We start from the raw sequence: 140,558 nt of genomic DNA, 5'->3' as shown, positions 1-140,558 counted from the left end.
CGTGCACCTTTCAAATAAGAATGCAACCAAGTTGAGTCAAATCAAATTTTGACTTAATTGAGTCGAGTTTCAATTCAATTTTACCAAATTTAAAACTTGAGCTCTCGTTTGAGTTCGATGAGCTTTCAATGTAAAATTTGAGTTCGAACTCGAGTTTAAAAAATAAAAAATAATTATTTTATTTTTAAAAAAGAATAAAATAGTAATTTTTCTTAACAAATAATAAAATTTAGGTTATATATATAATTTCACTATTAAATAAAAATTATATGGATTAATCTTTTCTATACTAACAATGTATATACTATAGCATTGAATGAATGACAATTGTGCAAAATTTGAATTTGAAATTCAACTTTTGCACACATGTCATGAATCCAACGATGATAGTGTATATATTATCAGTGTATATAAAATTTACTCAAATTATATATATATAAACTAAGTATCTTTGAGTTCTGATAGGGTATAATTTGTTAGTAATTTTATTATTTATTTCCCCTTTTATCCCTGATAAATATTGTGTTAATTGCTGATATTTACTCATATTTGGTATCTGGACTTAATTTCAGGAATGAAGCAGAAAACTACCAAAAAGGAGGGACTTTATGGAGAATATGGAGACTTCTAAGGGCTTCAATCCTTGGGCCCTTGGATTGGTGGGGACCACAAAGCTATAAGTCATTTGGGCTTTTCAAAGAAAGCTATGGAAAAGAGACTTGGGAGAAGAAGTACTTTGGAGGCTTTGTCCACATGTGTGGGGACCACCTAGATAGCTTTAGTCTATCTTTCTTTTGTCTCTTAAATAGGGATAACGTAGGAAGGAAGACATCTCTAGTTTTAGTTTATCTTTTAGTTTAGTTTTTAGCCTAGTCTTTAGTTTTTCTTTTCTTCTCCTGACTGGCCTCTGACACACGCCAGGTGTTCGACAATATTCCCCAACGGGAAAAACACCTTTTATTCCTTACTTCCTAATAGAAAACGCAATGCCTTTGCAATTTATTAATTCGTGTGGTGATTTAATTATGCGGCGTGGCTAAGCCTTCCATCTAGTCAAGGGTCAACTCGACGGCGCAGTCCCGAAAATCTGTGAGATCTAATTAGTTTTCACGTGTTCCTTTATTTATTAATATTTGCACGTTGTGTGCTTGAATTTTCATGGGATTATTTTATTAATTGGATGTCAAGGGCCCGATGTTCAATGTGATTTATTAATCTCGTGCTAATTTAGTCAATTAAATCCGTAATTGTTTGATTGATTAATATTAGTGGCAACTGGTGTGTTTACACATTAGGGGAACATGCGATCTAATTTAAATAACCCTCGTAGCGTGTTATTGATTAGGGCTAGGTTTTTCTAGTTATTAATGCAATTGGAAAATTACTTCCTATGGTCGTACCTAGGAGTATTTGCTGATTAGGGGTAATCAACGGTCGTACCTTGGTTATCAATAATTTAAGGAAAAATTGGTCGTCAGACTATAACTAGCCTATTAATACATTAAGTGAACATCTCTTGCATCAATGATCGGATGATTGAACTGCGCCTGAGTAGTTGTATCCTTGACTAGAATTTATTTATTCCTGATTAAATTCCTGCTATACTTGTGCTAGTTATTTATTCATTTTAGTCAAAATTGTTTAATTGTTTTTAGTTTCATTCCGGTGAAATCCCCCCTAATCAATTGGATTTTAAAAGAGACAGATATCTCCAGTCCCTGAGGAGACGACCCTACTTGCCACTGTCTACTATTCAGTAATTTCTGCCAACTAATTAATTCTGGTATATCGGGTTAAGCAAACTCTTCGGGAACAGGGTGAATCAAGTAACCCATTGCACACCTAGAGTCCCTGCTCCAGTACTTAGGATTAATTATTGACTGCTTTTAGTGGTAGATAGGTTCTATATTTATTATTATTATTGCACAGGTTCGGCACCTGTCAATTTTTGGCGCCGTTGCCGGGGACTGGCGTTATAATTTGTTTCTTTTTAAATTCATTTTTGTTCTAATTTTCTGGTATTTTTCTAGTGTATGCCTCGGTCTTCTCGTACAGGTGATTTGATTTTTGACTCTGAAGTAGAGAAGACCGCGCGTAGAACGAGAAAGGAAACCAGACAGCTCAGAGAGAAGCACTCCAGTGCTACATCTCAGAGACCTGAGTCAGGAGTTGAACCAACAGATTCATTTGGTAACACTTCGAGTGACTCGGAGCAAGAAGAAATCCCCATGGCTAATGCACAAGCATTAAGGGAGTTGGCTGCCCCTAATTTAAATCAGCAGCCTTTGTGCATTACTTTCCCGAGTTTGAGTGAAAACACTTCATTTGAGTTAAAATCTGGCCTGATTTCTCTTTTACCCTCTTTTCATGGTTTACCAGGTGAGGAGCCGTATAAGCATCTGCAGGAGTTTGATGTCGTGTGCAACAGTATGAAGCCCCCGGACATTACAGAAGAGCAGATAAAAATGAGGGCATTTCCCTTCTCCTTGAAAGATTCTGCGAAGGATTGGCTGTACTACCTGTCACCAGGTAGCATCACCACGTGGGACCAATTAAAGAAAAAATTTTTAGATAAATATTTTCCTGTATCCAGGGCTGCGAGTCTAAGGAAAGAAATTTGCGGGATCAAGCAGCACCCAGGGGAGTCACTCTATGAGTATTGGGAACGGTTCAAGAAGTTGTGCAGAATGTGCCCCCAACACCAAATAAGTGAGCAGTTGCTCATATAGTATTTTTATGAGGGGCTCCTTTTTAGAGACATGAGCATAATTGATGCTGCAAGTGGAGGGGCACTGGTGAACAAAACCCCTCAGGAAGCACGGGAGTTAATAGAGGGGATGGCAGAGAATTCACAACAATTCGGTACGAGAGAGGATGTTCCAATACGCAGGGTGAATGAGGTAGAGACACCCTCCATGCAGCAGCAGCTAACTGAGTTGACCGCGTTTGTTAGGCAACAGGCTGTGAGAAATGCATCACAAGCCAGGGTATGCGGGATTTGCACTGGTATAGGTCACTCTGCAGATATGTGCCCAATGATTCAGGAAGAAACTGCAGAACATGTGAACATGGCTGATCACGCGCCCGCGCCAAGGAAGCAGTACGACCCTTACTCAAGCACCTACAACCCCGGGTGGAGAGATCATCCCAACCTCAGTTATGGAGGGAATAGGCAACCCAACTTTACACCGAACAGGCAGTCTAACTTTGTGCCAAATAAGCCACCAGGGTACCAGCAACAATACCAACCCCGACCACCTCCGCCCCCAAGCTCTGGTCCATCTTTGGAGGAGATGATGAAACAAATGATGACAACCATGGCGTAAAATCAGCAAAGGACGGAGGCAACCATTATGCAAAATCAGCAAAGGACGGACTCCGAAATGCAGGATATAAGGAGTCAGATAAGTAAAATGGCCACAACAATCAACCGTTTGGAGTCCCAAGTAAATGGAAGATTGCCATCCCAACCTGAACTGAACCTGAAGAACGTAAGCGCAATGACTTTAAGGAGCGTGAAGGAAATTCAGGGGCCTGAACCTATGATCCCTAAGGATAAGGATGAGGAAAAGATCGAAAATGAACTTGAGAGGGAGGACAGCAATGGTGCAGATCTAAAGGTACTTCCAGACCCAGTAATTACAGTTAAAACTAATCCCCCTCCATTTCCTTGCAGGTTGAAAAAATCGAAGAAGCAGGACAAGGAGAAAGAGATCCTGGAGGTGTTTCGCAAGGTAGAAATCAATATCCCCCTACTAGACGCCATCAAGCAAGTGCCGAAGTATGCAAAATTTCTGAGGGACCTATGTGTCAATCGAAGGAGGCTGAGGGGAGATGAAAGAGTTATTGTTGGGGAGAATGTGTCAGCAGTTCTCCAAAGAAAGCTACCACCAAAGTGTGGGGATCCAGGTAGGTTTACTGTCCCATGCAAGATAGGTAATACTCTGATTAGAAATACCTTGCTGGATTTAGGAGCATCGATCAACGTAATGCCAAAATCTATGTATGCTTCTCTGAATCTCGGTCCATTAAAAGAAACCGAGATAATAATTCAATTAGCTGACCGAACAAATGCATACCCTGATGGGTTGGTCGAGGATGTGCTGGTTAAAGTTAATAAATTGATATTCCCGGCTGACTTTTATGTACTTGACATGGATGATGATCATTCCCCTGACCCCTCACCTTTGCTACTAGGTAGACCCTTTTTGAGCACAGCACAGACAAAAATTGACGTTAATAAGGGTACATTGTCCATGGAATTTGATGGAGAACTAGTCCACTTTAATATTTTCGATACAATGAAACATCCTGTTAACTCTCACCCTGTGTTTGCTATTCATGCTATTAATCCCTCTGTGCAAGAATTTTCTGAGTTTGCTTGTAGGGATAAATTCAAACTTACTGAGAACAAGTATAAGGGGATGAAAGCACTGTATGAGGTGAAAAGGAGTAGAAAATTAAGAAAGAAGGCTGCACTCAAAGGCTATTTGGATCCTGGGGGAGGGCCACCGATTTCCAGGAAAATTGAGTTACACCCAGATTGAAGAGTGGTGTTCAATGTCTAGCCAAAGACATTAAAGAAAGGCGCTACTTGGGAGGCAACCCAAGACTATTTGTTTCAGTTTTTATACATTTTTGAAGTTTTAGTTAAGTGTTAATGTCAATTAATAGGTTGATGGTTGGTGATAGGAAATTGGCAGTTAGACGTGCCCACGGCAGGTGGTCACGCCTGAGGGAAAGAAATTTTCGTTCATGATCTGCGGACTCCATGGCAGTTAGACGTGCCCACGCCAGGTGGTCACGCCTGAGGGAAAGAAATTTTCGTTCAGGATCTGCGGACTCCATGGCAGTTAGACGTGCCCACGCCAGGTGGTCACGCCCGAGGGGAAGAAATTTTCGTGCAGGTTCTGAGGACTCTATAGCAGTTAGACGTGACCACGCCTAAGACAGGAGTTCTTTGTTTACACAAAAAAAAAAAAAAAAATTTTCTTTTTTTTTTTCTTCTTTTCTTTCTTTTTCCTTCTTTTCTTTCTTTTTCTTTCTTTCTTCTTCTTCCTTCTTCTTTTCTTCCTCCTCTGCTCCCTCCCTGTTGCCCGAATCCCCTTGGCCGCCGCCCACTCGCGCCGCATCTCCACCTCCACCGCGCGCCACCATCTTCCTCGACCGGACCGCGCGACCGCCGCCAGCTCTCTCCGCCATCGGATCTGCTCAACGGCCGCGCGCCCTCGCCCATCGCGCATCAGCTCCTCTGTGCCAGCCGCCATCTCGTGCGAAGTTCGCAGCAGCCGCCGCCCGCAGCTCACGGCAGCCGACGGCCGAGCACCTCGCACCGCCGTCAATGGCCCACGGGCGCGACACAGGTGCCGCGCTCCCTCGCGTGACAGTCGCCTCTGTCCGCCGCTCACCCACCTCACCAGCCTCCGCTCCACCAGCAGCCCCAAGGCTCTTCGCCAGCACCAGCCCCAGCCCGCGCGCGCGAGCTCAGCCTAGGCGCGATCCATCCGCGCGCCTCGCCAGCAGCCGCCATCCCCAGGGCGCGTGGCCGTCACGCGCATTCTCTCCACTCCGTTGGCCGCCCCTGCTCTCTTCACTGTCATCCACTGCCTACTCCAAACCTCCGGTGAATTCTTTCTTTAATTTTCTGTCACTAAGTAGCTGAGGCCAGATTACTAGCTTTTATTAGCTGATGCCAGATTTTAATTTCTTAGCTGAGGCCAGACATTTTTGTGGTTGATTTGAGTGCTGTGATATCATCTGTGGTTGGTTGACGACTATTTGTCCAATTTTGGGGTAGAATCTGAAGTAATTGGGGAAATTTTTGTTGTTTCCATGTTTAATTGGTTTTTGGGTGAAGATTTTATTATTTATCAATTTAATTGATTTCTGGGTTGTTTAGTTTCTATTTGTGCAATTGTTGGTGTCTGGAGCTGTGTTTGGGGACCCCTTGCTCTGTTGACTAGCTACTGCTCCATTTTACCCAGTTTTACCTTGTCTTTGCCATCTTTCCTGATATCCAATGACCAAACCAAAAACTAAAGGCAAGAACCTGGACACTCGTATGGATCGGGTGGAGCGTCAGATGGGCGGGATGGCCCAACATTTAGCGCAGTATCTCCATCACGTGGGCTTCCGCCCGCCTTTCCCTCCGCAGCCGTGATTCATTACTGCCCTCCTCCGTTTTAAGGGAAGTGTCGTTGCCCCGATAACTCTGATTTGGTATTTCTTTGCTTACATTGAGGGCAATGTAAGGTTCAGGTGTGGGGGAGGGTTAATTACGCTTTAGCTGTGTTTCTAGTTGTCTGAGTAAATTTTTCCTTGCCTTAGTAGCTCCTTTCTCTAAACTGTGATGAATGCAATTGAGATATGAGTACGAGTAGTGTAAGTTCATACCATTGGGTGCTCTATTTTCCTCGATGATGAATTGATTGATGAATATGCTGAATTTGGCATGAATTTGACCACTTATGCGGTTTTTGGGCCTAATTTTTCGTTTGTGAGTGGTTATTGCACATGGTTTGTCATTCTAGAACTTGCTCGGTTATGCATGTCAAGGCTGCATTTATATGAGTTTAATGCGTTGAAATGATAGGGCACCTAGGAATGAGCCATCTTTGGACTTTCTTAAAACCGACCCTTGGATTGTTTACTACCATTAGGGAGCCAAGTTGAGCCTTAACCCCTATTCTTTGCTTGAGACCCCAGCTTTTAGCCGTGAAACCTCTTTTTAGACTTTCTTTCTGAACCTCGTGTGAAGAAGTGCTTTGATTTCATTATACAAAATTTTGGAATAGTATCTGAGAGGCATTGCCTATTAAAAAAAAAAAAAAAAAGGTGGAAAGAAGGCAAAATGTAAGAAAGCATCGAGTAAAGTTGATTCTTATGGTGCTGGTTGGGAGTTGTAGAAAAAAAAGAAAAGGAAAAAAAGAGAAGAAAAATATAGAAAAAAAAAGAGGAGAAAAGAAAAGTCGAAGGTTGCGGCAAGTGCTAATTTACTTCACTTGTGTAATGGTTGAGATGCCTTGAAGTTCCCAATGTGCAAGAATTTGTGTAATGAATTTCTGAGCACTCTCTTTATACTTTTACACCCTTTTGACTCCTTTTTATCCTACCCTCTCACCCGAGCCCCATTACAACCTTGCAAAGTCCCTTGATTGCTGCATTTAAATTCATGAGTAAGTGGTGGAGATATGATATATGAGCAAACTTATGGTAGTGTCATTCTATTGCGTTGATTTGAGAGCCACCTTATATACATTTCAAATACACTTTGGAGTGAATGAGTGCACTTTGAACTGTGAGCATTGTTGATTTGATATATTTTGATTTCGATGAAGTTATTGGGGAATTTGGAGTGCCGTTTTTGGTATGAACTGCTGTGAATTACTTCGTATCCTGATTGTACTTCTGAGATAATTATGCTTGAGGGCAAGCATGATTCAGGTGTGGGGAGAATTGATAGGGTATAATTTGTTAGTAATTTTATTATTTATTTCCCCTTTTATCCCTGATAAATATTGTGTTAATTGCTGATATTTACTCATATTTGGTATCTGGACTTAATTTCAGGAATGAAGCAGAAAACTGCCAAAAAGGAGGGACTTTATGGAGAATATGGAGACTTCTAAGGGCTTCAATCCTTGGGCCCTTGGATTGGTGGGGACCACAAAGCTATAAGTCATTTGGGCTTTTCAAAGAAAGCTACGGAAAAGAGACTTGGGAGAAGAAGTACTTTGGAGGCTTTGTCCACATGTGTGGGGACCACCTAGATAGCTTTAGTCTATCTTTCTTTTGTCTCTTAAATAGGGATAACGTAGGAAGGAAGACATCTCTAGTTTTAGTTTATCTTTTAGTTTAGTTTTTAGCCTAGTCTTTAGTTTTTCTTTTCTTCTCCTGACTGGCCTCTGACACACGCCAGGTGTTCGACAATATTCCCCAACGGGAAAAACACCTTTTATTCCTTGCTTCCTAATAGAAAACGCAATGCCTTTGCAATTTATTAATTCGTGTGGTGATTTAATTATGCGGCGTGGCTAAGCCTTCCATCTAGTCAAGGGTCAACTCGACGGCGCAGTCCCGAAAATCTGTGAGATCTAATTAGTTTTCACGTGTTCCTTTATTTATTAATATTTGCACGTTGTGTGCTTGAATTTTCATGGGATTATTTTATTAATTGGATGTCAAGGGCCCGATGTTCAATGTGATTTATTAATCTCGTGCTAATTTAGTCAATTAAATCCGTAATTGTTTGATTGATTAATATTAGTGGCAACTGGTGTGTTTACACATTAGGGGAACATGCGATCTAATTTAAATAACCCTCGTAGCGTGTTATTGATTAGGGCTAGGTTTTTCTAGTTATTAATGCAATTGGAAAATTACTTCCTATGGTCGTACCTAGGAGTATTTGCTGATTAGGGGTAATCAACGGTCGTACCTTGGTTATCAATAATTTAAGGAAAAATTGGTCGTCAGACTATAACTAGCCTATTAATACATTAAGTGAACATCTCTTGCATCAATGATCGGATGATTGAACTGCGCCTGAGTAGTTGTATCCTTGACTAGAATTTATTTATTCCTGATTAAATTCCTGCTATACTTGTGCTAGTTATTTATTCATTTTAGTCAAAATTGTTTAATTGTTTTTAGTTTCATTCCGGTGAAATCCCCCCTAATCAATTGGATTTTAAAAGAGACAGATATCTCCAGTCCCTGAGGAGACGACCCTACTTGCCACTGTCTACTATTCAGTAATTTCTGCCAACTAATTAATTCTGGTATATCGGGTTAAGCAAACTCTTCGGGAACAGGGTGAATCAAGTAACCCATTGCACACCTAGAGTCCCTGCTCCAGTACTTAGGATTAATTATTGACTGCTTTTAGTGGTAGATAGGTTCTATATTTATTATTATTATTGCACAGGTTCGGCACCTGTCAATTTTTCTTTGAGTTCCAGTACGAACTCGAGTTCGATTTGATTAGCTCGAACTCGATATTGATCGAAATAAAATCAAATTTTGACTCGAGTTGCTCGCGATCGACTCACAAACAATTCGACTCGTGTGTAGCCCTACTTTCAGAATCATAGGACCTTGATGATCCAATGCTTTAAAGGAAATTACAAACCAATAGCTATATGTCTCAAGAACGGTCTTTCACGTAGTAAAGGATTTTTGCTCGACAAAATGGTTAACCATTGGCCACAGAAATTTTGAAAAATGTCAGACTTTATCAAACAAGTTGCGAGTTTCAAAGTGGACTAAAAGCGGTGACCGAAGAAGAGAGGACAAGAATATGAAAGCACACAATTGTCTCGTAACTTTGTTTTCTCATTAAAAGTGACAAAAGAACCGATCTGAAGCCCCAGGCAACCAACAATTTGCGTGGAAAATAAAATTCAAGTTGCTTTTGAAATTTTGATTTATGATTTGTGATTTGAATTTGATTCTCTTGAATGAACATGGCATGATGAAAGATGACAACACAAACCAGAAAGGTTTTTAATTGAACACAAAAACTTATTAGTTACTTGCAATGTACTAATACAACGTAGAAAATCAATGGTCCTTGATCCAAAGCTCGCAAGTTGCAACGGGACAGGAACTGAAATGTTCTTTTACATAGCCTTCGACGAACTAACAAATGGTCTTAATTTGTCAAACTATTGCTTCTTCCAAGATAAAATCGAAAATATAGTCTGCAACAAAGTGAGTAGCAGCAGAAGAGAGGCAGCAATAATCGAAATTATTCCCCAAGGACTGTTGCAATAATTTCTCCTTAACTTAGCCCACCATCGGTTCATACGTCTGTCACAATGGATGTTCACTCTACTGAATATCTCAGCGTAATGGAAATTTCTACTTGGCCCAACTATGCAGACAATCATTTTGTTAAACATTTCAGAGATGACTTCACTCTCACCAACAAAGTTCTGAATGATTCCATGGTGGGAGAGTTTTGTTACATCCTTTTCAGACTTGATGAGGCAACCCAAGAATGTCACATAGTCTGTCACAATGTTGATTCGATCATCCCCACAATATTGCTCATAGGCAACCAGGTTCCGGAGGAAAGATTCTGTTCTCTCTTCGATGGCTAATGTGGGGATTCGCAGAGTTCCATTTTCAAATTCTATGTCAAATATGTCCTCTTGAGCAATTTTCTCTAACTTGATTCCAGCCTCTGAAAGTTCCATGGAACAGCGGATCAACGCCATATCTCCTGTGCCGCTTGTCATTTCTTTAACAGGCTTGAGTTTTGATGTAGACCAATTTTTGTGTATCAAGTCAAGCAAATGTTTGATGTTGTCCTGTGGATTTCCATTTTCGCGTGCTGTCGCGTGACCTGGTAAAAGATCACTAAAAAAGTTCAAGGCAAGATCGATCAATCCACTTTCTTGGTCTGGAAGCTCAATTGTTTCATACAATTTACAAAGAATGAAGAAGGGAAGCTGATTCTCAAATAACATTAAATCGCGCTGTAAACTGTTCAGAATCCACTCCAACCTGAAAGCAGGATCAGTTTTATCTATCAAATCCTTTTGCTTGAACTTAAGCAGCAATTGTATGATAAAGCAGCCATCTAACACCATCATTTCTACAAACTCATCTGATGAAAGGGCTATAGGCTCTGCATAGCACTTTCGTGCTTTTTCCTCCAATGGCTTCACTGCAGCAACACATGTTGCCACCTTCTCAATCTTTTCACCAAGCAATGATTTTAGATAAACCAACTTGTGCTCCTCCATACCTGAGAGATCAGGTTTTCCACGATGATATGGTCCAATCGCTATGATCTCGGGTTCATAAGCTTTCTCATTTACCTTCCGCAACTGGCTATGTATTCTAAAGATGTTGCATCCTAACTCTGAGGCAATGACACATTTCAGCTTTTCTTGAATGGTGATGGAGACATCTGCACTTCTACCGAGCTGCATGTTTACTTCAGAAAAACGCCGCGGTCAGTGGAACCAACAAAAGATGCATGTTGTTGATAGACATTGATTCAATAGCTAGCAAACATCCAAAAGGCGACAGTGAAGGCATGTGATGACAGGACAGAGCACTGGCTTAATAACTCTTGGATTTAAAGTACTGGTCGAAATTGCTTAGGCCATGACTAACTAAACTCAGTAGTTAGTTCAAGGCAAAAGAGAAAGAAATATGAATGTGTTACTCTTTTAGCATGATAGAAGGATAAGAGTCTTCAATCTTCATATGGATTTCATGATTAGCCTAGTATATATGGTGAAGACAAATTGAAGTTTGAGATAGTTTACCATTCAGTGATGGAATAGATTTGGAGCAGACTTGTGGTTGGAAAGGAATGTACCAAAAAAAAAAAATTTGTGTTGGGATAGTTCATCTCTTTGCCGATGTCTAACTACAAAGAGGCAACAATTGCATTGTTAGTTTGATGTCTGGCGTTCAGCCTACAAGGCTTGGCAAAGTGCCTCCTAATTATATCTCCCCAACCCCGCCGGTAGAACTAAGCTAATTCCTTTTTGGGCTGTTAAAACGGACTAAATTATCTCTTTCCCTTTACCATATTGATTCACTATTCCTTTATTTCCTGAGTTGCCAGAGGTTTCCTGTTTGGCAAATTTAGCTCTCAAACAATTTCATTGGTGCCCACTTTGACCCAATTCTACTTATAGCAGAAGATCCACAAGTTATGCTAAAACAAGGAGACTACAGTTCAACAGAATCAATAACACGCTTCACTTATCATTGACTGATTACAGATAGAGCTGGGCTGAATCAAGTCTAAGAGTCAAGTACTTCACTTTGGCTTTGATATATAGAGTTTGGAGCTCGATGAGGCTAATCAGAGTAACTAATCAAGTACTGCTTCGGCCTGTTAACTATTATTATCCTTGTATAAAATCATGAATCAAGCATTTTTATAAATGAACGATCATGCTTCAAATCAAAAGATCACCAATTCTTGAGATGGATAAGTTAGACTAGCTAATTTGGCTACTACTATGGTTAAACCAGAAGCGATTCCTAACTGATGAAACACTTGGGTTAAAAGACATTTAGCACATATAATAGGGTAAAAATACAGAAGAAGAGGTTAATTCAAGTGAAGATGCTGTATCACAGATGGTTGCAAAAATGCAGCAGAATTGGAGCAGAAACTGAGAAGACAAGAATTTCACCTCAGGAAGAAGGAGACTAGAAAAGCGCCGGGGTCTGATGTTTGAAGTTGAATTCCAAGAATGTTCGTCGACCCCTCCTCTCCAATAATATCTATCAGGGGATAAGAAACTTCACAGCACATAAAGACATTGGCTACAGTGTCTAATCAGAAAATGATGCGAGAAAAGAGGGACCGGAGCTAGCAGCGCAATTGAAACTCCGACAGCTGCACTTGAGACCTTTTCAGTTTTCACCAGCTTGGCGCTTCGCTAGAGCTTGACCAGGGATATTTCGGTCTCCTGACTAATGTCCTCACCAACTAAGTCGACTCGTGTGAAAGGTAGACAATTGTAATACAAGAGCAATTACTACGTAAATAACTTGCTTGTGCACTTTCTTGGAACCAGCAGTTTGAGTTTCTTGGAACCAGCAGTTTGGTGCAAAAATGCCCTAAATACTGTGCTTTGAGGTACATAGCATGCCACTTTGAAAAAAGGGTAAATTTCACTTTACCCCCTCATGATTTAGTGCTTTTCTACTTAATTCTTATAGTTTCAAAAATTATACATAACCCCCTCATAATTTTGATTAGAGTGCCAAAGTGACAGAATATTCATTCATAACGGAACTTTAAAAATGTCGAAATTACCCTTATAAATATATAACACACTCGACCCGTATGATTTTTATATTCTACCATATAATCCCTCTTATGGTTTAATACTTTACCATACAACCACCTTGTGGTTTTCAAATTATACACATAACCTCCCTTAGTTAATAAAAAATTTCAACTTTACATAAGAGTATTTTTGACATTTTAGTTGACTACGTTATGAATAATTATTTCCGTCACTTTGACAATTTAATCTAAATCATGAGAGAGTTATGTAAAAAAATTATTAAACCACAGGGGATAAAATGGAATTTGCCCTAAAAAATGCAAATATGTCGATGCTCTATGCTGAAAAAAGTATTTTTTTGGCTCATTAATTTCGATTCTCATCCTCACTAAAACCCAATTTGAATTCCCACTTCCTGTTGCCATTGTTTCAAATGGGGTGAAAATTAAAAAAAAAAAAAACAAAAAGAAAGGAAGAAAGAGAAGTAATTATCACTATATTAGAGAGACTAAATAGCCCACATTGATTTACAGCAGTATATTTGTTGAAGAAAAAAGTTTTACGGCAGTATAAAACATTTTTTATATATAACATTTTTTAGCGTTTACTTAAAGGTAAGTTGAGTCAATGATTTGTTCTTTTCTTGCTTCACTGTGTGCACCTAACAATCCAAATTAGAGACACAAAAATAATAATAGTGTACCTATAAATTAAGGTTAGAAATGTATATTATTAACACAGCAAGGGAGGGCCGTCGTCGTGGACAATGACTCAACTGTAAACAATAATATCAGGGGTTAGTTAAGAAGCGGAGAGACAGATTCCAATTTGCAAGAAAATTTTGGCCTTGTCCAAGTTCATAGTGGCTGAGAGTTGTCTTGGTCTTCTTCTCCTCGTCAACGCAGAAAAATTAAATAAGGCTGTGGACTGCAACAATTAGGAGGAACCTTCTCCTCAGTCCTCACCACATTGAATTGAAAAGCAAGAACGGTTGAGGGTTGAAGGAGCACTAGACTCCAGAGTGCAAGTAAAAATATCAAGCAAAATCAGAACTTTCAAGTTCTAAGTTTATCATGTATCAAACAACAAACCAGCAAAAATCAACCGATGAAAAAAGACCCCTGGAGGTTGACCATGAAGAGCAGCAGGATAAAGGTCTGCAAACTATGAACTGAAGTCTTTGTTTGTCAATAACTTTCAAGTTTGTTTCATGATTTTGGCTCACCAGCTCGTTATTTTTTTTCCAACTAATTATGCCTTTGCTTTTGCCTCGTCTAGTACAAGAAACTACGTGTCAGCACGCATTTTTCAGGCGCCCTCCCGGAGGACATCCTCTATTGTTTCGGAGAAATCCCAGTGGAACAACACATCAGGTTCAAGAACTTGTACATTTTGCTCGATTTGATGCCTTCGATAGTTGATCAAGAAACATGTTTAACAGACATGCTTTTAGCTTTTAAGAACTGGATGCAAAGTACTATTGTAGTTTTATATCTTCTCCGTTTTCACAGACATATGCTTAGAAATGACTTCTGTAGTTTTTTTTCCAGGTTCCTAACCCTGAAGATGGATCAGCTCCAAGAGTTTTGCCTGCGAATTCTACATCTTCCAAGGCTGAAACCAGAACTTCGGCCGTAAGTTGATCCTTTATGTGTGTTCATTGTTACAAAGAATATGTGATATATACTGATTAAACTTCTGGGATTTATGGTGTTATGATTGTATGGTTCATTTTTCTTGTTTCCATTTTTTTCCCACTTCGTGGGTATCCTGTGCTTCTGTCGGCTTTTCTGGAACTACATGCTGGAATTATTATACGTAGCAGTTTTAAATCAAAGTGTTATAGCCCCGAAAATTCAAACTAACATTGTGGCTGTGAGCGAATCCATTATTTGTATGATCTTGATTTAACTTCATAAATTGTAGGTGCCGTTTTACTATTCTTACACATGATAATACCTTCAGTAATTTTTTTGGGCAATACCTTCAGTAATTTTCATCGATAACATGGGTAGTATTCCCTCAGTGCCAAAAGTTTGGTCACATTTTGGAAATACGGCTTTTTATTAATAGTGTTTTAATTGTGATGTCTGGATTTTTTTTTTTTTTCAATTTTACTCCTTAAAATTCAAATTTTAAATTTAAATGTAACATGCATTTGATCAAGAGCAAGGACAATATTGAAAAAAAAAAGATCAAAAAGAGTTCTGACTTTCTTCTAATCATGACAAATATTTTAGCACATTCCAAAATAAAAAATATGATAAAAATTTTGGAACAGACGAAGTATTTTACTGTTCTTTTAAGCGCATAGTAGTATTTTGTATAGTATATCATCATTCGTGTCATCATAATTGTAGCATACATTCATGCATGCAAAAATATACATCTAGCCCTCAATCAACTTCATGCATCTTTTCTTTGAGTTGTTGTCAATTGTCCTCTATCTTTTATTTTTGACCAAAACAAAAAAATGTCCTCTATACAGATACAGAAAATGATATATAATTAAATTGGCCCTACATCCATTTTGGATCAAGATGTCTTTATTACTGTGGGGTGCTTGCCTGCCTGCCTGCCAAAAAAAATGAAAAATGTATCAGTCGTAAAGCTTTATAGAAAACGATATATGTTTGAATTGGCTCTATGAATTAACATCAAATACAAATGATTTATGAAACCCATCTTTTCTCTCTGCAGATTGGGGATCTCTTATTCTCTACTTTCGAAATAGAAAGTGCAGAAAAAATGAATTCGAATATCAACCTGTGTTCATTTGATACTTAAAACAAATTAGTTTGAGTTTGAGTTTACAGAATATATCAGTAATTTTGAAAACAGGATAACGGACGGGCTTGATTCAATTTGTTAAGCAATTAAGCAGTAGATCAATTAATTCATAGTTTTCTAGTAATACCCTCTTGTTATATTCTCAAGGTCAATCTAATATTACAAGAGCCAAATGTTACAATGGCAATATTTTAGTGACCTTCTGCATAATTGACCTCAAAATAAGAAGAGATTCTATAGTCTTTTTTGGATATTATATCCACAAAGTGAAATCTACTGGTAAATGATGAAATAACTGTTGTTGACCTTCCGAGGAAGCTTTGGTCTAGTGATTAAAATTAAAACTCTAGATTTTAGAGATTTTAAATTCTAATTTCCCATTCTCCATCTTCGCTTCTTAATTTATTTTTGCTCTCAACTAATAAAAACGTATATATTTTTTGGTCAAAAAAATTCATTTTTTAGGTTACTTCAATCACTATTTTGGCGAAAGAAAAAATTTAGTAGTCTAAAAATGAATTTGAGGTAGTTTATTTACCATTCAAACCACTGCTCTAAAGAAAATATGAAAATAAAAAAAAATGAAAAAACGAAAAATACCACAAGGGAATATACCTAAGGGAAAATATTATGCATGGAGATAAATGCCCCAAAGCTTAATAGAGGTATAGAAACTTGGCTGCTAAAATAAACGAAATGACTGCAAACTTAGAAGTTTAGTGACTTTATTTGAAATTTTTTCTGTGAGGGCAGCTAACAATTAAACTCTTTCAAACTCTTTCTCTTACATATGCAACTTACTGATTAATGTTTCTTGAAGTTGTACATATATAGACAGGACGTGTCTTTAGGACTACACTTGTATAAATTATATAGGATTGCATGGAAAAAATTCGTGCATGAAATTATTGACTTTTGTCTCGTACTTTCCAAGAAAAGCAGAAACGTGGGATTAATTCAACTAATTATTGATCTTCTTTTTGTTTCTTTTCTTGCTTTATCTCAAAAGGTTACATCTGAAGCACCAACAACAGAAGATGCTGAGGTCAATAACTCAAATGTGAGAACTGGACAAAAGAATTTGAAGGTTGTAACTACAACACCAGCAGCTGAGAATGCTACGCCTGATAGCTCAAATGTGGGATCTGGTGGACGAGTATTTTTTTTTCCTTATAATTAACCCAAGAATTTTTTTTCTTCTAATTTTCCCCCAAAAAAAACCAAAAATATGATGATTCCATTCAGTTTTCAATTTTCTTTTTTATTTTTGAAGGTTGGAATTACAGCACCAACAATTGAAGATGTTGCTGCCCAGAACACAAATGTGAGAATTAGACCCCTTCGAGAAAAATATTGGTCTCATATTTACGAGTAAATTACAAATTAACACTTTATCAAATAACCCTTTTATGGTTTCTCTCAAGTTATATATCACTTTTTCATGTTTTGCATTAAAATGTCAAAGTCATGAAATTGTCATTAGCAACAGAGCAAACTGAAATGTCAAGAGTATCCCAATGCTAAGAAGTCTAGATAAACAGTGTATAAACTAAGAAGTCTAGATACTTTTTTCTTTTTTTTTGTCGTAATGGCACATCTAACCTAACCTAATCTACTCTTACTCCTAGGGGAGGAATCTACTCTAAGGGAATCGACTCTAAGGAGTGGGCCAATTGATTCTAGATACTTGAATTTTAAATTTTTGCACATATATCATCCATCTACATCCCTGATGCATATATTACTAGGAAACATTGATATGTAATTAAAAACATATGGTGATTCAATTCAATGTTTGATTTTCTTTGTTTGAAAGGTTAAGACTGAAGCTACACCGAAAACTGAAGATGTTGCGGCCAATAACTCAAATGTGAGGCTTAGACAATCATCGTCTTTGTGAACAATAATATTGATTTTAAATTCACTCAACCACTTTCTAATTTTTCCAAATAACAGAAAAATATTATGATTCAACTCAATATTTGTTGATGTATTCGTTTTTTTTCCCCTTTTTTGGCAGGTTGGAACCCAAACACTAGCAACTGAAAATGCTACGCTTGATAGCTCAAATGTGAGACCTAGACCACCAATATCATCAAGGAGAACTCTTTTTTTTTTTTTTAAATGCTTAAGATTGATGGATTTTTTCCTCTTACTTCTCCAAATAAGATGAAAATATGATGAATGAAATCAACAGTTATTCCTTATTTTGCAGGTTGTCGTTGAAAAATCAATAGTTGAAGAGGGTGCCCCAGATAACCCAAATGTGAGATGAAAACTGGACCTCTAATTTTCACAACCTTTTCAGATGAAACCTGTTATGCATATAATTAATTCATTTCTTTCCTAAATTTCTCCAAATATTAGAAACACAGTGTGAATTAACTTCTTGTTTTTTTTTTTTTTTTTTAAGGTTGAAACTGGAGTACCAGCAAGTGAAGAAGTTGTGCCCAATAACCCAAATATGAGACGGAGACATTCAGGAAGAGTCACCGGTATGTACTAATTTCAAGTTTAATTTAGTTTAATTTTTAGACGAAAGATTTATGGAATAAATTGATAAGATACACCAACGATTAGAAATTAATGTAATAAGAACTGCATTTTTAAGAAGGGAATTAGAAAAAGGAAAAGATATAAGATTCACATATATTCAACTTTTTCCTAATTGAGAAGATTACAAGCTTTACTTAATTATCTACATTAATTAAGAATATTGATCTATATATTCCACTTTCTGTTTTTCTATTAAATGAAAGGACTAAAAAAAAAACTCTCATAATAAAAAAGCGCACGAAAGTTTTGTTTTTCCACATAAGGAAAAAGCAAAACAGGAGGTTTATATAAGTGGAGTGTATAAATCATTTCTTTCAGTTTAATATATATAAATATATATATATCTCTCTCTCCCTCCAAGCAAACTGTAAAACTTATTTTTAAGATGAACAGTGAAGATTTACAAGAGAAACAATCTTAAATATGTATTCAACGAAAACTTGATTTAGTGGTTAAAGTTGAGATTTCAGGAATTAAAAGTCCTCCCCTCTTCTTAAGTCCACTCTTCCCTACTGAAAAAGAATTTTTTTAAAAAAATCTTAAATGCATAAAAGTAGCCTATACCATTTACAAAGTCTCAAAAGCTAACTAAAACATGTACCAGCAGAGCAGACAAACCCCATTCTAAAGCCAACTTCCAAGTTTCATGAGTTTTTGGAATCTTGCCCTAAGCTATTACCGTACGCTGAACCTCATCAGCAATTTTCTGCAAAATACCAAATATGATAAACCATAACAGAAGATACAAGACTTTTGAACTGATGCACGAAGGAGTTAGCAGACCAATCATGAGCCAGCAGCCAACATAATTCTTCATCTTAAGAATGTGTTCCTTTGAGAGTTATAGAGTTAAAAAACCAAATCGTGGACGCTTTGATGTTAATTACCAGTGAAACAAATTTTTAGTTATGTAATATCTACAGCAAAAAGCCCTTCTTCTCTTGGGGAGAAATGTTAGGGAGGAAAATTCTGAGAAAATCCAGTAAAGAGACTCAATATATAAATCAAGAATTCAACAAGATATTTATCAACACTTGTGTCCTACGTACATAAATGTATATCTTCATAACATCGACTGCATTTGGATGGTTATTTTTTAAGGTATTTGTAAAACAAAAAATATTCTGGCAATTTCTGTGCTGAACGTATGCATGTGATAAAAGAAAAGTGGTTGGACGTATGCATGTTTTAAACTGCAAGAGAAAGTGCATAAATATGAAGTAGAAGTAATATTTTGTTTTCCATGTGAAGTACTAGAGAACAGTGAAAAAAGACAAAAGTAAGGTAAAATTTGCAAGTTAGTCTTGGACTAATTTCGAAAAAAAATTAACCAACTAGTATTACATCAAGCAGTAAAACCCTTGTTATTTTATTAGTTTTTTAGGCCGACCAGTAAAAACTTAAACCTTGAGGGAGCACAGTTTAAATTCCAAATAGTTGACGAGCAAGGTAACTTTCTTCCCTGATCATTTCATGTGCATATATTAAACCAACCAACGGATGTTCAGAAGTTTATTCACATAATCTTTTACTCAGTCATCTTACCTTTCATGTTAAAGCAGATGAAAAATGCAACACAACTGATGTTGATGAATTCTTACATGACTTGTTCATCTTTGCTACAGATGAGAGCAGTCAAAATTTTGATACTGAAGGATCGACGGATGACATTACCAGCACGTTAACAAAAATGCTTTACGAAAAAGTTTCCCGTGAGAATAATGCTGGAAAGACGGAGGAAAAAGAGGTCAAAGGCAAGTCCCACTCCCAGAGTGCGTCCGTTAAGTGGTAAAGACTAGCAGAACCTAACTGATCTCTTCTTCTACAGTAGTACTATCTTTTCCTTCATAACCATTTTGTGTCAAACTGTTCGTCTTCCAATAGAAATTGATAGGACAATCTAGAATATAACAATAAATGATGCATAAATTGAAGAGAAAAATGCAATTTTGGTATCCAAATTTTGACACACGAGCAATTTTATTTCCTAAACTTTAGACAAAAGCAAATCTGGTACCCAATCTTTGAACTTTTGAGCACAAGCATTTATAACCTTTGATGGATTTTTTTCAAATTGCAATAGGAAAGAGTCACATTTTCGCCAACTATTATATAAAAAGATACTAACAAAAAAAAAAGTTAAATTTAGTCCTTAAACTAAGTACTTAGTGTTAGAAGAATACTTTACATTTTTTTGACATGTTTTATACAATAGTTGTCGGATATGTGACTATCACATAACTTTTTTCGGTTACAATTTTGGAAAAAATTGTTAAATGTGCTCAAAAGTTGAAAAATTGGGTACCATATTTGTTTTTTGTCCAAAGTTTGGGAACTAAAACTGCTCATATATCAAAGTTTGGATATTAAAACTACATTTTTCTCTAAACTGAGAGATCAACCAGAAAAACAAACTTAATGAAACATCAAGATTGGGTATTTGGATAGATACACACAAAAAGGAAGTTTTAAGAAAGTATTAGTGCAAAATATGATTGGGTTATGACGGAGAAGATACAGACTAAGCTTACCATTTTTATTTCCAGTTGGTTTTGCTTTTGCTACGCGGAGGAATAAGAAAGAATACCATTGCCCGTTGCAATTTGGAGGAATTGTTGGTTTTCAGTTCCAAGACTCTTTTTCTCACTCAAGATTTTGTGGGTTTTTGATCAAATTCATTGGAGCTTTATTTGTTTTTATGAAATCTTTAACTTGTTTGAAAATGCTACATTTCTCTGTTTTTCGGTGTTAATACAGTGCAATGATTTACCTATATATGTAGTTATTTCCTTTTTACGTTCAGATAGTTATTTCGTTTTAAAGCCACAAGACATTTAGTTCTTTTTTGTTTGATAAATAAAGGTCACCCAAGACTTGGCTCAAATATGACTTCATCTTGTAAAACTAATGGCTCTTGCCAGCTTACATTAACTTAAAAGTTTGATTTCAGCCATTAATTTCAAAATCAAATAAATTGAAATTAATACTTCAGATAGGATCTACCTGATGTGATCTGATCCGCATTTGAGATACAATTTCAGTTATATAAAATAAATTGCGCTTGTCTTGGATTATATAGTTTTCTACTAAAAGAAAAAAATTACATTTTCTGTGAACATATTTTTTAATTATTTTTTTATCTCATATACATCAAATCGTTATAATACATTTATATTTTATAAAAACTCTAGAAAATAGCAATTCAAATGGGACCTAAGTTTTCCAGCCTCGCAAGTTCTGTTGAACAGTGGATATCAAAGGCAAATCTCCTCCTGTGCTCCTTGTTACATCTTTATTGGGCTTGAGCTTCAAACTCGACCAATTTCTGTGAATTAAGTCAGGCAAATGTGTGAGGTTATCATGTGAATTAACTTTCATTTTCACATCCTGTCCCTGCACCTGGCGGAAGATCACTTGAAAGGTCCCGTGGAAAGATCAATGGATCCACTATCTTTATATCGAAGCCCAGTAGCGTCATACAATTGGCAGAGAATTAAGGAGAAAGGTGAATTTCCAACAACATCAAATAGATTTATTCAAATTGCTACCTAATCTTTTGTGTAGCGTGTTTGGTTTTGGGGTATTTAAATAAGACAATCAAAGCAATTTTTTTTGTTAAAAAAAAAAAAAAAAATCTTCGACAAACTAAACTGATGGTCTTTGTCAAACTAATGGCTCTTCCAAGATAAAATCGAAAATATTGTCTGTAACAAAAGTAGCAGCAGAAGAGAGGCAGCAAGAATCGAAATTATACCCCAGAGACCATTCAAATAGTTTAGCTTTGACTCAGCCATCCATTGAAGACGGGAAGGTGATTTTCAAACAACATCCAGTCGATCTGCAAACTATTCAGGTATCCATTCAAGGAGGTTTAATCAAATTGCTACCTAATCCTTTCTGTGGTATATCCGGCCACCGTGAAACAAGTTCAACAAAAACGAATACCAATCAATCGTTATATTGACACAATTTGACTGTTGTGTTCAAGTTCATGTCTTCAGACATGTACAAACCATGATTTGGAATGAAGGGGTATTTCCGTGAGAAAATGAAGGTTTAAGGTACAATTCATATACCCATTAAGATACATTTTTCATGCATTTAGAGGCCAAGTTATTGGTAAAGTGACACAAATGCACAGACAGAGGAACTTATGCTGTGCGAGGGTGCAAGTGGACGTAAGTGTGAGGAAATTGCATAACATAAAGAAGATACATCGTGCTTCAATACATTTGCTTCTGATACTTTGAAAAAAAAACTGGACTGATATATACCAGTAAGGAATAAATTATAGCAGCATAGTTTTTTACGAGATGATAAAAGGATAGTAGAAAATTGGGTTTAGAGTGGAAAGTATTTGAAGTAAATTTATAATTGCATTTTGGGGAAATTCTAATACCAAAACAATACCTCCTGAAAACACGTACACCTTGCAGAATCATAGGACCTTGATCCAATGCTTGAAAGGAAATTACAAACCAATTTTCTGAGATAGCTACGCCTCAAGTATAGTCTTTCATGTAGTAAAGGATTTTTGCTCAAGTTAACCATTTGCCACAGAAAGTTGGAAAAATGTCAGACTCTAGCATACGATTGACCCTTAATTTGGTAATCGCATTGAAAGTGAAAAAAGAACCTGACTAAAAGCCCAGAAATCGAACACTTTGCATAAAAAATTCAAGATGCTTTTGAAATTTTGATTTATGATTGTTGTTTTGTCAGAGCCGCAAGCTTTGACTTGTGGCATAATTTTTCATTTCCTTCTCATCCCACATCGGAGCCTGCTGAAGAGAAGCCGGCTACTCGAGGCCTATAAATAGAAGGGTCCATTGAAGGATTTAACTTGCACCACTTAAGAGAGTTATATGGGCTATTAGCTTCTTGAGTCATTTAGCCCATTTAGTCAAATATTTTAGGCTCTCTTATTTTGAGTTTAGGAATATTTTCTAAACTCTTTTGTAAGTGCCTTATTGGCCTAGGAACCACTTTCCTACGGTCTTTTGTATTTCTTCTTCATAGTAGAAATATTGCTCCTCCCTCGCCCGTGGACGCAGGTCAATTTGACCGAACCACGTAAATCTTCTGTGTCTTTTATTTGCTTTGTTATCCGTTTTTATATGGTCGGTTTTACCGCCTAATTATTATATGGCTGGTATCTACCGCCTATCTATTATATGGTCGGTTATACCGCCTACTTTGTGCTAACTTGAGTTTGTCTATTTCTGGCCCGGTCCTAACAAACTGGTATCAGAGCTGGTTGTTATATTTTGCAAGACAGGTTCATCTGGTGGGGCCCGTTCATCTGGTGGGGTCCGTCCATCCTGTGGGGCCCACTCATCCTGTGGGGTCCGTTCATCCGTGGGGTCCGCTCACCTTGTGGGGTCCGTTCATCCCGTGGGGCCCGCTTATCTCGTGGGGTCCGCTCACCCTGTGGGGCCCGCTCACGAGACTTGCATATTTGTTTGGCCAGTTTTTTTTTGAGACAAACTTCACGTTACAGATTTTGTGGCAACAATGACGATAACAAAGACGGTTGTCGAGAAATTCGACAGGAATGTCAACTTCGGAATGTGGCAGCTCAAGATGGAGGCCATTCTTGTTCAAGACGGAGTTGATCTAGCGATTCACGGAATCGAGAACAAACCAGAAGATGTAAAGGATGCGGATTTCGCCGATATGGATAAGAAGGCCAGATCCAGCATAATCTTAAATCTCTCCGATGAGGTATTGCGTGAGGTAGCAACGGAGACTTCGGCCAAGGCTATGTGGGATAAATTGAAAGCCTTGTATATGAAGAAGACAGTCGAGAATCGGCTATATTTGAAGCAGAGTTTGTACATGCTTCGGATGTCTGAAGGTATATCTATACTCTCCCATCTTGATAAATTTGATTCCATTATTATGGATTTGGGGAATATAGATTCGAAAATTGATGATGAAGATCAAGCCCTATTACTTTTGTGTTCCCTTCCCCAGTCTTTTAAGCATTTCCGCGATACTATGATTTATGGAAAGGAAACAATTTCGTATCGGGAAATTAAATCTGCATTAAAATCTAAAGAGCAGATAGATAGGGACATTACTGGGGAAACTAGTGGGAGTCAAGCCGATGGCTTGTTTGTTCGGGGTAGATCTGAAAAGAGAAACACAGAAAATAGAAGTAGATCCAAGTCCAGACATAAAAATGTAGTGTGCAATTATTGTAAAAAGAAGGGCCATGTTATCTCTGATTGCTTTAAATTGAAAAATAAAGAAAAGCAAAAAGGGAAATTTGTTGAGAAAAATACTGAATCTGCTGAAGCTAGTATAGCAGCTGATGAGAATGATGGAACCATTTTCTGTGCAACGGAAAATATTTTTAGGTCTAACAATGAGTGGATTTTAGATTCGGGTTGTTCATATCATATGTGTCCCAATAGGGACTGGTTTTCAACATATGAATCAACTGAAGGTGGAGTTGTCTTAATGGGCAACAACGCTGTTTGTAAAGTTGTTGGCAAAGGCACAATCCGGATTAAAATGTACGATGGTATTGTGAGGACGCTCACAGATGTTAGACATGTTCCAGATTTGAAGAAAAATCTCATCTCTTTAGGCACTCTTGAGTCTATTGGGTGCAGGTATTCAGGTGGAGATGGAGTTCTCAAAATCAGTCGAGGAGCCCTTGTTGTTATGAAGGCACACAGATCTGGTACTTTATATATTTTGCAGGGATCTACTGTTACAGGTGCTGCTGCTATTTCTACATCAACTTTGTCTGATTCTGATTTTACCAAATTATGGCACATGAGATTGGGGCACATGAGCGAGAAGGGCTTATCTATCTTATGCAAACGAGGTCTTCTTGGTAGTCAAAGTATTGGAAAGATGGAACTCTGTGAACATTGCATTTTTGGAAAGCAGAAGAGAGTTAGCTTCCAGTTGCCGGCAGTTCACAGGACCAAAGGAACTTTAGACTACATTCATTCAGACCTCTGGGGGCCTTCTCGTGCTCCTTCTAAAGGTGGTGCCAGGTACATGTTGACTTTCATTGATGATTATTCAAGGAAAGTTTGGGTATATTTTCTTAAGCATAAAAATGATGTTTTCCTAACTTTCAAGCAATGGAAAGTTTTGATTGAGAAGCAAACAGGAAAACACATTAAGCGGCTCAGGACAGATAATGGCATGAAATTTTGTGGAGGTGAATTTAATGAATTCTGCAAGAATGAAGGAATTGTTCGGCATCACACCGTCAGGATGACGCCTCAACAAAATGGTGTGGCCGAACGTATGAACAGAACTCTTTTGGAGAGAGCAAGATGTATGATCTCCAATGCAGGGTTGACAAACGACTTTTGGGCAGAGGCGATCAATATGGCCTGTTATATTGTCAACCGTTCTCCTTCTGCATCTCTTGATTTCAAAACTCCTGAGAAAGTTTGGTCAGGTACTCCTGCTGATTACTCAAATTTAAAAGTTTTTGGGTGTCCAGCATACATGCACGTGAATGATGGAAAATTGGAGCCTAGGGCTAAAAAGTGCTTTTTTTTGGGTATGCTTCTGGGGTGAAAGGATACAGATTATGGTGTCCTGATCCCAAATCTCCAAAATTTGTGATCAGTAGAGATGTTACTTTTGATGAATTGTCTATGTTATCTTCCAAGAAGGAGTCTTCCAGTCCTTGTACTACTGATAGTACACAGAAGCAGGTGGAGCTTGATATTGGCAGTTCTGGTCCTTCTCAGACCAAATCTTCTATTCAACAAATGCCAGTAGATGCACCTGAGTCTACTGTTGAAGATAGTTCAGAAGAAAAGGAATATTCCATAGCCAGAGATAGACAAAGGAGAGACATTCGACCACCACAAAGATATGCAAATTTAGTTGCATATGCTTTGTCTATTGCAGAAGAAACTGATGCAGTTGGTGAGCCTTCCACCTATTCAGAAGCAGTTTCTTGTGATGATTCTGCAAAGTGGTTGATTGCGATGAATGAAGAAATTGAATCTCTTCATCGTAATGAAACTTGGGTTCTTGTAAAGCCGCCGTCAGCTAAGAAAATTGTTGGATGCAAATGGGTCTTCAAGAAGAAGGAAGGTATTCCAGGGGTTGAAGATGCAAGATATAAAGCACGATTGGTTGCAAAGGGCTATAGTCAGGTACAAGGTGTTGATTTTAATGATATATTCTCACCTGTTGTTAAACATAGCTCTATTCGTGTTTTGCTTGCTTTAGTAGCCATGTATAATTTGGAGTTAGAGCAGCTTGATGTTAAGACAGCTTTCTTACAAGGCGAACTTGAAGAACAAATTTATATGAAACAACCCCAGGGTTTTGAGATTGAAGGTAAGGAAGACCATGTTTGCTTATTGAAGAAATCCTTATATGGATTGAAGCAGTCTCCAAAACAATGGTATAAAAGGTTTGATTCCTTTATGTTGGGTCATGGTTATTTGAGGAGCATGTATGATAGTTGTGTTTACTTCCGGAAGTTAAATGATGGTTCTTTCATTTATTTGCTGCTTTATGTTGATGACATGCTCATTGCTGCCAAGAATTTGTCAGAAATTCACACTTTGAAACTGCAGTTAAATAGTGAATTTGAAATGAAAGATTTGGGAGCAGCTAAGAAAATTCTTGGCATGGATATCAAGAGAGATCGAGGAGTAGGGAAGTTATTCTTGACCCAGAAAAATTACCTTGAGAAAGTTTTGGAGCGTTTTGGCATGAAAGATGCTAAACCAGTATCTACTCCTCTTGCTAGCCATTTTCGGCTATCTGCTGCTCAATCACCAAAATCAGATGAAGAGGAAGATTATATGGCACGGGTTCCTTATTCCAGTGCAGTCGGCAGTGTTATGTATGCAATGGTTTGTACTCGTCCAGATATTGCACAAGCAGTCAGTGTTGTTAGCAGATATATGTCTTGCCCTGGTAAACCACATTGGCAAGCTGTGAAGTGGATTCTCAGATACTTGCGAGGTACTTCAAATGCATGTTTGGAGTTTGGAAGAAATAATAACACTTTGGTTGGTTTTGTAGACTCAGACTACGCTGGGGATCTTGACAGGAGAAGATCACTTTCAGGCTATGTATTTTGCATTGGCGGTTGTGCTGTTAGTTGGAAAGCTACTCTACAACCTGTCGTAGCTTTGTCTACTACTGAAGCAGAATATATGGCTGTGACCGAGGCAATCAAAGAAGCCTTGTGGTTGAAGAGTTTATTTAGCGAGCTAAGTCTATATCAAGGTGTTATTGATATTCATTGTGATAGTCAAAGTGCCATACACTTGACTAAAGATCAGATGTATCATGAGAGGACGAAACACATTGATGTGAAGTATCACTTCATTCGGGATATCATTGCTGAGGGAAAAGTCCTTATTCAGAAAATCAATACTAAGGACAATCCAGCCGATATGTTTACGAAACCTCTTCCAGTTTACAAGTTCAAGCAGTGCTTGGATTTGGTTGGTGTTCATTATTGGTGATTTAAGCCCATTAGGGCTTATGTGAAGAAGGTGGAGCAGTTTTTGGGTGGAATCCAAAATTATGCCAAGGTGGAGATTTGTTGTTTTGTCAGAGCCGCAAGCTTTGACTTGTGGCATAATTTTTCATTTCCTTCTCATCCCACATCGGAGCCTGCTGAAGAGAAGCCGGCTACTCGAGGCCTATAAATAGAAGGGTCCATTGAAGGATTTAACTTGCACCACTTAAGAGAGTTATATGGGCTATTAGCTTCTTGAGTCATTTAGCCCATTTAGTCAAATATTTTAGGCTCTCTTATTTTGAGTTTAGGAATATTTTCTAAACTCTTTTGTAAGTGCCTTATTGGCCTAGGAACCACTTTCCTACGGTCTTTTGTATTTCTTCTTCATAGTAGAAATATTGCTCCTCCCTCGCCCGTGGACGCAGGTCAATTTGACCGAACCACGTAAATCTTCTGTGTCTTTTATTTGCTTTGTTATCCGTTTTTATATGGTCGGTTTTACCGCCTAATTATTATATGGCTGGTATCTACCGCCTATCTATTATATGGTCGGTTATACCGCCTACTTTGTGCTAACTTGAGTTTGTCTATTCCTGGCCCGGTCCTAACAATGATTAGTGATTTGAATTTGACTCTTGAATAAACATGGCATGATGAAAGTTGACAAGGTAAAGCAGAAAGGTTTTAGTGGAAAACAAAAACAAAGTTCCATACAATATACAACATTGAAAATCAATGGTCCTTGATCCAAAGCTCGCAAGTTGCAACAGGACAGAAACTCAAATGTCTTGATACATAGTCTTCGACAAGCTAACATATGGTCTTTGTCAAACTAATGGCTCTTACAAGATAAAATCGAAAATATAGTCTGTAACAAAGTAAGTAGCAGCAGAAAAGAGGCAGCAATAATCGAAATTATTCCCCAAGGACTGTTGCAATAATTTCTCCTTAACGTAGCCCTCCATCGATTCATGCGTCTGTCACAATGGGTGTTCACTCTACTGAATATCTCAGCGTAATGGAAATTTCTACTTGGCCCAACTATGCAGACAATCATTTTGTTAAACATTTCAGAGATGACTTCACTCTCACCAACAAAGTTATGAATGATTCCATGGTGGGAGAGTTTTGTTACATCCTTTTCAGACTTGATGAGGCAACCCAAGAACGTCACGTAGTCTGTCACAATGTTGATTTGATCATCCCCACAATATTGCTCATAGGCAACCAGGTTCCGGAGGAACGATTCTGTTCTCTCTTCGATGGCTAATGTGGGGATTCGCAGAGTTCCATTTTCAAATTCTATGTCAAATATGTCCTCTTGAGCAATTTTCTCTAACTTGATTCCAGCCTCTGAAAGTTCCATGGAACAGCGGATCAGCGGATCAATGCCCCTTGTCATTTCTTTTACGGGCTTGAGTTTTGATGTAGACCAATTTCTGTGTATCAAGTCAAGCAAGTGTTTGATGTTGTCCTGCGGATTTCCATTTTCGCGTGTTGTCCATAGTTCGAAGTCTCGGCCGAGTCGTCACCGTCTCGACCCCTACCGATACGATACCGTGACGAAACGATACCGAAATACTTGACTCGCCGAGAAATCGGCCGAGTCGTCACCGCGACGGATTGACTCGGCCGAGTCACACCGAGTCACTCCGAGTTATCCCGAGTCAAGACGAGAAATCAGCCGACTCACACCGCGACGGATTGACTTGGCCGTTTCTTTTACTATTTTTTTAATTATTTTTATTTAGCATACTTTTTTATATTATTAACAATTTTTAGAATATTAAATACTTTAAAATTTGCGTCTCACCGAGACCGCGACCGATATACCGAGACCGATGTGGAACGTTCCGGGCCGCGACCGCGACCGCGACCGTGACTTTGAACCATGGTGTTGTCCCGTGACCTGGTAAAAGATCACTAAAAAAGTTCAAGGCAAGATCGATCAATCCACTTTCATGGTCTGGAAGCTCAATTGTTTCATACAATTTGCAAAGAATGAAGAAGGGAAGCTGATTCTCAAACAACATTAAATCGCGCTGTAAACTGTTCAGAATCCACTCCAATCTGAAAACAGGATCAGTTTTATCTATCAAATCCTTTTCCTTGAACTTAAGCAGCAATTGTATGATAAAGCAGCCATCTAACACCATCATTTCTACAAACTCATCTGATGAAAGGGCTATAGGCTCTGCATAGCACTTTCGCGCTTTTTCCTCCAGCGGCTTCACTGCAGCAACACATGTTGCCACCTTCTCAATCTTTTGACCAAGCAATGATTTTAGATAAACCAACTTGTGCTCCACCATACCTGAGAGATCAGGTTTTCCGCAATGATATGGTCCAATCGCTATGATTTCGGGTTCATAAGCTTTCTCATTTACCTTCCGCAACTGGCTATGTATTCTAAAGATGTTGCATCCTAACTCTGAGGCAATGACACATTTCAGCTTTTCTTGAATGGTGATGGAGACATCTGCACTTCTACCGAGCTGCATGTTTACTTCAGAAAAACGCCGCGGTCAGTGGAACCAACAAAAGATGCATGTTGTTGATAGACATTGATTCAATAGCTAGCAAACATCCAAAAGGAGACAGTGAAGGCATGTGACGACAGGACGGAGCATTGGCTTAATAACTTCTGGATTTAAAGTACTGGTCGAAATTGTTTGGCCCATGACTAACTAAACTCAATAGTTAGTTGACAGGTGTCGAGCCTGTGCAATAATAAATACCTACTCGAAAAAAATAAATTTTCTGTGTATAGTAGTGAGTAGGGTCGAATCCACAGGGACTGGGAAAAATTTGATTCCTTTCAAGTTCGGGACACGGGGGATTTTTATCAGAAATAAACTAAAAATAATTAAACAATTTAACTAAAAATAATTAAATAATTTAACCAAAAATAAATAATTAATTAATACAATTGTAAATAGCAATTAAATAAATGATAAATAAATTCTAGCCAAGGATACAACTACGCAGACACAGTCCATTCATCCGATCATTGATGCAAAGAAGGTTCACTTAATTTTATTAACAGGTTAGTTATAGTCGCCGATAAACTCTAACGACCAGCTTTTCCTTAATTTATTGATAACCAAGGTACGACCGTTGATTACCCCTAACCAGGAAATACTCCTTGGTACGACCGTAGGAATTAATTTCCTAATTGCATTAAAAACTAGAAAAGCCTAACCCAAATTAATAACACGCTACGAGGGTTATTTAAATCAGATTGCATGTCCCCGTAGTATGTGAAAATACTAGTTGTCACTAATATTAATCAACTAAACAATTACGGATTTAATTGATTAATTTGACAAGAGATTAATAAGTCAAATTGCACATCGGGCCCTTGATATCCAATTAACAAAATAATCCCATGGAAATTAAAATAGAAAACATGCAAATATTAATAAATTAAGGAACACGTAAAATTAATTAGATCTCACAGATATTTGGGACTGCGTCTTCGCGTTGATCCTTGACTAGAGGAGAAGATTAGCCACGCCTCATGATAAAATTCTCACGCAATTTAAATGGAATCAAATACATAAATAACTAATTAAGAATTTAGGAAGAAACTTGAGTCTCGCTAGACTCTTTTAAGAAAAGTTGCACACCACACAACAAGGAAGGAAGAACTCCTCCTCTGAAAACCAAAAACTACCTCTATCCTCCTACGGAGCTTCCTGGAGAGAAAACTAAAACTAGTCTAATGTCTTATGAAGCTTCTCCCTCTAATTCTCCTCCGCACTAGTTTCATAAGAGAACTAGTTACGTAGGAAGCAAATAGAAAAGCTACTTTCATCATCAAAGTCCACCTATGGCTAATGAGTACATCTCCCAAAAGAAGAACACATTTTCTAAATCAATGTTACGTGGTCCCCGCAGAATTGTCTCCTTTTGATTTCTTATTGTTAGTGGACTTGCCAGGACTTAATAATAGGAAGGCAACTCTTCATCAGCAATTCCGTTGGTTTGCACAATTTGGGCTGATTGTGGAAAGTTTCTCACGTGTGGAGAAATCTTCTCAAGAAGGTCCCCTTTTAGCACTTTTCTGCTCCACTTTCTGAAATTATATCCAAATACCAAATATAAATATATATTGACAATTAAAGCAATATTTGGCAAGGATAAAGAGGAGAATTAACAATAAAATTACTAACAATTAACACCCTATCAATTCCCCCCATACTTAAATCATGCTTGTCCTCAAGCATGGGAACACTAAACTCAACAATGGCTAACTCTCATTTCATTTACTGCCAAGCTACGCTTATCCCAAAATCAAGTTTGAGTGGCTAAGTGTCAAGACATATTTCTCCCGGTTAGCTCCTGAAATCATAGACTCGTCCAATTCATGGCTAAGTCGTCTAAGAAATCAAAATATTAAACTAGCAAAAGTTAGCAATTGGGTCAACTGAAAATCAAAATCTCAACATTGAAGAACAAGGATCGGCAGGCCAACATGATCATAAACTTACTTATTATTATTATTATTTTTTTTTTTTTTATGCTCAGTCCCAAGCTATTCAAGTCTTTTGACGTGAACTCTGACATTTTTAGATGAAAGAGCCCAGTTACTCAACTCTTCACAGCTTCAGGACTAACTACTCATATATATAGTCACTTTTTGACGCGAAAGTCGACACTTGTGGTGAAGACTCCCGGTTACTGGGTGACGACACTAGCGGAGTATGGTCATTTATTAATCACAATTAAAGCACCAGAAAACCAGATAATTAAAGATCATAGCCCACGTCATCTCCTAATATGGAGAACTAAGATCAACAATTGCCTAATCCACACAACAATTGCTAGGAAAATATTTATATTGCCTAAACAATTTAACCACAATTTGCACCAAGTCATTAAACTCATGTTATTCATCAAGATAACATGCTTTTACTTGCCACTTAAACTAAATTCATAGAATAAATCATAACCAGCAATAGACGAGTGAGATGCCACATTTATTCATCAAAACACTAGTAAGAAAGGCAGCAAATTAAAGAAACACCAATCAAAACTAAACCCAAATCCCCCCCACACTTGAATCACACATTGCCCTCAATGTGATAATGAAACAGTAAAAATAAGAAGAAGGACAACGAAACTCCCCTGAAGCTGGTGCCAGCTATTAGCACCTGTAGTTGGAGGAGGCGAAGCGGAGGTCAAAGAGTCGGGATCGTGGTTTCACCATTCTTTCCAAATTGCACTCCAAACCACAATAGACAACAGTTGCTAACGAATAATGGAAACAAGAAATTCAAAGCACTAACAAATGAAAAATCAATTCAATGAACAAAATGCACACTGCATTCATTCGCAAGTTATACAGATATCTCAATACTTATAACAAATGCAATCAATAAACACTCGTGGTTCCAAACTTAGCCAAATGTAATAATAATGCACCTCAAAATCACCCCAATCAATGTAGTAATTGAAATGCAAACAGACAAAAGGCTCTCATATAAGGCAATTGAAGGAAATGTACTTTAATAAGGAAATTTAAGTGTTAAAGGCACCTCCCAATTGAACAAACAACTGTAGCAAATTACCCACAGTTAGACACAAAGTACAGCAGAATAAGTAAATCACACGACTAACCACAAGTCAATCTACTAAATAAATAAAAATCAAGCAAAGTGAAAAGAAACAAGCAAAGTAACACAGAAGTACCCAACTAAGGAGGAATAGAAATGTCAGGTAGTCCAAACACGCAAAATTTTCAAAAACGTACTGTAATAAAAATAATAAAAACATACTGCAATAATAAAATAAGAAAATGAAAAAAAATAATAGAAAGAGATTGAGGCATGCGCGTGCATACGAAGCCAGTGGTGCGATGAAGGTGGTGGCTGTGAGAGAGAAGAGTTTGTGGCAGCTGGATCTGGTGGTGCGCGGCTTTCGGGGCTTCAGGCGGATCTTGGAGGCGGTGGCTATGGCAAGGGTGAAGGAGGTCAGATGAGCTGGTGGTGGGCGGCGGTTGCGGCAGCGGTGTCCGGCGTGGGCAGCGTCGACGAGCGGCAGGGAGGAGCGGCGCGCGAGCCAGTTGCCGCGACTGTCGTGGGTCAGCGGAGCTTCTGGAGGCGGCGAATGAAGAAGAAAAGAAAAGGGGGAAAAAGGGCAAGCAGCGGGGAAGAAAAGAAGAAAAAAAAAAAAGAAAAGAAGGAAAGAAAGAATACAAATTTTTTTTTTTTCGAGCATTCTGGACAGAATCCGGATTTATGGCCAACCTTCCACATTCAACCTACTTCATGTTCTTTGAATAAAATTCAAATTTAATATGATCATGCATGAATATAACTTAAACATGAAACACTTTAAATGCATGAAATGCAGCAATTGAACATGAAAACTCCCTTTTTGCCTTAATATAAACACCCTTGCAATTGAGATCATTTGCATGAACTCTTGCCATTGCCACCTACAAAACACACAAACATTAATCGAAGAACTAAAACTTACTAAAAACAAGCCAATATGAAGAAAAGTAAAGTTGAAAAGTGATCCAAGCCTTCGTTTTTAAAAGGATCCGAGGTCGTATCATTGTGCTCAGAAAACGCGGCTCAAGAAAACGCGCCTCAAGGTGCGTTTTGTGAAGTCGCGTTTCTTCACCAAATTTGCAGCATTGAAAACGCGACTACGTGAAAAAACGCGACTTTAAGTCGCGTATTTGAAGACGCGTTTTTGGTTTCTGAACAGGCTGGAAAACGCGACTTGGTAGAAAACGCGACTTTCTGTCACGTTTTTAAGGCGCGTTTTCTTAATTATAGGCGCAGATTTGAAAACACGATTCTATGAAAACGCGATTCAGTGGCGCGTTTCATTAAAAAACGCGTTTTCTGCTGCAAAATTTAGCAGAAATTCAACTTTGGAATAATTACAAATGATACCCCAATTTCCCAAAATGCATCATAGATCATTTCTATGTCAAAATAAACCATTCACACACATGTAAAATGATCTAAACATGCATTCTAAACCTCTTTAATGCATCAAAAACTACAATTACTGAATTTGAGGTATTGAGATCTTTGATCAAATTTCGCCTTTTTTGCCTCATTTGGTCACTTTTCCAAAACCTTGAAGTTGGAACTTTAATGCGTGCCCTCTTCGCATGGGCACGCCATGATCACCTGTCCTGATCATAGTAGAGAAAAATATCAAATTTAAGCAATACCCAGATGAGAAACGACATATTTAACGAATCGCACAACAAAAACCAACAGAATCAAAAATTGGGTTGCCTCCCAAAAGCGCCTTTCTTTAACGTCTTTGGCTAGACGGAGTCCAGAATTTGCTTAAACTAAGCAAATCGGGTCTTCCAGTTGCATCATCTCCACCCGTTCAATTGGAAATCCTTCATAATACGGCTTGAGACGATGACCATTCACCACAAATTTCTTCTCCGTTTTCAAACTTTGGATCTCTACTGCACCATAATGAAAGACATTAGTCACAACAAAAGGGCCAATCCAACGAGAACGTAATTTACCTGGAAATAGTTTCAATTTGGAGTGGTATAGTAAAACTTTTTGTCCGCAGACGAATGTCTTCCTAGAGATCTGTTGGTCATGAAAGATCCGATTCTTCTCCTTATAGATCACTGCATTCTCGTATGCTTCATTTCGAATTTCTTCCAACTCTAGTAATTGTAACTTTCTTTGAATTCCGCCTTCCTCGATATCCATGTTGCATTGTTTGACCGCCCAAAATGCTCTATGCTCAAACTCGACCGGGAGATGACATGGCTTTCCAAATACCAATCGGTAAGGGGACATGCCAATGGGTGTCTTATATGCCGTCCTATATGCCCATAGTGCATCATCTAGTCTCACACTCCAATCCTTCCTATCGGGTCGGACCATCTTTTCTAGAATTGATTTGATCTCTCGGTTCGATGCTTCCGCCTGACCATTTGTCTGAGGATGGTATGATGTAGAGACTTTGTGCAAGACACCATATCTCCTAAAAATTGCAGCGATCTTTTTGTTGCAGAAATGAGTACCCCGATCACTTACAATTGCTCGCGGCATCCCAAAGCGAACAAAAATATTAGACTTAACGAATTCTGCAACCACTTTGGAATCATTAGTGCGGGTGGCCTTTGCTTCTACCCATTTCGAAACATAATCTACAGCAAGCAATATATACAAAAAACCAAAGGAAGAAGAAAAAGGACCCATAAAATCAATGCCCCAAACGTCAAAAATTTCAACAAAAATCATTGGAGTTTGAGTCATTTGATCCCTACGAGAGATATTACCCACTCTTTGACACTTATCACATGACTTACAAAATGAGTAGGCATCCTTGAATAGAGTTGGCCAATAGAATCCACTCTCTAGCACCTTACGAGCCGTTCTCTTCGGTCCAAAGTGACCTCCACATGCAAAAGAGTGACAATAGGCTAGAATAGATTGAAATTCAACTTCACTTACACATCTACGGATGATTTGATCAGCACCCCGCTTCCAGAGGTAAGGATCATCCCAAATGTAGAACTTTGCATCGCTCCTCAACTTGTCTCTCTTTGCCTTAGGTCATCCTGTAGGAAATTTGTCAGTGACTAGAAAATTAACAATATCTGCATACCAAGGCAAATATGAGTTAATAGAAAATAAATGCTCCTCGGGGAATGCTTCTCTCAATGGGATGTCATCTTCGACGACTTGTACTCGACTCAAGTGATCTGCTACCAGATTCTCCGCCCCTTTCTTATCTCGGATCTCCAGGTTGAACTCCTGTAGCAACAATATCCACCGTATCAATCGCAGTTTTGCCTCTTTTTTGGTCAACAGATACCGCAAATCTGCATGATCAGAAAAAATAATAACTTTAGCACCAAGTAAATAAGACCGAAATTTTTCTAAGGCAAAAATAACTGCTAAAAGCTCCTTTTCGGTGGTTGAATAGTTCAATTGAGCTCCGTTCAAGGCTCGAGATGCGTAGTAAATAGCATGAGCTGCTTTTCCTACTCTTTGACCCAATACCGCACCAACTGCATAGTCACTGGCGTCGCACATGATCTCGAATGGGAGGTTCCAGTCAGGGGGTTGGATAATAGGTGAGGTGATCAATAACTCCTTTAATTTATTAAATGCCCCCTTACATGTTTCATCAAATTCGAAGGATAGATCTTTTTGCAAAAGTTGGAACAAGGGTGCTCCAATTTTCGAGAAATCCTTGATGAACCTTCTATAGAAACCTGCGTGACCCAAGAAGGAACGAACTTCCCGCACACTCGCGGGGTAAGGTAAAGTAGATATAACATCTATTTTTGCCTTATCAACCTCAATACCTGTAGATGATACTACATGACCCAAAACTATCCCGTGTTCAACCATAAAATGACATTTTTCCCAATTAAGCACGAGATTAGTTTCTATACACCTTACTAAGATCAATTTCAGATTATCTAGACAATTTTCAAAACTTTCACCATATACACTGAAATCGTCCATGAAAACCTCAATAATTTTCTCAACATATTCTGAAAAGATACTTACCATGCATCTTTGAAAGGTAGCAGGTGCATTACACAATCCAAATGGCATCATTCGGTATGCAAATGTTTCAAATGGGCAGGTGAAAGTAGTCTTCTCTTGGTCCTCGGGTGCGATGGCAATTTGAAAATAACCTGAAAATCCATCCAAGATACAATAGTAAGCTCGACATGCTAATCGCTCCACCATCTGGTCAATGAAAGGGAGGGGGAAATGGTCCTTTTTCGTGACGGCATTTAGCTTTCGGTAATCGATACACTGTCGCCATCCGGTGGGCTTTCGAATTGGTACGAGCTCACCCTCTTGGTTTGATTCCACTGTCACCCCTGCCTTCTTCGGGACCACCTGTACTGGACTTACCCACGGGCTATCTGATATTGCAAATATAATTACAACGTCCAGCAGTTTTAAAATCTCTTTCTTTACGACCTCCATCATGAGAGGATTTAATCTCCGTTGAGCTTGCCGTACGGGTTTAGCATTCTCCTCGAGTCGAATTCGGTGCATACACACCGCGGGGCTAATTCCCTTGATGTCGGCGATGGTCCATCCTATCGCCTGCTTATGTTCCCTAAGAACTCGAAGTAGTTTCTCTTCTTGAACCTTTGATAAACCCGCGGAGATGATCACTGGAAGTGTCTCCCCTTCACCTAAGTATACATACTGTAGGTGTTTCGGCAGTGGTTTTAGTTCCAAGACAGGTGCCTGCACCACAGATGGAAGTAACCTTTGATGAGGCTCGGGTATGAAAATCGGTGCAAGATCATACCTTGTCTTCGTGGTTGGTAACGTTTGCAACGATCCAATCACGCATTTAAGTTCTTCACTCAATTCTACCCTAGAGGTTGTTTCGGACTCAAAGTGCCTGGTCAGGACGACCTCTAGTTCATCCCTGCCTTCAATTTCAAAAACCTCCTGTATAGCAGGGTCAATAACATTTATCGAGAAAACAGAGCCAATATTTGAATCGGATGGATATTTCATGGTCTCAAAGATGTTAAAGTGAACAATCTCACCATCAAATTCCATAGACAAAGTACCCTTATTAACATCAATTTTGGTTCGGGCTGTGCTCAAAAAGGGTCTACCTAACAACAAAGGTGACGGATCACGGGAGTGTTCATCCTCCATGTCGAGCACATAAAAATCAGCTGGAAAAACCAATTCATTAATTTTTACCAAAACATCTTCAATCAACCCGTCAGGGTATGCATTGGTCCTGTCAGCTAATTGGATTATTATCCCAGTCTCTTTCAAAGGGCCTAAGTTCAATGAAGCATAAATGGACTTTGGCATGACATTAATCGAGGCTGCTAGGTCTAACATGGCCTTTCCAATCAAAGTATTACCTATCCTACAAGGAATAGTAAACATACCTGGATCTCCGCATTTTGGTGAAAGTTTCCTTTGTAGAATTGCTGAAACATTCTCCCCAACTATAACTCGTTCATCCCCCTTCAACCGCTTGCGGTTGGCACACAAGTCCCTCAAAAATTTTGCGTACCTGGGTACTTGTTTAATCGCATCCAGCAGGGGTATGTTGATCTCCACCTTGCGAAAGATCTCCAAGACCTCTTTTTCCTTGTCTTGCTTCTTTGGTTTCTCTAACCTGCTAGGAAAGGGAGATGGATTAGTTTTAGTTGTAGGAATTGGGTTCGAGAGTACCTTTGCATTTTTGTTGTCTGTGCCCTCCTCTTCCAATTCTTTCTCAATCCGTTCCTCGTCCTTGTCTTTAGGAATCACCGGTTCGGGTCCTTGAACTTCCTTACCACTCCTTAAGGTCATTGCGCTTACATTCTTTGGATTTGCCTCAGGTTGAGATGGCAACTTTCCTTGAATTTGGGACTCCAACCGGTTGATTGTTATAGCCATTTGATTCATTTGATTTTGCAATGATTGCACATGTCCCAGTTGATTCCTCATGCTTTGCAAGTCTGAATCCGTCTTTTGTTGATTAGCAAGTAATTGCTTCATCATCTCTTCCATGGACGGACTTGAGTTTGAAAGTGGTGGTGGTGGTGGTGGGCGATGATGGTACTGCTGTTGGTGTCCTTGCTGTCTATTTGGCACAAAGTTAGACTGCCTATTTCCTCCATAACTAAGGTTGGGGTGATCCCTCCAACCAGGATTGTAGGTACTTGAGTATAGGTCGTACGGCTTTCTTGGTGCGGGCGCGTGGCCAGCCATGTTCACCTGTTCAGCAGTTTCTTCTTGAACCAATGGACACATTTCCGTAGGATGACCCACGGCAGTGCATACCCCGCACACTTTGGCTTGCGATGTATTCCCCACAGCTAGTTGTAGCACAAAAGATGTCAATTCGGAGAGTTGCTGTTGAATAGAGGATGTTTCTACCTCATTCACCCTACGCGTCGGGATGTCCTCTCTTGAACCAAACTGCTGTGAGGTCTCACCCATCCCTTCAATCAACTCCCAGGCTCCTCGAGGAGTTTTGTTCACCAACGCTCCTCCACTTGCAGTATCGATTATACTTCTGTCCCTGAAAAGTAATCCCTCATAGAAATATTGGATGAGCAGTTGCTCACTTATCTGATGTTGAGGGCATTTGGTGCACAGTTTCTTAAACCTCTCCCAGTACTCATAGAGAGACTCGCTTGGGTGTTGTTTGATGCCACATATCTCCTTCCTCAGGCTTGCAGCTCGAGATGCCGGAAAGTACTTGTGCAAGAATTTTTTCTTCAATTGGTCCCAAGTGGTGATACTACCAGGCGGTAGGTAGTAGAGCCAGTCTTTCGCGGAGTCCTTCAAAGAGAAGGGGAAGGCCCTCATCTTTATTTGCTCTTCAGTAATTCCCGGAGGTTTCATACTGTTACAAACGACGTCAAACTCTTGTAAGTGCTTGTAAGGCTCCTCACCTGGTAGATCATGAAAAGATGGCAAGAGATGAATTAGACCAGATTTTAGTTCAAAGGGAGTGTCATCATTTAAATGTGGAAAAGTAATGCACAAGGGTTGCTGATTTAAATCAGGAGCAGCCAACTCCCTTAGTGTTCGTGCATTTGCCATAGTGACTTCCTCTTGGTCTGAATCACTTGAATTGTCACCAGACAAATTTGTCGGCTCAACCTATGGATCAAGTTCCTGAGGTGCAATATCGTATTGCTCCTCCCTGAGCCGCCTGGTTTCTTTCCTCGTTCTACGCGCGGTCTTCTCTACTTCAGGGTCGAAAATTAATTCGCCTGTCCGAGAAGAGCGAGGCATAAACTAGAAAAATACCAGAAAAAAATGAACTTAAAAAGAAACAAATGATTAACGCCAGTCCCCGGCAACGGCGCCAAAAATTGACAGGTGTCGAGCCTGTGCAATAATAAATACCTACTCGAGAAAAATAAATTTTCTATGTATAGTAGTGAGTAGGGTCGAATCCACAGGGACTGGGAAAAATTTGATTCCTTTCAAGTTCGGGACACGGGGGATTTTTATCAGAAATAAACTAAAAATAATTAAACAATTTAACTAAAAATAATTAAATAATTTAACCAAAAATAAATAATTAATTAATACAATTGTAAATAGCAATTAAATAAATGATAAATAAATTCTAGCCAAGGATACAACTACGCAGACACAGTCCATTCATCCGATCATTGATGCAAAGAAGGTTCACTTAATTTTATTAACAGGTTAGTTATAGTCGCCGATAAACTCTAACGACCAGTTTTTCCTTAATTTATTGATAACCAAGGTACGACCGTTGATTACCCCTAACCAGGAAATACTCCTAGGTACGACCGTAGGAATTAATTTCCTAATTGCATTAAAAACTAGAAAAGCCTAACCCAAATTAATAACACGCTACGAGGGTTATTTAAATCAGATTGCATGTCCCCGTAGTATGTGAAAATACTAGTTGTCACTAATATTAATCAACTAAACAATTACGGATTTAATTGATTAATTTGACAAGAGATTAATAAGTCAAATTGCACATCGGGCCCTTGATATCCAATTAACAAAATAATCCCATGGAAATTAAAATAGAAAACATGCAAATATTAATAAATTAAGGAACACGTAAAATTAATTAGATCTCACAGATATTTGGGACTGCGTCTTCGCGTTGATCCTTGACTAGAGGAGAAGATTAGCCACGCCTCATGATAAAATTCTCACGCAATTTAAATGGAATCAAATACATAAATAACTAATTAAGAATTTAGGAAGAAACTTGAGTCTCGCTAGACTCTTTTAAGAAAAGTTGCACACCACACAACAAGGAAGGAAGAACTCCTCCTCTGAAAACCAAAAACTACCTCTATCCTCCTACGGAGCTTCCTGGAGAGAAAACTAAAACTAGTCTAATGTCTTATGAAGCTTCTCCCTCTAATTCTCCTCCGCACTAGTTTCATAAGAGAACTAGTTACGTAGGAAGCAAATAGAAAAGCTACTTTCATCATCAAAGTCCACCTATGGCTAATGAGTACATCTCCCAAAAGAAGAACACATTTTCTAAATCAATGTTACGTGGTCCCCGCAGAATTGTCTCCTTTTGATTTCTTATTGTTAGTGGACTTGCCAGGACTTAATAATAGGAAGGCAACTCTTCATCAGCAATTCCGTTGGTTTGCACAATTTGGGCTGATTGTGGAAAGTTTCTCACGTGTGGAGAAATCTTCTCAAGAAGGTCCCCTTTTAGCACTTTTCTGCTCCACTTTCTGAAATTATATCCAAATACCAAATATAAATATATATTGACAATTAAAGCAATATTTGGCAAGGATAAAGAGGAGAATTAACAATAAAATTACTAACAATTAACACCATATCATTAGTTCAAGGCAAAAGAGAAAGAAATATGATTGGGATATAGCTCATCTCTTTGCAAATGTCTAACTACAAAGAGGCAACAATTGCATTGTTAGTTTGATGTCTGGCGTTCAGCCTACAGGGCTTGGCAAAGTGCCCCCTAATTACATCTCCCCAACCCCGCTGGTAGAACTAAGCTAATTCCTTTTTGGGCTGTTAAAACGGACTAAATTTCTCTTTCACTTTACCATATTGATTCACTATTCCTTTATTTCCTAAGTTGCCAGAGGTTTCCTGTTTGGCAAATTTAGCTCTCAAACAATTTCATTGGTGCCCACTTTGACCCAATTATGCTTATAGCAGAAGATCCACAAGTTATGCTAAAACAAGGAGATTACAGTTCAACAGAATCAATAACACGCTTCACTTATCATTAACTGATTACAGATAGAGCTGGGCTGAATCAAGTCTAAGAGTCAAGTACTTCACTTTGGCTTTGATATATAGAGTTTGGAGCTCGATGAGGCTAATCAGAGTAACTAATCAAGTACTGCTTCGGCCTGTTAACTATTATTATCCTTGTATAAAATCATGAATCAAGCATTTTTATAAAGGAGCGATCATGCTTCAGATCAGAAGATCACCAATTCTTGAGATGGATAAGTTGACTAACTTATTTGGCTACTACTATGGTTAAACCGGAAGCGATTCCTAACTGATGAAACACTTGGGTTAAAAGACATTTAGCACATATACTAGGCTAAAAATACAGAAGAAGAGGTTAATTCAAAGTGAAGATGTTGTTGTCACAAATGGTTGAAAAAATGCAGCAGAATTAGAGCAGAAACTGAGAAAGACAAGGAATTTCACCTCAGGAAGAAGGAGACTAGAAAAGTGCCGGGGTCTGATGTTTGAAGTTGAATTCCAAGAATGTTCGTTGACCCCTCCTCTGATCCTCTCCAATAATATCTGTCAGGGGATAAGAAACTTCACAGCACATTAAGAAATTGGCTACAGTTTCTAATCAGAAAATGATGCGAGAAAAGAGGGACCGGAGCTAGCAGCACAATTGAAACTCCGACAGTTGCACATCAGACCTTTTCACCAGCTTGGCGCTTCGCTAGAGCTTAACCGGGGATATTTCGGTCTCCTGACTAATGTCCTCACCAACTAAGTCAAGAGTCGTATGAAAGGTAGACAATTGTAATACAAGAGCAATTACTACGTAAATAACTTGCTTGTGCACTTTCTTGGAACCAGCAGTTTGAGTTTCTTCCAATTAGGAGGTTAGTTAGAGTTTGAAATGTAACATCTAATTAATTTGATTAGTGCAAAAATGCCCTAAATACTGTGCTTGGAGGTACATAGCACGCCACTTAAAAAAGGGGCAAATTTCACTTTAACCCTCTGTAGTTTAGTATTTTTTACATAACTCCCCTATAGTTTTAAAAAATATACATAACCCCCTCTTAATTTAGATTAAAGTGTCAAAGTGACGGAAATAGTCATTTGCAACGAAACTTTTAAAAATATCGAAATTATCCTTATAAATATATAACACACTAACCCCGTATAATTTTTATATTTTACCATATAATCCCCTTATAATTTAATATTTTATCATATAATCACCTTATGGTTTTCAAAAAATACACATAACCCCCTTTTGGTATTTTTTCCCCGCTTTTCTAAAGTAGAGGAAGGATGGGATTCAAAAAGTGAGGTGGTGAAGGGGTGAATTGAAAATTGTACCTCTAATTTTCGCAACCTTTTCAGATGAAACCTGTTATGCATATAATTAATCCATTTCTTTCCTAAATTTCTCCAAATATTAGAAACACAGTGTGAATTAACTTCTTGTTTTATATATATTTTTTTAAGGTTGAGACTGGAGTACCAGCAAGTGAAGAAGTTGTGCCCAATAACCCAAATACGAGACGGAGACATTCAAGAAGAGTCACCGGTATGTACTAATTTCAAGTTTAATTTAGTTTAATTTTTAGACGAAAGATTTATGGAATAAATTTATAAGATACACCAACGATTAGAAATTAATGTAATAAGAACTGCATTTTAAGAAGGGAATTAGAAAAAGGAAAAGATATAAGATTCACATATATTCAACTTTTTCCTAATTGAGAAGATTACAAGCTTTACTTATCTACATTAATTAAGAATATTGATCTATATATTCCACATTCTGTTTTTCTATTAAATGAAAGGACTAAAAAAAAACTCTCATAATAAAAATGCGCACAAAAGTTTTGTTTTTCCACATAAGGAAAAAGCAAAACAAGAGGTTTATATAAGTGGAGTGTATATATCATTTCTTTCAGTTTAATATATATATATACATATATATATATATCTCTGTCTTCAAGCAAACTGTAAAACTTATTTTTAAGATCAACAATGAAGATTTACAAGAGAAACAATCTTAAATATGTATTCAACAAAAACTTAATTTAGTGGTTAAAGTTGAGATTTCAGGAATTAAAAGTCTCGAATTCAAATTCCTCCTCTATTAAGTTCCACTTTTTCCTACTGAAAAAGAAATTTTTTAAAAGAATCTTAAATGCATAAAAGTAGCCTATCCATTTACAAAGTCTCAAAAGCTAACTAAAACATTTACAAGACAAACCTCATTCTAAAGCCAACTTCCAAGTTTCATGAGTTTTTGGAATCTTACCCTAAGCTATTACTGTTAGGTATGGCTCCGGAGAATTGATGAAAGGATTTTTGATAACCCCAAAAGACAAATAACAAAGCAGAAATAAGTAAAACAAGAACACAGGAATTTAAGTGGTTCGGTCAAATTGACCAACGTCCACGGGCGGAGGAGGCACAATATTTTACTATGAAGAAGAGAATACAAAAGATGCCTTAGGAAAGTGTTTCTAAATCCAAAACACCTAATACTAAAAACACAAGAGAACCCAAAAGTATTTAACTAAACAAAAGGCTTAATGACCCAAAGGTCCAAATAGCTCACTAATGCTCTCTTGGTTTTGGTGCACTTAACGCCATCACAGGCCCACTATATTTATATGCAACTACGGGAAAGGTTCCCTTATACAAAAACCGATGTGGGACAACGCGACATTAACAAATCTCCACCATGGTGTGTCCCTAACATCAACAATAGCAAAACTACTCCACATTCTCCACATAAGCCCCAATGGGTCTAAATCACCAACAACGAATACCAACCCAATTCAACCATTGTTTGAACTTGTAAACTGGAAGAGGTTCGTGAACATGTCAGCAGGATTCTCTTTGGTACTGATTTTCTGAACAAGGACTTTTCCCCCAACAATAGTATCTCGAATGAAATGAAATTTCACATCAATGTGTTTCGTCCTCTCATGATACATCTGGTTTTTAGTCAAATGAATGGCACTTTGACTATCACAGTAAATAGTAGTAACACCTTAATGCAGACTAAGTTCGCCAAACAAACTCTTCAACCACAAGGCTTCTTTGATTGCGTCAATCATGGCCATATATTCTGCCTCCATAGTAGATAAAGTTACAACGGGTTGTAAAGTAGCTTTTCAACTAACTACACAACCGCCAATGCAAAATACGTAACCTGAAAGTGATCTTCTCCTGTCAAGATCCCTAACATAGTCAGAATCTACAAAACCAACCAAAGTGTCATTATTTCTTCCAAACTCCAAACTACAATTTGAAGTCTCTCGTAAGTATCTGAGAATCCACTTCATAGCCTGCCAATATGCTTTTTCAGGACACGACATATACCTGCTAACCACACTGACTGCTTGTGCAATATCTGGACAAGTACAAACCATTGCATTCATAATGCTACCAACTGCGTTGGAATAAGGAACCCGTACCATATACTCTTCCTTTTCAACTGACTGTGGTGACTGAGCAGCAGATAGTCGAACATGATTAGCAAGAGGAGTAGTAACAGGTTTAGTATCTTTCATGCCAAATTTCTCCCAGACCTTCTCAAGATAATTTTCTTGAGTCTAGAATAATTTTTCAGCTCCTCGGTCTCTTTTGATCTCCATGCCAAGAATTTTCTTAGCTGCTCCCAAATGTTTCATGTCAAATTCACTACTTAACTGCAACTTCAAAGTGTGAATTTCTGACAAATTCTTGGCAGCAATGAGCATGTCATCAATATAAAGCAGCAAATAAATAAAAGAACCATCATCTAATTTCCGGAAGTAAACGCAACTATCATACATACTCTTTGAATAACCATGACTCAACATAAAAGTGTCAAACCTCTTATACCACTGTTTTGGAGATTGTTTCAATCCATATAAGGATTTCTTTAACAAACAAACATGGTCTTCCTTTCCCTCAATTTCAAATTCCTGAGGTTGCCTCATATAAATTTTTTCTTCAAATTCACCATGTAAGAAAGTTGTCTTAACATCAAGTTGCTCCAACTCTAAATCATACATGGCAACTAAATCAAGCAAAACACAAATAGAGTTATGCTTAACAACAGGTGAAAATATTTCATTAAAATCAACACCTTGTACCTGACTATAACCCTTTGCAACCAAACGTGCTTTGTACCTTGCATCTTCAACTCCTGGAATACCTTCTTTCTTCTTGAAGACCCATTTGTATCTAACAATTTTCTTACTTGGAGGCGGCTTCACAAGAACCCAAGTTCCATTTCGATGGAGAGACTCAATTTCTTCATTCATCGCAACCAACCACTTAGTAGAATCATCACAAGAAATCGCATCTGAATAAGTAGTAGGCTCATCAACTACATCAGTTTCTTCTGCAATAGACAAAACATATGCAACCAAATTTGCATATCTTTGTGGTGGTCGAATATCCCTCCTTGGTCTATCTCTGACAATGGAATATTCTTTCTCTTCTGAATTGTTTTCATCAGTAGATTCAGATGCATCTACTGGCACTTGTTGAATAGAAGGACCAGAACTACCAATCTCAAGCTCCACCTGCTTCTGCATACTATCATCTGTTTGACAAGAACTAGAAGACTCCTTCTTGAAAGATAACATAGAGAATTCATCAATAGTAACATCTCTACTGATTATAAATTTTGAAAATTTAGGATCAGTACACCATAATCTGTATCCTTTCATCCCAGAAGTATACCCAAGAAAAATACACTTTTTAACTCGAGATTCCAATTTTTCATCATTTATATGCATATATGCTGGACACTCAAAAATTTTAAAATCAGAATAATCAGCAGGAGTACCTGACCAAACTTTCTCAGGAGTTTTGAAATTAAGAGCAACAGAAGGAGCACGATTGACAATATAACAGGCCATAGAAATTGGTTCAGCCCAAAAATCCTTTGCCAACCCTGCGTTAAAGATCATGCACCTCGCTCTCTCCAAAAGTGTTCTGTTCATACGTTCAGCCACACCGTTTTGTTGAGGCGTCATCCTGACAGTATGATGCCGAACAATTCCTTCATTCTTGCAAAATTCATCAAATTCTCTTTCACAAAATTCCATGCCATTATCTGTTCTAAGCCGCTTGATTTGTTTACCTGTCTGTTTCTCAATCAAAATTTTCCATTACTTGAAAGTGAGGTAAACATCATTCTTATGTTTAAGAAAATAAACCCAAACTTTCTTTGAATAATCATCAATGAAAGTCAACATATACCTGGAACCGCCCTTAGACGGAACACGAGATGGACCCTATAAATCTGAATGAATATAATCAAGAGTACCTTTCGTCTTATGAATTACTGAAAAACTGAAACTAACTCTTTTTTGCTTCCCAAAGATACAATGTTCACAGAATTCCAGTGATCCAGTACTCTGACCTCAAAGAAGTCCCCTTTTGCTTAGTATGCCCAAGCCTTTCTCGCTCATATGTCCCAAATGCATATGCCACAATTTGGTGATGTCAGAATCAGACAAAGATGATGATGACGAAACGGCAATCGAACCTGTGACAATAGATCCCTGCAAAACATATAAACTACCAACATTGCAAGCTTTCATTACAACGAGAGCACCTTTAGAAACCTTCATAACGCTATTTTCAGCTGTGTATTTGCACCCAAGAGCCTCTATGGTGCCTAAAAAGATGAGATTCTTTTTCAAATCAGGAACATGTCTAACATTAGTAAGCGTCAACACAATACCATCATGCATTTTAATTCGAATTGTACCCTTACCAACAACATTGCAAGCGGCATTATTGCCCATCAAAATAATTCCATCATTATAAGATTCATAAGTGGAAAATAAATCCCTATTGGGACACATGTGATAAGAACACCCCGGATCTAAAATCCATTCATTTTTAGCTATTGTCCTGTCATCAGTCACAAAGAAAATATTTCCTTCACTCTCATCAGCTGCAACACCAGCTTCGGCAGTCTCAAAATTTTTCTCACCAGGTTTCCCCTTTTGTTTCAATTTATTTTTTAATTTGAAACAATCTGCCTTAATGTGCCCCATTTTATGACAATAATTGCATTCCACATTTTTATGTCTGGATTTAGATCTATTTTTATCAAATTCTCTTCTCTCAGTTCTGCCCTAACAACCAGACCTTCTACCTGACCTCCACTAAATTCTCCAGTAATATCCCTGTCTATCTGCTCATTAGATTTTAATACAGATTTAATTTTTCGATACGAAATTATTTCTTTTTCATAAATCATAGTATCGCGAAAATGTTTAAAAGATTGGGAAAAGGAACACAAAAGTAACAGGGCCTGATCCTCATCATCAATTTTCGAATCTATATTCTCCAAATCCATAATAATGGAATCAAATTTATCAAGATGTGAGAGTATAGATGTACCTTCAGTCATGCGAAGCATATACAAACTTTGTTTCAAATAAAGCCGCTTAGCAACTGTCTTCTTTATGTACAAGACCTTGAGTTTGTCCCACATGGCCTTTGCCGAAGTCTCAGTGGTTACCTCCCGCAAAATCTCGTCAAAGAGATTTAAGATAATACTGGATCTTGCCTTCTTATTCATCTCAGCAAAATTTGCATCTGTCACACCCTCTGGCTTTTTCTCAATTCCGTGTATCGCTAGATCAACTCCGTCTTGAACCAAAATGGGCTCCATCTTGAGTTGTCACATCTCGAAGTTGACATTCCTGTCGAATTTCTCGACGACAGTCTTTGTTATTGTCATTGTTGCCACAAAATCCAAAGCCTCCGAAGAAGCTCTGATACCAATTTGTTAGGTCTGGCCCAGGAAATTGACGAAAGGATTTTTGGCAACCCCAAAAGACAAATAACAAAGCAGAAATAAGTAAAACAAGAACACAGGAATTTACGTGATTCAGTCAAATTGACCTACGTCCACGGGCGGAGGAGGAGCAATATTTTACTATGAAGAAGAAAATACAAAAGATGTCTTAGGAAAGTGTTCCTAAGCCCAAAATACCTAATACTAAAAGCACAAGAGAGCCCAAAAGTATTTAACTAAACAAAAGGTTTAATGACCCAAAGGCCCAAATAGCCCACTAATGCTGTCTTGGTTTTGGTGCACTTAACCCCATCACAGGCCCACTATATTTATAGGCAACTAAGGGAAATGTTTCCTTATACAAAAGTCGATGCGGGACAACGCCACATAAACAATTACCGTACGCTGAACCTCATCACAGCGTTACGTGCAATCCAAATATGATAAACCATAACAGAAAATACAAGACTTTTGAACTGATGCACGAAGGAGTTTGCAGACCAATCATGAGCTAGCCAACATAATTCTTCATCTTAAGAATGTGTTCCTTTGAGAGTTATAGAGTTAAAAAAACCAAATCGTGGACGCTTTGCTGTTAATTACCAACGAAACAAATTTTTAGTTATGTAATACCTACAGCAAAGAGCTCTTCTTTTCTTGGGGAGAAATGTTAGGGAGGAAAACCCGAGGAGAAAATCGAGTAAAGAGACTCAATATATAAATCAAGAATTCAACAATATATTTATCAGCACTTATGTCCTGCGTACATAAATGTATATCTCCATAACATCGACTGCATTTGGATGGTTATTTTTTAAGGTATTTGTAAAACAAAAAATATTCTGGCAATTTCTGTGTTGAACGTATGCATGTGATAAGGAAAAGTGGTTGGACATCATGTTTTAAACTGCAAGAGAAAGTGCATAAATATGAAGTAGAAGTAATATTTTGTTTTCCATGTGAAGTAAGGTAAAATTTGCAAGTTAATCTTGGACTAATTTCAAAACAAAATTAACCAACTAGTATTACATCAAGCAGTAAAAACCCTTGTTATTTTATTATATTTTTAGGCCAACCAGTAAAAACTTAAACCTTGAGGGAGCACAGTTTAAATTCCAAATAGTTGACGAGCAAGGTAACATTCAACTTTCCTCCTTGTTCATTTCATGTGCATATATTAAACCAATGGATGTTCTAAAGTTTATTCACATAATCTTTTACTCAGTCATCTTACCTTTCATGTTAAAGCAGATGAAAAATACAACACAACTGATGTTGATGAATTCTTACATGACTTGTTCATCTTTGCTACGTACAGATGAGAGCAGTCAAAATTTTGATACTGAAGGATCGACGGATGACACTACCAGCACGTTAACAAAAATGCTTTACGAAAATGTTTCCCGTGAGAATAATGCTGGAAAGACGGAGGAAAAAGAGGTCAAAGGCAAGTCCCAGAGTGCGTCCGTTAAGTGGTAAAGACTAACAGATCTTAACTGCTCTCTTCTTCTACAGTAGTATCTTATTCTTCATAACCATTTTATGTCAAACTGTTCGTCTTCGAATAGAAATTGATAGGACAATCTAGAATATAACAATAAATGAGACATAAACTGAAGAGAAAAATGCAATTTTGGTATCCAAATTTTGACACATGAGCAATTTTATTTCCCAAACTTTAGACAAAAGCAAATCTGGTACCCAATCTTTGAACTTTTGAGCACAAGCATTTATAACCTTTGATGGATTTTTTTCAAATTGCAATAGGAAAGAGTCACATTTTCGCCAACTATTATATAAAAAGATACTAACAAAAAAAAGTTAAATTTAGTCCTTAAACTAAGTACTTAGTGTTAGAAGAATAATTTACATTTTTTTGACATGTTTTATACAATAGTCGTCGGATATGTGACTATCACATGGCTTTTTTCAGTTACAATTTTGGAAAAAATTGTTAAATGTACTAAATGTGCTCAAAAGTTGAAAAATTGGGTACCATATTTGCTTTTGTCAAAAGTTTGGGAACTAAAATTGCTCATATGTCAAAGTTTGAATATATAAAAACTGCATTTTTCTATAAACGGAAAGATCAACCAGGAAAAGAAACTTAATGAAACATCAAGATTGGGTATTTGGATAGACACACACACAAATTTACATACATCAATTATTCTTTTGGAGTATCTACACATCTATGTTGATTTTGCAAAAATGTTGATTTAAAAAAAAAAAAGAAAATTTTGAGGTCAATTAATACCAAAGTCAAACTTTTCTACAAAATTATTTTTAGTCCTTAAACTTTCTATTTTTTATGCCATTCCAATATGTTTCAAATGTTGAGTTAATCCATTCCTTAGTAGTTCCATTACAAATAAGTGAGTCCTTACAACAAAATACTGCTACTAATTTGACCAAAACTCCATTAATAATCTGTGTGACATCTTATCTTATTATATGTAAAGTATGAGAGGAGTTAGTGTGTTAACTTTTGTAATGCACAATAACGATACAAAACAAAAGCGTAGAGCAGAAAAGGGTTATACGAACTCCCTCTATAAAAAAAAATGAATTCAAGGCTATAAAAAAAAAAAAAAAAAGATTCAACATAATCTTTACCTTGATCGCACTCAAGAACAATTGATCATGAAATCAACCAAAATTGTTTAATCGAGAAAAGTCTGAAATGAATACTATAGCTGGACTTGTGTAAAGACTCTAGGCTAGTAAAGAACTTAATAAAATAGGAAATATCAAACTAGGAATCTACTTAGAAAGCAACAAACTACTAAAAACATTTAAACAGAAAAGGAAACCTAATGAAAAATAAAACTGCTAACAAGAAATATGGACTAGAAAAATAAATAAAACACTAAAAAAAAAAATATACTATGATGGCTATCACAATTAAGATTTTCAAACTGCTCCTTGGGTAGCTTTATTGATAATTGTTTAGCCTGGGACTTGATGTTCTGTGTTAGACTCCTCCACTTCAAAAGAACTGGTATGAATATTACAGTGCCTATCTATAGGGCTCTAGGCTAGTAGAAATTTAACAAAACAGAAAACATTAAACTTGGAAACTATTTGGAAAGTAAGAAACTACTAAAAAAATATCAATAGATTAGGAAATGTGAAAAAAAAGAAAACTGCTAAGAAGAAACATGGACTAGAAAAATAAATAAAATACCCGAAAACACTTTGATGGCTATTCTAATTAAGAACCCTAAACAACTTCTTGGGCAGCTTTATAACATTACAATGTCAGTTACTTAATTGATAATAACTATTTGAAGTTTTAAAGTTAAGTTCAATTATTTGAAGTTTCATCTTTTCATTTTATTCTTTTGCTACGCTTATTTCTAAACCCAGTAATTACTTGATAAAATGTTAACTTCTTGTAATCATGCAATTGCTATCCTAAAACACCTAAAACAGTGTACAAAATTTTCTATCTTATGTTGAAAAGGGCCTCAATTGATTGATGACTTTGAACTCTCAGTTTTAAGAAAGTATTAGTGCAAAATATGATTGGGTTATGACGGAGAGGATACAGACTAAGCTTACCATTTTTATTTCCAGTTGGTTTTGCTTTTGCTACGCGGAGGGATAAGAAAGAATACCATTGCCCGTTGCAGTTTGGAGGAATTGTTGGTTTTCAGTTCCAAGACTCTTTTTCTCACTCAAGATTTTGTGGGTTTTTTGATCAAATTCATTGGAGCTTTTTTTTTTTTTATGAAATCTTTAACTTGTTTGAAAATGTTACATTTCTATGTTTTTCAGTGTTAATAATAATACAGTGCAATGATTTACCTATATATGTAGTTATTTCTTTTTTTACGTTTTAAAGCCACAAGACATTTAGTTCTTTTTTGTTTGATAAATAAAGGTCACCCAAGACTTAGCTCAAATATGACTTCATCTTGTAAAACTAATAATGGCTCTTGCCGGCTTACATTAGCTTAAAAGTCTGATTTCAGCCATTAATTTCAAAATCAAATAAATTGGAATGAATATTTCAGATAGGACTACCTGATATGATCTGATCCAAACCGTTAATGACTTTCTACACCAGACCCGCATTTGAGATACAATTTCAGTTATATGAAACAAATTGTGCATGTCTTGGATTATACAGTTTTCTGCTAAAAAAAAGGGCAAATTACATTTTACCCCTTGTGATTTAGTATTTTTTTACATAACTCTCCTATGGTTTCAAAAACTATACATAACCCCCTCATGATTTGAATTAAAGTATCAAAGTAACGAAAATAGTCATTCGTAACGAAACTTCTAAAAATATCGAAATTACCCTTAAAAATATATGACACACTAATCCCGTATGATTTTTATATTTTACCATATAACTCCCTTATAGTTTAATACTTTACCATATACCCCCCTTATGGTTTTCAAAATATACACATAACCCCTCTTGGTTAATAAATAATTTTCAACTTTACATAAGGGTATTTTTGATATTTTAGGTGACTCCGTTATGAATGATCATTTCTGTCACTTTGATACTTTAATCCAAACTATGAGGGGGTTATATATAGTTTTTGAAATCATACGGATTATGTAAAAAAAGCTAAACCGCGGAGGGCTTGAGCCTCAGACTCGACCAATTTCTGTGAATTAAGTCAAGCAAATGTGTGAGGTTATCATGTGAATTAACTCTCACTTTCACATCCTGTCCCTGCACCTGGCAAAAGATCACTTGAGCGGTCCCGCGGAAAGATCAATGGATCCACTATCTTTATATCGAAGCCCAATAGCGTTATACAATTGGCAGAGAATTAAGGAGAAAGGTGAAATTCCAACAACATCAAATAGATTTATTCAAATTGCTACCTAATCTTTTCTGTAGCGTGTTTGGTTTTGGAGTATTTTAATAAGACAATCAAAGCAATTTTTTTGTTCAAAAAAAAAAAAAAACAAATTTAATCTTCGACAAACTAAACTGATGGTCTTAATTTGTCAAACTAATGGCTCTTCCAAGATAAAATCGAAAATATTGTCTGTAACAAAAGTAGCAGCAGAAGAGAGGCAGCAAGAATCGAAATTATACCCCAGAGACCATTCAAATAGTTTAGCTTTGACTCAGCCATCCATTGAAGACGGGAAGGTCGATCTGCAAACTATTCAGTATCCACTCAAGGAGTTTTAATCAAATTGCTACCTAATCTTTTCTGTGGCATATCAATCAATCGTTATATTGACACAATTTGAATGTTGTGTTCAAGTTTATGTCTTCAGACATGTACAAACTATGATTGCAATCAAGGGGTATAAGTATTTCCATGAGAACTCGTACACCTTGCAGAATCATAGGATCTTGATCCAATGCTTGAAAGGAAATTACAAACCAATTTTGTGAAATAGCTACGTCTCAAGTATAGTCTTTCATGTAGTAAAGGATTTTTGCTCGATAAAATAGCTAGTTAAACATTTGCCCACAGAAAGTTGGAAAAATGTCAGACTCTAGCATACAAGTTGTTTTGTTAGTACCAAAATAGACTAAAATAGGAAAGCACACGATTGACCCTTAATTTGGTAATCTCATTGAAAGTGAAAAAAGAACCTAACTAAAAGCCCAGAAATTGAACACTTTGCACAGAAAATTCAAGATGCTTTAGAAATTTTGATTTATGATTAGTGATTTGAATTTGACTCTTGAATAAACATGGCATGATGAGAGTTGACAAGGTAAAGCAGAAAGGTTTTAGTGGAAAACAAGAACAAAGTTCCATACAATATACAGCATTGAAAATCAATGGTCCTTGATCCAAAGCTCGCGAGTTGCAACAGGACAGAAACTCAAACGTTTTGTTACACAGTCTTCGACAAACTAACAGATGGTCTTAATTTGTCAAAGTAAGGGCTCTTCCAAGATAAAATCGTAAATGTAGTCTGTAACAAAGTAAGTATCAGCAGAGAAGAGGCAGCAATAATCGAAATTATTCCCCAAGGACTGTTGCAATATTTTCTCCTTAACGTAGCCCTCCATCGATTCACAGGTCTGCTGCAATGGATGTTCACTCTACTGCATATCTCAGCGTAATGGGAATTGCTACTTGGCCCAACTATGCAGACAATCATTTTGTTCAACATTTGAGAGATGACTTCATTCTCACCAATACGGTTATGAATGATTCCATGGTGGGACAGTTTTGTTACATCCTTTTTAGACTTGATGAGGCAACCCAAGAATGTCACATAGTCTGTCACATAGCCCCCACCCCCAGAATATTGCTCATAGGCAATGAGGTTTCGGAGGAAAGATTCCGTCCGGTCTTCAATGACCAATGTTGGGATCTGCAGTGAACCATTGTCAAATTGTATGTCAAATATGTCTACTTGGTCGATTTTCAGTAACTCGATTCCAGCATCTGCAAGTTGTGTGGAACAAGGGATCAACTCGGACTCTTCTGTGCTCCTTTTCATATCATTTTGAGGCTTGACTTTTGGAGTCGACCAATATCTGTGAATCAAGTCAGGCAAATGACATTGTGTGGAAAAACGGATCGACTCGTGCCCTCCTGTACTCCTTTCCGCATCATTCTGAGGCTTGAGTTTTGACGTCGACCAAAATCTGTGAATCAAGTCAAGCAAATGTCTGATGTCATCCAGTGGATTTCTGTTCTCGTCAAGTAAATGTCTGATGTTGTATAGTGCATTTCCATTTTTGATTGCTGACACTTGAACTGGTAAAAGATCAATGAAAAAGTTCAAGGCAAGACTAATCAATCCGCCTTCTTCGTTTGGAAGCTCAAGTGTTTCATACAATTTGCAGAGAATGAAGAAAGGAAGCTGGTTCTCCAATAACATTAAATCGCGCTGTAAACTGTTCAGAATCCAATCTTGTTTGAAAATAGGATCATTTCTGTCCACCGAATCCATTCTTTCGAAGTAAAGTAATAATTTTATGATAAAACAGCCATCTAACACCATCATTTTGACAAATTCTTGTCGTGAGAGTTCTGGGCCTATGGGCTCTGCATAGTATTTTCGTGCATCTCTCTCCAGTGGCTCCACTGCTTCAACACATTTTTTCACGTCAGTATTTTTTTGACGAAGAAGTAATTTCAGGTACAGCAACTTGTGGTCCTTCATGCTCTTGAGATCAGATTTTCTGTGATGATATGGTCCAATTGCTATGATCTCTGGTTCATAAGCACTCTCGTTTACCTTCCGCAGTAGGTTGTGTATTCTAAAGATGCTGCATTCTAACTCTGAGTCAATAACACCATCTAGCTCATTTTGCATGGTGATGGAGATGTCTTCTGAGACGTCTTGTCCTTCACTATGCTGCATGTTTACTTCAGAAAAACCGCTGCACTAGGGAATGAAAAGAAGATGCACGTGATTAACAGATATGGCTTCAATAGCTAACTAAATAACCGAAGGCAACGGTGAAGACATGCGGCGACGGCAGATGCGCAACAGGCCAAGAGTTTTTGGATTTAAAGTACTGGTTCAAAATGCTTAAAGCCACGGCTAAGCGTCCTCTAACGTAACCTCGAGACAAAACAGAAACAAAAATGAAAGAAAACAGCACAGTTTTGTGGTTGTTCATCATGGTAACTTATGTAGCATGTTATAAAGGTAAGAATCTTTGTATGGATTACTGTGACCACCTAATAAGTTCGAGAAAAGTTAAGGTTTGGATAGCCCAACTTCTTTTCTGTAATGGAATACATAATAGGCAAACTTTCGGATACAGAGGAACAAACAGAAAAAAAAAAAAAAAATCAGTCTTGGGAGATTTCATCTCTTTGATTATCTCAAACGATAACGAAGCAACAACTATATTCTTATTTTGATGTCTGAGATATTCCAGCTATTACACCACAAGCATTTTACTAAATTACGGATGAAATTCAGCGCATCAAATAGGGCAAATACTTATTAACAATAGGATTTTAGAATATAGAGGATTATATAATGGACGATATTCAGAAAAACTAGAGTAAATGCTCAGAAGATCTGGTGTTTCAATCATACCAAGAATTTCACCTCAGGAGGCTAGAAAAGCTCTGGTGTTGGAGTTGAATGTCAAGAATATTTGCCGACCCCTCCTCTCCAATGAGATGTTTCTGCAAGAGATGAACCAAGGAACTTCCCTATGAATGGATAAGAAACGTACCAGCAGATAAAAGCATTGCCTCCACAGATCCCTTGCCCCACCAGGAGAAAAATGACATGAGAGTAGGGACCTGCACAGTTGAACTTAAATGGCTGCAATTGTGCCGCGGAATAATTGTGTCTCGTACTATTCTCTTTTTTTTTTTGGTCAAAAAAAGGTCCGTTTCAGACCTCAACCCTTATTCCAATTGTTGGATTATTTCTCATTTTTATGACAAGGCTCGGACACTGAATCTCGGATGTACTAACCTTTAGTGAGACCAACTCGATTGCCTTGGAGTGACGTGTCATCTCGGGTGTACTAACCTTTAGTGAGACCAACTCGGTTGCCTTGGAGTGACGTGTCTCGTACTATTCTACTGATGTAATTCCTCCATGGTACTATACACTCACATAAGCATTTATTTTCATATATTGATTTAATGTGCACAAAAATAAAATTCTTATGCATAATAAAACTATATGAGTATGTACCAAATACGAGTAATAAAAACATAAGTAAATTAATAACTTGCTTCGTACTTGGGCCTTGTTTGGAAGATAAGTTTTTTGTTAAATTTGTCTGTTACAAGTTTTTTAAAAACTTTAATTACAGTAACCTCAAAAGACTTTTCAAAATTTTTAAGCTATACACTTTATAATATTAAAAAATGTATACATTTCAAAATTTTTTTTAAAAACTGCTATAGTAAGTTACAGTAAAGTTTTAAACAAACATCCAAAAAATTTACTTACCAAATGGGGCCTTGGTTAGGGAAGAGCACTCGAGTCTGTGCTGATTAACTAGTGAATTTGAGTTTGAGTTCCACCAACCATAAACAAAGTAATTACAAAGTATGCTTTTTTATGTAAACTTATAAATTTTTATTGATAGAGACTGGTATGCTTTTATACAGTAACAAAGAGACTACCTACCCATCAAATGCACTGTGCATTTACACGATGAAAACTATACAGAACTAGGCGTCTGTTTGAAAGGCAAGTTTTTTGACTATAAGTTTTTTTTGTCTAGTAATTTTAAAAAATTCTTCAAAATTTTTTAAATACATATCTCAAATACTCATGTACACACAAAAAATTTTTTGCCCTCTTTTCTTCTTTTTCCTCCTCACGCCTCAGTCTACCACCATCTCCATCATTAGCTGGCACCGGACTCCTCTTTTTTTTTTTTTTCTTCTTCCCGTCTTTCTTTCTTCCCTCTCTCTCGCATCAGCTCTTATTTTTTTCCTCTCTCTCTCTCCTTTCTCTTTCCTTCCTTTCCCTCTCTCCCTCTTCCTCCTCTGGGCGCATGTAATTGATCAACTTATCAGTCATTTACTTTTAACGTTTCTTTTCTGCATTTTTTAAAGGCTATTTCTGAAGCACTAACGACAGAAGTTGCAGTTGTCAATGACACACATGAAAGCATATTTGATTTACATCTTTAACGATTTTCTTATTCTAATTTTCTAAATAATACAAAAATATGATGATTCGACTCAAAAAAAATTATATATATATATATATCTACCTATTATATAAGAAAAAAGCCAAGTTACTATAGCACTCCATCTTTTTGACACATGTATTGCACATATTTTTGACAAGTGGATTCTTGGTCATTTTAGATAAATTTTTCCTTTCCTTTTTTGATTCAATTGGGCCAAAATAATTAAAATATTTTTTCTCCTTCAAAAAATCAACTGTGTCGCTTCTTCTTCTTCTTGCGGCAAGTGCTGTTATTTTTTATTTTTTAAAACTAATCTAACTAAAATTGTTGCCATATTCTTTTTTTTTTTCGTCGAGATGATGAGCTACTTAACAAAGAGAACTTTTTATTATTTTTTTATCCCATTTTACATTTTCTTTTCTTCCTTTTTTTTCTTCATGTCTAATCTCTCATATTTGCTCTATTCTTCGATCATAATGTTATAGTCAACTGGCATTTGTTTGTTAAATTTATAGGATGATGCTATTATTTGGTATTTTTCATGGATAAAAGGTGAACTATTAAAATATGTAAAAAGATCTTAAAATTCATTTTATACCAATGATCATTTTCTATGAAGAATAGAACAATAATTCTTTCTTTTCTTTTCTCCTCCCACAATTTGATTTCTTAATTCACATTTTTTTTTCTTTTTCTTTGTTTTTTGGTTACATTTTGTAATTATCTACAATTTTGTGTATTTTTTAAAGAGAAAAGATATATCATGTGATGCTTCCACCAAGATAAATCTAGTTAGGCATTCTTCTACTTCTGTGTTCTATAAGATTTTGTATATATTTAAACTAACGTTAATTTTTGTTTGTTTTTTAATTATTCAGGTTCTGTAGTATCAATTGGGTTGGCATATAAAAATTGTAGTTGGTGGTAGAAGTCACAATTAAAAATTGTTAGAAAATTCAATTTTGATTAGGAAGATGTTTTTGCAACAAAAAAAATGGTTCAATTCTAATTTGTATATGTAGATATGGAAACGTAGCAATTCATATTTTTTATCTAACCTTACTATTTATATTCTGGAGCTACAGGATAATGTTGTCACCTTTAAACGGGATTTAAATAAATAAAGAAAGAAAAATGTGAAACTTTAGAGTAAGTTATATTGATGTTGAAGATTGTGACATGTCTTAGTGGCTTTCTAAACTTTTTCTCATTATTAAAATACTGGAAGCATTATGACTGCTTTTGATTTAGTTACAACTAAGACTATGCTGCTAATTAATACAGCAATGCACTTGTAGTGTATTGATTTTCTCTCTTTTTTGGGTATTATCATAATAATAGTTCAAAATTCTTTATTCAAATCACAATAAATAGAGGTATTAACTTCATAGATGGAATTTCTCTTCACAACAAATTTTGAGGGAAATTTTATTTATACTCCATATTTTATTAATTGTATTCCTACAATAAATAAAAACTATATGATAAAAATAATAGTGAAAATGTGATTAACAAAAATGAGAGTTCAAATAACATTTGTTAATTTTAATTGTTTTGAGGCCCAATTTTCTCCTATATTTCTATTGATTTATCATGTGCCAAAATAATTTGATGTTATTTGTTTGACTAAATTTCTAAGGGGCCCAAGCTGTGCGTTGCACAGCTCAAGTACCTCTAGTATATATATATATATATGGTACTAGGATACCAGCAAAAGAGATTGATACCGCAGATAGCCTAATCTTCAAATGTGAGACCAGGACAATCTTCAACTCCAACAACAATATTTTATTATTCCCCTAATCCTTCCAAATTTAAAAAAAAAAAAAAGTAGGATCACTGAATCCAAAAATTAACTCTTTTTTTTCTTTTTCAGGGTTGGAACTGAAGCACCAAGAATTGAAGATGTTGTGACCGGCAGCTCACTTAGATGATTATCATCCTCGATAAGAATATCCTATCTAAATTTTCTGATTAAGGGAAAATGATGATTATGTGGAAAATTAACTGGATGTCTGTTTTCATTTTTTTTTTATGGAAGGTTACAAGTTACAACTAATCAAGCACCAAGAACGGAAGATGTTGTGGTCCATATCAATGGCAGCATTTACAAGCTTCACATCAGACGTCATCAATGCATGTTAACATGCAAGGATGGATGGACGGCCTTGATGGCTTGATACATAAAAAAGACATTTGTCTGAGTCAAAAACAAGCAGTCGGGACTCGGTGTCAGTCAAAAACAAGCAGTCGGCCTTGAATGATGGCTTGATACATAAAATTAAAAACTAGCAGTCGGGATTCTCAATATCGGTGTCAAATTTAGTGACCATCCCACACTTGTTATGTGAGAGTAGAAAAAACTTAAAATACATAACATATATGACAAGTTTAACAAATATGACACTTGACATGTTTGTTTGGATTGATTTATTTTTTAAAAATAAATTTTTTTTAAATATAATGCAACACTAATACATAAATAAAAACAATTCAAAAAAGTACTTAATCATACATTATATCAAATATTTCAAAAAACATTTATAATAAGAGTTTTTCATATACACTGTTAAAATAAGGTTCCGTTTGAATTGGCTATTTTTTCAAAAATAAATTTTTTAAATATAATGTTGCAGTAATTCACAATAACTCAAAAAAACATTCCATCCATATAATATATCAAATATTTCAAAAAAATTTTATAGTAAAAATATTTCATATATAATATTACAGTAAAATTTTTCAAAAATATCTCCAATAATAGCTAATTCAAATGAAAATATTTAAAAATCACCCACCAAAAATAGCTAATCCAAATGGAGTGAAATAAAAAGGGTTAATTCCACTTTATCCCCTCAAACTATACACGAAATCTCACTTTAATCCCTGAACTTTAAAATGGGACACTTAAGTCCCTAAACTACAAAATCTAACCCACTTAAATAAAATCCGTGACGGAATCCAAAAGATTGACGGTGCCTTAGAGGTGTGGGAGGCACACTCCACCAGTGTGTACGTGTAATTCTTATAAAACAAAAAAGTAGGGACATAAAGGTAATTTTACACTCTTTTCTCCATTCTCCCTTGTCTTTCCTGTTTTTTTCTTTTTCCTATTCTTCTTCTTCCCTCATCCGCCACCACTGACGACTCCAATCTTATTGCTACTATTATCAAGATATCTCAAAAAGACAAAGTTTTAACAACCTTCAAAAGCTTCTATTCTTATATGTCTATGCTTACTGATGCTATTAGGCTTTTAGTTCCAGTTCTACTTGTACAAAAGCCATGGCTGCAGCTTTAGAATGTTGGACTAGGTGAGCTAGTCTGCTAGTGTAGATGAGGACATGGTGGAGCAAGTTTTGATGAGAACCCAGGACAGATCCGAAGCTCCTCCAGGAAACTCCAATCCTGCAACCTCCAATGGAGGAGTTTTTAGAGACTCTTCCACAATTCTTCTTGCTTAACAATTCTGCTATAGGTTCACCAAAAACCTTTTCTTCATCCCCTTGAAAAGCTGCTCTAGCTGCCAAGAGATCATCATCTTCGTTACCCATCACCAACCCAATATTGCTTGTACCTTATCAGAACCCTTCTCATCAGAAATACAGATTATGGCAGCTTAAGAAATGGCTCATACCAGTATTTGATGGCTGCCTTTCCATTCGAAAAGTTTCTGACACTAAATCCCTTAATTATCTTGACATCAACCAGCTCACCGCCACCAGCACCAATAAGCCCACCTTTCTTTTTGGAGTCTTTGACCACAACATTTTTGTGGGATTCTGGTAAGAAATGAAGTTGGGTTCTTGCAAATAGCAGGATGAAGCTAGCAAATGCTAAGTCTATCTTCCACTTCACCACCAGCCCCTTAGGAGTACCACTGCAGATGTCACAGAAATCACAGCCGCCCCAAGAACAATTCGAATTCAACAAAAAGGAATTTCATGGAAATGAATTTGACAAGAAATTTAGTGGTTAGATTAGACACGTATTTTGTGAGACTTCGACGATTTTTGGAATACGGTTGCAGATTTGGAATATGAAGTGAGATTTGACGGAAACAGTTTTGGATTGGTAAATAAGAGATGAAAAAATGCTTGGAGGCCATTGAACAAAAGCATAGGATTGGAGAGATGTCAGTGGCGGCAGATATGGGAAGAAGAAGAATAGGAAAATGAAAAAATGAAAAAAAAAAGGTGTGAAAATACCTTTATATCCCTACTTTTTTGGTTTATAACAATTACACATACACACTAATGGAGCGTGCCCCCCACATCCTTAAGCTACCGTCAATTTTTTGGATTCTGTCACAGATTTTATTTAAGTGGATTAGATTTTGTAATTTAGGGATTTAAGTGTCCCATTTTGAAGTTCAAGGAGTGAAGTGGGATTTCGTGTATAGTTTGAGGGGACAAAGTGGAATTAACCCAAATAAAAATGACACTGAGTTAGTACAAGAAAAATGACACCGAGGATCTCCTATGCGAAAGCAAGGTCGGTGACATTTTCCAATTGGTTGCATTTGACATCCAATAGTGAAATTTGACAACATATTTTGACAGGAAAAAAGGAAAAAAATCAATGACAGGTGTCGAGCCTGTGCAATAATACAAATAGAACCTAACTACCATTAAAAGCAGTCAGTAATTAATCCTAGGTACTAGAGTAGGGACTCTAGGTGTGCAATGGGTTACTTGATTCACCCTGTTCCCGAATAGTTTGCTTAATCCGATATACCAGAATTAATTAGTTAACAAAAATTACTAAATAGTAGACAATGGCAAGTAGGGTCGTCTCCTCAGGGACTGGGGATATTTGTCTCTTTAAAATTTCAACTGGTAAAGGGGGATATTTATTGGAAAAGCAATTAAGGAATTCAACTAAAAATAAATAATTAACTAACACGAATATAGCAGGAATTAAATCAATAATAGATAAACTTTAACCAAGGATACAACTACTTAGGCACAGCCCACTTACCCGATCATTGATGCAAGAGAGGTTCACTTAATTTATTAATAGGCTAGTTATAATCGCCGATGAACTCTAACGACCAATTTTTCCTTAATTTATTGATAACCAAGGTACGACCATTAATCATCTCTAACCAGAAAATACTCCTAGATACAACCGTAGGAATTAATTTTTCAATTGCATTAATAACTAGAAAAACCTAACCCTAATCAATAACATTACGAGAGTTATTTAAATTAGATTGCACATTCCTCTAATGTGTAAACACACCAGTTGCCACTAATATTAATCAATCAAACAATTACGGATTTAATTGACTAATTTGGCAAGAAATTAATAAATCACATTGAACATCGAGCCCTTGACATCCAATTAATAAAATAATCCCATGAAAATTCAAATAGATAACGTGCAAATATTAACAAATTAAGAAACAAGTGAAAACTAATTAGATCTCACAGATATTCCGGACTGCGCCATTGAGTTGATCCTTGACTAGATGACAGGCCTAGCCACGCCGCATAAATAAATTTCCACACGAATTAATTGATTACAAAGGCATTGCGTTTTTCACTAGAAAACAAGGAGTAAAAGATATTCTTCCCGTTGGGAAATATTGTCGAGCACCTGGAGTGCGTCAAAGGAACCAAGAAAGAACAAAAACTAAACTATGCTAAAAGCTATCCTCCAAACTAAGCTCCAGAGAGCCGTCCTCCTTTTGTACGTTTGTTCCTTCTTAAAGCCAAAAGAAAACATGACACAATGCTATCTATCTAGTGGTCCCCACGAATTAGGAACAAGCATAACCAAAAGAAGAAAACTCCCTGCGCCAAACCAGGCCTTCCGTCTTATTTTTGTTTCCTATTACTAGTAGAACTCTAATCTCTTAATCAGCAAGCAAATGCAGTCCGTTTCTTCCTCTCCTTGTGGGCCAAATCGATGGAGCCTTCTTGAAGTCTCCCACTTATGAAGCAAGTCCCTTCTATTTTGTAGTTATCTGCTCCATTCCCTGAAATTGAGTCTAAATACCAAATATAAGTAAATATTAATAATTAAAACAATAATTGGCAAGGATAAAAGGAAAAATTAACAATAAAATTATTAACAATTAACACCCTATCAATTCCCTCCATACCTAAATCATGCTTGCCCTCAAGCATGGGAACGACAATTGAACACCAAAATTTGACAATGGCTATTACTCTAACTACCACATTGCCAAAATACCCAAAAAACATATATCAAGCATCCCAGGTTAAGATCAAAGAAAAACCACCTCGGTTAGCCTCTTAACCACCAACTCCTCCAATTTAAAGTAAACTAATCTAAGAAAAAGAAATAGTTGCTCATATTTATCAGTAAATGGTCCAACTATTAACCAAAATCTCGACATTAATATCACAAATCGGCAAGCTGACTTTTTCATATACTAACACATTCTTTATTTTACTTCTTTTTTTTGTTTCTCTTTCTCTTTCTTTTTTTTTTCTTTTTTTTTTTAACTAACCAAAGACTTAGTCTATAGCCATTAGAGCCTGTTGACGCGAACTCCAACATTTGTCAGATGAAGGAACCCGGTTACTCAGCTCCTTTCGTTATGTGACCACGTACTCTTAGAAATTACTACCTTTTGATACGAGAATCGACACTTTAGGTAAAAATTCCCGGTCACTCAGTAGTAACAACTAGCGGAGTACAGTCAACTCTTATTTACAACCATATAGCACGATATCTAAAAATAACACAAAAATAATAGCAGTCAGCCTCAAATTTTCAAACATGGAGAACTAAAATTAATAACTGAACCAATTCACATGAAAAATGCCAACAATCAATCCCTATGTTTAGAAAAGTTAACCAAAATTGGAAAAATCAAGCAATTACTGATATTCACCAAAGAGAAATTTCTGAATTCAACCACATTAACTTGATAGCCTTTTATTACTAAAACTTGACAATAGCAGAATTAGAGACAACAAACCAGCATCGAAACTTGGTATTTATATAAGGACTGACCACTAGAAAAAAAAAAGAAAATAAACTAAACTAAAGATGGACAAAAACAAACTAAAAATAAAGGAAAAACCTCTAGAAACTAAAAACTGGAAAAACTAGCACCACAACTGACCTCTCCCCCACACCTAAATGACACATTGCGCTCAATGTGATAAATAAACAGTAATAGTAAGAAGAAGGGCAACGGAACTTCACTGAAGTCGTCAGAACAGTGGTGGGTGAGGAGAAAATGGTGCTTGGTGAAGCGGCAGCGAGAGCAAGAGGCTTTGGACCTGGCACCAGGGTGGGCAAGTGTGGTGGCTGCGGTGTGATGGTGAAGCGGCGTGCCCACGGGCAACAGCGGCGTTGTGGAGGACGCGCGTTTGCGCTCTTGGCTGCGGCTGCGCTGTGGAGGCAGACGCGCGAGGAGGAGCTGCGACCTTGGGTGCATGCGGCTACTAGGTGGTAGAGAGAAAGAGAGAAAAAGAGAGGACGGCGAGGAGAGAGAGACGTCGAGGCTAGGATTGGCGGTGGAACTTGGAGGCGGTGGCAGCGATCGCGGGCTGGTGGCTCGCGATGGAAGGAGCTGGTGTGCTCGCCTTGGGTGAGCGGTGGACAGCGGCGGCGGCTGCTGGTGGACGGCGTGTGAGGAAAGAGAGGAGGGCGGCGGCCGAAAATAGAAAAGGGAGAAGGAGAAGCAGGGGAAGAGGGGAAAAAAAGGGAAAGAAAGAAAGAAAGGAAAAGAAGGAAAGAAAAAAAAAGAAACGAAAGAAAAAAAAAGGGCAAAAAAAAAATTTTTGAGGGTTTTTTTTATAATTGAATTGAAATTTTAAATTTTGAATTTTGAACACCAAAACTGAAAGTGAAAACGAAAAATATTTTTATTTTTCTAATTTTTTTAATTCAATAATAATAAAAAGAATTTGTTTTTGGGTCATCAAACACAGTGTGAGCACGCTAAGATTATAAAACGTCCACTGACCTTGGGAGTCAATTTTTGCGCTTTAACGCGTGCCCTGCTTGCGCGGGCATGCCAAGATTCCATTTCCTGTCGAGGTCGCGAAATGTTAAGAATTTACCATCACGGCGTGGGCGCGCCATGTTTTACAAACATCCACTGACCATGAAACTTGAATTTAGACACTTAACGCGTGCCCTCCTAGAGTGGCACCCCAAGATTACCTATCCTGATCATAGTGAGGAAACATCAAGAGTGACTAGTACCCAAATGAGAAACAACATATTTAAGAAATTGAACACAAAAATAACAAAATCAACAATTGATTTGCCTCCCAAAAAGCACTTTTCTTTAATGTCTTTGGCTAGACATTGTCATGTTTGTTCAAGGAAGATAAAATCTTGTGACTCATTTCAGTGCTTCATCCTCTATATAATCCTGATAGCCCTCGTAAATAGAGTAATTCTTAAACACACGAGTTATGATTTTCCATGGACTAGTAGATGGCGCCAAATAAGTCAATAATAATCTAAATTCTCCAATCACTCCTCCATCAAGTGCATTTATTGGTTCAAGATATTTTGTCATTATCACTCTCAACTTATTCCTATCATGAAATTTAAAATTTTCTGATATAATAAAGTCAATCTCACTAACAGGAATTGAAGAATAAGAGTCAGGAGAATATTGATTAAGGAATGGAGAGAATGTCACCGCATTTGGAGATTGTTCACTGAATTCATTTATTCGAAGGAGTTGATGTTGAGACCTCATTTCTTGCACTTCAACCTCCTTTTTAGCTGCATCTTCAGATCCATTTTCTTGAAATTCTTGCAATTCCATGTCATTTGTCCGGATAAATATATCCTCATCTTTCTTAACGTCGATGATGGTCTGTGAGGGCAATTCTTCATAATTTGAAGAATTCAATTTGCTCAGTGTAGATGCCAATTCACGCCTTTCATCTTCCATCTCTTTTTGAATTTGATCTTGACTCTTATTCTCCAGAACTGTAGGCCCTTTAATTTCTTTTCCACTTCTGAGGGTCATGGCACTCATATTTTTCGGGTTAACTTCAGGCTGAGATGAAAGTCTTCTTTGGACTTGGGATTCTAGGCGGTTAATTACTATCACCATCTGACTCACCTGACTCTGCATTACTTGCACCTGTCCCAGTTGATTCCTCATACTTTGTATGTCAGAATCCGTCTTTTGTTGATTAGCAATTAACTGCTTCATCATTTCTTCTAGAGACGGACCTGGCATGAATGATGGTTGTTGAGACTCTTGCTGTTGAAAATTCATTGGCCTGATCGCATAATTAAAATTGAAATCATCCCACCATCCTTGATCATACCCATTTGAATAAGGGTCATACCACGTTTGATATTGAGATGAAAAATCTCCAAAAGTATCGATTGGAGCACTTAGACCATCTTCAAATGCTGGGTATATGTCGGTTGAATGATCTGAGGCAAAATAACTTTCACAATTTGCAACAGCCAATTGATCATTAGAAAAAGCATGGGTCTCATAACCCCATTCAGGAATAAAATTCAGTCTATCATCAAAATACGAATTGTTAGCAGTCATAAACTATATAAAAAAAATAAGAGAAAAATAAATAAAAAACAAAAACAAGATGAATTTAAAAAGAAACAAATTAACCTGGCACCAGTCCCCGGCAATGGCGCCAAAAATTGACAGGTGTCAAACCTGTGCAATAATATAAATAGAACCTAACTACCACTAAAAGCAGTCAATAATTAATCTTAAATACTAGAGTAGGGACTCTAGGTGTGCAATGGATTACTTGATTCACCATTTTGATAATCAACGTCATAATACAGTATTTTTAAGCTATTTATTTTCTTTAGCCAGTTACTTTTAAAAATTTTATTAAATGGAAAGAGACAAAAAACATTCCAATGTAGTTAACATGTCCTTTAGGATTAAATTTGGAACCATGAACCAAACATTATTTTGATTTATAACTTGAACTCTAACATATCAAATATTGATAATATCATGTTTTACCAAAATTGTTGTATATTTGTGATTTTATTACATATACACCACAATCATTACAATTTTTTACAAACGGAGAATATAATTAAGCTAAAAAATAAATATACATGTAATTTGAATTCTTTGTATTCTTTTTATTGCTATTTTTGTCAATAATGTAGTATAAATGATCTACCACATAATTTTTTTTTTGACTTGTACATTCTAACAATTGAAATTTCATAGATAGAGATAGTTGGATTTTTTTCATTTTTTTTCTTTTAATCATATTTTTAGCACAATCCAATACAAAAGCAAAAGCAACAAGTCTACTTTTTCCATATTAGCACAATATCTTTTGTTTCAGTATTAGTGTTTTTGATGATCAAGGAATTGGAATGAAAATTCTAGCTAATTAAAAATTTTAATATTAATTTTTAGTATATTGCAGTATTTTAGTTTTTCAATTGTTAGTTTTTAATCCATAACCACTACCATTATTGTCAATTATTAGAATGCACTACATCTATCTAATTACAATTGTCACCATAAATGAAATCTACTTAATTTTAAAACTTTTCGTTTCATAACTGCTACCATTATTCACTAATATTGCAATACAATAAATATATGTAATCATTAAAAAAAGGGTATTATCATTCTTCATTTTAAATTTACTCTTATTATAATTTCTTATTTTATCATTGGAAATGGCTTCTACATAGTTTGATGGATGAATTTTGTTTGCTCAAACCAATACAAATGAAGTATTACTATATTTTATCGTTGTTTGTCTTTTCTTGGATATCAGTGTTTTGGATGTTGTCTTTGATTTTATTTGAATTGTATTTCAAACATTTTAATTCATTTCCTATTACTTTATGTCATTTTATGAATCGTTTTCAGTTTTGTTTTTCAATTTTTCTTGTTTCGAGAAATTGCTATTAATGATAATAATAGTTTATAGTTTGTATGGTGCTATTTCAAATTTTCTTTTTTCCAATTTAATACTATTATTTCAATTATAAAGCTGTTATAACTTTTTGTATAATGAAATTCCATTGGGTGCAACATGAAAAATTCATCTCCTTCTGAACTGGATGTGTACAACTTATATAACACATCTGAGAAATGTTTCTCAAATCATTTCAGTGTTTATAACTTTAAGGAGATGTTTCTTTCTAAATCAATATGGTATGATGCAATATAGTGACACTAATAATCAACCATTATTTTCTTGTAAGTCACCCACAATTAAGATTATATGAAACTTTAACCACAAATTAAGAAGGCAAAATTGGAATGACAAAAAGTAAGATCACAATAATGCTTACACTCATACTCCAAAGTGTCAAGACTTATGTTACTTTTTATATAGTAATGATGATTTGAACTGTTATTATAGTTTGGATTAATCATTCTTAAATTGATAGTGTACATGACTACATATAAGCGGAGTCCTTATTCATGACATATGTGCAAATTTTATTTTGCATTCAATCCCACTTATGTATACACTGTCACAAAGTTTTATTTTATTCGTTATCCAATCAATTATCCAATTAGTTTTCTCAAAGTTGATTGTAGCCTCGGTAAGTTTTGTGGAACAATGGTTCAACTACGAATCTCCTATGCTATTCTTCTCTAAGTTAATTCCATACCCTGTAATTAAGTTTTTGTTGAACAATGGATCCTTAACAGGCTTGAGCTTCAAGCTCCGACCAATTTCAGTGAATCAAGTGAAGCAAATGTGATAGGTTTTTATCTTGTGGATTTTCATTTTCACATCTTGTCCCTGGAAAAAGATTGAAGTCCAATCATTTCATACAATTGACAGAGAATATGAAGACGGGAAGGTGATTTTCAAACAACATCAGTCGATCTGCAAACTATTCAGTATCCACTCAAGGAGATTTAATCAAATTGCTAACTAATCTTTTCTGTGGTATATCCGGCCACCGTGAAACAAGTTCAACAAAAACTAATACCAATCAATCGTTATATTGACACAATTTGAATGTTGTGTTCAAGTTTATGTCTTCAGACATGTACAAACTATGATTTGGAACCAAGGGGTATTTCCATGAGAAAATGAAGGTTTAAGGGACCTTTCATACACCCATTAAGATACATTTTCATGCAATTAGAGGCCTAGGTATTGGTAAAATTACACAAATGCACAGACACAGGAACTTATGCCGTGAAAGGGTGCAAGTGGACGTAACTGTGAGGAAATTTCATAGCATAAAGAAGATACATTGTGCTACAATACATTTGCTTCCGATACTTGGAAAAAAAACTGGATTGATATATGCCAGTAAGGAATAAATTATCGTAGTATAGCTTTTTACGAGATGATAAAAGGATAATAGAAAATTGGATTTAGAGTGGAAAGTATTTGAAGTAAATTTATAATTGCATTTTCGGGAAATTCTAATACCAAAATAAAACCTCCTGAAAACTTGTACTAATAGGTCATAATTTGTTGCTAAATTTATAATTATTCTTCCATTGATTTTAGCCAAACATTGTTTTAATTGTCGAATTCTTCTTATATTTGGTTAATTGTGCTAATTGTACGAAAAAGAGCAAAACGTGACAAAAATGGGCAATTTTTCAATTAATTTGATGGTGACATGTTCGAAACCGGTTTCCAAGTCCGAGTCGAATTCAAGGCAATTTTTGAAGGAAGATTTTAATCTTCATTATTAGTTTGTGTTGGATTAGGGAACTTGGAATATTATCTTAGTAGTTACCTTTTTCTATTTAGGAAACAGGCGGTGTTATTTGTAGTAGAGTCCGAATAGGAAACAAAAAGGAAAAAAGCAAAGGATGGACCGTTTGAGGAGGAGTCGGTTTGCAACATCTACGGAGGGGAGATTAATTCATCATTGTCTTCTCCGCTAGCTTCCTCCCTGGGAGGCTTTCACTTTTGAGGCTTTCAATCTTTTCTTTCTTTTCAACCAATTGTGGAAGTCAAATCTTGGGGGTCTCTTTCTCTAAACATGCGCATGTATTGTTCTCCATTAATGGAGAACTAACTCCTTTTTCTAGTCAAGGATTAACTTGAAAACGCGGTTCCAAACATCTGTGAGATCGAATTAGCTTACTTATTTCTTTTATTCATTGGTATTCATATGTTTTCTGGTTTAATTGCTTATGATTGTTTTGTTATTTGAATGTCAAGGGTGATATTCGAATTAACCTAATAATCTACTGTCATATTAATTGATTGAATTCGTAATTATTTTATTGATTAATACCAGTGGCGACTAGCGTGATTGGTTTCATATTAGGGAAACGTATGAATTAATTTAAACAAACCCTCGTAGCGTGTTTGTTGGTTAGGGTTGGGTTTTCCTAATTCTTAATGCAATCGAGAAATTAAATCCGACGGTCGTACCTAGAATTATTTTTTGGTTAGAGAATTAGTTAACGATCGTACCTTGACTATCGAAAAAGTAAGGAAAGATTGGTTGTTTGTCGCGTGTATGATAACTATAACCAAACTAGTAATGAGTAATTGAATTATCTTTGCATCGATGATCAATTGTATGGACCGTGTCTGAAAAGTTGTACCTTTAACTAGAGTCGTATTGGTTATTGATTAACTCCTGTTTATTTCTATTAGTTATAGCATTAGTTAGTTAATCAGTTATTTTATATTCTCCAAAAATTTTCCCATACTTCAGACTTTGAAAGAAACGAATTATCCCCAGTCCCTGTGGATTGGACCCTACTTGCCACTATCTATGAGTTAATAATTTTCTGTTAACTAATTAATTTTGGTATATCAGATTAATCAAATTCTTCGGAGTCAGGGTGAATCAAGTAACCCATTATACATCCAGAATCCCTGCTCCAGTATCTGGAATTGATTGTTGACTGCTTTTGATGATAGTTAGATTTTTATTATTATACAGGCATCGACAACCTGTCAATTTTTGGCGCTGTTGTCGGGGACTGACATTAGTTAATTAATTTTTTTTGAGTTCATTTTTTTAAACTTTTTCGGTATTTTTTTCAATTTTATGCCTCATCCGTCTTGTACAGGTGAATTAATTTTTGGCCATGAGATAGAGAAGACTATGCTTAGTGCCAACTCGAGTGATTCTGATTAAGAAAACGTTGCCATGACTAATGCTCGAACTTTAAGAGAGTTGGCTGCTCCAAACTTAAATCAGCAGTCATTATGCATTATCTTTCCTAATTTAGATGATAATACCCCTTTTGCATTAAAGTCTGGTCTAATTCACCTTTTACCTTCTTTTCATGATTTTTCAGGTGAGGAGTCTTACAGGCGCTTGCAGGAATTTGATATAGTATGCACAAGTATGAAACCCCCAGAGATTGCTAAGGAGCAGATAAAAATGTGAGCATTCCCCTTTTCCCTTGAGGACACAGCAAAAGATTGGTTCTACTATCTGCCACCAGGTAGTATAACAACCTGGGAACAGTTAAAAAAGAAATTTTTGAAAAAATATTTTCCTGTGTCAAGAGCCGCTAGTTTGAGGAAGGAAATATACGGCATTACACAGCATCCGGAGGAGTCTCTCTATGACTATTATGAGAGATTCAAGAAATTGTGTTTTAGATGCCCCCAACACTAGATTAGCGAACAGCTCTTGATTCAATATTTTTATGAAAGTTTGCTATATATAGTTAGAAATCTTATAGATGCTGCTAGTGGAGATGCTTTGATGAATAAGACTCCTCAAGATACTTGGGAATTGATAGAAAAGATGGCAAAAAATTCTCAATAATTTGGCATAAGGGAGGATGCCCATACTCGTCGAGTAAATGAGATAAATGTCTTATCAATTCAACAACAAATGTCTGAATTAACTTCGATTATTCGACAGTTGGCTGTAGGAAATTTTCAACAGGCCAAAGCATGTGGTATTTGTAAGGACACGAGTCATCCCATAGATTGGTGCCCAGTGTTACAAGATGAAGGAGTTGAACAAGTAAACATGGCTGGTAACGTGTCCCGCCTCGTAGGCAGTGTGACCCTTATTCCAACACGAATAATCTAAATTGGAGAGACCATCCGAATTTCAGCTATGAAGGCAACAAGCAGCAAAATCCTTTACCCAATAGGCAGAAAGGTTTTCAGCCACGGTACCTTTCCAAATCTCAATCTCATTCATCAAATGCTGACATGTCTTTGGAAGATATGATCAAAGCATTAGTTGCCAACACCATATAACTCCAGCAAAATACCATTCAATACCAACAAAGAATGAACACGAGCATCAGAAACATAAAAAATCAATTGAGTCAGATGACCTCTACACTACATCGTTTGGAGTCTCAAGAGAAAGGAAGACTTCCATCTCAGCTTAAAGTTAACCCAAATAACATGAGTGCCATAACCCTCAGAAGTAGAAAAGAAATTAAAGGGCTTACGGTTCTGAAGGATAAATGTCAAGATCAAATTCAAAAAGAGATGGAAGATGAAATGCGTGAATTGGCATCTACACTGAGCAAATGAAATTCTTCAATTTATGAAGAATTGCCCTCACAGATCATCATCGATCTTAAGAAAGATGATGATGCAATTATCTTGACAAGTGACATGGAACTGCAAGAGTCTCAAGAAAATGGATCTAAAAATGCAGTTGAAAAGAAAATTGAAGTACAAGAAATGAAATCCCAGCATCAAATCACTCAAGTGAATGAATCCGGTGAACATTTTTCAAATGCTGTGACATCTCCTTCATCTCTTAATCAACATTCTCCTGACTCTTATTTTTTAATTTCTATTAGTGAGATTGACTTTATTATACCAGAAGATTTTGGGTTTCATGACAGGAATAAGTTATGAGTTGCGATGGCATAATATCTCGAACCAGTAAGTGCTCGTGATGAAGGAGTGAGTGAAGAATTAAGGTCATTACTTGTTTGTTTGGCACCATCTACTAATCCATGGAAGATCATATCTCGTGTGTTCAAGAATTACTCTATTTACGAGAGATATCAGAACTACACAAAAGATGAAGCACTGAAACGAGTTACACGATTTTATCCTCCGCGAATAAATATGGCAATGTCTAATCAAAGACAATAAAAAAAGACGTTGTTTGGGAGGCAACCCAAGACCCTTTGTTTTAGTTTTCTTATGTTTCTGGAGTTTTTGTTAAGTGTTAGTTATGTTTAGTGATTTGTTGGTTTTGTGGCAAGAAGTTGGTAGTTGGGCTTATCCATGCCTAAGGAAGGAAGTTTTAATTTTGCGGACAGAAGACTACCTAGTAGTTAGACGTGCCCACGTCAAGTGGTTACGCCTAAGGAAGGTAATTCACGTCTGCGGGTAGATGATTCTCCATTAGTTAAGCGTGCTCATGTCAGGTTGTTACGTTTAAGGAACTTAATTTTCGAAAATTGGTCAGAAAACTCTCTAATAGTTAGGCGTACTCACGCCAAATAGTCACGTTTAAGGATCTTAATTTTCGTGAGTTGGTCAGAAAACTCAAAGGCAGTTAGGCGTGCCCACGTCTAATGCAATGGTTCCAAAAAAAATTATTTTTTTTCCTTTCTTTTCTTTTTCTTTTTCCTTTTCTTTTTCTTTCTTTCTTTCTTTCTTCTTTTTCTTTCTTCTTTTTCGTTCTTCTTTCATTCTCTCTTTTCTTCTTCTCTCCATTTCCTTTTTATTCCTTTCTTTTCTTTTCCAACCCCAAGACCGCAACCAAATGACCTCAAATTTCACCGCCACTGTTGTGCTGTTCAACGTGGGTCGTCGGTTCCTAATTATCGCTGCTCATCGCACGTAATTCTTCCTCATCCATCGTGAGCCACCCGACATCCTTAGCTGACGATCATAGCCTTTATCTTCATCAGTTTTGCCATCGAGACTTACATGTCTTTTGCCTCTCACCTACAGCTGTGCCACAACCTCGCTTTGATGATCAGAGAAGTTTCGTTGTCCCTTTTTGCTTTGTATTTTATTCTTTATTACTTATATTGGGACAATGTAAGATTTAGGTGTGGGAGAAATAGTATATTGATAATATATTGAAAAAGTGCAAGTGTAGGTATTTTTGTTGGAATTTTTTGTTTGATTTTATCGAATTTTATCCAATTTTTGCCTATTTTTGTGCATATTTGGGATTGCTCCTGATAAACGATGGTTAGATGTTTCAAATTTTTCTATTGCTAAAATTTTACACTCTAAGGTATTAAGTATAACATGGTTAAATTTCAGAGTATCTTTTTGACGAATATTTGAGATTTTATGACTTTTACATTTTTTGATTAACTTCTCTAAATATTGTAAATATTTGTCTTGCATTTTTTTGTGTAAATTGGTTTAGCTATTAATTGTATTTCTCCATGTTTAAGAAATGAAACGGGTTTGTGTGATTTTTAATTTTAATTTGGTGCTTATTTATGAATAGTTTTCGGCTATACTCCGCTAGTATCGTTGCCTAGTAACCGGAGATTTTCACTAGAAGTGTCGATTTTCGCATCAAAAATCGACGATACCTATAAGTATGTGATTTTTAAGCAATGACGGTTGAATAACCGGGTTCCTTCATTTGGCAAATATCGGAGTTCGTGTCAAAACACTTAAATTACTAAAGACTAAGTATTCCCCCTGAAAAAAAAACTCAAGTGTGGGGATATTTTAGAAAACAAAAAATGTGTACTAATAGTGAAAAAAATGTGAAAATGCTTGAATGAATTGTTAACCCGTTGTTCCATGAATTTTAATATTGAGATTTTGCTTAATAACCGAACTATTTGTTGATGAATGCTGGTTGAATATTTTATATTCTTAGATTGGCTAGTCATAAATTGAAGGAGTTCTTGATCTCGAAAGCTAACTAGAGAGATATTTCTTGAAAATTGCCGCTAATACTTAACATATATTTTAACTGTATCATGGCAATAGAAGATTTGAATAATAGTCATTGTTTGAATTTGATTACTTGATTTGTGTTCTCATGCTTAAGGACAAGCATGACTTAGGTTTGGAAAAAATTGATAGGTCATACTTTGTTGCTAAATTTATAATTATTCTTCCATTGATTTTAGCCAAACATTGCTTTAATTGTCGGATTCTACTTATATTTGGTTAATTGTGCTAATTGTAGGAAAAAGAACAAAACGTGACAAAAATGGGCAATTTTTCAATTAATTTGATAGTGACACGTTCGAAACCAATTTCCAAGTTCGAGTCGAATTCAAGGCAATTTTTGAAGGAAGATTTTAATCTTCATTATTAGTTTTAGTGTTGGATTAGGGAACTTGAAATATTATCTTAGTAGTTACCTTTTTCTATTTAGGAAACAAACGGTGTTATTAGTAGTAAAGTCCGAATAGAAAACGAAAAGGAAAAAAGCAAAGGATGAACCGTTTGAGGAGGAGTCGACTAGCAATATCTACGGAGGGGAGATTAATTCATCATTGTCTTCTTCGCGAGCTTCCTCCCTGGGAGGCTTTCAATCTTTTCTTTCTTTTCAACCAATTGTGGAAGTCAAGTCTTGGGGGCCTCTTTCTCTAAACATGCGCATGGATTGTTCTCCATTAATGGAGAACTAACTCCTTTTTCTAGTCAAGGGTTAATTTGAAAACGCAGTTCCAAACATCTGTGAGATCGAATTAGCTTACTTATTTCTTTTATTCATTGGTATTCATATGTTTTCTGGTTTAATTGCTTATGATTGTTTTGTTATTTGAATGTCAAGGGTCCAATATTCGAATTAACCAAATAATCTACTATCATATTAATTAATTGAATTCGTAATTGTTCTATTGATTAATACCAGTGGCGACTAGCATGATTGGTTTCATGTTAGAGAAACGTATGAGTTAAGTTAAACAAACCCTCGTAGCGTGTTTGTTGGTTAGGGTTGGATTTTTCTAATTCTTAATGCAATCGAGAAATTAAATCCTACGGTCGTACCTACGGTTATTTCTTGGTTAGAGAAATAGTTAACGGTCGTACCTTGACTATCAAAAAAGTAAGAAAAGATTGGTTGTTTATTGCGTGTATGATAACTATAACCAATCTAGTAATGAGTAATGAGTAATTAGATTATCTTTACATCGATGATCAGTTGAATGGACCGTGTCTGAAAAGTTACACTTTTAATTAGAATCGTATTGGTTATTGATTAACTCCTATTTATTTCTATTAGTTATTGCATTAGTTAGTTAATCAGTTATTTTATATTCTCCAAACCCCCCCATACTTCGAACTCTGAAAGAAACGAATTATCCCCAGTTCCTATGGATTCGACCCTACTTACCACTAGGGGTGTCAACGGGCCGGGTCCGGGCCGGAATTCATTATTCCGGACCCGGACCCGAATTACTATACCGGATCCGGATCCGACCCGTTTACCCGACGGGTCTTTTATTCTATGTTCCGGATCCGGATCCGGCGGGTCCCGGATCCGGGTCGGGTCTACCCGAACAAATTTAGCAGAATTTATAATTTCTAATAAAAATGAGAAAAAAATATATTTGTAAACTAATTTCTAACTAATGCAAAGAAAAAACCAAATAAGAAAAGAAATCAAATTGACTTTATTCAAATACATCATCCTAATCAAATTATATTGATAAATATATATTTTTTAAATTATTAATTCATTTATATCCGGATCCGGGTCTAATACGGGCCGGAATACTACATTCCGTATCCGACCCATTTTTTTGTTTGACAAAACGGATCCGGATCCGGATCCGGGAAACGGAATTAAATCCCTACCCATACCCGCAATAATTTCACGGATCCGGTCAGGATCCGGGTCTAGACCCGACCCGTTGACAGGCCTACTTACCACTATCTACGAGTTAATAATTTTCTTTCAACTAATTAATTCTGGTATATCGGATTAAGCAAACTCTTCGGAATCAAAGTGAATCAAGTAACCCATTGCACATCCAAAGTCCCTGCTCCAATAGCTGGAATTGATTGTTGACTGCTTTTGGTAGTAGTTAGATTTTTATTATTGTACAGGCATCGACAACTTGTCAAATTGTACACTTGGCATCGACAACCTGAAAACTTGTACACCTGGCAGAATCATAGGACCTTGATCCACTGCTTGAAAGGAAATTACAAACCAATTTTCTGAGATAGCTACGTCTCAAGTATAGTCTTTCATGTAGTAAAGAATTTTTGCTCAAGCTAACCATTTGCCACAGAAAGTTGGAAAATGTCAGACTTTAGCATGCAAGTTGTTAGTACCAAAATAGACTAAAAGCTCTGGCCGAAGAAGAGAGGACAAGAATAGGAAAGCACAGAATTGACCCTTACTTTGGTTTTCTCATTGAAAGTGAAAAAACAACCTAGCTAAAAGCCTAGAAATCGAACACTTTGCATAGAAAATTCAAGATGCTTTTGAAATTTTGATTTATGATTAGTGATTTGAATTTGACTCTTGACTAAACATGGCATAATGAAAGTTGACAAGGTAAAGCAAAAAGGTTTTAGTGGAAAACAAAAACATAGTTCCATATAATATAGAAGTACAACATTGAAAATCAATGGTCCTTGATCCAAAGCTCGCAAGTTTCAAGAAGACAGAAACTCAAATGTTTTGTTACATAGTCTTCGACAAACTAACAGATGGTCTTTGTCAAACTAATGGCTCTTCCAAGATAAAATCGAAAATATAGTCTATAACGAAGCAAGTAGTAGCAGAAGAAAGGCAACAATAATTGAAATTATTCCCCAAGGAGTGTTGCAATAATTTCTCCTCAACTTAGCCATCCATCGATTCACAATTCTGTTGCAATCATGGTTCGAAGACTCAGCCGAGACCGAGACGACTCGTTCGAGTCGTCACCGTCTCGGTCTAGTCCGAGACGAAACAATACCAAGTTACGTGACTCGCCGAGACGTCACCGTGAAGGGTTGAAACGGCTGAATCTCACCGAGTCATCCCGAATCAACTCGAATTTTTATTATTTTTACTAATTTTTTAATTATATTTGTTTATCATATTTTTTACAATTTTTAGAATATTAAATATTTTAAAAATTCGAGTCTCACCGAGACCGCGACCGATATGCTGAGACCGATGTGGAACGGTCCACACCGCGACCGCAACCGCGACCGCGACTTTGAACCATGGTTGCAATGGATGTTCAGTCTTCCGAATATCTCAGCGTAATGGAAGTTTCTACTTGGCCCAATGGTGCAGATATTCAATTTGTTCAACATTTGAGAGATGACTTCATGCTCACCAACAAGGTTAAGAATGATTCCATGGCGGGAGAGTTGTGTTACATCCTTTTCAGACTTGATGAGGCAACCGAAGAATGTCACGTAGTCTATCACAATGTTGATTTGATCACCACCACGATATTGCTCATAGGCAATGAGGTTTCGGATGAAAGATTCCGTCCTATCTTCAATGACCAACGTTGGGATCTGCAGTGAACCATTGTTGAATTGTATGTCAAATATGTCTTTTCGGTTGAATTTCTCTAACTTCATTCTAGCCTCTGCAAGTTGTGTGGAACAACAAATCAAGTCGAACTCTTCTGTGCTCCTGTTCACATCATTTTGCGCCTCCAGTTTTGAAGTCGACCAAAATCTGTGAATCAAGTCAAGCAAATGTCTGATGTCCTCCAGTGGATTTTCGTTTTCGTCAAGCAATTGTCTGATGCCCACCAGTGGATTTTCGTTTTCGCGTGTTGACATTTGAACTGGTAAAAGATCACTGAAAAAGTTCAAGGCAAGACGAATCAATCCACCATTTTGGTTTGGAAGCTCAAGTGTTTCATACAATTTGCGGAGCATGAAGAAAGGAAGTTGGTTCTCCAATAACATTAAATCGCGCTGTAAACTGTTTAGAATCCAATCCTGTTTGAAAATAGGATCATTATTGTCTCTCACATTCTGTCTGTTGAAGTGAAGTAATAATTGTATGATAAAACAGCCATCTAACCCCATCATATTGATAAAATTTTGTGGTGAAGGGTTTATGGGCTTTGCATAGCATTTTTGTGCTTTTTCCTTCAGTGGCTCCACTGCTTCAACATATTTTTTAATATTTTGACCAAGAAGTAATTTCTGATACTGCTCCTTGTGTCCCTCCATATTCATAAGATCGCCTTTTCCGTGATGATATGGTCCAATTGCTATGATCTCTGGTTCATAAGCACTCGCATTTACCTTCCGCAGTAGGTTGTGTATTCTAAAGATGCTGCATTCTAACTCGCATTTGCCGACCCCTCCTCTCCAATGAGATGTTTCTGCAAGAGATGAACTAAGGAATTTCTCTATGAATTAATGGATAGGAAACATACCAGCAGATAAAAGCATTATTGCCTCCGCACAGCCCTTTCCCCCACTAGTAGAAAAATGTCATGAGAATACGGAGTTGCACAGTTGAATTTGGGGGTCTGAAATAGTTGCAGTTTTGCCGTGGAATAATTGAATTGGCTTGAATTACACATTATTTACATCTTATTTATTCTGATTTACTTGCATTATAAACATATTTTTCAATCATCCATTTATCTTACATATATCACATCAAAAACGTGTTATAGTATTTTTTTTAAAAAAATTATTCCCAATAATCTCTTATCCAAACACAATGAATGAGATGATAGGTACCGAACCTGTGTAATAATAAAAATAAATCTAGTTGCCAATAAAAGCAGTCAATAATCAATTCTAGGTACTGGAGCAGGGATTTTAGGTGTGCAATGAGTTACTTGATTCACCCTGTTCCCGAAGAGTTTGCTTAATCCGATATACCAGAATTAATTATTTGACAAAATTTACTAACTGGTAGACAGTAGTAAGTAGGGTCGTCTTCTCAGGGACTGGAGATATTTATCTTTTTGAAATTCCAATTGGTAAAGGGGGATTTTTATCGAAATGAAACTAAAAATAATTAATCAATTCAACTAAAAATAAATAATTAACTAACACGAATATAGCAGGAATTAAATCAAGAATAGGTAAACTCTAGCCAAGGATACAACTACTCAGAAACAGTCCACTTACCCGATCATTGATGCAAGAGAGGTTCACTTAATTTATTAATAGGCTAGTTATAGTCGCCGACGAACTCTAACGACCAATTTTTTCTTAATTTATTGATAACTAAGGTACGACCATTGATTATCTCTAACCAGAAAATACTCCTAGGTACGACCGTAGGAATTAATTTTTCAATTGCATTAATAACTAGAAAAACCTAACCCTAATTAATAACACGCTACGAGGGTTATTTAAATTAGATTGCACGTTCCCCTAGTGTGTAAACACGCCAGTTGCCACTAATATTAATCAATCAAACAATTACGGATTTAATTGACTAATTTGGCAGGAGATTAATAAATCGAATTGACCATCGGGTCCTTGACATCCAATTACCAAAATAATCCCATGGAAATTCAAATAAACAACGTGCAAATATTAACAAATTAAGAAACGCGTGAAAACTAGTTAGATCTCACAGATATTTGGGACTGCGCCGTCGAGTTGATCCTTGACTAGATGAAAGGTTTAACCACGCCGCATAAATAAATTTTCACGCAAATTAATTGATTGTAAAAGCATCGCGTCTGTCACTAGAAAGCAAGAAGTAGAGGGTGTTTTCCCTGTTGGGAATATTGTCGAACACCCGGAGTGCATCAAAGGAACCTAGAAAGAAAAAAACTAAACTATGCTAAAGCTAAAAACTAGAGTCGTTCTGCCTTCTATCTGTTTGTTCCTTTTTCAAAGCCAAAAGAAAAATGATTAATGCTATCTCTCGTGGCCCCCCATGAATTTGGAGTCCAGGTACAAAAAGGAAGCTCTATCAAATTCCTTGTATTTCCTTTTCCCTTGGTAGGAGGACTCCTAGTCAGCAAAAGGGAAAATGTCATTCGTCTGTTTTGTGAAGCTCTTTTGGAGTCTCTCATGTGTGGAGCAATTTGCTCCAACAGGTCCCCCTTTTTAGCATATTTCACTTCAACTTCCCTGTGGATAGGTCCAAATACCAAATATCAGTATATATTAACAATTTAAACAATACCCTATCATGAGATTTGTTTGGAAGACAAGTTTTTTGTCTAGTTTTTTCTCTATAAGTTTTTTACTAACTTTAGATGCAATCTCAAAAAATTTTCAAATTTTTTTACATACATATCTCAAGTATTGAAGCACACACAAAAACTTTTTTTCCTTTTCTCTTCTTCTTCTTTCTCACCACACCTCAGTCTACCACCACCTCTACCATCGGCCGACGCTGGACTCTTTTTTTTTCCTATCTTTCTTTCTTCCCTCTGTCTTGCACGACTCTTTTTTTTTTTGGTCCTTTCTTCCCTCCTCCCTCTTCCTCTTTTTCACTCCCCGTCCTCCTCTCCCTTGCCTCGCCATCCCCTCCCCGAACGTTGCAGCTCTAGTCATGCAACAAGCAGGGGAAGGGGTGGCAGTGGAAGAGGGGAAGAGAAGAGGAAGATAAGAGAAGGAAAAGGGAGGAAGGGAGAGAGGAGGAGGAAAGAGAGAGGGAAGAAAGAAAGAAAAACAAGAGTTAGGAGAGAGAGGTTGCCGACGCCGCCAGGGGGAGTGTGGTGGTGGCAATGGGTAGATAAGGAGGATGGAATTCAGAATTCAGAATTCAGTTTAAAACCGAAATTACCGAATTGTTCCCTAATTTGGCAAAATAGAAGCACAGTCTACTCAATCCGGAATTCACATTTTAGTGATTTCACAACAAAATTAATTGGATTAACCTGTGTCAGTTGTAGACAACACAACAAGAAGCACATTTCAATTAGAATAGTAGTGCCATCACAGACGTCGGTAACCTCAAGAGTTTATTCCCAAGAATAGTAGAGGCTGTCCTGCTTAGGGGTTCATTCCCACATCGGGGTTGTTAGGGGGTTTGGGGTAGTTTATAAGTCTCTTGAGGAATCTCAAGAGTTGCCGATTTTTGTGGTTTCCTCGGGATTTAGGATTGTAATCTAACCAAAAGTTTTAATGGCTTGATAACCATATTATAACAAGTAATACTTTTTTTAATATTTTGTAAGACCCTTCTAATATTATAATTTCTAAAAGAGTCCATTATTAATATTAACCAACAGCTAGTTATCGACGGCTATTCATCTTCCAACATATAAACCAAAACAATGGTTGCCTTTTATACAACTTTCCCGGTAATTCATTTGGTTAAAAAAGCTCGTGATTGTCGTTCAAGAAATTCAATGTCTAATGCCATTTAGCAAATTGAAGTCTTTAGCATTTCATTACTTTCTTAAATCCAAAAAGAACATTTAAGACCTATGAGGTCTTGAGGCCTTTTTTTTTTTTTTTTTTTTTTCCAAACCTCATTCTGTAATTGCCACTTGTAACTTAAGTTATCAAATGAAATGTCATTGTGCCACCCGTCACTTAGTTTTTGGAAAATAATCTATTATCAGACGAAATATCATTGTGCCACCCAATTAGTTATTAGATGAAATGTCATTGAGAGGAAAATAATCATTGATAAGGTTAAAAGATGTATTGGAAAATAAAACCTTTTAGAGATATTTTTAATGGTAAATGATAATTTTTTTTACCAACTTAAATTTAAAAAATTACTAAAAAAGTAAATGTTTATTAATGAATCATCAAGCCATTTCACAATTACACTAAAAAAAAAGGGAAAAAAAAGCCATTTCAGAATTTAAAAAATTACTACAAAAATATCAAATGTTTAAGAAAACTCAAAGTTTAGAGAGTATTTATTCATATTCGAATGCTATTTCACAATTTTCAAGTTTTAAATGTTTCGTTCCTTTCTCAGTCCAAAAAGTCCATTTAAGACCAGTAGATTTTGACACTTTTCTGCAAATGTCTTTCTTTGGTTGGTTTTCAAATTTTGACAAATTTCATTGCAGCACCCTACCCTACATCTAGCTTTTGCTATGAAAAATGACACTTTTAGTGCTTTTAAATATTTTGAAATTGCATTTGCTTGTAATCTAGAATTTCTAGAATTTTGTTGCATAAACATTTATGACAAAATCACATAAAAGCTAATTTTCATTTTTTATTGTATAAGAAAAATAAGATTGAGAAATGAATACTTTTTATTACTATATCTATATAACATATAATTTATCAGAACGGCGTCATCTCCCAAATACAATTTAGTGCGTGCGATAAAGGAGAATTAGAGAAGACCCATTGTTTAAGACAGTAAGAATCAAGTGGGCTTTTGAGCAATTATGTTAATCCATTGGAGGTACAAGTTGCCAGTTGGCTTACTAATGGAATGTGTGGCCATAAGTTGTGCAAGTTACGGACTCTGATGGTCATGTTTTCCCATCAATTATTGTGGTTTCCACAAAATGGGCGGCCTTGATGGCTTGATCCATAAAAAAGACATTTGACTGAGTCAAAAACAAGGCCAGAGACATTTTTCAATTGATTGCATTTCACGAACCCTTTTTTTTTTTTTTTTGTAATACCATAGCTTCCTGTACTGTAAAAAAGGAAGGATTTGACGAGATCTTGAGATAATTCGAAAGGAATTGAACTATGACCAGATCAAATAAATGCATTATGTACTCATTTAAATTTTTTAAATAATATCACATTTAATTATAATAAATTGACGAAACGTAAAGTTTGAACCTTCTCTCTCACTCTACCAAATCTTAGCGCATTTCACATACAATAACAGAGTGAAATTTGACAAGATATTTCCGTCATTTTTTGTGGCTGACGTTTCGGCCTAGGGTCTTGGTCCTCTCCTTATCAACATCAACAAGGCTAGCTGAAAAAAAAAAAGGAAAAAGAAACAAAACTCAATAAGGCTGGTTTTATAAAATTCTTTAGTTAGATCTAGATGCAATGGGTTGGGAAAATCTTGTCCGATAGAAATTAGAGAGGAAGAACAAGTTTAGGGGCCAAGGACTGGACTCGACTCGAGAATTGCAAGAAAGGTCAACTTCCGAATTTCATTATTATCATCATGAAAGAAAGACCGAGTGAGCAATTAACAGATGCAATAGCAGATCTGCTCATGTCCTCTCCGAAGGTTGCAGGTCAATGAACTATGATCTGAAGTCTTTGCAACGATTTCGTATTTTTCTTAGGTTCTTTTGGTTCACTCCCTTATACCCTTTACTAATTACCTTCGTTTTTGCCTCCTTCAGTACAAGAAAATATATCTAGAACGATATACTCCATGTTCAGCCCTGGAAGAAATTTAGGATCGTCTTCGCAGAAACTAAGTGAAGCAATCTGTCAGGTTAAAGAACTTGTATATGTGCATTTCGTTCGATTTAATGCCTTCAAACTTTGATCAAAACATTTTGCATTTAGATGTTCTTAGTTTTTATAGTATTCAATTTTAAGATATTGATCGTGTGGTCTAATTATGTAACTAAATTTCGCTGATTCTGAGTAATAATTTTACCATAGCTAGTGTGAAATATTTTTACACTGACAAGGTGAATCTTTTTCATACGAGCTAGTAGTGCTGGTGTCAAATATAATCACGTTGAAGCTGTACATTTTCTGGCCTAGAAATTAATGACTTCTGTATTATTCTACAGATCCCTAGTCCTGAAGATGGAGCTCGAAGAACTGATCTTTCTCAGTCCCCGACATCTTCAACACCTGATATCGGAACTCTGGCCGTAAGTGGGGTGATTTTTAAGTTAAGAAACGTGCTGCTGGTTTAAGTAAACTTGTTGAAATTATGGCGCCATGTTTGTGAACAAGCAAGCAATACCATATGGCCGTAAGGATTAACAGTAGTCCCAGCGGCACAAGAACCCTAGATAATAACATTACTATAATATAAAATTGTTTGACTGACGGATATCCAATAAGCAATCGTTAAGAGGGTTTTTCAAGTGTTAGCTTGCGTGTAGTCACATATGAAGTAGGTGTGTTAATAGTGTAGTCATGTGATTCTATTTTGGATTTTTTATGTTGCAAGTAGATTTTGTTATGGTAGCTTAACATTATTGTCTTTCTTGCTGAATATATTATATATGTGCCATCACTTTATATCTGTATTTTGTGGAACTGTATGTGATAGGTATCATCATGTTAAGTAGAATGAAACCATTATGTTACCTTTCTTGGTGACAAACAGGCATGTGTTTAAATTGGCTCAAGATCCCTTTCGGAATGTATCAAAATGGTCGTTATTATAATTGCAGGACGCATGCATGCATGCAAGCAAAAATGTCATTAAACAGGGGATCCAAACACTTAAAACCAGTTTTTAAGACAACAAGCCTGATTATGTCAAGAGTTGTGGTGGAGACTTGATTTCTGCTTTCTAGTCTTTTCCTTTTCTTTTTGGTATCGCCCAATAATGAATACCAACAAGCCTGATCTTCCTTGTCAAATGTATCGAGAAGAAGTCATTACTGTCGTTGGACCCAAAAACACATGCATGGAAAGTTCCTGGAAGCAATTTTAAGACATTTTCTTTCCGTTGGTAGATCCTTTCTTTCCCACTTTTTTTCACCATCCTTTTGTGCTTTTAGCTTTTTCGTGATTTAAATAACCCAATTCAGCACTTAATAAGTTATTCACTTATCACTGAATGTGATGTGCTTTCAAATGCATTAGATTTAATATTTAACAATTCAATAATTTAATGAATTCAGACTTCAAATTTCAGATTTCAAATTTCAGATTTATCAGACGCACCCTTAGATAATTAACATTATAAAATGGGATAATTTCAAAAACTTCCCCTGAAGTTTATAACAAACATCATTTGGTTACCCTGAATCTTGAAAAATCTCACATACCTCCCTTATTTTCAACTTTTTGTAACATTATCAACCCATTTCAAAAGATATGGCTTAAAAACTCATTTTCGGAGTAAAAAATCATTTCTATTCCAAAATTACCCTTTTCTTGTGGACTTTTAGTTTTCATAACACATTAGGTTAAGTCCTTAAGAGTTACAACATATGGATGAGATTGAATGACCTTTTGAAATTTTAGAAGTCATTAGTCCGGACAAGAAATGCAAAATAAAATTTTTTATAATTAGAAAAAAAATTTGCACCTTGAAAATGCCTCAAATAATTTTTTTAAATAATTAGGAAATTGTTAGGAAGGCTGGATTCTTTCTCTCTCTTTTTCGATTTTTCCCTCTCTATTTGTGCTTTTAGCCTTTCAGTGACATAGATAATTAACATTATAAAATATCTAGGTGGAATTTGAGGAATAGTAAAGGGTAGAAACGACACACCTGTAGATGAGGGGCCTCTACAATTACTAGTCAATTGTAGTGTGTAACTCGTGATGTGAGATTATATGTTTTTGAATAGAGTTAGAATTTTGTTTTATGCACAAGTTTTTAAAAATTATGCAAAATAAAAAAAATTATCACAATTTTATATTTACTGCTAAAGTATGTTCATTCATTGTGTTCATGTGTGTTTTTGTTGTTTGACATATATTATACTCTACCGTTGTCATTGGCAATGTAAGATTAGATTATTGTGTTCACCTTCCTCCTCTCCCTGGCTCGTACCACGATTACTAATCTTTTATTTTGCAGCTTGAGTTACAATTTAAAAAAAAAAAAAAGAAATTGGAAATAAAAAGAAAAGCTTTTGAATTGCCCTATACACGGTTGCAATTGGCTTTGATCAATTCCATAATACTACTACTCATTACTTTGCCTTGATTTTCTCCCAAGGAAATGCCCGTCGACGACACTTTACCTCCTATAGCCGTCGGGGTGCAGACCCCGCATGCTGCAGGTATGTCATATAATCTTACAGCAACAGGATAGATAAAATACGTATATACTTAATTAGGTTTTGAAATTCAATGACTAATTTGTTCATTAAACTAGTTGCGACTTTAGTAATGGACTTGTTATTCTGGAGAAGCATGTATCTAAGCATCCTTGTTCTTTTGGTGGCCACGGCAACTTGGGTAACACTCCAACTCTATCAGTATCACGTGGTAGAAGTTGTCTCGCGGGTGGCCATGCTCCTTGTTACACTTATCTTTGTTTGGGGCAATATTCATAGACTCCTCAAAAAGTAAGAATTCATCAGCTAGTATGTTTTTTTTTTGTAATTAATTATCCATCAGCAGTTAGTTTTCTTTTTTCTTAAAAAAAAATGCTTGATTAATTACTTGTGTTTTATCAGTGAGGACCTGGACCTTTCAGGGATCGAGATAAGCGAGTCGCGGGCTGAAGGAATGGGGCGTGGGATTCGGGAATGGATTGACGAAGGCATTCGATGGCTGTTTCGGGTGGGTGTGGAAAGGGAATGGTCTGTGTTTGGGGCAACTGTAGGTGCTCTGGGGTTACTTTCGTGGATAGCTACCCATTTTGATTTGCTTACCATTGTTTACATGGGTGAGTCTTGCCAGATTAATTATTGTTGTTTTATTGATTTTAAGGAGAAGATATTTGTGTTCGTTATGGGATTATGCATGGCTGCATGCAGGGGTTGTGTTGGGTATGACTGTACCTGCAATTTACGTTAATCATAAGGAGACGATCATAGAGTTATGGAATGCAATTTACCTGCAGGGGTTGTCAGCCTGCCCTTGTATTTGAGTCTCAAAAGCATTACGACTTGAGTAAAGACAAGCTGGGGAGGATAAGAAGCAAAGTGGCTGCAGGAAAGAAACAGACTGAATTGAAACTATTTCTTACATAATATCAGCTTGTAATGTAACATGAAATGAAACTATTTCTTTGGTTGTTCCGTCAATTTGCTGTGTGGGACTCCTGTCCCAATTCTCAACAACCTTCTTGTTAGTTTCAATTGGCATTTGGTACCAGATCCATTGCTCAACAGATTGAGATTGAATCATGTAGGATTATTAAACCAAGTCTGTTTAGGATTTAGTTTATTGTTTAGTTGTGATTTTCTATTCTTAGTATGATTTGGTAATTTAAATTTCAATTGGATTTTGGTATTTGGTAGTTGATATATACACCATAGGTTTTGGTCCATCAGAGAAAGAAAAGATTCAGGCCTCGGGATTTATTTTGTCTTCTCATGGTTTCATTCAATCGTGAAAGTTTTGTGACTTTTATTGATTGTTTTTGTAGGCCTTCATAGTGGTATTAGATCCACTTTTATTGTAAGACATGGCTGCATCAACTGTGTCAAGTAATATTATTTGTACAGTACCAAAACTCACCGGAAAAAAAGATTACAGTTTTTGGAGAATGCAAATGGAAACTCATCTAGATGCATATAATTTGTTTTGATTTGTTCAGTAAGATATTGCTGCAGATAAAGAAGAAAATGTCAAGAGACAAGGAAGTATGGCGTTGTCTCAAATCCATTAGGCAATTGATGTTTCGATTTTTGAAAAATTTGCTAATGCCAAAACTTCAAAACAAGCATGAGATATTTTGGCGAAAATATACAAAGGAGTTGACATAGTTTAGAAAAATAATTCACTGATGTTAAAAAGGAAATTTGAGTTGATCACCATGGAAAAATCAGAGACCATTGAATTATAGTTTTTCAGACTGATTGATATAAAAAATGAGATCAAACACAATGGTTATGATCTCAATGATGAGGTGCTAGTAGAAAAAATTCTCAATACTTTACCCATGAAATTTGATCATGTGGTTGCTGTGATTCAAAAGACAAAAGATCTCTCAACTATGACCATTGAAGAATTGCGAGATTCATTAAATCTTCATGAATAGAGAATTAATGAAAATTTGGAAGACGGTATAGAAAAAGAAATGGCGGGGAGAGTATTGTAGGTGCAGATAGATAAATCCAAGGAGAAGGGTGATGGCTTCAGTTAGAAAAATCAAAATTTTAGAGGAAAAGAACAAGACCGTAGTAGAGGCAGTTTTAGAAGTCATGGCAGAGGTAATTTTTAGCAACAGAAAGGTAACAATAATTATCCCAATAGTGAGTTAGAAAATAATAATTCTCGCAGACATAATATTCAGTGTCATAATTTCAAAAAAATTGTTCGTTATAAAAGTGAGTGCTGGTATAATTTTGATAATAAAGGTGAGCATACTAATATGGTAGAGAATAATGGTGTAAAGGTTGAAACTATTTTATTCTCTAATTCAGGGGTGGAAGAAAATAAAAAGAAAAATTGGTTTTGGATTCTGGTTGCAGTAATCATATGTGTGATGACAAAAATATGTTTGCTAATGAATTTTTTAGATCTTTTGTTAAGTTTGACACCAATGAAAGAGTGACTGTGCTTGGGAAAGGAAAAATCAGAATTGTTTTGAAGAATGAAAAATCTAATTTTATCTCTGATGTCTTCTATGTGCCAAACCTTTATCATAACTGAGTCTTGGGCAACTTATTGAGAAAGGATATGGTTTGCGATTCAAATACGGCACTATTAGTGATGATCGTTTGGGACTAATAGCAAAGGTATACATGAACTCTAGCCACATATGGCCTATCACTCTTAATTGTCATGATTTACCTTGGTTTAGTTCTATTGTTTTTGATGATATTTGGCTGTGGCATATGCGTTTTGGTCATATGAATTTTGGGAGTTTGAATTTTCTTGCCAAAAAAAAATGATGTATGGACTATCTGCTATTTGATTTTTCTACACAGTACTGCGAGTCTTTTATTTTGGGAAAGAAACACAGAGACCTTTTCTAAAGGCAAGGTTTGGAGGGCTAGTCGTCTGTTGGAATTGATACATTCAGACCTGTGCTTAGTAGAGGTATCTTCCAATGGAGGTAGTAACTATTTTATTACCTTCATTGATGATTTTAGCAGTAAAATTTGGGTATATTCTTTGAAGAATAAATCTGAAACTTGTGATATTTTAAAGAGTTTTAAAGTATATGTTGAGAAGTAAGGTGACCAATTTATTAAATTTTTGAGAACTGATAGAAGCACTGAGTTTATTGTCTGTGTTGATTTTCTGAAGAAACATGAAATTAAACATCAGTTTACAATCAGATACACTCCTCAACAGAATGGAGTAGCAGAGAGGAAAAATTGAACTATAATTGGTATGGTGAGATCAATGATACATGCCAAGAACATGCATAAAGGTTTTTGGACAGAAGCAGTTGCTTGCGTTGTATATATTTCTAACATGTCTCATACGTGATGCAATTTTGGAAAGACACCACAAGAGTTATGGACTTGTAAGAAACCAAATATTTCTCATTTAAAACTATTTGATTGTCTTGCCTATTCCCATGTTCCAAATGTTATTAGAAAAAAAATTAAATGAGAAAGCAAAAAACTGCATTTTTCTTGATTATAGTCATGAAACCAAAGATTACAAACTGTTCAACCCAAATACAGGAAGGATGATTATTAGCAGATATGTCACATTTGATGAGCAAGATGTTTGGGATTGATCTAAGAAAGTTAGAGATTCTACACCAAAGAATCCACCAATGCCGTTTTACTTGGATGAAGGGAATTCTTCTAATCAGCCAGTAGAGCGATCCAAACAATTGGTGATTCTTCATCTTCCAGGATGCAATCAAATCCTATGCAGTCATCCAGTTGTCCATAACGAGAACGCGCATGCTAGCTTGCTTGGAGGATTATGTTGTTGGTAACGATAATGAATTGACTGATGAAAATATTGTAAACTTTGCTTTATTTGCATATTGTGATCCAGTTACCTTTGAGGAGGCCGTCAAAGATGATCACTGGAATCAAGCAATGGACGACAAAATATATCAATTGAGAAAAATAAGACATGGGAGCTAACTACGCTTCCATATGGGAAGAAGTCAATTGGTATCAAGTGGGTATACAAGACCAAGTACAAGTCAACTGGAGAAGTAGATCGTTGCAAAGCAAGATTCGTGGTTAAAAGATACAAGCAAAAGGCATGTTTTTAAACTCGGACCGGCCAACGAACCAGAGAGGGGGTTGGTTCGCAGTCCGACCGGCCGATTCACCGATTTTTTTTTTTTTGCAACTTTAGTGCTAAGTACTTCACAGGTCTTCACTCTACACTTGAACTTGATGGCTAATGCACAATCTACCATGGTTATTGATAACTTAAGTCCCTAAAATGAATTCACCAACATAACTAAATTTAAGTTGGGATAATAATAAATTTCCTAAAAGTTATACATAAAACCTGGAATGATAAAAACAACTAAAATATCATAATTCACCAGAAGTTTTTATAAATTCATTACAAACATAAATAGATATAATCCAAATGTTCACCAATTATCACAAATAAAAATACAAAAATAAATAAAATAAATGTTGAAATTTTTTTACAATCCTAAAAAAGTCCATAAAAAAGTCCAACTCATATTTAAAACAAACAATTTCAATAACAAACTTCCATCAGTGGCATGATAGGCAACAATACCATCTTCACAATTTCATCAACTTAGCCTAAAAAAGTTAAAATTTTATTACAAAAATATAAATTTAATTGCTCTAACTCAAAAAAAAGCCAAAAAATTTTGAAAAACAAAGATACAACTAAACACATAAAAAATTAATTGCCACTAAACATCACTAATTAACATGTTATATTACCAATCATTATGCAAAACTGTATTTTTTCAACCAATGTATGTGAGTCTAAATTTGCCCAAAGCAATGCCAATATAGTTGTTAATCAAAACATTTGTTTATGTGAAGCTAAAAAATATATACATTATTAGCACTAGCACAAAAGGATCGTTGTCCCTTTGATAGACTAATAGACAAGTATTTGTATCCATGTGCTCAAACTAAAAATGCAACTCGTTAGATGGCCAAGCATGTACACCAACAAACCAAAAGTAAAGAGTTTTTACTGTTAAAACTACATTCTTAAAGAAGAAGTAGACTTTAATTACTAGCTGCAAAAGATAATAAACAAGTAAAAACATGTCTTTATTTTTGTTGCTTCAGTGAAACCTATAAAACTCAAGATGAATGAGCACTCGGTAGACTAATTACTTTAGCGAGATAGAAAACACAGAAGATGGAGTTCATAGCATACAAATGTTACATGCAAACAAACAACATCAAAGGAACAAAAAATAGACATCTGGGCTTCTCTATTTCCGAAAAATACAAAATTTAAAACAAAAATTTTATTAATTCCAAACATGTCTAATTTTATTAATTTTATCAAAGGAACCAAAGATTAATTCCGAAAAATACAAAATTTAGAAACCAAACATGTCTAATTTTATTAATTTGATACTTCATCCAAAAAATAGCTTATCCAAACATGACTGCAAAATAATTCATGATTCATAGTTTCATCCTTAACTAATAAAACAAAAATAAAACGTCAATTAGGGATAAGGAAATGGATGAAAATTGGGGGAAAAAAAGAAGAAAATACGAAAGAATCCACTAAAGATAATATAGAAAACAAAAATCTTCAAAAGGGAAAAATTAAACTAACCAAGATGGAAAAGCTCTGAAGTCTCGAATATCTTGTGAAAGTTGAAGTTTCCAAATTCCAACTTGCCTATAAATCGTCTAACGATAATAACGTGATAATCCTGTCATGGATATTTGGATGTGCAAAGGTTACGAAGAAAAAATAAAAAAAAAATCAAGAGGAGAACTGGAGAAGCCGAGGAAGTCTGAAGTGAAGCCGAGGAAGTGAAATGTGCCATTTGCACTTTGCTGTGTCTTGTCTTAATGATAGGGTTTCTTTTATTTAATCTGATTTTAGTTTTTTATTTTAGTTAAGTAAAATTCTTCACAACAAGAGCTTGTCCTCTAGCTGTGGTTTAGTGGTAAGAATACTTTATTATGGCCATGGAGACTCAAGTTTGAATCCTGGTAGCCTTCATTCTTGCTATTGTTTTGAATTTGAGGTAATGAACTTGAAAAATTAAGAATCACCGGTTTACGGTTTATATGGGTTTTAACGGTTCGTCCGGCTTCTAGCGGTTTTTCATTAACTTTCGGGTTTGATATTGGACCGGACTGATGACATGTCCGATTCACGGTCAATGTGACGTCCCCACCTTCCCCTGGGCGTACCCTAGGGTTTAGCGGACCGCCTGCCTAACTCTCGCCAGGACTCACTCACTCACATCAAATAAAATAAGATGCAATCTCAATAATAAATGAAATAATAGTTCCCAAGTTTGGAACATACGAATACATCCATTTCTATCTCAACCATCCATACAGTCCCAAATACATCAAAAGAGTTAAGTTCTCAGTACATTCAACTCTAATCGAACGACTAGTACGAGTACAATTACAAAAGTCAAAACAACTAGACTACGCTAGTCTGTACACGTCTCACGCCTCGCTCGTACCCCTGTAAGGAAAACAAATGGCATGGAATGAGTTAAAAACCCAGTGAGGTTCCAAATAACGAATTGACCATTTTTAAAAGTACGAATATCATCGTAGCAAATTAATGAGCATCAAGAGTTCATAAAAGTGAACAATAATACTTCAAGTAACAAATCTCAAAGTGAGCGAGTGTAAAAGTTTTTCAGAAGAAACAATAATCCAATAAGCAATATCATTCCAAAGTATAAGGATATGGATGGCTCTCAGGAGCCAAATTCCCATTGCATCACCAGAGTTTGATCAAGTAATAGTTGACACTCCGTCAACCTTCAAGTAAGTAACCAATCCAGTAGAGCACCACTTACACTACTCTCCGTCCACCATTCACACCCCCTACTGGGCCCAAAATCCTCAATAAACACTGGTGGTAATACTCGAGTATACCGATTAGTCGAGAAGATATCACTCCACTCGACAAAACAAAAGACCCAGGGTTCATTACCCAATCGACCAAACCCTTGCCGGCTCGACTCGAGTAACTCGCCACAAGGTTTCTGGAATTCTAGGAAGTGCGCACCATATACAAATATATCAAATCCATTGCAACAATAAACAAGTATATCTCATATTAGGGCAAGTGCGATAAAGTACACTCTTGCCCGATCAAACAAATGACATATCATTAAATCACATTAGTCAAGTATTGAAAATAAGAGTCCAGTTCAATCAGGTATTTGGAAGCACTCACCAAAGTCTAGTGCCTCTCAAAATCACGTTCAGGTCCAACTCCTTGGTTGGAGTCCAAATCTGCGATAAAATATCATTTACGAAGGTAAAACTCTCTAGAGTTCGAAACATAGGAGTTTTACTTCAAGAAAATCAAGTAAATGCAACTCGATTAAGTAATATTCAAGATACTTATCAAATCCCAAAAAAATTCATGCTCGCTCATTTAAGTTTGATCAAGACGTGATTTAGACTCTAGAAATCGCGCTTTGGTGTCAAAGACCGGAAAATCGTATTTTGAAAGGGGTCATTACGTTCACTTTTCAAGGGTACGAGTTCCGGCAAAATTTTAGCTCATTTCCCTCGACTAAAGAAGATGCAAATAGCCTAGATGGTTCAAGTGGTATTCGCTCTCAAGGCTTACTCAAGTCGCGAGTATATTTCTCTAATCATCGGGCGTAAATTTGGGTAGCACGCCCTTTGTGTTTACCTATTTTCCAGCCATTTATGGCTTCATTCTTTTCCTCAATCAACCCCACAATTACACACAAAATAATCTCATTTCAATAGCCGTTCAATAGGTTCAAAGTCATATAAGTACAAAATCAAGCTAAGGACATGTGCGGAAATGAAGTTTAGCACAAGACAGATTTGACGTTGTTTTGCGTAACAGACACCACCGAAGTTACGCTTATCGGATTGAGGTGCAATTTATACCGTTTTGAAGCTAAGGTAGAGAGCTACAACTTTTATGAAGACCACCTAGTCCAGTTCGTAGTGTATCTAGGTCAAAATTTGAAATTACTGAATCATAATCGCACAAACAAGTCAGTTAACTGCGCTATGTTTAAATGACAATAACTTAGGCTACCGAAGTCCAATCGAGGTGATTCTAGAGGCGTTGGAAAACTAAGATATAGTACTACAACTTTTGTGTTTTGGCTAAATGCTAATTCAGTACGCATTAGGGTGAACAGCTGCGGTCAAATTGGTGAAATGTCAAAACTGTCCCTAAAGTTCTACCTATGGCAGTCAGGGGTATATTTGTATTTTCACATACTACAATGCTCGGATTGAGATGAAAATTTACATAAAACTATAAAACATCATTCTCTACAACTTTTATGTTTTATGCTAAGCCTAATTCGGCCTCTAACATGGTGAACTAGAACCGGGCAGAACAGGGTGCATACTAACTTCAATTCTGGAAATTGGCTACAATCAAGATATAATTCCCATTTCTAGTTTAAAACCATCACTACCACCTCATATACAAGCTTGTATACATCATATACCATCCATACAACAAGTATGAGAAGGAAATCATTCAAACCCTAACTCAAGTGCATCACCCCAATCATCCAAATTCTCTTGATTTAAGCATCACAATAACAAGTACAAGTTACTAAACAACTCCAACATGATTAAGGGAAAAAAAAAAGAGTGGTCAGCCATTTTACCTCAAAACTAGAGCTTGCTAGTGTTTTCCTTCACTTCCCCTTGAAATTTTTAGTTCCCTAAGCTTCCCAAACTTCCAATTTACAAGTTAATCGGTTTAGAATCTTGTTTTTTTCACTCAAATGGTGCAAATCAAGATGGAATGAAGTTGTTTTTCTCTTGCTCACACACTCTCTCTTGTTCACGGCTAGGAGGAGGAAAATGAGGGCAATTTGTGTGTTTTTTGATGATAAATATGGAGGAAAATTGGTTGGTTAACACTTAAGGGATGGTTGCCACTTGTTGCAATCAAAATCCATCTTAAAATTTTTCTTTTCCTTGCATTTTTTTTGGTCAAATATTTCGGCTAAGAGGGCTGAGGATGAGGGAGATATTTTGCACTAATATCAATGATATTTTATGGTGAGGAAGTGGTAGTCAAGTGGTGTGGTCAATCGGTAGTGAGCGATACCTGCCGGTTCGAGCCGATTTTCCTTAAATCGCGTATACTAGGGTTTTAACTTATAATTCACTAACTTATTATTATTACTTCTAATCACAAATTATTTTCTCATCTAAAAGTCACTCTTACTCACCAAATGTAGTACACACTCTGCACCGATTACTCACATTACGAAAAGACGTAAAAACCCTAATTTTTTTGTAACGATGAAGGTAAAAAGGGAACCCTTGTTTTTATGATTATTTGTAGCTATTGGGGTAGTGAATGTATATTAAAGTCATTGTAAAGTAATAAATTCGAATAAATTCCAAATTAAAGGGAATTTTAAGAAAAATATAAAGAATTTTACGGGTCCTCACAGTCAAACAGGCGGGTCCGGTCCGGTTCTGAAAAACATTGGCAAAAGACAAGTATTGATTATTTTGAAGTTTTTGTTCTAGTTGCCAGACTTGATATTGTTCACATGATTATATCTATTGCTGTAAATAATTCTTGAAAGATTTATCAAATGAATGTGAAATCTATTTTCTTGAATGAAATTCTTGAAGAGGAAGTATTTGTTGAGCAACCTGCAAGTTACATAAAGAAAGGCCAAGAAAATAAAGTCTACATGTTAAAGAAGACTTTATATGGTTTGATACGAGTTCCTCGAGTTTGGTATACTCGTATAGACTCTTACTTTATTGGGAATGGTTTCCATAGATGTCCATATGAGCATACTTTGTATATCAAATCTAATTCTGGTGATATTCTTATTGTATGCTTATATATGGATGATCTAATTTTTATTGACAATAATCCCTAAGTAATTTCTGAATTCAGGAAGGCTATGATTAGTCATTTTGATATGATTGACCTGGGATTAATGTCATATTTTCTTGGCATTGAGGTTCTTAAACAGATCATGGCATATTTATTACGCAGAAGAAATATGCATATGACATATTGAAAAGGTTTAAGATGGATATTGCCAAACCTATGTTGAAATTGAAGAAATTGAAGAAAGATGATTGAAATTGAAGAAAGATGGCGGTGGTGAATTTGTTGATGCCACAAATTTTAGCAGAGGCTATGATTCATCATTTGAGATGATTGACCTGGGATTAATGTCATATTTTCCTGGCATTGAGATTTCTCAAATAGATCATGGCATATTTATTACACAGAAGAAATATGCATAGACATATTGAAAAAGTTTAAGATGGATACTGCCAAACCTATGTTGACTCCAGTTGAAGAGAAGTTGACTTGAAGAAAGATGGCGGTGGTGAATTTGTTGATGCCACTAATTTTAGCAGATTGGGTTGGAAGTCTAAGATACTTGATGTCTAAAAGGTCTTACATTACTTTTGGTATTGGGTTAATTAGCAAGTTTATGGAGTCTCCATGCCAATCACATTAGCAGGCGGCCGAAAGGATTTTAAGATACATTAGAGGTATACAATCTAATGGTATCTTTTATCCATATACTAACAATTCTAATCTTGTTGGCTTTACAGACAGTGATTGGGCTGCTGACATGATTCAAAGGAGAAGTACATCAGACTATACCTTTTATTTAGGCAGTGTTGTATTTTCATGGTTTTCTAAAAAACAAGAAGTGGTGGCATTAACTACAGCAAAAGCAGAGTATATGGCAGCTACACATAGTATTACTCAAACATTATGGTTGAAAAGAATACTTGATTTTCTACAGCATGTACAAGTTGATCCTACCAAAATCTATTGTGATAGCAAATCTGCTATTGAGCTGTCAAAGAATCCATCATTTCACGGCAAGCATATTGATATCAAGTTTCACTTCATTCGTGAACTAGTTCAAAATCAGGAAATTGCCATTAACTAATGTAAGAATCAAGATCAAGTGGCAGATATTTTCATAAAACCATTGAAGGAGGAGCTGTTTCTCAAGTTGAAGAAAATGCTTGGTATGATGCGATTTAAAGACATTGGTTTAAGAGAGGCCATATAGGATTATTAAACCAAGTCTGTTTAAGATTTAGTTTATTATTTAGTTGTGATTTTCTATTCTTAGTATGACTTGATAGTTTAAATCCCAATTAAATTTTGGTATTTGGTAGGCTATATAAAGACCATAGGTCTTGGTCTATCGGTATAAGAAAGAAAGAAAAGATTCAGAGAGATAATAAAAATCCTCTAGTTCTCTTTTCTATATTTCATCTTCTGGTCTCGGAATTTATTTTGTCTTCTTATGGTTTCATTCAATCGTGAAAGTCTTGTGGCTTATATTGATTTTTTTTTTGTAGGCCTTCAAATCACGATCAAAATCAAGCATATTTAAAAATGTTAACTTCATTTCTAAGTTGAGTTTGCCAAGATCTTAACTTCATTATCAAAATTTTTTTAAAAAAAATTATTAAGATGAATTATGACAAGAGTCCTTTAACTTTTACACAAATTTCTTTTTCAGTCATTTTAAAATTTTATTTCAATTTTTTATCGTTTGAATGTTGAGTCAGTTGGAGGAGGGTTGGGTTGGATGATAAAATGAGAGGGATTGTATATAGAAAATCTTGAGTTCAAAATCTCCCACTTACCCTAGAAAAAAAAATGTTGGGTCAATTCAGTCCTTAGAAGTTCCATTAGAAATCAGCGGGTTCTTATAACCAAATAGTGGTGCTAATTTGACCAAAACATTAATTAGGCACATATATGACTTTGAACTGTCAGTTTTAAGAAAGCATCAGTAGAAAATATACTTGAGTTCTGATAGAGGAGATATAGACTGCATTTACCTTTTTAATTTGCAGTTACTTCTGCCTTGTCCATGTGGATAAAAGAGAAAAAACCACAAGGTTTCAAAAGAATTTTATATGAAATACATTTTAGGGTGCGTTTCTCGTTGTTGATGAATACTTTAATATTATGCAATCACTTATCAACGTAGCTATTTCTTTTTTTCTTTTACCTGCAAAAACTTATTTCCTCTTGAGCCACAAAACATTGTGTATTCTTGCTTGTAAACTAATGGCTCTTGCAAGGGAAAATATGAAATAGTACACGTTTGTAAGAAAGTAAGCAGCATCCATCCATCAATTTATAAGACTATGAAGTTTCTACTTTGTTTATTTTGTCAAATGTTGGAGGGATGAGAGGTATGTTTGGTTGGCTGATTGCAGTCATTATACCATAAATAGCTTAGATGAGGTTACATTAATTCAATTTGATTTGGACTATTTATTTCAAAATAAATAGTTCAAATCGAACCAATTTGATTTGATCCGATTTGAGCCATCAATTGTAAACTTGACATTTTTATCATATCTTCAGAGATGTACAAACTATACTTTCGAATCAAGGGCTATATTGATGAAAATCAAGGCTTAAAGAACCTTTTGTCTACCCACTGGTTTTCCCACATATGAAGGCCAAATTGATCATAAATTGACAACAAAAATGCAGAAACAGAAGAATCTATGCTATGAAAGGGTGCAAGTCCCTGTAACCATGAGGAAATTGCAAACACAAAGAAGAAGATACATCATACTACAATTATATTTTCTTCTAATTTTTGGAAAAAAGGGGATTGGCCTATACCGGTAATATTGCACTGTGGCAGTAATTTTCAGTATTGCGGTCATTTCACAATGAGGAAAGGTCAGTAAAAACGAGGTGTGCTACAGTGCTGTCAAATTACAAGGCAAAAGGACAGTCAATTGTAGAAACACCAGGATCAACCCTAGAGCACTTCCCAAACCAGCAGAACCCACATTTTAGCTGCTAAATGCTTGTATGTGCTTTTATGGCAGAGTACCTTGAAAATAGACAAACTGCTTCAGCTCCTTGTGTTACATGTAGGGCACCAGACCAAGTATTAAATCCTCCACGCTTTCCAAACATGAGGTGGATGTCGATTAAAGTACAGTGCCGGTAAAGCATGATCCAAGTCCTATTTTGGAGGTCTCTCCAAAGCTATCCAGCCAAACTTTCCCTTTCGAAAATCTGACAGAATACGGAATGCAGCTTGATGCGTGTCACCGTTGAATAAATGATTCGCAAGCTTCTGAACAAAGCTGCATTATGGAAAAGAAAATCAGAAGTTAGAAATCAAGCAAGGACAAAGCAGGATTAAGATGTCAAATCCAGCTCTAAAAGGCCTAACAAGTGTAAATAATTTGATTTGGGCATCCTGCCTCAGCTATGAATCTGTCAAAGTGTAAGATGGTAGGCATTTAGCTACGCAGGCCATAAACTTACACTCTACCACAGCTACCATCTGCCTCAATCTTGTAGCGGCCATGCAGAGCTGTCATACCTAGCAAAAACAAGGTAAGACGATGCCTAACATCAGGAATGATGCTAATATCTATGAGGAGATTTGTTTATGCAAACATAAATCCAAACATAGCCAGAAGCAAACTAAATTTCAGTATAGGGGACTAACAACATCATAATTAGGGATCAGTTGATGCAAGAGGTGCACAGACCTACAGTTGGTCGCCTTGAAAGCATTTGCACAAGAATGGCTGCAACATCAGCTGCATCGTAAGATCTCTCTCCAATGTCATCACATATGGCAAGTTTTATTGCTGCAGACTGATCACTGATCCTCATTGGAATTATACCCGGTGAATCAAGCATTTTTAAGTCTTTTCCGAACCGGACCCATCTTTGGCAGAGATAATAAGATAGGAAGAAACAGTTCAAAAGGAAAAAAAATGCGTCAGCCCTGTTCTCCAGAAAATCTGGCATAAAATAGTATAAAGTTAATTGATGTATCAGAACTGACTTGTTCCTTTCCACGGATAAAAAGCCACTCAGTTTTATTATAAATCTGATACTTAGAATTTGCAACGCATGCATAAATTTCTTACAGTCCTACTTAGCTGTATGTCTACATCATATAATACCTACATGTTTTTAGACCTACATGTTTTAACCGAGACTAGGGACATTGCTTTCATTCTACATACGAGGTAGATATCAGAAAACAAGAGATAAACATACTTCAGTTCTCTAGTAACACCAGGTCTTGGAGCAGCTGGGCACATTCGACGCTTTAGCAAGCGATTTATTAAGGATGATTTACCAACATTAGGGTATCCAACTACTCCAGCTCGAACCTGTATAACGAATTATGAATTTCTCTCATAGGAAGATCTAACCGTAAGCAAATGACAGAAAAAGATTTATATTAATCATAAAATGTTGAAAATTAGAGCTATGATCTCCTAAAACTACAGAATTTGATAATTAAGATATCTAGTCATTACGCATTTACATGAACTGCCTCAGTGTACAAGAGCAGGAGGAGGAACAATCTGCCTTATTTCCCTAATTTAATAAAGTTTTAAAAGTATTCGCTGTCTACAGAGAATACTACAGGTTGAAATATCTTTTCCTCGTCAGTTGCTTTTTATCATAATGGAAGAACTGGAGGATGAAGTATATTATAGTAGACTTGGAAAAGTTAAAAAGCTGACAGGAAGACATTTAAAGACAGCCATTTTTGTTGGAGTCTGTCAAGACAGAAACAAAGTCTATCAGAATGAGTTCAAAGAATAACTTGAAGATGACTTGTTCCATGTTGACCATTCATTTACAACATCTAACAAGAGGACATGGATAAATCCACCAAAACTTTATCAACAAAAGTTAGTATCATACTATCATATGCAGTCTCAAGAACTCACAGGACGAGGGAGCAGTCCTTTTGCTCTGCGTTTCATGTTCACACCACCTGCTAATTCCTTTGCCAACCTACCTAGCTTCATGGTACCCTGCAGTTTGCAGCAGAGAGTCAATATCCTATTTCCCTTTGCAAAAAATGGGATACAAAACCAACATAAAATGTATCCTGGATTACCATCCCCAGCTGCCCATTGGAAAAGATCACTTTTACACCTTGTCTAGCATAATAATTTGCCCAAGCATTCCTATCTGCAGCGGATATCATGTCCTCTCGATTTAAAACCAAGATTCTTTTCCGATTGCCAAGCCATGCATCCATCTGCTCATTCAAAGGCCAACAAATAGCAAAAAAGATTTTAAATTGGGTGCGACAAACTTAAAACTTCTGTGCACAAAAAGCAGATAAAGGAGATGTGCTTCTTCAGAGGGGAGATAAACTCCCAAAAAACCTCAGGTAATTTGCTTCTCCTTGAAAATGAGTAGGAGATGATATAGTCTTCACTTTTAAGGCATGAACAACCTTGAACACTGGGATGAAACTTACTGCACACATAATTGATTGTTTGACAAAACGCTAAAGTGGCCTGTGGTTCTTTTTCTTATCTTTCTTTAGTGGAAAGGGGTCCATTTGATTTCCTCAAATGAAGTTTTCACAACTTATCATGAACACTAAAGATGCCTTTATACTGATAAGAGTGCTTCCCACCAAGTTAATGGCCATCATGTGAATCATACTTCACTTTAAAAAGGCAAAACCAGCAAGATGGACAGCAGCAGCTTAGGCACATATGATCAAAAAGAAAATTGGGAGACCGCTCACATATGCCACTCATAATCTCCAATCTCAATGTCACTTAGACAGTGACGGAGGATTACAATAATGCAGAACATGCAAATGAATGTGTAAATTGACAGTCTATAAAGTTTTCAAAGATGCTAAAAAGCTTCTTGCTGCCAGGAACACGTGCACTGCAAAATGGCAAGTCAACACAACACATTCCCAAGGCATTATGATGCGCACAGAGGACCATAACTTTGACAAGTTCAACATGATAGGTTAAGTAACAGAAAACTAACCTGTGGATGGCCAGTCGACATTGGAATCCTTGCATCTCGAACCTCTATAACAACATCCATCAGTTTCAGTTGCTCCTTGAGTTCTTTTTCAGTTTTTGAAATGTGCCCAGGAAACCACTATTTGATCGTTAGCATGGGTAAATAAAAACCTCATAGACCTTTTCCAGTTCAGGTAAAAGCTAAAGCAGAAAATGTAAACACAACAAAGCGTTAATCTAGTTTATCTTTGAAGAACATCACTCAAGTTCACACTATGATACCTGAATAGGGCGTAATGCCTTCGTCCAGTGATATAGATCAGTTTCCAAATCATCCCAGTCATTTTCTCCTTCAGTTCTCCCTAAATTTGTACTCGGTTTTGAATTCCCATTTGTCTGCCATCCCAAAGCTTTTCCACCAACAATCTGCAAAGTTTTTTTTTTTTTTTTAACAAACACAACATAAACCACAAATAATGATCAATATGCAGGCAATCTATAAGAAATACCACAACATTTAGCACTCTCAGAAAGCCAGCATTACCAAAATGGGGTACGGAAAACACCAATCACGTTTTAATTTGCTTATATAACCACAAAGAAGCTACAAGACACCCATTTTGCAATTTTTCCACAATTGAATCAGTTTCTCAAAGGAGGTAATGGATAAATGGATACATCATTTCATTGGTTGATTTTCCCTTTCAGGGCCATTGCACCTAAAGCAGCTTGTAAGGTTGCATTTGGGAACTACTCTTGCTAAAATTTCTGTGAACTAAATCAGATAAGCTATATCAAGTGATCTCATGCCATCAAGCTGCTGATCCTGGAAAGCACTTTGTCAAGTACTAATTTTGATCATTAACTTCTCCCCAATTTGCACTAAACGTAACCATGTTTCAGTTTTCACAAAACTTCAACATCCCAGACTAGTATGTAAACTTACTGCACAAGATGCATTAATCCTAAAAAAGTAAATATAATCCAGAAATTACATTCATAAAAACATTGTCTTTTCCCTAAAAAAGGCCGAACGGCCATGAATAAACTACGTTAAGCAAAATTAGCCATAAGCCCATACAGAAGAAAGAAGACAACCAGAAAACAAAGCAGAACACAAGGGTCATGCAAAAACATAGCCTTGCCTGAATAGAAGACGAAGAGGGAGGAGGATGAGCGGCGCATATGGTGGAAGGCGGTGAGTAGATTCTGCTAGGAAGACTCTGTCCGCCGCTGAGCTTGGTAGCCGGAACGTTGGGCCAGAGACCAGTGAGCTGGGTACTCATCCGTTCCAGAGATTCCTGAAAACCCCACTTCTGTTGCTGATACCTAATGATTACTAGTATTCTTGAATTCAAGCGTGCAAACTGAAACTAGCGTGGCAGACTAAAGCTGGATGAGGATGTATTGGACGCTAATTCCGCATTTCATCAAACGTTATCATTTCTTTTAGACTCAAATTAAGCAAACTTTCATATTCATATGGTTATTCTTTTACCTTAATTAATTAGATTATAAGTACTAGTAAATACTAATACAATAAATATAGATACTAATACAATAATATACAAAAAATAATAATAAACTCTTTGATACGTCGAAATTTTTGTTCTTCATTTACTCATATTAGTCCAATTTCAAACAATTTTATTTGTTACAATGAACTATGTTCTTACAAAAAGAATTTGAATTCGGACAAGTCAAGATGCGTAAATTTATAAGTGAAGTGACAACCTATCGAATTTGTCACGAGCAGCGGGTCAAAATGCTCAACTTGAGCTCGAATTGTTTGAATCCTTTCTGAGCATTTGAGCATTAAAGTACTTGATTTGAAAAAATGGTCGAAGTTTTCGAGATTTCTATATATACATTATTGTTTTTTATAATGATAAAATTAGTGAATCTCTTATAGTCTGTACTAGAAACTCGAGCTTGTCTCGAGTACGAGCTCAATTTGAACTCAATTTGCTTATTAGAGGTAGGTTGAGCACTTAACAATTGATTAAGTCGATTTCGAGTACTTGAACATGGGATTCATCGAGTTTGCTTTCAGGTAAATACCTTTAAACTCGGTTCCTTATCACCCGTAAATTTATAAGTCCAATTTTCTAGTCTAGATAAATCTTTTTCTCCAAGTAGATTACTTCTGAAGGCTCATACCAAAATTGAGATAGTTGATGAAAGTTACTTTACTACGAGAGGTTTAAAAAAAAAAAAAAAGAACAGTTCTAGCGTAGATAAATTACTCGTTGAGGAAAGAATCACTTGCAAATAAGAGTTGGTGTAAAAAATCAGATCCATGTGCATACGTTATTCATCATGAACAATACATTGTGCTATAAGTTTTACAAGTTGTATATGCTGAATTCCAATTTATTGACGACATTGTATATCGTTTCGAGCAATTTGATTGAAAATTGTTTCGGTCCCGAATCCACATATTGTTCCCTTGTAAAAGTTTAAATCATCAATCGGATGATCCCTTCTTGGAACAGTACGAGACAAAGAACAATTTGACTAAATTGAACAATATAAACATAAATATGAAATTACCTTGCCAGGATTCAATTGATCATAGCAAGATCATAAATACAATTGAGTTGATAGGAGAAATGCTAGAAAATCTAGTGAGTATCAAAATTCAATTTTCCCTGCAGGACTACATTACACACGCCAAAATACTTGCTAACTCTATACATGATTCCAAGTTATACATAGTATACATTCCAACTTTGCTTCGTGTTCAGCCATGTACAATTATCTGCCACATGGGAAGCACCAGCAGCACTGAAAGGAAAGAGATGAAAAGAAAATAGATGCTGATTAATGATTCAGAAAGAAGTAAGAATGAAAATTAAGGGCTTCAAACATGGCAATGCTGCAACAAGACAGTGATTAGAAGGCTTCAACTACCTTCGAATTGTCATTTCCAATTCGTTTCTGACCATTGGAGTAAGATGATTCTGTCGGCATAACAGGTACTTTTCCAGCTCCACTGTGTCTCTCCTCTCGCACTTTGTTAAATATGTGAGTGTATCCTTCTGCTGATGCAGGATCAGTCTCATCCCAATCGCCGAATTTGGGAACAGCAGGGCTGTGATCAGGCTGCCACATCAACCCGAAAGTTAAGAAGAGAGAAAAAATTGACTGATAGAGAAACAGAACTAAAACTGGGGAAGAAACCATAGCAAATAAAATGCCAAAAAGGTTCACTTAAGACAATAATATTTGATAGAAGCGTAATGCTGTTAAATTGTTAACATGGAAAAGAATACACAATGTAACTAGGCGGATTAGTCTAAATTCCAAGATTTTCTCTACCATCCAGCTACCTCCAAGAATCAGTATTTGATTGATGAAAACATGGTAAGACTAAACTTTCGTTCCCAGAAACAACTGTAAGTTGCAAAAAAAATAGGATGAAATTGTGTGTCGGTATGCATGATCATTTTCTGAGATGTTACCACAGAAAGTTTAAGAATGGCATACAGTTTCATCGCCTCGTGTTACTGATTTTAACCGCGATCCCCCAGGAGTGGAAGGAGCCAAACCAAGGCCACCTTCTGAGGAGCCTTTTCTTTCCCAAGATGGAGAAGAAACTCCACTGCCTCTGCCACCAGTCCTTACCTGAGAGTGTGGATGTAGCGGAGACTGGTCAATGCTGCGATCAGACCCCACACTTTGCCTAGCAACCCTCTTAGGTGTTTCACCAGCACTCAGGCCACCATGACGATGATGTGGAGAATCATGACTAGTTCTACGGTTTCCGGTCTCATTCCGCAATGGAGAATCAGTTGGCCTCCTCAAATCACCTTCTTCTCGACTTTCATGCCTTGGTCTTACTGTGTCAGTTCCCTTCGATCCTTCTGACTCTGGTTTTCTACTCCCATGTTTTAAACCACCTTGCTTATGATGAGGTGATTCATTTGCAGATTTCTGACTCATGGCATCAGAGTGCAAGGGAGAGTCGATTGATTTCCTCAGGTCACCATCTTCTCGGCTAGTGCGTCGCACATGCTTTGCCCTGGCTGCCTCTGGTCTTTTTTGGCCCTTTGTTTCAGCATCCAGATCCTCTTGCGGATCATTTGTATTCATTTTGCTACCTTTCTTGCCCTTCCTGGCATTATCAAAGTAGACAGTGTAAGGCACATCTTCCTCGCTTTCCCAATTGCCAAACTTTGGAACTTGTGACCGTTGCTGCAGAAAAAGGAACCAATTTCATAAACATGATCCCAATCAACAATACAAAAACAGAAATTCTACAGGACAATGGTATAGAGTAGGGCTTCATGCTAGTCTCACGCATAAATCCGCCATAAGCTCAAATGCTTGACTAATTGACATGGAAAAATTACTACCAAAAAATAGAAAAGTAAAAGGATATAACCTTCCCTGTTAAGACTAAACCTTTCTCAGGAATTGTTCACATGGCAAGACGCCAGGGCTGGGAATATAAATCTTGCAGGAACATTAGGACTAGGTTCCTCTTGTTCTCAAGGCTCACAAAGTTGTGGGAGAATGACAAGTTCACCTCAACCTCTCCCATTGTCTAGTTTTAATAACTACCAAAATGGAAATCTGGGCCAAAAAATAAAAATAAAATCAACTCATGCATCATTGATTTTAGGATTGAAAAGAACTAAGGCTTCATTTCAGAAGTCCATAACCATTGTGGAGAAGATCACTTGGGAAATCGGCAGGAATTAACGTGTTATCCTCAACTCAATGCTTGCCAGGCTTGTTATGAAAGCTAATGTGTTATCATTCAAGCTTGTAACCCTACCTCACTAACATCCCAACAAGAGTACCATTGATTGTGGGATCAACTCCACAGCTTTTATGTTTGATAACTTTATTCAAAGAAATGATTATCCTCTTTGATAACTTTATTCAAAGAAATGATTATCCGATACCTATTGCTGTGGGATCAACTCCACAGCTCTTTTGTGTGACATCTTTATTCAAAGAAATGATTATCCAATACCCAGCTTTAACACCTCATAACACATATCCATGTAACAAAACAAAGGTGAACTAGCAAGTAATTGCGACCTGAACCACTCACACAAAATGCTACAGCTCAGAAAATTTCATTAGCATTCTCCACAAACTCAATTTTTATATGATAATCCCTCAACACTTAGCAACAAAAATAAAATGAAAAGAACCCTAGAGTCCAATCAATAAATCCAGTTTAGTTAGCAAGTCAATAGATAAACCTGGCTGGACACTTTAACTAAGATTCTCAGTCTGCAAGACATAAACACAAGAAATATCATATACGAGTCTATCCCAATTGATGTTTAAGGTATCAGTTTTGAAGCTCAAGAATGCTTGAAGAGTCCAACAAGGTTTTGTGCTTTAGATATGTTTCTGAAGATGTCAGTGAGGTGGGGAAGTTGGGGATGTTAATTACCGTTCGCCAAGGCTTTGAAAAGGACATTGATTATTCAGGAGACAAAAACAAATTGGGGGAACACAGAAAGCAGAAGGGATTTTTTCTGCTTAAAGGTAAAATATTCCATTATCCTTTGCAACCAATGTAGAAAAGAAGTGCCTAACAAGATGGCTACTTTTGTGAGTATGGCCACTTAAGCCAAAAAGCTCAAAAGTAGAAGTACAAACTAAATGATTATGCTTTCCAAATGCAGAGAGAAAAATATCAACAAAATAAGGCAATGTCATCACAGGACCTGATCTTATTTGCTAAGCTTAACAAGAAAAGAAGGCAAGGGCTTCAGATAACTATATGAATAGACAAGTAATTCACAGCCATAGAAAATGTCATCTTTTAGAAATAACATATTTAAAGTTTCAAACTTGATTCAGAATTGATTTAAATTAACAATTACTGTTTACACCCGTAAAGTTCACAACTCAAGTATAGCACTGGCAAGCATGAAAAAGACAGTTATTTCTACTTTAAGGTACGGGGCGACTTTAACAACAACATGATACATTACAACACAGAAAAATCAGATTCACTGCTCGACAAAATGAAAACAAAAAGCACTAGCTGCCTTTAGAATAAGAGAAACGAATTACGCAACGCAGTTGGCTTAATACAATCCAAAATAAAAAAATTAGGGTATACTATGGTAAATCTGGAGAAGTCCAGAATTTCTTGTGACGTACTAATAGCATCTCTATTTAGCCACAAACACCAAAGATTTACATCCTGCTAATACAGCCACTTCAAAGGTAGATGGTATTCATGGCTTTGTTTTTCCCCTCACTACTGATACATATCCCCCTCTTCAAAAGAAAAATACGGAAAAATGCCAAAAGATCAAAATAAATTCCTGAAAATAGATTAATCCAATGGTGCAACCTTCAAAATCAAGAGCCTAAATCAAATACGTAAAAAAGCCATCTAATCATTGAATCCACAATTTCCTTAATGATATATCTGCTACAGAAAAATCCCACAAAAATGATCACTATCACGTAGCCAATCCAACTCAAATAACACAGGATTCACTTCCCAATCCACATTAAACAACAAAATCTAACCCGCAACAAAAATAATATTGTTCCATAAACTACTCGTAGAAAAACCCACAAAAGAAAAAAGGAAAAAAATCATTTGAATTCACATTATTATGAAACACAAGATATAGATCAAGAAAGATAGTAGTAGAGTAAAACTCACAGCCATTTTCCAAAATTCACCCTTCGAAGCCTTCAATCAAGAAATTTAGGCTGATTTGAGCAGAACCCACAAGAAAAAACAGAGCTTTTTTTCACTGAATTTCAGTTGGGATGATGGCTCAGTGAAAAGCTTTTGTCTTGATTTAGTTCCAGTGCCAACAAAGACCAGCTCAGAAGAGGAGTAAAGAGTTGGGTGTTTGAGGGAGACCGGTAGACTGGCGCCACCGGTTACATTTGACATGGAAAGTCTCTCTTTTAACACACGACACGTGCCTAGTTGACTGACTCCACGTGCTCTCAACCGGTAACTTTGATTTGGAGGAGAGGGGTAACCGCCGCCAACCGGCAATGTACAATAAAAGTCACAGGTTGTAAACTAACATTAACAACATGTGAACATTAATTATTTTTTTAGTGAGTTGTGTTTTTAATAGTCTTGGTCTACAAAATCTGATTAATAGCCTTGTTCTCATTTGCTTTACATTTTACAAAATCTGATTACGAAAAGTGATTATAAAAAATAATAATGAGAATCAGCAAAAGCTACTGTTTGGGTGATTATGAATTTTAGATTTTTTTTTTGTTATAAAAAAATCTATAATCTAAATACAAAAGCAAACGAAAATATCTCAAATACTCATTATTCATAATCAAAATCTATAATCGGCTAAAATAATCAACTGTGAGAACAAGCCCCTAGTGTAGTCTAATAGAGTATGAAAACAAGATGGTGAATTCATAGTAGAATTATGAAATGATTATTTGAATTTTTTTTTTCTTTTATCCTTGAATGTAAAGAAAACACTTGTATCATTTTGATTGAAGGGTAGTTTTGAGAAATAAATATTTATAGTTTTGACTTTTTCTTTTTTGTGACTAAGAATCTATAACGCGTGTTTTATATAATATAGTTATCTGAAAATTTATTTATACGTTTAAATATAATTTCTAACTCATTTAGATTGTTAATTGACATGTTCTGACAACCGTTCATTCCCTTAAGTTGTATTAGTTGTTTTATGCTGTAATGACATGAGACTAAGATGCTAAAAATCGAACAAATAAAAGACATATTTGTTGTTACTAATGCTAATTATTCTGGTTGGTTGTTTAATTATTTAATTGGGAAAATTAACTACTTAATTAAAACTCGGTACTATGGTTTATATGCCACAAATCACATTTCTACAGTTTCACTGGTGTTGGTGGAGCATTTAATGCTAGAAACAATAATGTTGTTCCATTTAACAATATACACGTCCTGATAATGAGACTATACAGGTGTTAGCAGAGCATTTAATGGAATTAATAATGTTTGAATAATTGGTCCAATTATTAATTGGGATCTAGTTTAAATTCAGCTGCTTGATTTTTGGTACTTTTGTGTATCTGTGTTGAATTGAACTGTTCCTTTAAACTGCCCATCTTTATATGTTTTCTTAATATTAATTGCATTGGAAAGGTAAGATTAATTAAGGAAAGTAACTAAATATAAAAAATGGTAGGTAAGATTAAATATGAAAAGTATATAAATACGAAAGAGAGTAATAACCCTGAACATTAACATACCTTGAATATAATTGTTCAAAATTTTGGCAAGGATTTAGACAAAGCATAACGGGACATTTTACCATTAAATTTAACCAAAAACGATCGATTTTATCCAAATAATCTTAAATAATATGAGCAAACATTTTTTTTCCAATGCATTGACAGTGGATGATAGTGAATTTAATAGATCTTTTATTTGTGAAATTCCTGTTGTAATTTTGTCAACTTATTGTGTTATTTTATTGATTCTTCCCATAATTTGTCTTTGGTGCTAAATTTAGGGGGTCATGATTGAAAGAAGCTCAGAAAAGGGATTCTGGAAGACTTGTTAAGAAAGGACCCATCCTAGGCGTGCTGGCCAAACTTGTGAAATTGTTTTATCTTGTGAAGGCCACAATTAATTCTGCTGTCTATTTGAATCATCGACTTTTCGCCTTTGGGAGTTTGGACATGTGCTTTATTTCTGATATATTAATACTCATTCAACAACCATCTGAGATATTTCTTTGTTTGGTACTTGACAAGAGATATTTCTTCTTTTGAGTAAATCATCTGAGAGACAATTAGAATAGAATAAATATAGGTGAATAAGGAGAGATCAATATCTCTCGACACTTCAACTTTTCTTCTTCTATATTATTTTTCTCTCAAGAAAACAAACTCTATTTTTAATTTTTCTTGGTGACTTTCTCCAGGAGGAGTGGCTAAGGTGTTTTTCTAGATAATCAAGGCTTTTTAGTTCAGCAATAATTGTGAAATCTAATTTGTTTTTACTGTTTTATATATTCATGAGTATTTGTATACTTCTTGAATTAATTGTTGATGGTTATGTTGCTTGACTAGATATGAAGGGCTTGATATTTAATTAACTAGATAATCAACTGCCAATTAAAACGTCATATCCGTAATTGTTTGATAATTTTAATATTTGTGGCGACTAACATAATTGAGGTCGTGTCAAGAGAATGTATAATCTAATCTAAATGAACCAAACTTGTGAGTTTGTTAGTTAGTATTGGTGAATGTTGTCGATATATTAAATTCTAAGAGTTTATTTAGAGTTGTCTATTGACAAGAGAAGTAATTAAAGAGTTTGTTTTAATTACCGAGAAAATAAGAAAAGGCAGGGAATGTTGATGACCATAACCAATTGATTTGTGAATATATAAATTGGTTTTTGCATCGATGATCAATTGATTGAACCAAAAACCAAGATTAATCCTTTGACTAAAAGGTTTGTTTTCATTGATTTAGTTTTACTTAATTTTTCATTATTAATTTCTTTTATATTTATTGCGTGGTTTAATTTCTCCAGAATCCCTTATTTTAATTCTTGAAATTGCAAAGGAAATAAATTCACCAATCCCTATAGATACGACCTTGCTCACCATTATTCACAAACTTATATTTTTGTTGAGTAGGTATTTTTACTTTGTTGGATTCGATACCCACCGGTGCACCAATGAGACCTTGATCTAATAGTTAAATTTGACGTCTTAGGACTTAGATGCCCTAGGTTCAAATCCCCCTTCTCCCTCCCTCACTTCTTAAATCCAACCTCTCCCCTGCTAGAAATTAAAAAAAAAAAAAGAGCATGGGAAATGCAGGACCACTTATACTAGGATTAGGAATTGATATATACCTGAAGACTATCTCTAAAACAATGACCACAAATTTAAGAGGTCATTTGACAAATGCAGGTCAAAATGAGTGACCTATATTTTTCTGTAGTGGGCCAAAGAAAATGAACTTGATTTTAACTTTCGACTTAAGGCATGTTTAGCTAGAAATAAGTAATCAGTTACGTATTACCGATAGTACCATCTTCCAAAGGAAGTAGAGGACATAATACCCATCTCATTGCACCTAACATTGACTGAAAGCTATACTGAGGATATCAAACTTTATATGTGTTTTATCTCCTCCTAAAGCATAGGGCCCATCTTTGAGAGGTTAATGCTAGGTTTTTTTGGCTGAATTTGGAACAAGGACAATGCACTACCTTCACGCCTTCTATAGGCAGGTCAGAAAAGGCGCAGCTTTGTGCATTTGAAGGCACGCATTTAATTTAACAGTAACAGCCTATACGTTTTTGTCGCGAACATATGTTTCACGCCTTTTAGTAGGGCATGCGAAGGCACAGCTTCATGCCATTAACAGATGATGCCATTATTAGGACATTTGAAGCCGTGTTTATTTTGCGCCTTCCTCCCACCTTTTGAGTCAAAGCATTTGAAGCGATGGGCTCTATCTGAGTAGAAACTCCATCGAAGCTGGTCAATGAAGACCGTCACATATTGTGACAAATTTTGTGAGAGACAAGATTCGAACCCTTGACCTCCCGCACCACCAAGCCTAAGAAGGCTTGGCAATTCTGACACTCATTTTTAGAGTTTAATGATAAGTAGTGATGATTTCTTACATAATTAAACCTCAACCACAGCAAACCAACAATTCAAAGACGAATGCTAAATTTTGCTTCGAACCCTCCAACTTACGCTCTACTTCCGCTGTTAAACTACATCCACCAAGTACTTGATGATTTTCTTGATGCTTAAGAGAAAATTACTAATTGTGCTTTTGTGCATACTTCATTCTTGCTAAAAACGGATTAATTTCCAACAGTCAGACTAACTTCAAAGCAAACAACTAGTAATCAATGCAAAGTTATATACACCATCATCAGTCATAACAATCTTCATCACATCATTGGAAATTATAGAGTGACAAATGAACCTGTTTTGCTTGATTCTGATCTGTTGTAGGAGAGTCGGGCAATGAAATGTTTGGGCTGATGAATCACCACAAATGGCTCGCACTTCAGGAAGAGGATATCAACTGTGCTGATGAAAGAAAGAAGAGGATAATGTAAATTTAGACAAACCACCAGGTATTTTATCATGCCTATGACAATTTAATAAGAAACCAATGGAAGTATCCAGCCAGCCCCAGAGGCCATTTGACATCTCTGTCTTCAAGAATTAACAATCATACAGCTGTGTATAGCGGGAAAATGTGCTCTTTAAAAGAAAAAGGCAGCTATAACTTTGTGATTACAAGCAGATACAGCCTAATGTAAATCAATTTGGCACCCTTTGTCGCCCTCATGACATAACAGCACATTTAACGTTGATTTGCATGAAGAAAAGCAGTCTAAGCAAAGCTGAGAGCTGGGAGGACCACCATGAAACTTGTTTTGCTTGTGTAGCTACAGCAGCCAAAGCCAATTGGGGTTGTGACAGATTGAGCTCATATTTCCTTGGGAAAATAGCCAATGAGAATCACAAATGCACTGATTTGAATTGTATAGAATACTTTTGCGCTGCAGTAGCCGATATATCTACTTCCAGTCACCTCAAACGCTTTATTTTTCTAGCATCATCTAAGATCTGGTCTCGCAACCCTTGTTCTAGCTTCAATAATCTGGAAAGTTTGTCGGGAGCTTGATGAAAACAATCATCCTCAAAGCCAGCCTCTGTATTAAGAGCAAAAATAACTATATTGACATCTTCCTCAAGTTGAAGGTAGAAGAGGTGGGTGAACACCTGAAGGGGATGAACACAAAACAGAAATCAGTTGGCATGCTGATAAAAAGGCAAAGAATAGGATGCAGATCGTTTTGCTAATTAAAATAGAAACGTTTAATTAAAATAGAAACGTTTGCCAACACATATTTTTCATAAAGCATCTCTCTTAGGTTCAACTAGTAACATAAAAAATATATATATAATTGTACAGCAAGCACAATTCAATAGGACTCAGACAAGAAACAAACCACTAACTAACATAACTAATATTTTCATTTCAGCTATACTTCACTCTTGTGGTCTTACTATTCAGTAGAGATTTTCTTCCACTTATATGAGGTTAACTTCATCACATAAAACTCTGAAAACAAATTGCACTCAGACTGCCTCTCATTCCAAAATTCATGTCATCCAGAGTTTTTCCAACACAATTATTGAATGAAACTAAATATCCAAGGGCCATTTAATTGCATGACTTGTATTAAGTGTTATGTGTTAGGTACACAAAAAACAAAATTCATGTTCTGTTCTAAAGATAATAGAAATGCCAACATGTTTGACCAAAAAATAAAATCTAAAAGCTGTGTTCAAAAAAGCATCAGTAATTTTGCCCAACCACCTCCAGACTGTGCAGGCTTCCACCATCACCCGTACTCCGTACTCCGTACTCATGCTGTAGGTTACCCGGACTTGGGTACAAAAGTCCCTTAAAAATCTCCACCCGTCCCACTGGAAGACCATCTATCAGCTGCCATACTTCCTTACCCATTCCTGGCAAAGAGGTCTACTAACCTATCCAACACCACTCCACCAAAAAGTTTGGGTAACCCAAGTCTTCACCAAAACAATTTGTATTGAAATATTTAGACTTTAGGATGTGTCATCATCCATCATGCTCATAAGAATCCATCACAATCAAAAACTCATTATTGAAATGTAAAACACTACAATAACAATAATTGAACATATGATGCAGGAGCATGCTAGACCTCAGAATTTGTAGTTGGTTTGTTATTCTTTGTTGCCAGCTGTTTCGCAGTTTTAGAAAGTGTTCTTTTTGTTGCTTGAGCCATGTGCTAGGCATGTACCTCAGTGAGGGTATTGCCAATGTGTTTGGAGCCCCATAAGTACCCACTATAGGTACTCCAGCCAGCAGAGAAGGTGAGTGCTGTTGTAGAGCCTAGATACCTTATTTGTAGCCAATGACGTCTAATGGCTCAACCTTATTAACAAAAGTATGGTTGACATCCAAATTTCAAATTACAAAGTTATGGGATGATAATCACCAAACACCTTCAAAGGGCTTAAAAGTACTTTTCAGTGAAAGCATCACCATCAAACAGGCACTAAATATGTATACCATGGATGCTTGATGAAAAGCAAAGCTGTTAAGTTCATACCAATTTCATTCTTGAGAAAACCAAATCTTTGATAGTGGACGATCTTGAAACCAAATTAATCACAAACAGACCTTGCTCAGAAAGAGAACTTTTGGCAGTCAAAAGAAAAGACTCTTCAATGAAGTCTGCAGCAGGGCAGGTCAAACCAGAGCTGTAAATTAAGAGAATGTGAAAGGATGTACCAAACAAAATGATGACAGTATCATTCATGTATCAAAGTATCAAAATTTAGCCACAATCACCTAGAGTCAGAAGAGTCCACATCCACAATAAGTAAATCAGTTTTTCTCAGACTTGTGCATTCTGCAAGGGGTACAGTGCAACTTCCACTTGAAACAGAGGATTTTCCCTCAACAAGACAATGATTGGATGTCGCTAAATTAGCCAACTCAGAATTTGCAATCTCCCTAACATACTTTATCCCATCGGTAACATGTACCTAAAAGACGGAACAGAATGAGGAATAATATGCATCACAAAGAAGACATATTGGCTTAAAGAAAATGAGCCCTAAAAAAATTATGACAGTATTCGCACATTCATAGGAAGATATTAACCAAAAGCTTGTAAAAGGAGGGAGCTTTCTCAGTAAATGATTGCTCTGATAACTCTCAGAACACTACATGATAGGACATCCTTTGTCTGTTCCAAACCCCAGACAGGATTGGCAAAATACCACAGTGAGAAAGGAAAACATATAAGACACAATGGATTACCTTCAAACGTGTATCTTCTTTAAGACCAAAATAATCTCTGGCAATATCTAGAACCACAGAATCTAACTCCACAACCTGCCAATTAAACACTTTGGCATGTAATTATAAGAAGTTAAAACTTGATAAAAATCCATGTCTGCGGCTATCTTACTTCGATCTCTAGAAAGGGCAAGCATTCATGCAGAAACATAGGAAGTAATCCAGCTCCCAGTCCAATTATGACAGCTTTGGCCTATAAAAGCGAAAAAAAGGTTATATAATTTAGCTTCCTCTCATACTTGAAGCTCACACCAAGATAAAGGCGGAAGAGAACACCAAATGCAGTAATCTTATAAGCCTCCATTTTGACACATTTTATAAAAGTCTGCACATGTAAAACAATAATAAGCTTACAGCAAAAGAATCATAACCATTGCAGTCATTCTAGAAACCAAAGGTACCAGCTACTTCCTCAAAAAAAAGAATATCAGACTTTCATTTACCCATTAAATACTGATAATGCAAACCAAAACACAAAGATACTAAGCAAACATTTGATGCATTGAGCGGCCAGCATCCCGAATCTAGAAATCTCCTCCCATTTCGTGATTGCATCCTCTATATGCTAGTTTCTTGTGAAAAGAAATCAAGATCTCTTGCAGCACGCATATCAGCATGTTTAGTGCCAATAATTTTGCCTCAACTCAAGCCTTGACCTTCTAGAACACGCTAGCAGCCCATTGGGAGCATCAATAATATCTCGTCACAAGCTCAGAACATATTTTAAGAAGGAGTAAGAAATGAGGACTGTCTATATAAATCCGACTCAGTATCTTTAACCAAACAATGTGATGATACCTTAAAAACCAAACTTAGAACAGGAAAAAAAGTTATGATCTCTTAACAGATGTATATACAAGAAAAACAAGAGAAGAGAGAAAGAGCCTTGTTACCATGACTCCCTTTGATGCCACGTTGTCCAAATATGAAGAAATCAATAAAAATCCAGAGATAGTTCCAGAGTGATACGAACTTGCCAAGTAATTGTGGTTAACTCTTAAGTCATTGTTTGGTTCTGTAACACAAGAAATGGAAATGAATATAGTGATCAAGGGAGATGCATGTGAAATTGAAGAGATGGATGCAGTTCACTTGAGGAACATTGACATATCAACTTTCTCTCATATAGCACTAACTGAAACTGCCATCAAGTATATGTGCTAAACTTAAATCCTTTTTACAGGATTTTGAAACAGATTTTATGCAAGTTGATTACTAGCGGCAGATTAAAGATGCATACCTACAGCCTTTTAGATTGTGCCCCGAAGCAAAAAGTACAAAAAGAATGTACCAACCAAGATCAGTTAGAATGTGTGGACAAAAACAGTTCGGAACCAATTATCATGCTGGAATCTAAGTTAAATTTAGATCCTATCAGACCAAGATTCAGCTGATTAAGATTCTGGGACTGTTGGTTTCATTATGTCTAGCCAAAATTAACATCATTATCACTTTAGCAGGACTAGTTGGTTTCCTTTTTTATAACACCTACAGCATTAATATGGGATTCATATTTGACCATAACCTTTTGAGCAGCCTCCTCTAGAAACATGCCACCTCCAAATGTCCATCAACTATAGATTGTCTATCAATGAGAAAAGTTCAAAGTTTGCATGTTACCAGCCATGACTGATCTTCTCTGGTTTCCTTTTCTTTTGTGTTTGGTAGAGATACGTGTTTTCTTCTGCCCAATTTCACCAACTTCTTGTGATCCTACTCTTGTAAGAAGAGCCTCAGATTGAATTAAATTCTTGCTCCTTTCAAAAGTGAGGCGGCGAAATATCACATCCACGCACGGAAACAGACGGCTAATATACTCATCATTGTTTTCATAAATTACATCTTCTACCATGATTGGACCAGTCAAGGAAGATGTAGCCTGAAAATTCCCAAAAGAGAAATTCAAGAAGATAAAGTTAAGTTGGTAAACTTTATCAAGATTGACAACACATTTTCAAGTCATTAAAGTACATACATGACATTAGCTATTCAAGTGAATAAGCACAAAATCATAAGTGCAACAATAGCCTCATTCTGGACAAAATTAAAGAAAAAAATAATAAACAGGTAACCAAATTGCAAGTTGAAAGGTTCATTTCTTTGGCAGCTGCAGTCAAACTCTAAGTAGCGAGTAGAAAGATTTGATCAGAACTTTAATAATAAAACTTCCCAAAATAACCTTATAACAAGTCCTAAGTTCTCATTCAACCAGCCCTTAGAATTAATGGGATAAGAAAAAGAAAAGAACAAAAGCTATCAATGTGATAGAAAGCCTTGCAATCTGGGTGCCAAAACATGTGAGTAGTTAAGGCCCTAATTTGCTTTCAAATCTCAGAAAAGTGTCTGCATTGGTTCCTTTGATGCTGCATCAATAAGTCCTATTTTTTTAAATATCTCAATGTCCTGAACACCTTAAGTATTTCTCTGTGAAATTAAGATAATCAATCCAAAATAAAAAAAAATTGCAAAAACATAAATGGAACTAAATTGCAAAGATGAATTCATTCAGGACTGCACTCTAGCAACATAAAAAGGACAACTTTAAACTGATGACACAGAATCAGCAAGAAATAAACTGACAAGTCGTTCAACCCAGAAAACAAGAGATAAAACCACTTTTGCACATAGAAATGATATCCTATGTCCTCCTGTACTAAAAAACCTTTCTCACCACAGAAGCATCACAATAAACATGATATAATAGTGAACCATAGACAGTAGCAAAAAATATCCGGATCCAACAAAGTCATAGGACCTTTAGATATGGTCTTTGTACAAAGAGCAAAAACAAAAGTTTGGGGAAGATGAACCTTTAAAATAAAAAAAAAAAAAAAATTCATATGAACCTGATGCACAATCTTTCGTTGCTTGAGTCCATCGCTTGCAGCCATAAACCTGAAAAAAGTAGCATTTAGCAATCGTTAGTTGTTAATAACATAAAATCTTAAAACAAATGATTCTTACAGAGGTTCAAGCACATATAGCAATGCATATCTAGTTTAAAATCGACAAAAATATTAACTACATTGGTAGCTTAAGTTTATTCTGTTCTGAACCATAAAACTTGGCAAGGAATAATGCTATAGTCAAAGTCCAACTTATCAACAAAAAGAACCAAATCAGTTGACCATTCCAAACATCCAAATTGAAAAGTGTAGGTATATGCAAAGAGTGCCCATAGATATAGATCATTCTAATATTGGACGCATTTATTGCAAAAAATTCCAATTATCTTCATTCATTTCAATTCTTGCTATGTATAAATTTTCTTAGTCAATCAGCAACTTTTCCATTACTCAATACACCTCATATACTTGAAGTTATTTCCATTTCAGATGTAAACAGTGTATGCCTCTTTCTAAGCTTTCACATGTGAAAGGTGCTTAAAAAGAAGCATATCCAGCTGGAGTTCTACAATAAAGTCTTAAACCATTTTGTCTTCCAAAAAGCCACAAACAAGTAGGATATGGAATCAACTAAATCAGTAAGCAAATACCAATACATGGAGGAAAAATATGACAGGAGTATGGAGGAGGTGAAGATTGAGAGAAAAAGAAATAAGACTCCTTTGAAGGGAAGACGTGCCAAAGGATTCCATTGAATTGCAGCAGAAGTTTAATCATAGTACAGAACATACGGAATTTGAGCTCCATTCTTACAATCTTCAGGTTCCAACTGCTTTACCAGTGGAGAGAGATCCCTCTGAAAAAAGAGAATGATGAAAAAGTATTGTGACTGTTATTATCTAGTTTCTCCACCATATTATACCAACCAGAAGTAAAAGAGAACCTGCATATCATCCATGCTTGCATCACTGTGGCTGGAGTCCAGTAGAATCTAAAGTCAAATGAATATGAACTGGTTAAAACATAAGATCTAATTTTGCAAGGGCAAAGACTATAGAAGCCATATAAGGTTTCAAACATCACTTAAGTACCATGATTAGACGAGCCACTTTTGAATTATCAACAATCACCCATTGCCCTTCTTCTGAAGAATATAACCACTCATGAGCTCGAGTCTGAAATCTAAACCTCGGTTAAATATTTCAAATTAAAAACAAATAATTCAAAAAAAAAAAAAACATAGCTAAATGGCGGAAAGTGAGATTTTGAGATCAATAAGGGAAGAAGCAATTAGGAAAACATTCAAAGGCCACATTGCTCAGCCTTGTCTCCCCCTCAGAACTACCCACACAATACTACACTAGTCCTTTTATGGAATCTATGTCCAACACTACATCTAAAGTTTTGGAAGTGTCTTGAGGGGTAGGAAACCAAGAAAGAAAAGCAAGAGGGAGAAAAGAGTGAAATGAATCTATTGTGGTTTAAACAACCAAGGGTGCAGGAGTTACAAATTCATTCTGATTGCAAAGTTATCTATGCATCTCTTTTAGGTTTTTTTTTTCCTATATGCTATTTTCCTCGATGCATTATCAACAAAAATAACTTTTTTACACTTGTATTCAAGTTATATGGGCCATAAAATATTTAATAGTCAGTTGTAGATAGTAATATTTGCATAATATGTTACTTACAGAAGATCATATAAGACACACCCCTACCAGCTTCTGATCTTTGACAGTGTCACCCTATCCTATTAGAAATTTAATGAATCTCACCCAGGAACATACCCATGTCTAACACTCGTACCTGAGTCCAAGCAACACAGATGTGCATCTATGGTTTTTACGTGTAAAATATAGATGCAATCAGTAACAAGAAAGCTGGATCTCTTTAGTATTTCAATCAACAGCCAAAGTAAGCCCAATTAGAAATTTTATGGAATAAAAATATAGAATCAGTAACCATAAGAGTATAGGGACTTATATATGTGATTCACTTTGTGCCAATGATGGTAATGACTGTACCAAGATTCTATGCAAGACATCAAAGAAACAGCTGACAGAAAGATAAGCTCCCCTTCCAGATTTTCATCCATTAACTCATTTTGGAGAATAAGCCCCAAAAAGAAAAATAATTTACTCCTGGTAAGAGAACTGTAGTTAAATCAGATTAGACAGCGTTCGAGGCAAATTACCTTTGGCACAAGAAAAACTCCACAATGATATGAAAAAGGTTCAGAGCTATGTGAAGCATCAAGAAGCACAGCCTTATAAGTGAAACGGGAACAACCCGGTTCACCTAAAGTGAGTTGGATCCGCCTACCCGGATTGAGCTCTGCCAAATTCCCTTTAGCTCCTAGTTTCAGATCTTCAAGCGAGTATAATACATCAGAACTGCTGGAGTATGTTGAACAAATTTTATTTTCACTTTCAAGTACTTCATAAAGCCCACGAACCTAGAACAAATCCAGGAGATTAAATCAAATTTTCAAGCTGCCACATAGCAGACTTTGCATTTCATTTACATCAAAAGGAACTATACTCACCATAGTCAAAACCTGTGTCTTACTTGCAATAAGCATGGTACCATAAACCAAACTTTGTCATATACATCAGGTCACTTGTCAAAGAAGAACAGAAAACCAACAAAGAAGCTTAATGAACCATCTCGGATTTGAATTAGAATCGTTAATTCTTTTCATTTTCTCATTAAGTAGGGTATCCATCTGAAAATGTAAAAAGTCTGCTGAGTGGATTCTTTGAGTGGATGCCCATAGGAGGAAAACTTTGATCTTGTGCACTCATCCTATCTGTTTTAATTTGGCAATACTATTCCAGATCTGTAACATGGTCTAGTATGTGAAAATTCAACGAGACTGTCCTTGGACAACCAAGAAGGATGTATTTTGATTGACTTTGGTGCAAAGGAAGCATAAAGTAATATGAAATGTTATTTATGCCACATAAAAGCAACATATTCATTAATGTTCCTAACCACATATTCATTAATGTTTACTAACCACATATTCGTTAATGTTTACACGCCAGTCTTATCTCCCAGGTGCAAAAAGTTCTGTAGAAGAACACAGTAATTCCAGAAAGATAACAGACACAGGCTTCTACCTGATTCCCATTCTTCGCAATCAATGACTGATCAATGGATGACAATATCTGGGAAAAAGAAGTCAAGTTGTCTTTCTCAGCAATCACCATGAAAGTCAATAGGCTAGACCTATCAGTTGATTTTTGAGGAATAGCATGAATACTCATTCTCCACCCACATCGAAACTTTGGGAAGAATAGACCTGATTATAAAGCAAAAGAAATTAATAGGACAAACACGACAAATAGCATAAACAGCCACCCAAATGAAAGGGCTATACTAAAGATTCCTTGAACACAACAGCATCTTCCAGAACTCAGCTGTTTCAATACTCACAAATAATCTGAGCAATTTACCTAATACATGAGCTTCTGCCAAGGTGAGACATATAAACTTTCCCCCATCTTTGAGAAGTCTTTTCACCTGATGATATGACAGATAACCGCAGAATCAAACACATGAATGGTTACATAAAAATAGCCAAAGTTGATCCCTACAGAAAAAAGTAAATAAATTAAAAATATACATTAAACTTAAAAGCCAGGCACCTCTGATAAATACTGATTTCCTAATTTAGGGCCAAGCTCTGGCTCCATTAAAGCATCCAATCCTCCTTTGTCAAGAACAATGTCAAAGCTCTCCTTTTCAAACTAAATTCCAGTTATAAGCATTAGAAACGCAGAAAGACAAAAGAATACCATAATATCATGAAAAGATGTAAACTGCCAACAAAGAAACTAATTACTTGCAAGCACAAAGGTTAAACATGCAAAGTAGAGATGATTGGTTGCCACCTAGTAGACATACAACTAGGTCCAAAGAACTAATCACCCACAAGCAGAAAGGTTAAAGATGCTAGTAGAGATGGCTAGCTGCCACACTAGAAGAAATGCGTATTTACATGACCACAATATGGCAAAATCCCATTGTTCAGATCGCTGGATATATTACTCAGCAAAACATTCATAGACACAAACACGCGAGTATATGCATGATGATAACACTACAAAATCCCATTGCCAATCACCTGTACATCAAACTCATCACATTCATAAACATGACCATATGTGTATATACATGATCACGACATTCCATAGCCAAACACCCGTATATAAGTCAAATGTACAATAATCAAAAAGTGAAAATTGTAAATTTACATCCACAGAGTACCTGCATTTGAGTCATGTCCATAACCCTCCACTTCATTTCCGGCCGCAACCTCACATTCCTCCTCAACATATCCAAGACCACAACTTTCGAGAAATCAATATTCGTAATATTTCGATAACCATCATCGTAAAGATACTCAGAAAGCTTCGAATTCCCACAACCAGGTACTAATATCTGAATCTTCTCCGCCTTTCCACGGCTGCTGCTGCTGCTTCCCCCACCGTCACTGGTGGCTGCCGGTGGTGATGAGAGGTGGGGTAAAAGAATATCTTTAAGCTGCGGCCACTCGGCATACCATTCAAAGGAATCATCACTGCCTCTAATTTTGAAAAATTGGTCCCAATTCTCCTTGCTGGTGAAGTCTCCTAGGGTTTTGAGGAGCTCCTCTTGCTTCTTATTCTCTTTGTTTTTCCCCATTTTTGGAGGGTTTTTGTGGGATTTAAAAAAAAATAGAGAAAAAATTCAGGCAGAAAAATGCAATTAGGGTTTTAGCTAGGGTTTTGGGAAGGGGGAGAGATTTGGGGAGATGGCCTGATGATCAATTTAGTGTAAATGAAACAAGAACCCCCTTAAGTTTCCAATATTTCTAGAAGAGTCATAAATTTCTAATAAATTTTATTTATAATCAAACCTTAAAAGATTCTTGAAATATCCCCGTTTGGATTGTTATTTTTAAAAATTTTTGTCAAAAAAATATACCTTAACGATTTGATATATGTGAGATAAAAAAACAATTAAAGAATGTGTTCACCAAAAACGTAAAAATTTTTCTGCAAAATTCACAATCCAAACTTTCATGTCTTGAGGTACTATTTTCCGAGGATTTTTACCTCATAAATGCTTAGTAATTGAGAACATTCCATTTTCAATTGTTGGGCTGCATATATTATGCAATTACAATTCTCACATAAAATTTGAGAATGAACTATATGTGGTTCTTGAATTGTACTGAAGTAATAGAACAATGCACAATATATTATTTGAACTTTTATTACAACTTTTACTTTAGTGCATGAGAAAAATAGTATAATGTAACAGTAGCACAAATAGTATTCCTTGAAATCATTTGACTATTCAAGGGGAAATGGAAACACAATATGAATTTCTTACCAAATAAAAGTGAAGCACATATAAGTCCAAACAAAGAAAAGAAAAGAAAAAATTGAGAGAAGATTTTTTAACTTTGCCTTTGAATTATTAGAGATATGAGTCATATGACTTAGATTTCAAAATCGAGTATGAGTAGAGGTCAAGAAATGTTACTGCTCTGGTTTTGAAGCCATTTAATTAAATGAAACAAGCAAATGTTACTTTTGCCCTTTTCTTTGCTTCCAATTTTTCCTTCTTTTTTTTTTTAATTTCCCCTCCTATCTTCTTCTTCTTCTTCTTTTTTGTGGTATATTGAGTGGAAAACCAGGCTGCATCTTCATTGTCACTCTGATTATGTATGTTCATACTTTTTTTTGCTTGGTAATTAGAGTCCCATTGTCAAATAATTTTGTACCTAATTAGCTACCTCTTGTCTATTAACAACTAGATTTAGGGGAAAAAAACCTAAATCTAGGATTCAAAATGGTAGCCATACAAAGCAATCTTTGCAATCATTCATGGGGTAGAACGTCAAGAAGTTACTAATTGCACAATAAGTGAACTATGTCTCCCTCTCTTACCCTCAAAACATGTTTAGAAAATGTTGAAGAGTACATTAGCGTCACTCACCCCTGTCTATGAACGGGTTTTAACAATTAATGGTGATATTGAACTTTGATAATCTATCAATAAAAAATTGTAAATTAAGTTTTTATTCAGGTGAAAACCAATATTACATGTAGATACGCGTAACATATTATCATCAACCCGTAAGAAATCAAATTATGGTTGCTATTTATCATATGCAAAGGTATTTTTATCAATAACACCCAACCCCAAGACCCCATATAGACTGATATGATTTGATGGGCTAGCGTAATTGTGCCTTTTTTTCTGCACTCATGGCTGATAATGAGAAGAAGTAGACAACCGTCATATCCATCCTACCTGAAAGTTAGTCATGGTTCACTTGCTATCACAAAAGGATCTGTCAAACACAAAAGATTTCAACATATTTTGTCTCAACCCTTAGTGGCTAATTATGGTCTCAGTTCAACATGCAAGAACATTGACCTTTGATCAAGTTTTTGTTGGATTGATGAAACCTAAACCTACCTAGATGCCGATCGAGCCTAAGTTTAACAGCAATGGTTAATAGTTGTAGAATTTCAAAGTAAACAAATTCTAGCACAGGCAAGCAAACAAAAGATTGATGCCAGATAAATTGAAGCCAGTAGTAATTGTCCATGGCCATGTTGCTATGCCTACCAGATGGCTGTTTTTTTTTTTTTTGGTAAGAGCCTACCATATGGCTGTTGGTAAGTCTATTGGTAGATAATTCCAAAGAAGTACGTGAACATGGAAAAGTTCATTGCTACATTGTGCTAGTATTTTTTCAACTTTTTGAACCAAATTATTTTTTTTCACATCTCTCCAACTCTTATTGAGAGTGGAGAAAGTACAATGTAAAGTCCAAATAAGCACATGAAATGGACATCCATGTGAGGAAAACCCTAAAGAGTAGAAGCCCTTTTCTCTAGCTGACCATTGGTGTCAAAAAAATAATAATAATAAAGAGTGAAGAAAGCCAAGAAAGGAGGCGCAATTGCATGTTTGTCTAATTGTGCCTCTTCAAATTTTTGTTTGTGTGCATTCATTGTATCACTAAAAGTTAATGTGGATTGTAGCTGATTCGAAGCTTGGAAAGGTGCTTGTGTGTGAAGGGTTTCACCTATTTATGGCAAAGATGAATACTGGGGATAAAGTTTGATTGATGGTTGTTATTACAAGCTAGGATGATGATGTTTCTGCCACATACATTGGACTCAAAACACACACAAACAAACATTAGAAGATTCTGATGCCCTCAGGGCCATGTCAAACAAGGGTTTGATAGGTTTTTTTGTACACATGTTTCAAGTGAAAAAGACTACTTTTATTATGAAAAGTATGGCTCAATTGCTCATTCGAAGAATCAAGCCACTGCATGATTTGTGGAGTGATAGAAAGTTTACCAGATATCAAGCATTTTTCTACATTTTCCCAATTGTTGGGTATTTGGATGAGTTCCTTTCCAGCGAGGCTGAACTACTATTGTCCCGAAAGAGTCAATTATCTCAACTCAAAGATTAATTCTCTCTTAACCATTTAGTACTTTGGATTAATGTACTGAAACGTGTAGTTTTTCTGTTTGACAAGCAAATAAAGCAAAGTTCACCGGTCAAGGCAAGTGACAAGGATGGCACTTATTCAGGGTGCCAAACATCACAAAATCCAGACAAACTTTTATTATAATTCTAAGGTAGATTTAACATTGGTATATGTCAGAAACTAACATATATATATATATATATATATATATATATATATATAGACACACACACATACACACAGAGACACGCACACATTTATGACAAAGTTAAAAAATGGTAATAATTTGTTGGGGTATTTTAATAAAATAATTAAATTCTCAATTAAATGTGCATGTTACAAGGAAAATAAATTGGTAAAATTTTCTGCAATTTATAGGTGTTTGAATGGTTTTGAAGAAAGACTTATTATATGCAATTATGGCTTCTCAATTACAATAAGTTTTTGTAACCTACAATACAAATTTGAATGTATTTTGAATGGCCAATAATTTTAGCATTTACTTGGTGTCTTATTAGTAGTCTAGGTTATATTTGCCTAACTTTTCTTCACCTATAAATATGCATAGTTGAGATGGAAAAATATTACCACAAACAACTTATGTCTTGTGAGTTTAAATCCACTATTTTCTATCTCATAGTTAGGCAAGAAAAAAGGTGTTTGCAGAGTTATACTCTCCTAGTTGTGCAGTCTAGAGAGAGCGTCAGCAAGTATAGCTGGGCTGTTGTATCCTGAGGGTGACAAGCCGAAAATTCTGCTGTACCAGAGTTGATTCTTTCGCAGAGGTTTAAATCACCTTAAAGAAAGCGAAATATCCGTATCTCAACCCTCCACATTTGTACATCATTATTATATTAATATTTTAACTATTTTATCATAGTTAATTTTATGAGTGTTATAATTATTATTATAACTATTGTTAATTTTTCTATTTAACATTTGTAATTTTTATTCTATCGGAACAACATAGTGTATGAGTAACATATGGATCCCTCAGCTGGCAATTCAATCACTGAATCTTGAGAGTGGTAAACCATTTTAATGTTAGGAAGCATCCTATCTTAATGGACTGATCAAAACCTCAAAGAATTCAGCTTCATATGCTGCTTCAGATGTAAGTCTAAACTGAACTGCTTGTTTATATAGTGTCATAGTTCTTCTTGTGGCCTTTTGGCCATTACCATAGCAATAGAAAGAAAAAATCACCAAAAAGGTCCCTTGCATTTCCAAAAAATGTTTCATTGACGCAGACATTACAAATATATCGTTGATTCTCTTAAATGACTGTGTTAGCTAGAAGAGAATCAGATCCCAGAATTTCCAAGAACACTAAAGCCATAAAGATTCTGATTAGCAACCATCGCTTGTTCTGATATGGTTGTAGAATTATGTATATGTGGTCTGTGGTTCATGCAGTGTTAGCCGGCAAAATGACCCCATGAATTATAATAACTTTCCTCAGATGTCAAAATGATCTCATGAATTATAATAGCTTTTCTTAGATGTAATAATATTCACGGTTAGACCGATCCATGGCCCTTTTGGTCAGTAAGGTGGAAATATTTATTCATGGTTCTCTCTTGAGTCTTGAGGCAAAATAAACTTTAGGGAGAAAGAAATCAAAGCATTAATTATTAATTCTTGCACAAACTTTACATACACAAAAACAAGAATAGTTACAATGAATTCTTGCATTTAGTTGTAAAAGGAACAATTTGAACACTATTTAGTGGACCAAACCTTTTTTTTTCCTTTTTCAAAATTATCGATCGAATTTTAACACTTAAATTAGATTTTTAAGTTTCTAAGCTAGTAAGTTCTAAGAAATTTTCATTTGACCACCTCCCCTTTCTATTTTCTCTCTTATATTGATAAACCATTAGGTAATTTGGAATTGATATTTCATGTCTTTCAAAAATTGCATTGAATCTTCCATATGTGTATAAATTAGTTTTTTCTTTTTTTAAAAGGCAATTTGGAAATAATCTTGTCTAAATAATTACTCTTAATCTTTTATCACCAAATAATTGTAGAGAGTAAATTACCTATTATTCAGTCCTACAAAGAGTCTTAAAATGACAAATCACATTTGTCTTTAGGCAAGAAATCAAAGCTCTAGATTTTTAACACTTAAATTATATTTTTAAGTTTCTAAGCTAGTAAGTTCTAAGAAAATTTCATTTGACCAGCCTCCCTTTCTATTTTCTATCTTATATTGATAAACCATTAGGTAATTTGGAATTGATATTTCATTTCCTTCAAAAATTGCATTGAATCTTTTAGAATATATTTTGGAATATTTTTAGAAAATATTTTGGGATATTTAAGAGTAGAAGAGTTTCTAGAATATATTTTGAGATATTTTTTAAAATTTTAAAAAAATTTAAACTAATTTTTAGATTACCTTTTAGAGTACTTTTAAAAAATTTTATTGTATTTGAAAAACTAATTTTTGAAAAACACCCAAAAAACAGGGGATCTAAATAGAGCCAATCTCTTTGTCTCACATACATCATATTAAAAAAGTATTACAGTTTTTTTTTCAAAAAATTTTCTCAAATAATTCTTGATCCAAACACGCTTAATTAGTATTCATTACTTGAGCAACACATCTATTTAACCCTTAAACAATTCCAATTTTGTACTTTTTTGATAAAATATTCATTTATTAACTTTTCGATTCTACTTGACCGTGTGAAAAAAATATCTATCATTTTTAACAATTTAACCCCAAAGAATTAAGATGTATCTTTTTCAAAAAAAAAAAAAAATTGGATGCAAATAATAGTACTATACATGTTTATATTTCTCTAGGTGGATGGTGCACAGAAACAAAAGCGCCCACCTCGCATTGGGAAGCGGACAACCTTGAAATTAGTAACAAAACAAACAAATTATTCTCCCAAAATCACTCTCTTCTATTTTGGTTATGGGGCCCGGAGAGGGATTGGGCGAGGGTAGGGTATCTGGGTGTGTGGGGCTGGGGTGACCCAATGTATCTATACGTATGTATATGCAATATCGGTGCATGACCCATTAAAACTTCATACAGATCCGTAATCCACGTGTCACTCCCTTGGCCCCACATTTAACTGCCATCTGATTCTCCCTCGCCTCCCTCCCAACCAATCTCCCCTTTCTTCCGAATCTTCCCTATCGGGTTTATTAGCTGAGCTCACACGCACAACACACAGTCACACAGTGACGCAGCACTCTCTGTCATATATCACCTGAGAAGGAAGAATGCTAGAGTTCAGTCCTAACAAAACTCAAATGGCCCAAAAGGGATGTTGCATGTTGGTTTTTTTCTTCTGATTTTTAACGCGAAAAAGAAAATATAGGATCACTATAAAAATTCTCCTTTCTCTTTTTTTTTTTGTATGGTTTATTGGTTTTCTTGGTTTTTTCCCCCTTTTTTGAGCACAAAATTTTATATCCCAATACTAGTCTAGTCTAGAAACGAAAAGAGATCTTGCATGTCGGTTGTATTCTGATTGTTGACGTGAAAAACAGTTGGAAAAATATCATGTATAGGACGTTATAAAAATCCCTCATTTCCTGGTTTCTTGATTTTCCTGGATTTTTTCAGGTGAAATCTTTGCTCCTAATACAACAGTAGAAACGAAAAGGGATCCTGCATGTCGGGTTTTTTTTTCCTGATTTTTAACGTGAAAAGGAGGGGGGAAATAGAAATTTTATTAAGCTGTAAAAATCCCTTCTTTGGTGTGTAAGTCTCTTGACTTTCTTGAATTTTGAGGTGAAAATTTTCCCTCCTGATACAAGAATTTCTTCGTGGAAAAAAAAGTGTGGAAACTATCAGAAATATCAAGCTATAGAAATCCCATATTTGATTCTTGTTTTTTTCTGGTTGGCGTTTGAGGTGAAAGAATTGATAAGATGGCTGGGAATGAGTGGATAAACGGGTATTTGGAGGCAATTTTGGATAGTGGGGCAGCAGCTATAGATGAGAATAAGGCCATCAGCTCTGTGAACTTGAGAGAAGGGAGTCATTTCAATCCAACAAAGTACTTTGTTGAAGAAGTTGTTACAGGGGTGGATGAGACTGATCTTCACAGGACATGGATCAAAGTTGTTGCAACAAGGAATACAAGGGAGAGGAGTTCAAGGCTGGAGAATATGTGTTGGCGCATTTGGCATCTCACCCGCAAAAAGAAGCAGGTAATTTTTGGTTTATTGACCATATATACATGCATATTGTGTGTGGATTCTTTTTATGTGTTTGTGGGATTCAATTTTTTTCCTAATGTAGTTTGGTTCTTTCTGTAATAAATGTGCAAATGTTCTTGTGAATAGCTGACTGAGTCATATGTGTTTGTTGGGAGTGTGGATGTGTAATTTAATCTGCATATGTGTATTGTGCATATGTGTTTGTTGTGTGTTTGTTCGTGTAATTTAATCTGTATGTCATTATTTGTTTTGTACTTTCATTCTTTTTGTTGGCTGGGAGATTAGTTTCTTCATACATGTAACACTGTCAATTATGATAATTTTTTTTTATTTGTAAGTTTTAGGAGAAGGGGTAGGAATAATTCTTTATGTGTTTGTGGGTTTTATTCTTTTTGAGAGGATGGAGGGTAATGTAATTATGGATTGCAAATTCTCACTGTCCCGGATTAGAAGAATCTGCTACATGATTGGGATTTTTTAAAGGGAATTATTAGGAATATAAGGTGCTTTTAGTGATCTCATGGCCTTTTCTCAAGTAATTGTGGCTGAAATCCTAATTTTTCTTGAACAGGGTATATATTATCTATTTGCTCAAGTAATTGTGGCTTTAAGTGTCGCAGTTGCTAAAAGCTGTCATTCTTGCAACTTGAGAATGAAAATCTCTAATGTTCTGTCATTCTTGCAACTTGAGAATGAGAATCTCTAATGTTCTATTCTATTACTTGGTATTAAACTTGATCCTTTGCATTACGCACTTTAACAGCCTCCATTTGAGCTAGTATGTTGCAATTCTATCATCTGCATATAAGTCAAAGAAGAATAATCTCAAGAATTGCCATAAGATATATAAGCTTCTATCTAGGTTTTATTCTTTTTGGCTCTGTTGCGAGTTTTGTACTCATATGTCATTGAAAAGGCATTATGGATTGTTAGCTTCTCTGATATAGCAAAAAGATTTTTCTGAATGCTCACTGAAGAGTCAGGAATCACCATTATTTCTTAATTTTGTATAGTTGGAATTGGAAGATATCCAACGCTTAGCAAAACGTAGGTGGGAACGAGAACAAGGACGCAAGGATGTGACTGATGATATGTCCGAAGATTTGTCTGAAGGAGAAAAGGGGGATGTTTTGGGAGAGGCAGTATCGCTAGACAGCCCCAGGAAAAAGTTCCAAAGGAATTTCTCCAACTTGGAAGTATGGTCAGAGAAGAACAAGGAGAAAAAGCTTTATGTTGTCCTGATCAGGTACGGTACCCCTGTACCTGTTAAGGAAGTAGCACATAAATTATCCAATTTCTACCAAGTTCACCTTTGTGGTAAATACTTCCTAAGGAAATGTTTGCCCATTAAAAGGATTTTTCTGTTGCCTTTTCATATCCCTTTTTGCTCTAGTGGGTATTGCCAACAATAATTTCCATGAAAAATCAACTCACAATTTTGGGCATTTCTCTTCTACATTGACCAATTTCAACGTTCATCCATGACAATCCTAATCACTGGTTTTTCCAATTTGTGCCAGTGGCTTGTTAAGCATAGTTGGTTACTGGCCTAAAAGAACAGGTTGATGTTGACATCTTTTTAGTTTGAATTTCTGAGCCACTGATTAAGTTTCTCTTGCAATATCACACCCTTATGATATAGATTCTCTAATATCTCACTGAAGCATTTCCTGTTATCCTTTTCATCAGTCTGCATGGTTTGGTTCGTGGTGATAATATGGAGCTTGGTAGGGACTCTGATACAGGCGGCCAGGTAAGATCAGCATTCAAGAAAAACTATAACTCCTTTTACCTGTCAACTCTCATCTTATTTGGCCTGACCTGCTTTCATGAAAATGCCAGATTAAATATGTTGTTGAGCTTGCTAAGGCACTTGCTAAGATGCCAGGTGTTTATCGGGTTGATCTGTTCACCAGGCAAGTCTCCTCTCCAGAAGTAGATTGGAGCTATGGGGAGCCCACAGAGATGCTAAATACTGGTCCCGAAGATGGTGATGGTACTGATTTGGGAGAAAGCTGTGGGGCTTATATTATAAGGATACCATTTGGTCCTCGTGACAAGTACCTAAGGAAAGAATTACTGTGGCCTCATCTTCAAGAGTTTGTAGATGGGGCGCTCGCTCACATCCTTAATATGTCAAAAGTTTTAGGTGAACAAATTGGAGGTGGACATCCTGTTTGGCCTTATGTAATTCATGGGCATTATGCAGATGCAGGGGATAGTGCTGCTCTTCTTTCGGGTGCTTTAAACGTTCCGATGGTTCTGACAGGGCACTCACTTGGTAGAAACAAGCTAGAACAACTTCTGAAACAAGGAAGGCAATCAAAAGAGGACATTAATTCTACATACAAAATTATGCGTAGGATAGAAGCAGAAGAACTTTCACTTGATGCTGCAGAACTTGTTATTACAAGCACCAAGCAGGAGATTGATGAACAGTGGGGACTATATGATGGATTTGATGTAAAGCTTGAGAAAGTTTTGAGGGCCCGTGCAAGAAGAGGGGTAAATTGCCATGGTCGCTACATGCCAAGGATGGCGGTAAGCATACTGTTGAGAAATTAAATTGATATGCTATTGCTTTAGCTGAAACTTGTGCATTAGTGTTGGTTCTTAAAATAAGCAAAGCAATTTAGATAATTATTGCTTCTTTGTTTTTTTGTTCAGCTAAAGTAATTCCCTGGAATGGTAAGCTACTAAGACCAGGCTCATTACTCCAGTGCAGTAATGGTTTTTAATTGATAGCATGCCTCTTTTGAGGAACTTAGAAGATTTCATTAGACATGTATGATCTGCCTTTGTTATTTCCTATTAAGCACTAGTATGGCAGTTGGCTGTTGTCAATGAGACTATGATTTTCACTTAAGTTCTTGAATTCTGCAGCCAGGAGAGCATCATGAGAAAGTCTAGACATCTGCTCAAGTGTATATACATTTATGAAGGTTCTAATATCTGCTAGTTTTAGCTACATTTTTCAGGTTATCCCTCCTGGGATGGACTTCAGCAATGTCATAGCACAAGAAGACACAGCCGAAGTCGATGGTGAACTTGTAGCACTAACCAATGGTGATGGTGCTTCACCTAAAGCACTCCCTCCAATATGGTCAGAAGTGAGTAGGTGGTTTTCATAACTGATTTTGCTCTTACCTGGGAATGTTTACCTTACATCTTAGTAAATGTTTTGACAGGTAATGCGGTTTCTCACAAATCCCCACAAGCCAATGATTCTAGCATTGTCAAGACCAGATCCAAAGAAAAATATTACGACACTTGTGAAAGCTTTTGGAGAATGCCGCCCATTACGGGAGCTAGCTAATCTTGTAAGTAGGCAGCCGCACTCGTCCATGAATTCCGTAGAACATTTTAAGAACATGGTTGAGCACCATAACAAGCTAATAACAAAATTAACATCCTCGTGTGCAGACACTTATAATGGGAAACAGGGACGATATAGATGAGATGTCTGGAGGCAATGCCAGTGTGCTCACAACAGTGCTGAAGTTGATAGATAAGTATGACCTTTATGGGCAAGTGGCATTCCCAAAACATCACAAGCAAGTTGATGTCCCAGAGATATACCGTCTAGCTGCCAAAACAAAGGTTCATTAGGACTTTCAACCTTACATATGTTGAAAGTTTCTGATAGTAAATACTAACCAGACATTAGTGATATAACAGGGGGTCTTCATAAATCCAGCTTTTATCGAACCATTCGGACTTACCTTGATTGAGGTTTGGCTCTAATTCTACAGTTTTGTTTATGCTATATTTTTCTGTAATCTTCTTTACCATATCTTGAAAGTAGTTCTGAATTCCTTTATAAAATAATGTAGGCTGCAGCACATGGGCTTCCAATGGTCGCAACAAAGAATGGTGGTCCAGTTGACATACACCGGGTAAAATTATCTTTGTCTTCTGCACTCAACATATTTTGTTGGATGAATAGTCCCATACCCTCCAGTATTACCGTCACATATGTCCACAATCCACAGTCGAACGGTTTCACGGATACCATAAACAACTAACTCTTGTGCAGCCTTTAATTTCTGAATAGGGCAAAAAAAGGTAAAAAACTCACAAGGTAAATAATGGAGTTTTATACAACTGGAAGATGAAAAAGATGGTTCAGCTGGTATTTAAGGCTAATTATGGCCTTGATTGTCATAAAAGCTTATTCTCCCAATTGTATGCCTCAGTTAAGCTTCAACTTTTGTATTGTAGTTGATAACTGCAAGAAAGCATTTTTCTCACCCCACCCTTCCTGCTGCTCACTGAATATTTTAAGCATATGGGAACTAGTTAATGTGCTTTAAAGTGCAAGAATAAGAAAAAAGAATAAAGAATAAAGCCATTGAGAGGTTGACCCCCAAACTCAGTATGCCGTCTTCAGATGGGAACCACTAGATAGCTAAATTCTTACCCTTGTATGGATTTGATTTCTTCAAAAGAATAAGGCAAGTGAATGGGCATCAGCTGGTGCAACTGACTTCTGAATTAGATAGACTTCTAATATTTTCATACAGTCTAGAGCCTTAGCTATTCGATTGACATCAGTTTCTTCATTTTGACTAGGCACTAAACAACGGTCTGCTCATTGATCCTCATGATCAGCAGTCAATTGCGTCTGCATTACTTAAACTTGTATCTGAGAAGAACTTGTGGCATGAGTGCAGAAAGAATGGATGGAAAAATATACACCTATTTTCATGGCCTGAACACTGTCGCACATACTTAACAAGAGTAGCTGCATGCCGAATGAGACACCCACACTGGCAAACTGATACTCCTACTGATGAGTTTGATCCACAGGAGTCCTTTAACGATTCACTAAAAGATGTGCAAGACATGTCTCTCAGGCTTTCTGTTGATGGGGAGAAAACATCATTAACTGAATCACTTGATATGGCTGCAGTCGGTGATGACCGGCAACTGCAAGACCAAGTCGAGAGGCTGCTGAGCAGAATGAAGAGGCAAGAACCTGGAGCTCCTGATTCTGAAGTTGACAGGAAACCAACTGATAATTCACCAAGCAAATACCCAATGCTTAGGAGGCGACGCCGATTGATTGTTGTAGCACTTGACTGCTACGACAGTAGAGGAAATCCTGAAAAGAAAATGATACAGATTGTACAAGAACTCTTTAAAGCCATCAAGTTGGATCCACAAATTGCCAGATTGACAGGATTTGCTATATCCACTGCCATGCCAATCTCTGAGCTAATGGAATTCTTAAAATCTGGAAATGTAAAAGTTAATGACTTTGATGCTTTAATTTGTAGCAGTGGCAGTGAAGTTTACTATCCTGGTACATATAGTGAAGAAGATGGGAAGATTTGTCCAGACCCAGATTATGCATCACATATTGAGTATCGTTGGGGTTCTGATGGTTTAAAGAAAACCATCTGGAAACTGATGAACACGTCAGAAGGTGGAGAAGCAAAATCTAATCGTAGTCCCATTGAGGAAGACATGAAATCAAACAATTCGCATTGCATATCTTTCTTAATCAAGGATCTCAGTAGGGTAAGTATAAACTTCACATAGACCAATGCCCAGGTTAATTTGTCGTGGATATGGGCTTGCATTTTATTTGATGGTTTTTTCAGGCCAAGAAAGTAGATTATATGAGGCAAAAACTTAGGATGCGGGGTCTTCGGTGCCATGTGATGTACTGCAGAAACTCTACAAGAATGCAAGTTATTCCTCTTCTTGCATCTCGATCTCAGGCTCTCAGGTAATAATTTTCCATGGAAATGTAAATAAATGGGCGATTGCATAGTAGAAAAACTATAAGGAAGCCATTGGCTTTCCCTACCTGAGTTGAATGGCTAAATATTTTCCAACAAAATTTGCAACCAGAAAGATAATGGTTCCATGTCATTTGAAAGGAAAGTGTCATTATTATGTAGGAAATCTATTAGGCCAAGCAAAAGTATGTTGAAACCAGAGAAAAGTGAAAGGAGAAACTGCAGAAGAATAGAGATGAACCATTTTTTCCCCTAATTTCTTGGTGGGTCTAGTAATTGCTTTCCTGCATCGTGAAATGTAGAGAAATATCACCGCCTAAGCCCCACACCCCTTTTAAAGTGCTTTGCGAGTTTCCTTTTTCATAACTTTTGATATGGTTCATTCTATTTCCTCATCTCAAAATATTAATCATCAGAGTAACTTAAAGAATTTAATCAGTTGTAAATGAACTAGTTGTATTCCATGTAATTTTAGCTTATGATGGTTGATTGTATCTTAAGATTCCTTCTTCCCAAAGATCATGATCCTTGTCCAAAACCACTAGAATAACAGAGCTAGGCTAATGTTTTCTGGACTGATTAATGGCCGCTTATTGTGTGTACTGCATTCAACGAAACATTCTGCAGACTTCTTGTGATCAGCCTGTTCAATCATAACCTTTGAATACTAATTTGCAGAAACAATTATAATTAGAAGTCCCCTGATTTTTTTTATTCAAACAGATATCTGTTTGTCCGCTGGAGGTTGAATGTTGCCAATATGTTTGTAATTCTTGGTGAAACTGGAGACACTGATTATGAGGAACTGATCGGTGGAACTCATAAAACGCTGGTCATGAAGGGGGTCACAGAGAAAGGCTCTGAAGAGTTGCTCCGAACAGCAGGTAGTTACCTAAGAGACGACATGATTCCAGGGGAAAGTCCATTTCTGGCCCATTTAAACGGGGATGCAAGAGCAGAAGAAATTGCCAACACACTGAGGCAGCTTTCAAAAGCTGGAATGTGATACATCTGATGGGCACTTTATCCTTCTGTTTGTTGTCAAGTAAGACTTCATATACAAACAGGAGCATTATGCAGTAATTTGTTGTATAGCTGTTGTCTCAAAATATTTTGCAAGAGAGGCACCACTTATAGAATTGTTCTATAAATGTTACTTTGGAGAATTATTTGCAACAATATGTTGTTTTGTTCATAATTCTTGTGCTCAAATGATAACATATGTCACGTTGTGGAAGTGCTGCTCATGAGATGTCCTAAATTCTCTCATAGCATCTCTGCAATTTTGTAATTGACCCAATTGCGCAAGCTAAAATTAGCGCTGAAACAAGAAAGAACTCGTTGCCCAAGATTCAGGAATTTGATTGAATGAATATTCTGAGCATTAGTTTGAAGAGGTTCACATAACTGTTGCTGCTAATTTCTTGGTTAATTTTAAGGTTAGAGCTTAACATGCTCAAACAAGTCATCCGGAATTCTTCAAATTTGAGGTAAGTGAAAAGGGAAAATAGCCATTTTAGTCCTTCAACTTTTTACTTATTTCAATTTAGTCCCTTAACTTTGTTTTAGCCTTAATATAGTCCTTTAACTTAAATTTTGTATCAATTAAATCCTTTTACGGTGGCACCTCCAATTAAAATAATTTTGATCCAAATGTCTAAGGGTAGTATAGGAAGTACAGGTGAAGCCCAATATTTAAATGAAGAAAAATAGTTTTTCATAACTTTCGGGAAAAAGTAAATTTACTATGGAATTAGGGAGATAAATAAAAAGTGGAAAAATGGCCAATTTAGTCCCTATATATTTTTTTACTGTCAATTTAGTCCTTATATAATTTTTTTGGCCAATTTAAACCCTATACTTATTTATCGGTTCCAATTGAGGAGCTCCGCGGCGGCGCCACCTTGTAATTGCAATTCAACATCTAATTGAGCACTTATGCGGGGGCATTTCTGGTACTTCACTGTTGGGACTCCTTTTCAAAAGTAAAAATCAAAACCAAAAAGTTACCGGTGCAATTTTTATCACTACTGACAAAAACCCAAACCTAAAACCTCAACTTTTTCTTCCAAAACTCGACAGAAATTGACTGAAATGGTGATGAATAAGGAAATGTAGTAGCGCAGGATGTCGAAGGAATCTGAAAAAGGAGCAAGTGATGAAAGGCACGAAAGAAGAAATTTTGAGAAACAAGGGTCAACAAAAATGGGTAAGTTGAGCCACTTAAATCTGTTTGATTTGTTGTGTTAATAGCTTAATGAAGTTCAGTGTGGGTTTGTCTTGCCCTAAACAGCAAGTATTGTACTTTAATAGCA

The 140,558-nt window shown here is 36.1% G+C and overlaps 10 protein-coding genes, 2 long non-coding RNA genes and 1 other non-coding gene across 22 annotated transcripts; 5 read left to right on the top strand and 8 right to left on the bottom strand.

Moving 5' to 3' along the window:
- The first annotated feature begins 3,383 nt into the window (after positions 1-3,383).
- On the top strand, positions 3,384-4,547 carry LOC113737264 (uncharacterized). The gene has a single exon (XM_027264515.1). It carries the CDS (start codon positions 3,384-3,386, stop codon positions 4,545-4,547), a length of 1,164 nt encoding a protein of 387 aa, XP_027120316.1.
- A 4,933-nt stretch (positions 4,548-9,480) lies between these two features.
- Positions 9,481-12,478, bottom strand: LOC113736820 (UPF0481 protein At3g47200). Its single transcript, XM_027263987.2, has 2 exons — positions 12,168-12,478; positions 9,481-10,945 (listed from the first exon to the last, which is right to left on the bottom strand). The coding sequence occupies exon 2, from the start codon at positions 10,938-10,940 to the stop codon at positions 9,666-9,668; it is 1,275 nt and encodes a 424-aa protein (XP_027119788.1). The 5' UTR covers positions 10,941-10,945; positions 12,168-12,478; the 3' UTR covers positions 9,481-9,665.
- A 1,175-nt stretch (positions 12,479-13,653) lies between these two features.
- Positions 13,654-20,918, top strand: LOC113736821 (uncharacterized). Of its 2 annotated transcripts, none has more exons than XM_027263989.2 (11): positions 13,654-13,925; positions 14,049-14,143; positions 14,321-14,404; positions 16,570-16,698; positions 16,834-16,884; positions 17,377-17,430; positions 17,581-17,631; positions 17,776-17,826; positions 17,974-18,055; positions 19,742-19,904; positions 20,663-20,918. In XM_027263989.2, exons 1-11 carry the CDS (start codon positions 13,844-13,846, stop codon positions 20,691-20,693), a joined length of 873 nt encoding a protein of 290 aa, XP_027119790.1. In that variant the 5' UTR covers positions 13,654-13,843; the 3' UTR covers positions 20,694-20,918. The 2 variants fall into 2 exon arrangements, with proteins under 2 accessions (XP_027119790.1, XP_027119789.1); XM_027263988.2 differs by having other exon boundaries at positions 16,570-16,716.
- Positions 20,919-28,420: 7,502 nt separating this feature from the next.
- LOC113737263 (UPF0481 protein At3g47200-like) lies at positions 28,421-42,824 on the bottom strand. The gene is made up of 3 exons (XM_072083678.1): positions 42,750-42,824; positions 29,466-30,094; positions 28,421-29,062 (listed from the first exon to the last, which is right to left on the bottom strand). Exons 2-3 carry the CDS (start codon positions 30,087-30,089, stop codon positions 28,421-28,423), a joined length of 1,266 nt encoding a protein of 421 aa, XP_071939779.1. The 5' UTR covers positions 30,090-30,094; positions 42,750-42,824.
- On the top strand, positions 39,661-39,767 carry LOC113738321 (small nucleolar RNA R71). Its single transcript, XR_003460107.2, has one exon. It is a non-coding gene; the product is annotated as a small nucleolar RNA R71 (small nucleolar RNA).
- An 11,945-nt stretch (positions 42,825-54,769) lies between the features above and the next one.
- Positions 54,770-57,276, bottom strand: LOC113736335 (UPF0481 protein At3g47200). 2 transcript variants are annotated; one of them, XM_027263253.2, is made up of 2 exons: positions 57,076-57,276; positions 54,770-56,409 (listed from the first exon to the last, which is right to left on the bottom strand). In XM_027263253.2, exon 2 carries the CDS (start codon positions 56,383-56,385, stop codon positions 54,901-54,903), a length of 1,485 nt encoding a protein of 494 aa, XP_027119054.1. In that variant the 5' UTR covers positions 56,386-56,409; positions 57,076-57,276; the 3' UTR covers positions 54,770-54,900. The 2 variants fall into 2 exon arrangements, with proteins under 2 accessions (XP_027119054.1, XP_027119055.1); XM_027263254.2 differs by having other exon boundaries at positions 54,770-56,404.
- A 24,771-nt stretch (positions 57,277-82,047) lies between these two features.
- Positions 82,048-83,381, bottom strand: LOC140038626 (uncharacterized). Its single transcript, XR_011842202.1, has 2 exons — positions 82,681-83,381; positions 82,048-82,515 (listed from the first exon to the last, which is right to left on the bottom strand). It is a non-coding gene; the product is annotated as an uncharacterized lncRNA (long non-coding RNA).
- A 1,952-nt stretch (positions 83,382-85,333) lies between these two features.
- On the top strand, positions 85,334-89,451 carry LOC113736333 (reticulon-like protein B13). Of its 5 annotated transcripts, none has more exons than XM_027263251.2 (7): positions 85,334-85,574; positions 85,686-85,780; positions 86,088-86,171; positions 88,208-88,271; positions 88,367-88,559; positions 88,671-88,882; positions 89,060-89,243. In XM_027263251.2, the coding sequence occupies exons 1-7, from the start codon at positions 85,502-85,504 to the stop codon at positions 89,107-89,109; spliced, it is 771 nt and encodes a 256-aa protein (XP_027119052.1). In that variant the 5' UTR covers positions 85,334-85,501; the 3' UTR covers positions 89,110-89,243. The 5 variants fall into 5 exon arrangements, with proteins under 5 accessions (XP_027119052.1, XP_027119050.1, XP_027119053.1 ...); XM_027263249.2 differs by having other exon boundaries at positions 88,974-89,243; XM_027263252.2 differs by having other exon boundaries at positions 85,358-85,574; positions 88,379-88,559; positions 89,060-89,451.
- A 5,133-nt stretch (positions 89,452-94,584) lies between these two features.
- On the bottom strand, positions 94,585-97,071 carry LOC140038950 (uncharacterized). Its single transcript, XR_011842456.1, has 3 exons — positions 96,920-97,071; positions 95,482-95,540; positions 94,585-94,755 (listed from the first exon to the last, which is right to left on the bottom strand). It is a non-coding gene; the product is annotated as an uncharacterized lncRNA (long non-coding RNA).
- A 3,706-nt stretch (positions 97,072-100,777) lies between these two features.
- On the bottom strand, positions 100,778-105,518 carry LOC113736676 (DAR GTPase 3, chloroplastic). The gene is made up of 9 exons (XM_027263745.2): positions 105,212-105,518; positions 104,349-104,492; positions 104,089-104,205; positions 103,187-103,330; positions 103,014-103,100; positions 102,328-102,443; positions 101,808-101,989; positions 101,578-101,635; positions 100,778-101,393 (listed from the first exon to the last, which is right to left on the bottom strand). The coding sequence occupies exons 1-9, from the start codon at positions 105,350-105,352 to the stop codon at positions 101,270-101,272; spliced, it is 1,113 nt and encodes a 370-aa protein (XP_027119546.1). The 5' UTR covers positions 105,353-105,518; the 3' UTR covers positions 100,778-101,269.
- Positions 105,519-106,578: 1,060 nt separating this feature from the next.
- LOC113736332 (RPM1-interacting protein 4) lies at positions 106,579-110,916 on the bottom strand. 2 transcript variants are annotated; one of them, XM_027263246.2, is made up of 4 exons: positions 110,719-110,916; positions 107,556-108,263; positions 106,980-107,171; positions 106,579-106,853 (listed from the first exon to the last, which is right to left on the bottom strand). In XM_027263246.2, the coding sequence occupies exons 1-4, from the start codon at positions 110,722-110,724 to the stop codon at positions 106,824-106,826; spliced, it is 936 nt and encodes a 311-aa protein (XP_027119047.1). In that variant the 5' UTR covers positions 110,725-110,916; the 3' UTR covers positions 106,579-106,823. The 2 variants fall into 2 exon arrangements, with proteins under 2 accessions (XP_027119047.1, XP_027119048.1); XM_027263247.2 differs by having other exon boundaries at positions 107,556-108,644; positions 110,719-110,858.
- Positions 110,917-115,141: 4,225 nt separating this feature from the next.
- On the bottom strand, positions 115,142-125,633 carry LOC113736331 (uncharacterized). 3 transcript variants are annotated; one of them, XM_072084640.1, is made up of 16 exons: positions 125,069-125,632; positions 124,447-124,548; positions 124,255-124,321; positions 123,919-124,100; positions 122,991-123,251; positions 121,888-121,971; positions 121,740-121,787; positions 121,588-121,652; positions 120,797-120,845; positions 119,571-119,829; positions 118,844-118,965; positions 118,063-118,143; positions 117,912-117,986; positions 117,438-117,634; positions 117,196-117,346; positions 115,142-115,743 (listed from the first exon to the last, which is right to left on the bottom strand). In XM_072084640.1, the coding sequence occupies exons 1-16, from the start codon at positions 125,483-125,485 to the stop codon at positions 115,684-115,686; spliced, it is 2,220 nt and encodes a 739-aa protein (XP_071940741.1). In that variant the 5' UTR covers positions 125,486-125,632; the 3' UTR covers positions 115,142-115,683. The 3 variants fall into 3 exon arrangements, with proteins under 3 accessions (XP_071940741.1, XP_027119046.1, XP_071940742.1); XM_027263245.2 differs by having other exon boundaries at positions 115,142-115,813; positions 125,069-125,630; XM_072084641.1 differs by lacking the exon at positions 115,142-115,743 and having other exon boundaries at positions 117,285-117,320; positions 125,069-125,633.
- Positions 125,634-131,463: 5,830 nt separating this feature from the next.
- On the top strand, positions 131,464-139,480 carry LOC113736675 (probable sucrose-phosphate synthase 2). The gene is made up of 12 exons (XM_027263744.2): positions 131,464-132,487; positions 133,510-133,742; positions 134,186-134,249; positions 134,339-135,037; positions 135,475-135,606; positions 135,685-135,816; positions 135,920-136,096; positions 136,175-136,228; positions 136,330-136,392; positions 137,069-138,019; positions 138,103-138,230; positions 138,967-139,480. The coding sequence occupies exons 1-12, from the start codon at positions 132,206-132,208 to the stop codon at positions 139,247-139,249; spliced, it is 3,198 nt and encodes a 1,065-aa protein (XP_027119545.1). The 5' UTR covers positions 131,464-132,205; the 3' UTR covers positions 139,250-139,480.
- Positions 139,481-140,558: the final 1,078 nt, after the last annotated feature.

The sequence above is a fragment of the Coffea arabica genome, chromosome 3e (assembly GCF_036785885.1).
Source record: "Coffea arabica cultivar ET-39 chromosome 3e, Coffea Arabica ET-39 HiFi, whole genome shotgun sequence".
Lineage (NCBI taxonomy): Eukaryota > Viridiplantae > Streptophyta > Magnoliopsida > Gentianales > Rubiaceae > Coffea > Coffea arabica.
This window is presented reverse-complemented; position numbering and strand designations above follow the sequence as displayed.

Excerpts from the sequence above, each read along its gene's own strand:
- LOC113737264 (XM_027264515.1), top strand. The coding sequence starts at position 3,384 with ATGCAGGATATAAGGAGTCAGATAAGTAAAATGGCCACAACAATCAAC.
- LOC113736820 (XM_027263987.2), bottom strand. The coding sequence starts at position 10,940 with ATGCAGCTCGGTAGAAGTGCAGATGTCTCCATCACCATTCAAGAAAAG.
- LOC113736821 (XM_027263988.2), top strand. The coding sequence starts at position 13,844 with ATGTATCAAACAACAAACCAGCAAAAATCAACCGATGAAAAAAGACCC. Across the intron at positions 13,926-14,048 it reads TGAAGAGCAGCAGGATAAAG|TACAAGAAACTACGTGTCAG; the intron begins GTCTGCAAACTA and ends TGCCTCGTCTAG. Across the intron at positions 14,405-16,569 it reads CTGAAACCAGAACTTCGGCC|GTTACATCTGAAGCACCAAC; the intron begins GTAAGTTGATCC and ends TTATCTCAAAAG.
- LOC113737263 (XM_072083678.1), bottom strand. The coding sequence starts at position 30,089 with ATGCAGCTCGGTAGAAGTGCAGATGTCTCCATCACCATTCAAGAAAAG. Across the intron at positions 29,063-29,465 it reads CACCATGGTTCAAAGTCACG|GACAACATCAAACACTTGCT; the intron begins GTCGCGGTCGCG and ends GGAAATCCGCAG.
- LOC113736335 (XM_027263253.2), bottom strand. The coding sequence starts at position 56,385 with ATGCAGCATAGTGAAGGACAAGACGTCTCAGAAGACATCTCCATCACC.
- LOC113736333 (XM_027263249.2), top strand. The coding sequence starts at position 85,502 with ATGAAAGAAAGACCGAGTGAGCAATTAACAGATGCAATAGCAGATCTG. Across the intron at positions 85,575-85,685 it reads GTCCTCTCCGAAGGTTGCAG|TACAAGAAAATATATCTAGA; the intron begins GTCAATGAACTA and ends TGCCTCCTTCAG. Across the intron at positions 88,560-88,670 it reads ATTCATAGACTCCTCAAAAA|TGAGGACCTGGACCTTTCAG; the intron begins GTAAGAATTCAT and ends GTGTTTTATCAG.
- LOC113736676 (XM_027263745.2), bottom strand. The coding sequence starts at position 105,352 with ATGAGTACCCAGCTCACTGGTCTCTGGCCCAACGTTCCGGCTACCAAG. Across the intron at positions 104,206-104,348 it reads AGGCATTACGCCCTATTCAG|TGGTTTCCTGGGCACATTTC; the intron begins GTATCATAGTGT and ends ACGATCAAATAG. Across the intron at positions 101,394-101,577 it reads GATGGTAGCTGTGGTAGAGT|CTTTGTTCAGAAGCTTGCGA; the intron begins GTAAGTTTATGG and ends TCCATAATGCAG.
- LOC113736332 (XM_027263246.2), bottom strand. Across the intron at positions 107,172-107,555 it reads TAACACGAGGCGATGAAACT|CCTGATCACAGCCCTGCTGT; the intron begins GTATGCCATTCT and ends TTGATGTGGCAG. Across the intron at positions 106,854-106,979 it reads TTGGAAATGACAATTCGAAG|TGCTGCTGGTGCTTCCCATG; the intron begins GTAGTTGAAGCC and ends CTTTCCTTTCAG.
- LOC113736331 (XM_027263245.2), bottom strand. The coding sequence starts at position 125,485 with ATGGGGAAAAACAAAGAGAATAAGAAGCAAGAGGAGCTCCTCAAAACC. Across the intron at positions 118,144-118,843 it reads TGGCATCAAAGGGAGTCATG|GCCAAAGCTGTCATAATTGG; the intron begins GTAACAAGGCTC and ends TCGCTTTTATAG. Across the intron at positions 117,635-117,911 it reads AAGAAGATACACGTTTGAAG|GTACATGTTACCGATGGGAT; the intron begins GTAATCCATTGT and ends TCCGTCTTTTAG.
- LOC113736675 (XM_027263744.2), top strand. The coding sequence starts at position 132,206 with ATGGCTGGGAATGAGTGGATAAACGGGTATTTGGAGGCAATTTTGGAT. Across the intron at positions 135,817-135,919 it reads TACGGGAGCTAGCTAATCTT|ACACTTATAATGGGAAACAG; the intron begins GTAAGTAGGCAG and ends CCTCGTGTGCAG. Across the intron at positions 136,393-137,068 it reads GTCCAGTTGACATACACCGG|GCACTAAACAACGGTCTGCT; the intron begins GTAAAATTATCT and ends CATTTTGACTAG.